This window comes from Chrysemys picta, chromosome 6, assembly GCF_011386835.1.
Source record: "Chrysemys picta bellii isolate R12L10 chromosome 6, ASM1138683v2, whole genome shotgun sequence".
NCBI lineage: Eukaryota > Metazoa > Chordata > Testudines > Emydidae > Chrysemys > Chrysemys picta.
Window position 1 is genome coordinate 12,563,520 of NC_088796.1, and position 132,231 is coordinate 12,695,750.

The 132,231-nt window shown below is 45.6% G+C and overlaps 4 protein-coding genes and 1 long non-coding RNA gene across 7 annotated transcripts in view; 1 reads left to right on the top strand and 4 right to left on the bottom strand.

The window, feature by feature from the left end:
- Positions 1-8,189: 8,189 nt before the first annotated feature.
- Positions 8,190-63,537, bottom strand: PSTPIP2 (proline-serine-threonine phosphatase interacting protein 2). Of its 2 annotated transcripts, none has more exons than XM_065598695.1 (15): positions 63,451-63,537; positions 36,622-36,722; positions 27,727-27,804; positions 25,754-25,788; positions 19,652-19,758; positions 17,949-18,011; positions 17,237-17,335; positions 16,451-16,496; positions 15,275-15,354; positions 12,944-13,042; positions 12,413-12,509; positions 11,932-12,016; positions 10,963-10,997; positions 10,073-10,130; positions 8,190-9,409 (listed from the first exon to the last, which is right to left on the bottom strand). In XM_065598695.1, exons 1-14 carry the CDS (start codon positions 63,520-63,522, stop codon positions 10,081-10,083), a joined length of 1,047 nt encoding a protein of 348 aa, XP_065454767.1. In that variant the 5' UTR covers positions 63,523-63,537; the 3' UTR covers positions 8,190-9,409; positions 10,073-10,080. The 2 variants fall into 2 exon arrangements, with proteins under 2 accessions (XP_065454767.1, XP_065454766.1); XM_065598694.1 differs by lacking the exon at positions 63,451-63,537 and adding an exon at positions 57,782-58,072.
- A 15,650-nt stretch (positions 63,538-79,187) lies between these two features.
- On the bottom strand, positions 79,188-84,790 carry LOC135972337 (uncharacterized). Its single transcript, XR_010588757.1, has 2 exons — positions 84,379-84,790; positions 79,188-81,190 (listed from the first exon to the last, which is right to left on the bottom strand). It is a non-coding gene; the product is annotated as an uncharacterized LOC135972337 (long non-coding RNA).
- A 5,544-nt stretch (positions 84,791-90,334) lies between these two features.
- Positions 90,335-100,475, bottom strand: ATP5F1A (ATP synthase F1 subunit alpha). The gene is made up of 12 exons (XM_008166055.4): positions 100,164-100,475; positions 98,960-99,038; positions 97,340-97,509; positions 95,324-95,497; positions 95,065-95,231; positions 94,740-94,888; positions 93,248-93,399; positions 92,880-93,104; positions 92,642-92,749; positions 91,779-91,923; positions 91,216-91,366; positions 90,335-90,666 (listed from the first exon to the last, which is right to left on the bottom strand). The coding sequence occupies exons 1-12, from the start codon at positions 100,221-100,223 to the stop codon at positions 90,585-90,587; spliced, it is 1,662 nt and encodes a 553-aa protein (XP_008164277.1). The 5' UTR covers positions 100,224-100,475; the 3' UTR covers positions 90,335-90,584.
- A 4,070-nt stretch (positions 100,476-104,545) lies between these two features.
- Positions 104,546-122,391, top strand: HAUS1 (HAUS augmin like complex subunit 1). 2 transcript variants are annotated; one of them, XM_042850704.2, is made up of 9 exons: positions 104,546-104,704; positions 109,151-109,355; positions 112,382-112,517; positions 114,003-114,137; positions 115,030-115,153; positions 116,656-116,721; positions 118,187-118,258; positions 120,410-120,457; positions 122,083-122,391. In XM_042850704.2, exons 1-9 carry the CDS (start codon positions 104,684-104,686, stop codon positions 122,164-122,166), a joined length of 891 nt encoding a protein of 296 aa, XP_042706638.2. In that variant the 5' UTR covers positions 104,546-104,683; the 3' UTR covers positions 122,167-122,391. The 2 variants fall into 2 exon arrangements, with proteins under 2 accessions (XP_042706638.2, XP_008164276.2); XM_008166054.4 differs by having other exon boundaries at positions 109,151-109,325.
- Positions 122,392-131,718: 9,327 nt separating this feature from the next.
- Positions 131,719-132,231, bottom strand: part of LOC135972443 (RING finger protein 112-like) — a 4,090-nt gene continuing 3,577 nt past the window's right edge. The window contains exon 4 of the mRNA XM_065550570.1: positions 131,719-132,231. This exon is cut by the window's right edge and continues 26 nt beyond it. Coding sequence (XP_065406642.1) covers positions 132,114-132,231 — 118 coding nt within the window. The 3' untranslated portion in view covers positions 131,719-132,113.

The following is a 132,231-nucleotide window of genomic DNA, read 5'->3' on the forward strand; positions in this document are numbered from 1 at the left end:
CCCCTCGCACTACAATATGAGAGCAGGGCCGCCCCACCCACCTTCAAACCCCCGCCAGCTGGGCTGCTGGAAGGATAAGACACACGGAGTTATGCTTTTGTTTCTCAGACAAAATTTTGCCTGCACGGAGAGAAACGGAGATTTGGCCGGGTAAGAGCAGGAGGCGGAGGGCGTCTGGAGCCCATCCCCACCCAAGGAGCAGGATTGTCCCCCCCACTCTATCCCCCTCCCCCGCCAAGGGGCAGGATCGTCCCCTCTGCTCTATTCCCCCAGGTTGCAGGATTGTCCCCGCAGTCTATTCCCCACCCATGGGGCAGGATCGTCCCTGCTTGTTCCCCATGTTTCACCCTCCCTAACTGTGCTAGGGCATTGCCAAGTCACATGATAAGTCCTGGCTCTCTGTGGGGCGGAAATTCCCTGCAGCTGGGGGTGGAGGGGTGGGACAGGGTCAGTTCGGACCCTGCCCTCTGTCCAGCCCTCTGTCTGGCTCAGACAGCGGCTAATCTACCCCCAGCGCTGGGTCTGACTCCTGGCGTGATTTGAAACACTGTCAAACTCTGACCAGTTCAACCAGCTAAAACCCGGGCAAACCCTTGGGCCTGTTGAAGCCCCCAGAACAGTGGCTTGTCTTGCGTTAGCCGCAATCGGGACATTTACAGGCACAAGCTAATCTATGGAAGGAGAGCCGGCCCCTCAGATGTTCACCCCCCCCCCCCCCACACACACACACAAAAATGAGGGGTTCTATATATTTGCTTGCCGGTCTTTGGAGCCGCTTTTCCAGCCCTTGCCACTGGAGGGAGAAGCTGGAAAAGGGGCTCCAAAGACCAGCAAGCAAATATATAGAACCCCTCTGTTTTAGGGGGCTGGCTCTTTCTGTGGGTTAGTTTGTGCCTGTGATGCGCACTGCTTTGCCTTATCACAGCGCAGCAATCCCATGCCTCCAGCAGCTGGGGATTGCAGGAAAACCCCAACTGCCCTGTGAATCTGGCAACTTTTCGGTGGATGAAATCCTGATAGATTATGTCCAAAGAGGGAGGAAAACAAAATTCCCATTTTCTATCTTGATGGGGGAGGGGGGTGGTGTCCACTTAGGATGAAAAAACGAATTGGGCCGGCCCTGCTGCTTGCTCAGGAGACATCACTGATGGTAGGACAGATAGAGCCGGTCCCCTTTGGGGCCCATCGGTGGCTGGGAGGGATCCCAGGGTGGGAAACTGGGGAGTCTCCAGCAGAAAAAGAGGAGACTTTGGTGCTCCAGGACTAGAGCCCAGCGTTAGGGGAGTGGGGTTGGGCCAGGGCATGTTCTATCCCCTTTCTGTGCCTCAGTTTCCCCCACCCAATGCCCAGGGCTCTGTGGGGGTGAGAGGGTGAATTTGCTCTCACGCCAGCTGGAGGAAAGCTCGGCCAGTCAGCACCCAGCTCACTGCATGATGGGAAGGAAGCTATTTCCTTGTTAGGCCCTGAGCGTGGCCTTTCCTAAGGCCGAGCTCGGTGCCTCCCGGACTCGGCCTCCAGGAGCCCCTGTGTCTCCCCAGCTGCCCTCGGCAGCGAGTCTGACTGAGATCAAAGTCCTCTCAGAGGCTTGTGCCCCTGCCGGGCGTGGCACTGCCAGTGATTAGCCCCTGGCACATGGCGTCTGCCAGGCCGTAGGCAGCAGAGAAAAGTCCAGTGTCACCAACAGCCCCAGCGCTAGGGTAGGCTGGGCACAAGCCAACAACACGTGCTGTGATACAGCCAAAGAGCGTCGGCCATGCTCCCAGCCCGGCGGAGGGGTGGGTGGTGGGTGTCTCTCCAGGGATGCAGAGACGCTGACAGTGTGCAGGGGGCCATGGGGGATAATCAGCTGGACGTGAGCCCCCGTGCGACAGTGTGGCCAAAGGCGCTAAGGATGCCCAAACAGGGGAATCGCGCATAGGAGCAGAGAGGTCAGTTTACCTCTGGATTTGGCGCTGGTGCGACCGCTGCTGGGGTCCTGTGTCCAGTTCCGGAGCAGTCCAAGAAGGATGTGAATATATTGGAGAGGGGGCAGAGGGGGGCCACGTGAATGGTTAAAGGATTACAAAACGTGGCCTGGAGTGATAGACCCCAGGAGCTCAAGCTGTTTAGCTTTGCAAAGAGAAGCTCCCACCTCCCAGGGTGACTTGCTCCAGTCTAGAAGCACCTACACGGGGATCAAATATTTCATAATGGGCTCTTCAGGCTAGCAGAGAAAGCTCTAACGTGACCACATGGCTGGAAGTTGAAGCTGGACACATTCAGCCTGGAAAGAAGATATCCGTGTTTACCAGGGAGGGGAATTAACCATGGGAACAATGTACCAAGGAGTGCGGTGGATTCTCCCTCGAGGTGGGATGTGTTTCTAAGAGATCTGCTCTCGTTCAAACAGGAATTAACTGGGGGCAGTTCTCTGGCCTGTTATCCAGGAGCTCAGCCTTGGTCCCTCCTGGCCTGGGAATCTACCAATCTCCGCCATGACTTCTTGGAATCCGTCTTCTCGCTCTGGTGCTGCCCGGTGGACAGGGACACAAAGTGGGCAGGTAAACTGAGTCACGCCGCTTGTTCACAGAAATATTCCCATGTTCTCTCGCTCCTCCCCAGACTCCTGCTGCCAGGAAGGGGCACACCTGGGCTAGAGATCAGCCGTCCTCCAGCAGAGCCCTACTGCTCCGGGTGCCAGGTCCTGACCCAGTAGGTTCCCCCCACTCAGCAGGTCTAGAGAGATTGTTGGGGTCCACTAGGCATAGCTACCAGGTAACTCGGAAGAGTGGAAGGCCAAAAGTGCCGATGAAGCTCTTTTGCTCTGGGTCTGTGAACCACAGTGACTCCATCTTGGGAACTCTCACCTACTTCTATGCTAACTGCTTACAGGCTCTGAAGTAGGCTGAAGCAGAAATGTAATGTCAGCTTTTTAGCAGATGGCTGCAGTTTCACTCACGCTAGCAGAAATAATAGAGATAAGGAGCGGGGGAAAGGAGGGGTAGTTAGTTTGCAGGCGTCTAACTCAAGGTCGCAAAGACTGGGAAAGTTTTCTCACAAGCTTATGTAGAGCTTATTGTAACAGTTGTCTGGAAGGGAGGGGTAAGGGGGAACAGCCAGACAAAGAGATGTATGCAAACAGTTTGGAGTATAAAAGGTAAAATTTGTTTGTATTTGTGGCACTGAATTTGAGACATGCTGGTCTCCTAGTGCCATTTCAGAGCTCTGAAATAAACTTGGCTTGCTTTCTCCCCTCGGTGTCTTTATTGGTGCCAAGCACACCGGGCGACGGACCATTGTTGTCCCCTCGAAGAAATAAAAGGGCATTTTTTACGTGTGTTTTTTTTTTTTAAGTCATCCCTGTCGGGGCCCCACCTAAAATGTTCAAATTGGGCCCCGCACTTCCTAAAGCCAGCCCTGCCCGCCTTGCTACCTGCCAGCCACCTCACACACCGCCAACCCCTGCCATCTCCATCACCAAGAGCCTGGTCACGCCCCCATCAACACCTGCCAGCAGCAATGCCAGGCACATGACCCCTAACACGATCCCAGGCACTCGCACACATCCAAATCCTTGCAACTCCAAGTACACCCTGCCCTGCAACAGCACACACAACCACCCTGACAGGTTACACTAGACCAAAGGAGTTTTGATCACCTTGATAGGTGATGAACAACTTCACACAGACATGTATCATGGCCATTTTATTAACTATTCAGAAAAATGATAGCAGGGAACTGCTAGCTCTTAATTAACATGACAAACAAATCATTACAAGTTTACAAAACAATCCAATAAAATGCCAAAGCAGCCCCTTCAGCACCTGTGTGTTATTTTTATAGCACTGCGCATCTTACTCAGCACAGACAAATCTCATCACACAGATAATTTAACAGTCAAAACTCATTCGTTTTCTATTAACAAAAAACAGTTCTGTACAAGTATGTTGTAAGGATGTCTCTGCAAACAAGCAGTTCTGCTGCGTTTTCCAAGCAATGAGACAGTAGGTAGTTGTGATGTTACTGGGTAGCACATTTCCCCCTTTCCCCAACCCCAGCATTCTAGCAGCGTTGGATCTAGCCACACTGACCTACCACATGGTGTTCAGGCACAGGTTAAACTGTGGATGCATGGTTGCTAAAATCTGCAGCAAGGTCTATGGATACAAAGCCTTAAAATCCGAGGGCACCATGCAATGGGTATAATTCAAAGACCTTGGAGTCTTTAAGGGATATGGCGTATGTGTGTCTTTTGTCATTGCACCAAAATCCTGGTTAGGAAGCCCATTAAAGATAGGCAAATATAAGCAAAAATAACTTCCACTAATTTACTTCAAGCTTTTTTTCCCTCTCCTTTACTGCAGTGGTGAGTCATATCTTTGTGACACATTAACGGATGTCCTATTCTGTACCACAACAGCTTAGCTACCCTAAAATGCTGATTGCCGCTAACTAATGTTCTCTCCCTCTGAGTCACACTACAGATCACTTACCTGCCCTGCAGGGCTCTGTTGTATTGGTTACAACATTGGCAAGTCTACTGGTGTCAATAACAGTTCACACAACGAGTAGCAAAGATACAATCGCAATTTGCAGCGCAGATAAGAAAGAGTTTTGCCTTTAATTTCCAAATTAGCTCAAATTCTCTTTTCATTCAGTTAACAGCTTTAACATAGAACGCAGCAATCTCTGTGTTGCAAGTGCACAGAAAAATACAGCAGGATATTCACAGGAGGTTTAATTTGTATAAAAGTTACTGTTTCCAAAAGCAGCTAGCAAATGTCATGCCTTGGAAACAATCATCCAATGCGAATTTTTTCTGGTGACTCCCATCTTTTCATGTGCTGTATATTTATACCTCCCTACAGTAGTTTCCACTCCATGCATCTGATGAAGTGGGTTTTAGCCCATGAAAGCTTATGCCCAAATAAATTTGTTAGTCTCTAAGGTGCCACAAGGACTCCTCATTGTTTTTTCTGGTGATGTATCACTTGTAACTCTGCAGCCTACTGCAGCTGCAGGGCTGGGGCGAGTGTAGGTTGGTGGAGTTCTGCGGCCCCAGATTGAAAGCTTCCTTCTACCACTTGCTTGTGAACTTTCACTTTAGCCCAGTTGTACTAAACTCTCAATAAATTCAGGTATGTTCCAAATTTACCTCCACACTCTTACATACGATTGCTCTAATCACAATAATAAAAAGCTTTTCCAATAGCCACTGATCACACTTGGCATTTTTATCATTAACATTTTACGGTTTGAAACCATCTGCCTTTCCAGACTCCTTTAGAAACTGAAAACATCAGGCTAGAAATGAAAGTATTTCCACATGCCTACCACCATCCTAATTCTCCTCCTGAAAAACTGAACTCAATATTGCATTGCTAGTGGTTTCACACCTTCCTCTTTTACCTAGGGAGTACTGACCTAGTGATTTTGAAGTGATTTTAGACACTCTCTAAGACAACTCAGAGAAGAACCTTGATTTTTGGTGGCAGCTTGCTTTCTTTCTCTTTAAGATTGGCTGGGCAGAATACTCGTACTTTTTGCTTTTGCTTTCAGGACTGGCTTCTTTAAATCAGAGAGCAAATACAGTGAAGCGATCCACATTTCAAATGTGCATGACATTGCCCTGTGATTAACTACACTCTGAACTCAAAAGATCCTTTTGAAAAGCACTTCTTTATTGGAGTCCTGCTGTCAACTAAATAAGTAAATAATTGCTCTCCCTACTCTCAGAACTGAGATAGGAGCGTCACTCCTGGGCAACTAATATGGGGCTGCATTTTAACCCCTCCATTTTTCAAGTGATGCACGTGGGTTTAGCTGCATGACTTCCATTAAAGTTATGGTGAGTTATGTGCCTAAAACGCAGTGCACCACTTTGAAAGTTATTGAGCTGCAGTTTTTGGAGGCAAGAAACAAACGAAGACCATCTACTGCCCTGAGTCAACCTGGAAATCCCAGCAGAGAAAAGGAGCTTCTTGTACAATATGCTTCTGAGTACTAGTTCTTATACTATGCTCCTGACCTTACTATTCTGACATCCCAGTAATCTCTAATGAAAGGCCCTAGCTGTAGATCTGGGGTCAATTCTCTTTCTACCTCTTTCAGATGGAAGTAACATTTGGTCACTACTACCAATTCTCTCTCATGCTGAGACTGTGTGGCCTAGTGGAGAGAATGCAGGACTAGAACTCAGGAGACCTAGATTCTAGTCCTGTCTGTACCACTGACCTGCTAGGTGACTGATCAAGTTGTTATGGGAATAATTATACTGATCTCCTTAGTTAAGCACTTTGAGAACAAATGATGAAAAAGCACTACATAAGTGCTAGGTGGTATCAGCTATTCTGGTGTGCATTTGTAACAACACAATGATAAATGATATATTTTCTCATCTGCACTTTACCTGTTTGTTCTTTTAATGCTCTGTGGTCTGGATTTACAAATGAAATCCAGGCTTGATCAGCTTCTGGCTTCTTTTAAATAAGGGGTTCTCATCTTGGGAGTTGCAACTATTAGAACAGGGATAGGGACTGTCACAAACAAATGTTGGGATCACCATCACCCCATCCTTCCCATGTTGCTAAACGGAGATTTCAGCTAGATGGGAAGGGGGCCTAGGATGGAAAAGAGGGAGAACCGCTGTTTAAATTCAATGAGTGTTATATCATCATTTTCAACCACATTAAAGTCAGGGCTTCACTTGCATTTACAGGAACCTGTGGTATCAGTTTCCCACCCCCACTCCCTCCCCAAACTGAGGCAAGAGAAAAAACAGAGTCTGCCCAATGGGCCATCATATATGGAGATCCAGTCACTGAAGTTCCATACATCTGTAGGTGGTCTTGCACTGGAATAGACACAGTATATGTGCTAGTGGCTTCGCATTCCAGAACGGGAGGAAAGCAGAAGTCTATACCCCAACAAGCTCAAGGTGAGCATTGAGGTGCACTGGCCGAATGGTTTTGGAGACCCAGGACTGGAATAGCATAGAGGGTTGTGCTGCATTGGCAAGTTTGCATCAAAGGCCCAGCAGAAGAGGAACACAGACCAGCACTTACATGCTACAATGACCAGCGCTCAATTAATACTTCAGATCGATTGGGTTGGGAAACATCGATGGGGGGAGGGATAGCTCAGTGGTTTGAGCATTGGCCTGCTAAACCCAGGGTTGTGAGTTCAATCCTTGAGGGGGCCACTTAGGGATCTGGGGCAAAATCAGTACTTGGTCCTGCTAGTGAAGGCAGGGGGCTGGACTTGATGACCTTTCAAGGTCCCTTCCAGTTCTAGGAGATGGGATATCTCCATTAATTTATAACTTGGGGGGAGGGGGTGAGATTTGAAAGAGTAGGGGGCTGTAGTGTAGGACCAAGATCCAAAGGGAGGACTGGGACTGGCAGAGCAGAGAGAGGTTAGATCAGGAAAAAAGGTGCAGTAGCAGAGCTCTGTAATCTTCAATGCCTCCTGCCTGCACATTGTACTTGTGGTTATAACCCATCTGTCCAGGCCTTTACATGCAGGACGGAGAGCAAATTCACCCCCCCAGCTTGAAGTTTATTTTAGAGCATATATAATTACATGTTCAGTATGCAAGCCTCAAATCTGAAATAAATATATATAGAGAGAGATTGAGATTAAAAATAATCTACAATATAAAATTATATCAGGATATTTAACGTTTTTTTTTATAAGACAACATATTCCTCTAATTGTGCATTTCATACAGATCATTAAAATGTAGCAGGGCAGAATTCAAATCTCACTTATCACATTCGGGTCTTTCCCACACAAGGAAACAAAGCGACATTCCCTAGGTTTGTACAAAGTCACACATAGCTCAGACACAATTTGATGCAGAATCATCCCTGTTCCTCTACAGCAAGAAACTGAAACCTGCACACGCTCGCATCAAGAGCTACACACAAATGGGCAGACTTCATCAGTGTCTGTGCACCTGACAGGTAACAGCCAATGGAGATGGACATGGACATGAAGGCTGGGGAAGTGCTGGTCAGGAAATGAGCTTTGCAGCTAGGCCAACAACAGTAACCAAGTTAGTTTGTGCTTTATTAGAAACGAAAGAGCCAGATCCCACAACATTGATAACAAATGGGAATTCTGCCATTGACTTCAATGGGAGCAGGATCAGACCCCAAGAAATGGGGGGCGTGGGGAAAGGTTTGCTAAATGGAGACAGGAAAAGGCAATAAGAAAATATTATTTCTTTTATTTTCAAGCGTATTGGACAGTGGAACACAAAAGATAGAAGAAGCAGCTGACACTGTCCTCCAATGGGCAAAACCTCACGAGGTTCTGACTCTGGGTCCTGGTCAAAAAAATGCACCCAAGAGTCCAGCTGCTCACACAGATTAGCCTGATTGGAGTTTGCAGAATCTGTCGAGGGCAGGCTAAGTGGTGGATAGCTGAACAGCGGCAAGCCCTGCCTTCGGATGTACCTCTCCAGGGGGCCAGCTCATGTCCTCCAGTTATTCAAGAAGAATGGAGGGGGCACCAGCCTGGACCTGCAAGGATGGTTTTGTATTGTACTGCTATGCCACAGTAGAACCAGGGAAGGGAGGGAGGTAACTACTGAAGGGCCATAACTTGTTCACCTTCCTCTCATCAGAACCCATATTGAAGTCAATGGACCATTCATGTCATCCAAACAGGCTCCTGAAGCGTGATAGATAGAGACAGGATATGAATCAACTTCTTCCAACGTCACTGCGTAGCCTGGCGCAAATGCACAGTACAGCCATATAAATACCTCTCGAGTTCTAACTCTCAGCGTTGCCGTGAGTAAGCAGTCTAATGAACACTCCCACAATTAGGGCTAGGCTATGATCTTAATCACCCTGGTGAAAATTAAGCGTACCAGACCCAAACCTTACTTTGACCTGTGTACTATGCACACGCCCCGGCATGCCCAAAGCACTGCACATGATTCCCATTGGCAGCACGACGGTGGCACATGTGAATTCTCAGTCGTCATGGTGAGCAGAGATTCTTTTTTTTTTTTTTTAAATCCTTTAGAGTCTTCCACACAGAGTTGAGGTTTGCACATCACAAAGAACTGCCACCAACACCAGAACACAAGCCTCTCTTATTGATAGGGGAGATTCCATTGGATCAGCGAATATTATTCAGAGATTCAACGTCCTCCTTTCTGACCTTGAAAATAGGACATCAGCCCGTGTAGTTTGTCGCCGTGAAGGAAGAGGGACCTTGTTGGACCTCGTGTGGATCCTCAAAACATACAAAATAATTACCCTAAAGTTTCAAAATATTTTTTAAAAGAAGAAACAGTTCCATGCTGTATCACTGGGCCCGATGCTGGAATTGCAACTGAATACACGGTCTCGGATGGGTGGATCAGACGACTAATTTTTGCACTCAGTGGCACTACTGGGCAAGCAGCTTTGAGACCCTGGAGAAGAGGATGGAATTGTAAGAGTCAATATTTCAGTGAAAGAAACGTAGACAAATGTAATGATGGGAGGAAAAGCAGCCAGCTAGATCATCCAGTCCCCCTCCCAACCTAGGCAGGATTGTTCCACTACAGCAGTGGTCTCCAAAGGGGAGTGCGCAATGGGATCCTTGGGGGTGCGCAGCAGGAGGAGCGCTTTTGTTTTTTTGCTTCGGCAGTTCGGGCGGGCGTCCGAGCGGCTTTTAAAATACCAAAGGATGGGACCTTCAATTCTTCCCATGGGACACTATTCCACAACCTATGCAATCTCACCTTTGGGAAGTTTTCCCAGATATCCAGCCTAGATTTCTCTTTCCTAACTGTCTCTCCTAACTATACAACTGTGCCCTGCACTTTGTCTGTGCAGCGTGTCAGTCCGCACAAGTGTGACGTGCACTAACTGGGCTGTGTGGACCCTGCTGACACGCACTAAAAGTTCCCTAGTGAGCACTGACATAGTTGAAACCGGACTACATTAACACACTAGGGACCTCTGAGTGCACACTAGCAGGGTCTCCCCGGGGCAGTTAGTGCACAACATGCTGGTGAGGACTAGACCCTACACCTCACTGGTGGGGCTAACGCAGGCCCCAAGTAATTCCTTTTCAGAATGAAAATACTTACAGCTCAGGCTAGTGATGTATTAAACTGTAACCATCAATCGTAGCGTAATCAGGGTCACCTGTAATATAGAAATCACAATAGTAACACTTGGCTGTTACATAGCACTTTTCATCCATAAAGCTCAGAGCACTTTACAAAAGAGGTTGCTAGCATTATCCCCATTTTTACAGTTGGGGAAACAGAAGCAGACAGAGATAAAGCGCTTGATCTAGGTCACCCAATAGGAAGTGGCAGAGCCAAGAACAGAACCCAGATCTCCTGAGTCCCAGTCCAGGGCCCCATCTGCTAGGCCACACTGCAAATAACAAAATTGATGGTTCCCAAGTAGAGAAGAGCCCAAGCTGCAGCCTTTCAGGTCCAGATCTTGCCTTCTCAGGACTGTCCATATCCAGGACTTTGGTTGGAACTTCTTGCTGGGTGAACTCCTGGCCCCATTGAAATCAGTGGCAAAACTCTAATTGACTTCAATGGAGCCATGATGTCACCTTCTATTTCTAACAGAAGCTTACAGGTGCCTGGAACAACATTTTCAGAGATATCATAGAATATCAGGGTTGGAAGGGACCTCAGGAGGTCATCTAGTCCAAACCCCTGCTCAAAGAAGGATCAATCCCGATAGAATTTTGCCCCAGATCCCTAAATGACCCCCTCAAGGATTGAACTCACAACCCTGAGTTCAGCAGGCCAATGCTCAAACCACTGAGCTATCCCTCCCCCCAATGGCTAGAATGATCAGGGGGATATGAGAACCAGGCAAGATCACCAATATTTACATGGCAGTGGAATTACACACAGAACCTGCAACACCCGCAAAAATGGAAATACAGAGAGGGTTGCACAAAAAAATGCTTTAAAATGTGTGATTTCTAGAATGACTTGGTGTAACTCACCTGGCCCACTCACAGGGATTGGTAATGGTCCTCTCCTGCACAAAAACAAACAAGACAACACTTGTCTCTTTGTTGCTAAATAATCTGATTCTTTCATATTATTCAACTCTTGCCCGGCCCCACATGGCATTTCTGGTAGATTGTGAGTGCCGAGAACTTTGGTTGGTTTGAGGTTTGCAATGTCCCAGTTTCAAAGTGTGCCATATTATTAATCTCTTGCAATGTCATTAGCAGCGGACAAGACGCAAGAACCAGGCAGCCCCCGTCCCACCAGAGGGTAGTTTTTGTGGTGGGGTGGGGAAGAAAAGCGGTGGCTAGCCACAGCCCTTCACGGTGTGAACCGTGGGGCTTCACGCACAAACATGCCATCATTTAGACAGTTCAGTATTCCAACCCCAGCTATCAGGTAGTTATTATTGTGACTGACTCCTACTGCAAAGCAGCCATGGACATTAGTCTTCAGTGATGACAAGGGTGCTCTCAGTTCCTTTTCTCTCCCCACAGCAGACCCGTCCTTCATCCAGAGCCCAACTCCCCTCTTTGGTCAGCAGATTCCCTTGCTCTCCCAGTGCAGCTTCTCTCCTTTGCCCACATGAGCATGGGTTCTTAGATGATCCAGCCCTCCCCAGACAAACATGGGGAGAAGGGAGCCATGCAAGGAATGCAGGAAGGTTTCCAGCAGCAGGGACGGGCTAGGGAGCAAAGGAGGTGGCAAACCAATGCCCAAGATCTGAGAGGGTTTCCTGGTACAGAGGGAGACTCAATCCAGGCAAAATTCCCAACCTGCCCTGCCTCCCCGCTGACCACATACCCCAACTCCCACCAACTTCTATGGGACCCTGAAAGAACCTAAGATCTCAACAGTTCTAAAAGACTTAAAGAAGCAACACCCATTTTTAACCTATAGGTTCCCAATAGCCAGGCCATTGCTTTTATTATTTGGTTTGTGGTGGGTTTATTTATTCTTACCTCCCTATCCCAGGTGCTGGGGCCTGATTTCTTGTTGAAGTTGTATTTCTTTGTGTGTTATAGTAATTTTCATAGACCACAGGAGCTGGGGGGGTGGAAATACAAGTCAGCTGTAAAAAATGTTTTTGTGAGCCGTTGGCATGCAATGTACAGCATCACATCTGCACAACGGGAGATGCAAATTCCTTCTTCAGCTCCATCCCTTCCACGCTGAAAAAACTGTATTATTAGAAACCAAAGCCTACAGAAATGAGGTTTGAGTTCTCTTCAGGGTCTGGTGGCAATTGCCTGCTATCCCGGTGCAAGGATGCCACTCTAGAAACAGGCTTCATTTTGAGACCAACACAGAACCAGAACCATCAAGCGTGATTGCTTTCTGCACCAAGCTTTGTTTAATAAAACCCATACCCTTACTAGAGCCGAGAAGCTGTACAGAATGCTGATGGCCACACCGCTTAGAAAACCTACATCAAGCAGTTACCTGGGGGCATACTTCCGGTTTTACGGAAATTGACAAAAAATTCGATATCCTTCTCGATGCTGCACATTTCTAGACTCCTCCGGGTTTCTTCGTATCTCTGTAAAAAGGAAAAAAAAAAAAAAGGGGGGGGGGGTTTAAAAAAGCATGAAGTGCAGAAACAAAAATTAATTTGTCTTTCTGGAAGGAGAAAGGATATAATTTGCATCAGCAAAATAAGTGTCAATAATACAAGAGGTGAAAATCTTGGGCCCAATAAAAGCAATGGGAGCTTTTGCCATTGACTTCGTTGGAGACAGGATTTCAAATCCTGTTCCACACTATTGACTGGGTGTTCGTTATTGCTATCTGTGGGATTATCTATGAGAATATCAACAAAGCTAAAGCTGTGTGCAGACCACCCTACCTGAATTAGCTTGAAGATAGCAAGCCCAGGTAACAACAGCAGTGAAGACAGTGCAATGCGAGTGAAGAACCTTCCCCTTCTGCTCGGCAAATAAAAGGTTTGGAGGGGCTTGGGTTTTTCAGACCTACCTCATCACTCTGGACGCACTCCTGAGAGAGCTGGTTAAGGTGTAGCCACAGCGCATTGCGGAAGTAGTTTATCCGTTCGTACTCCTGGCTCTCAAGGAACTGAAGAGATACAGGGAGGCAAGTCAGGGTATGTTAACAAAATAACTAACGGCCACGTTCCCAGCCAGCTGGGATTAGTCGTGGAAGTTGGAAAAGGGGAAGACATACATCATCTAGGTGACCTCCCTGCCAATACAGGTTTGGGCCATATTGGACCCATCCTAGTGCTTTGCTAGTCCTTTCAAACGTTCTAAGCAATGACCTGACCTTGGGTCTAACTTCACCACTTCTTGGCATTTTGGCCTTAATCATCCCTCTCTGGGGGAGTCTATCCTACCTTCATATGGGGCTGGGCTTAGTCTAATGAGTCTTTTCCATCTCTAACTGCTACCATCCTTGATTCTTTATGAGAAAAATAGATTAACAGCCAGCACTACATGGTATTAAACAGAAGCCTGCATCAAGGCAGGATCCACCAGGTCCAGTTGATCCCGGCACTCTGCTCCCTCAGGATTTGCACATTTTCTGAAGGGACCCCTTCCCCTCCAGATGAGTCTTCAACTTTCCCTTTGGCCCCATCTCATCCACACACAGCCCACCTTAAGTGAGATCATCCTTCCTAAAACATCGGATGGCCAAAAGTTGCAGGCTAAACTTAAAAGGGAAGCTCAGTCAGGTTATTAGGTCCTGTTGCACCGTGGTGGGAGGACTGACTCCAGACGCTGACACCTGCGGACAGTGGGGAGGCAAGCCAGCTAGCCAATGCACTGTTTGGTCACCCCTTGATTTAGTGATCCCAGGCCACTGCTCTCATCCCTACACCCAGACCCACACCCACGTTTGGATCATTCCGATGCGCATGGAACAGTCTGGATGCTCCTCAGAGCCCAAACCTTCTGAAGTCTGCCCTTCAATATGTATTCATTCCACCAGGAAGAGTCCTTTTCACATTTCCACGGACAACAAGTAACCTCTCACCAAGAGCACACATTTAATCGGCAGGACCTTTTGTAATGGACCTGCGGCAGAACATCCGTACTTGGCGCGCCTAATCAACACAACCTGACTGATGTGAGGAAGTGTATCTTTGTTTACCACTCCTCACTATCAGCCGATGGGTTTTCATTACACTGAGCCATTGACAAGTTTTGGATGGGCAAAGCACACGCAGGCAGGTCATTTCATCTTAAGAAACCAAAGCAAAATGGAAGAACGAGCAGAAGGGGTCAGCATTAGGGAATGGGCTGAGCTGAATTCATAATAGTACCTCCCTTTTAGAGCCCTTTTTAATCCAGAGATCGCAGAGCACTGTACAAAGGACATCAGTATCATCATCCCTATTTTACAGATGGGAAACTGAAGCACAGCGCGATGGCACGACGTGCCCGAGGTTACCCAGGAGGCCAGTGGCAGAGAAGGGAATAGAACCCTGCTGCTCTGCCTAGAACAGCAGTGTCACCGATAGAAAATGCAATATATTGATGCTTAAGCAACGTGACAGGATCATAAGTGTGTCGGAAACCTCAAGCTTTGCCCAAGATGTCGCACGGAGTTGTTGGCTGAATTGGGGATAGAACTTAGATATGAATCTCGGTCTGGTGCCATCCATCTCTCTCATCGTAAATGCATGTGGTGCAAAGGGCCTGATTCTCCTCTCGCTGACACGTGTTATGCTGCTGTAGGAGCTACTCCTGATTTTATACCAGTCTAAGTGAGAGGAGAAACAGGCCACACATCCCTGGCTGAGAAGGTTTGCAGTATAAGGTAAGATATGACCTGACAAGGAGTGCCATCAAGCCTCAGGGAAAGTACAAAGGTGACAGCAATAAGACCATGCAGCTCATTTCTTTGAATAGAATATGGAAAGAGTTTATGGGCTGCTCAGAGAAATAAAGTAATAAAGGCAAATCTTCATCTCCCTGAGCCTGTCCATTATCGTATTATATAAGCTAAGGTTCCGTCCAGTAGATGGCAGCACTTTGCATACAAAGACGCCAGCGCAAAAAAATGCCACTATTTTGCACGCTGACACTTGAAGGCTTTCCAATATATTTCCCTCCTTTTAAATGCCAATTTTGGGGGCTTTGTATCCAGACACTAAGAGGCAGACACATGCAAGTTTAATTGGGAAGCGTCTGGAAGTTTTACCAATAAGGAAACAGAAGAGGCCAACTGTGGTCCCTCACTAGCATTGGCAGTGAAGGAAATGAAATCCCAATTTCAAAGACAGAGTGTTGCAGCATTAAGATCCTCCATTATCTCTAGGATGGATGGCAGGCTTTGGTGTGTTACCTCGCAGGCTTTGGTGTGTTCATTCTGCCATTCTTCCCTGATCTTCTCAAGCGCACCAACATTCAGCTGATATTGTCTGTCTGATAGGGAAATCCAACAGCAATTTGATCACATGTACAACACACAGGTCTGGATGCATGAAAGACTCAGGTAAACAATTCTAAACACTGTGATCAGAATATGTTGGACCCTGGGTTTAATTTGGGTCTAGAGCATGTAAAATGAGTTTACATAAGAAAGGCCATACCGGGTCAGACCAAAGGTCCATCTAGCCCAGTATCCTGTTTCAAACTCATTTCAAAGGATCAAATTGTTTAAATTATAACAGAGACACTTTCACCTAGAAAAGCGAAGATCTTTCAACCAGCTCTAAGTAGCAGCTGCTCTTAATTGTTAAAAGATCAAATACAAATAGAATATTTCAATTACATCATATCATATTATGACATGACAGCAGTGGTAGTGAATATTACGCACTACTTTCACTGACGTGTCATGAAACAACATTATACAAATATTCAAAACTCAAAATACTAAATGATATTTTGAAATTCCAAAATGAAATAACAAAAAAAAAAATCCCCAAACTGACATTTTTGAGAAATTCCATTTGGTGGGAAATTTCAAAAATATCTGTTTTCCTTTTGAATCAGAACAAAAAGAAATCGAGGTGTTGAAATTTTCTGCAAACCAGGAATTCCAAGTTGCAGCCAGTCCTAGTCCAGACAATGCCGCACAAACAAGAAACTCTTGACATTTTGCAAGACAAACATATTCCAAAATGGAAATCTTTTTATTTCAAAATATTTTTTTTCTGCTGAAATATTTGTCACAATCAAATAAAACGGTTATTCCAAAATTATTCCCAGTATGACACAAATGGCATTTTCCATCAAAAAAAAGTTTCAACTAAACATTTCCAATCAGCGCTAGCTGGGACATGGTCTCATCACAAGGAGACAATGAGCCATCAAGACATAACGTTTGACTTCCTGGGGCAAATGTATCCAGCGTATAACTGTGCGACCTACTGTGTTAGGAAAGGGAGGTCTATGCCAGTCACCCCAATACAGCACTTGTGTAATGGGTTCCTCTCCATCCCATTCCCTACCTGCAGCCCCCAGCGTGGCCCAGCCCCTCCAAATGTAACAGATACTCCATGTTATCAGCACTCACCAGAATCTTCCAGAGCTGACTTGCTCTGAGCCAACTTTACAAACAGCTGAAAAACAGAAAGATAAAGAGGTCATTGTGAGACAGCAGCTCAACCCACAAACACTGCAGAGAAAGTAAGATTGGGCCTCATTTCTATCCTGCAAATCCATCCCTAACCAGTGGGTGAAGTCAAACCACCAACCCAGATTTCCCCCCCCCCCCCCGCCCAAGCTCTGTGTCAGTGATTCCTCACTAATGGTTCAAGTCTTCCATGCTGGCTGTCAACCATCAGGCCTTCAGCTAGCTACCAAGTACCCAGAACCACCTTTGAACTCCTGGTGATTCTGCTATCAGAGCTTCCGTGCAGTGAAAGGGGGCTCTCCTGTGTAAATCCAACTGCAGGTTCAGGGTCCCTGTTTGGCAGGTTTCTTAGAAACTGTAGCCACTATCTTTAGTTCTAAAATGACTATAACAGGGTTCAAAAAAGAACTAGATAAGTTCATGGAGGATAGGTCCATCAATGGCTATTAGCCAGGATGGTGTCCCTAGCCTCTGTTTGCCAGAGGCTGGGAATGAGCGACAGGGAATGGATCACTTGGTGATTACCAGTTCTGTTCATTCTCTCTGGGGCACCTGGCATTGGCCACTGTCGGTAGACAGGATACTGGGCTAGATAGACCTTTGGTCTGACCCAGTATGGCTGTTCTTATGTTCTTAATGGTATTTTTTCCTGGAGGTGATTTAGTTGTTGAACAGTACCTAAAGCAGGACAGGAAAAGTGCCTTCCTTTCACCCTCCCTGTGTTACCTTTTCTTGTTGCTTTTGTGTTACAAGGTTTGCATTGCGGTGCACGGCCTGTTCCGCTTCATCTTTATCCCTGCATCGCTGCTCATACAGCCTCTTTGCCTAGGAGAGAGGTGGGTATGTAAGCGAGTAGGAAATGCAACACAACACACACACTAAACTGTTGGATCAAATCCTGCACTCACGTTAAGGATTCTACAGGATCTGCCACATACATTACTGGAACTTCAGTTCAGTATCCTGCCTCTGGTAGCCACCAACAACTGATGCTTCAAAGGAAGACAAGCCCCTCAAATGAAGGCAGCCAACTGTGCAATGCTGCGTATGTAAGGACACCTTTCCTTCCTGACCCGAGATTGGTTTATGTCCTGAAGCATGAGATTTGATTACCCACATCACAGCCTGAATAACACAGCTGGCCCCACATTCATTTTCCTCCCACACTCTTTGCATTTGCTCTGTAGCTCCTGGTCTGCATGTCACTCACCAGGTGCAGAACAAAAATACAGTAAATACAAAGACAATGAAAAGATTTGGTGGCTTAGTCAGCGTCAGTGCTTGGACACAGGACGTGTGCACATGCAAATACGATTCCCACTGTTTAACCATTCCAACACAAAACTATTGTAGGTAACACAGACAGTGTTATATTTCTAATGTGCCTGCATGCTACAGATCTGTGGCCTGTAAGAACCAGATGATAGGAGCCACTTACCTCCACTGTTTTCTTGTACTGCAAATTCCTATTTTTATGAATAGCATCCATTACAAGCTCCAGCTGTGAAGGGAACAACACCTGCATTAGTGCACCCTCCAGCCCCAGGAGCCCCGCAAGGACGAAAGCTGCCGAGGAGCTTAGCGGCTAGGACAGGTGATAGGTTCCCAGTTCAAGTCCTGCCTTGTGTGTGTCAGACAACATCTCAGCAATGTGAGACCAGCAAATCTCATAACAATATACTGCATCACATGACCAACACCCTTCATGACTAGGGCCCTACCAAGTTCACGGCCAGAAAAAATGTGTCACGGACCATGAAATCTGGTCTCCCCCCGTGAAAGCTGGTCTTTTGGGTGCTTTTACCCTATATTATACAGATTTCACAGGGAAGACGAGCGTTTCTCAAATTGGGGCTCCTGACCCAAAAGGGAGTTGCGCGGGGGGGGGGGGGGGGGTTTGCAAGGTTATTTTAGGGTGGTCACGGTATTGCCACCCTTATTTCTGCGCTGCCTTAAGAGCTGGGCTCCTGGCCAGCCACCGCCGCTCTCCAGCTGCCCAGCTCTGAAGGCAGCGCCACCACCACCAGCAGCGCAGAAGTAAGAGTAGCTATAGTGCAACCCCCCTGCAATAACATTGCAACCCCCCCACACACACAAACTCCTTTTTGGGTCAGGTTCCCTACAATTACAGCACCTGACATTTCAGATTTAAATAGCTGAAATCATGAAATTGACCAAAATGGACTGTGAATTTGGTAGGGCCCTATTCACGAGGTCTGGCAACCTCGGTGAGCCCTCTCCCTCCTGTTTGGTATAAACTTTAACTACTGATTAACTATTGTTATCCTTCCTTTTACAGACAGAGGGCAAACTAAGACACAGAGGAGTTAAGTGGCTTGGCCCAAAGCCCCACAGGAAAGAGTCAGGAATAGAACCCAGCTTCCCTGGATCCTGCACATAATACAGCCCAGTAAGGGCTTGATTTTCAGATGTATTTAGGGTGACCAGATGTCCCGATTTTATAGGGACAGTCCCGATTTTTGGGTCTTTTTCGTATATAGGCTCCTATTACCTTCCACTCCCTGGCCCGATTTTTGCACACTTGCTGTCTGGTCACCCTAGATGTATTCCAGCCCACAGTGAGAACAAAGGCAACTACTGGGTACTGTGTGTGTCTGAAAACCTGGCCAGAGACCACAGCTGCCCCGTTAAAAGCAATCGTACGTTGTAAAGATATCTTGCCAAGATCTGAAGCTCAGGGAGCAGAAAGGGCCCAGGCGCAGCTTTCGATGGACAGAAAATACAAAAAGGATCTATTTTTCCTAAAAGGAAGCGTAGGAACCCAAAGGCAAACACATGCAGCTTGAATGAGGAAGTTGTAAGTCACCACACTCATGCACTCTGATGCAGTGACAGCATTTAGGAATGAACTCTGGACTTCCCAGAGCAGCAGGGAGTTCACGGGCGAGGGAAGGGGAGGGTCAGAGAAAGAAAACCCTTACCCCAGCAGCCAGCATATACACCGAACAGGAAAGCTTGGGCTCTTTCACAGCTCCCAGGCCCAGGTGGAAAGCTAAGGAGCTGGCCGTTTGGGGTCATTAAAGATCCCACAGCACCATTTGCAGAAGTTAAGGTTTTAATCCTGGCATTCTGGCCAGATTCCAGCTCACAGAATCACGGGACGCCTTCCCAACTCCTGACCTTTTTCTGATGACGTTTTTGCTTTTCCCTGAAGTCCTCCATCTTCCTTGCCTCTTCCCGAAGGGTCTGGGCCAACTGAATGTGACTCTGCCCTACGCCATCTACCTCTGCAAGTGAGGAAACAAAAAACCCACATGCTCACAAAGACGGTCTTGACTGGAGTCACTTGTGTTATCTACCACAACACTAGGCAGCATTTCTAAAACACCTTCTCGGAGAGTTTCAACTAGAGCCAAGCAATCACCTGGGATGTGGGAGACAGGTTCAAATCCCCCCCTCTGCTGATGTGGAGAAGAGAGTTTAATGTAGGTCTCCCACACTGTAGGGGAGTGCCCCAACTACTGGGTATGGGACAGCCTAATGTGGGGCTCTCTCAATCTCCTCTGTTGAAACTGTTACTGTGTATAAAATACATGAATAGTCACTGGGCCAGAGAGAGAGAAAAAGTGAGACTAACTCAACAGCTGGTGATTGGAGCACTTACCTGTGAGACCCAAGTTTGTATCCCTGGCCAACGGGCAAGTTGTTTGGTGAATCTAACCCTTCGTTTCCTTTGCTTTTTACGTGGACAATGTGCCCGGAAATGAACCAGTTCATTCTGGGTTGAACAAAACATTTAGTTCAACCCACAGTGGCATTTTTGTGGACTTTTGTGACCTTTTTTTGGAAATTTTCAGATTCGGTCTGATTTTTTTTTTTTTTTTTTTTTTTTTTGGTAACTGCCAATAAACTGAAAAATCAGTTATTTGCCCAGCTTTAGCTGCACCATGCTTCATAGACATCAAACCCTAGGAACATCCCTGTAAGGTAGGTCAGCCTATTACGCCCACTTTACAGATCGATAAACTGAGGCAGAGACAGGTGAAGGACTAGATTTAGATAACGGCAACAGTTAGCTTGAGTTACTCCTCTCAAATTAGCCTAGCTCAAGTAAGAGCAGCCACACACTGCGAAATAACACTCAAGATCTGATTAACAGTGCAGAGCAACTGCATTAGCAGAGTGATAACCTAGGCTCAAAATTGAGCTGTAGCCAGGAGCTGTGTCCCCACTACATTACTCAAGCTTCACCCACGCCCTCTCACAGGCCAGCTAAATGGCACCACCTAACTCAGCTAGAGACTTTTGTATATGAACAGGAGTCCAGTTAGAGGCAACACTTGAGTTATACCTCAAGCTGCAGTGAACACCAGCCCTTTAGTGCGGTGTCCACGGATTTGGAAGGGCCCAATTTGAAACACCTAGCACCTGATTTTCAGAAGCTTTGAGCACCCACAGCTCCCATTGATGAACCCTGAATCAGAAAATAAAAGACTCAAGATGGGTTTCATTTTATTATGAACCCCCTTGACTGGGTATTGGCCTTGCCTGGGGTTAGAGGTCCCCTGGCTTACAGGTGAAAGCCCTACGTAAAAGAATAAATGGACACAAGTCGGACATCGGGAATGGTAACATACAAAAGCCAGTAGGTGAACACTTCAATGTCCCTGGACATTCTACAACAGATTTAAAAGTCACTATTCTTGAACAAAAAACAAACAAACAAAACTTCAGAAACAGACTTCAAAGAGAAACAGCAGAACTAAAATTCATTTGCAAATTTTATACCATTAATTTGGGCTTCAATAGGGACTGGGAGTGGCTGGCTCATTACAGAAGCAGCTTTGCCTCTCCTGGAATTGACACCTCCTCATCTATTATTGGGAGTGGACTACATCCACTCTGATTGAATTGGCCCTGTCAACACTGGTTCTCCACTTGTGAGGTAACTCCCTTCTCTTCATGTGTCAGTATATAATGCCTGAGTCTGTAATTTTCACTCCATGCATCTGAAGAAGTGTTTTTTTACCCACGAAAGCTTATGCCCAAATAAATCTGTTAGTCTTTAAGGTGCCACCGGACTCCTTGTTGTTTAGATGAAAGTTTTGTTTTGTCCCAGAGGGCACTATACAGAACTACACCCAGAACTCTGACAATTGACAGCTTCTGTTCAAGACTTCCAGGACTGGAAGAGTCGGGGGCGCAACGGGTCAGGAGCCAGGTGCACCGGCAGAGTTTTGTGGGAAGTTAGGGTAAGACTGCGATACACAAGCTGCGCCTCGCGAGCGGCTCTTTAATGCGTCTCCTGCGGCTCTTTGCAACACATGATATTAAATCACTGTGTCATTTAATTATTAATCAATCAGGATGCTTTTACTGTGTCATTAAACCAATCAAGTGATTAACTTGCACTAAGTTATCAACTTATTTGCTGTGAGAATAAATATCTATATATAAACTAAATATTTCCCTGTCGTCGTGTTTACATATGAATAGTACTATAGTAAACGAAACAATGAATTCACACGACTGTGGCTCTTTTGGGCAATGTTGAACCCTAATTTGGCTCCTGGTCCACTGAGGTCTGAGTATCACTGCTTTAGACTGCTGAACAAAACAGCACGGGGTGGACCACAAAGGCTGGGTTTTAACTGACATAATTGGATGTAATTGTTTTCAAGTGAATTGCTGCCCCCTTAGATTTTTCACCCAGTGCAGTTCAAAACCAGGAAAATGTTGAAAGGCCAGCATGCTACATGACAGCAGCACTAGCCTCTACGAAGACATTACAATGACCTGGCTTGGGGGGGGTGCGCCACTGCCCTCTATTGGATGTAATCAGCATTGTGCATCTGTGTGTCATAGGTAGGGCCCTACCAAATTCACAGCCGTGAAAAACACGTCACGGACCATGAAATCAGACCTCTCCTGTAAATCTAGCTATTGGAGAGGCTTCTACTGTTCAACTGCTCCAGCTACTAGTCCACCGGCCTGGAGAGGGATGGGACTCCCTCTTCCCCTGCATGGCGCTCTTGGGGGGAGATCAGACCCACTTCTGGGACCTCCCCTGGCTGCAGGAAGCTCCATGGCTGTACCTTCCGAGCCCAGCTCTGGAGGCAGCACAGAAGAAGTGAGGGTGGCAATCCCGTGACCCCCCCTATATAAGCTTTGTGACCTCCCCTTCCCCAATAACCTCCTTTTCGGTCAGGAACCCCACCATTACAACACCATGAAATTTCAGATGTAAACATCTGAAAACGTGAAACTGACCAATTTTAAAACCCTCCAGCAGTGAAATTGATCCAAATGGACCGTGAATTTGGTAGGGTCCTAGTCAGAGGCAGGAGAGCTGGTCAGGAAGAGGCTGACAAAACATTTTTTTCATCAGAATTTGAAGATTTATCTAAACATTTCACAGACATGGTTCGATTTCAACAAAGTGAGGACAGAAACCTGCCTGATTTCCTGCCAGCTTCCCCCATCTAGCTCCTCTGCAACCCAGCTGGTGGGCTGCTGGGGAACTCAGCCTCCAGGATCGCAGCCCGCCTGGCAGACTGCCTGGAGGCTGGCGCTCCATTCCATTTGGCAGCAAATTTCAAAATTTCTGTTTTGGTTTCATTCTGATTCAGAAACAAGTTTCGAAATATCAAAAATCTCCCACAAAACGGAATTGCCTTTCCCTGCCCTGCTCTAACAGACGCCAGCTTGCTTGCAGTTCTCGCCCTACGGACGCCAGGACACGCCGAGCGCCTGCAGCATAGTGACAAGCGTGCCGTACCTAGAGCACCACAGATTTCCGGCAACACTATTGTGTTGTCACATTCTTTTCAGCCTCTTTCACTTCTAATAATGGGTGTTGAAATGCCAGCACTGCTATTCTTGCGCCACCAGCTTCCTCCCTTTCAGAGTATCTGCCGGGAAAGAAACAGTTATCACGAAAATAACTGCCCTGTCCACCTGGTGCCAGCCAGTTTTAAAATGCACGTTAGGACCCCAAGGCTGCATTAGTGGCTCTATCAGGCCAGTTACTTCAAATTAACCTCAACTGTTCTTAAGAGACAAGTTTGTCTCTAGAAAGAGACTTCCAAGCTCTCCAGTAGTGGTTGGAATGTGCTTAGAACGGAGCAGCATGAAGTACACCAAAAACCTTCCTGTAGGTTCAACTTTACTGTTCAATTCTCTAACCTGTCACGCCAGTTTTCCCACTGGTGTAACATCACTGAAGTCGAGGGAGTTACCCCTGATTTTATACGATTGTTAAATGGAATGCCAATCAGGCCCATTGGACACACACAAGGAAAACAACTTAACAGTAAACAGCATGAGAGCTGGCCAAAACTCTGGGTTTCAGCTCACAAAAAGTTTTGGTATTTGAGAATTTTGTTTCTCTCTGATTCAGAATTTACTGATATATTTTGCTAACTGACAAACCACAAATACCTGCATCTGGGAAACACTGAAATGTGGCCTTTTAGATACAAAACAGGTGCTATTCAGGGAGGGCAGCCCAGGGAGCCAGTTGGCCCAGGAGTCTGGAAGCCCTGGGCTCTTCAGCCCAAGCCCAAGCCATCTGGCCCAGAGCCACCGACACTGGAAGCTGGTTCCAGGAATTGCAGGCTCCCAGGTCTGCGGCAGGAAGCCTAGAAGCCCTGATGAGCCCCACCTAGAGCCATGGTTCTCAGGGCTTCCAGGCTGTGGAGCTGGGAACCACACTGCTACTAGACCCACAGCACCAAGCATTTTCATATTCCTGGCTCCAAGCAGGGAGTCTGGAAGGCCTGACATGGAGGGGCTGTCCCAAAGCGGTCACTGGAGCCCAGGCTCTTGAGTCGTTGACTCCCCGCTCCACAGCGGGGACCTTGGAGTCCCTGGCTCCAGCTGGGACTCACAAGGCTGCCTGAGTCTCTGTCACATAGTGTGGAGCCCAGTAGGCCCCGAGCAGTCTGCGTGGTGGGATTGTCCCAGAGCTGTGGACCCTGGAACAAGGGCTTCCCAGCAGCCCAGCAGGAAAACAGGCAGGTTTCCAGTAGAAAGCTCCCCGTGTCCCTATGAAAGTTTCATCTAACCTGTAATAGAGCTGGTTAAACACTTCAGTCTGCTGAATTGTTATTTTCCAACTAAACTTTGGTTTCATCAGAAAATTTCCAATCAGCACTTCACTGTAGTTTAACTAGTCTCTTTGATACGCGAAAGAAATGTTTCCTATCAAATCACGCCGCGTTGTTGTGTCCTGGGACTGACAGGGCTAGAAGAGAGACAAGGTGGGTGAGGTAATATCTTTTACTGGGCCAGCTTCTGTTGGTGAGAGAGAGATCAGCTTTGGCGCTTACGCAGAGCTCTTCTTCTCATATCAGATCAGTTATTTCTCTAGTGTTAAAAATTAACCACCACAGTAAGCAAGTTCTCTCTTTCCACCACCAGACAAAGCAATACATTGAGCTGTTACATACAGGATGATAAGGGGTTAGGTGCAGGCCAGAGAAAGACACGAAATATTTGGGCCAAAATGGAACAACCGAGCACAGCCACAAATGTAAATACAGACAACCAGGAGGAGATATGAAGCTGAACAGAATACAGAAGTGGAGGCACTTTGAATATAGCACTAATACGTCTCCTCCAAATCCCTTCTTAGACTCCCCACACTCCCATCAAAGACATTAGACAAATCAAAAGCTCAAACAGGGTATGTGCTAAACCACACTGCTCAGCAAGTCAGGTTGCTTTCTGGCACATCCCTGCTCTTCCCTCCAGGACTTTATCTGATCTATTTAGATGTTTAGCTTCTCAGGGACCCAGTAAGTATAATGCAAATTACGTTTTTTTGGGGGGGTGGGGAGGGACTCTATGACTAACAATGCTTCCAACTGATGGGGGGGTTTAAGCAAGTCAGTTCATCTCTCTCTGCAACAGCTTCGCAGTTTATGAACCATAGATTACACTTCCCTCTCTGATCTGCCCACAGGGCGTCTTTGTGAGGCTTCATTGGTTAAGGTTTGTAAAATGCTCTGAAGGTAACAGCGCTGTGCATCCTATAAGGGCACTATGCTCCTAGAAAGTATGGAGTGAAAGTAACTGCCAAGGAGATGAAAACAAACGAATGAAAAATGGGAATAGCTCACTGTACCCCCAGCTAATCGGATTTTACAGTCTATTTCTAAGGCAAACGACTGTACAGGTTTGCAGACTTTTGTATATACTTTTTTCAAACTGTCGTCCACAGTCGCCAATGCAGCCGGATTTCTTGACAAATACGAAGAATGATGTTAAGCAGTTACTTACGTTGCTTAAACACTTCAAGAGCTCTCTTCAGGGTGCTGAAAAACACAGGCACAGAGTTACAGGGTTGGTGATAGAATTGTCAGATTCCCCCTGGCATGTAATGATGGCTTCGCTGACAAGGGCAAGATTCCCCCTTCGCTCTAACCTTTTCACATACTGCTCATACCCACTCAGTCCATCTTTCGAGATCACTAATGGGTTGTACGTGTATGTACACACACACACACACACACACACACACACACACACACACACACACACACACACACACACACACACACACACACACACACACACACACACACACACACACACACACACACACACACACACACACACAGAGTCAGGCTCAAACGGAGATTTGGGCTTTTCACCGTTCTGCCATTCAAGGACAAGATTTCATGCCCCTATGCAGCAGCACAGACGGTGGGGACAGGAGACACTATTAACATCACTGCATAGGCCAACCAACTGGGCAGTTCGGGATGACATTCCTGTGACACCCGGGGCAGCTTTAACCCATGCTTATATTATCATCATCATCATTAATATTTGTTGGTATTACAGTAGGACCTAGAGCCTCCAACCAAGATTGGGTCCCACTGGTTTAGGCACCGTACATAAACACGGCCTCTTTCTGTGTTTAGGGCGGGGACTGTCTAAACAGACAAGACAGGCAAAGAAAGAGAGATGATCGCCATTTTGCAGATGGGGAGCCGAGGTGCTCTGACAGACATTACAAACACAAAAGAACATAAAACTAGCTTGTTTGCTTTCATTCCACTTCCTTTTCTGTGACTGTAGCAAGGGTAGGCGGCAATCTAGCTAGCACAGGTCACAGTAGCACAGGTCACAGTAGCAGTGTAGGCACAGACTTCAGCGTGGGCTAGCCACCCGTCGGGGACCCTGGGTAAGCATTTGGGTTGCTGGCCTGCACTGAAGCCCATGCAACCAAGTCTACACTGCCCCGGAGTATATTTACGCTGCCCACAGCACCAAGCCTCCCAGCCCAGGTCTGCAGACGTGGGCTTGCACTACAGCCCTAAACATAGCTGGTAGACGTTGTGGCTCAGGCTCAGAAGCCTAAGGTGCTGGGGGGGCAGAGGGGAGGCTTCTGAGTGTGAGCTCCAGCTCAAGCCGCAACTTCAGAGTGCAGCTATTTTTACAGTGCTGGCGCAAGCCCAAGTGTGCAGACCAGGGCTGGGAGGCTCACTGCCACGGGCTATGGAGACAGACCCACTGTTACCCGGCTAGCACAGATATGCCTACCTGGGATCTAACTACACCTTCATTTGCAGCGTAGTTCTAGGGTACCCAAAGAGGAAGTGGAATTAGCATAAAGAAAGCTAGTTATATGTTCTCTTGCATTTGCAGTGTCTTTCAGAGCGTAGCAGGTTCAACCTAAACACCCCTTCACCACTCCTAACATACACATGTTGAAATGTGTCCCAAGAAATTGGACTCTTTTGGACAGTGAATTTCAGTGCTGAAATGTAGAGGAGATCTTATTTCCATTCTATACAAAGCCCAGATGCAGGAAGATGCAAGCAAGTAGAGAATACAGCCTTTCACATGCAGCCACACACCGCAGCTTAGGGAAGTGAAGAGATGTGTCCAAGGCCAGGCATGAAGTCAGGAAGAGAACCCAGCTCTCACGATTCCCAGTCCTCTACACTAGACCACAACAGCTAGTGTTGACTTCCTTTAAGTAGCGTTAATTTCTGATCATAGGAAGTTGGTTTAGTGGGATGCTAACATCAATGAATTACAATTACTGACATGTCTCTCATACACAAGACTCTGATTTTAGCCAGTCTCTTTCCAGTCATATCAATACTAATTTCAGCCTCCTTCTAACTTGCACTCCCTTTTTTGGATTCGACATTAGCCCCCGCCATCAGCGTTCCAAGTCAAGGTAGCTTTTGTTATGAACACAAATAGGAATGAGAACACACACAAGGATCTAAACTTACTTCAATTCTGTCTGCCCACAGGGCTTCTTCTTTGTCAGGTTAATGAGTTCTTTGCCATATTTTTCTTCTATAGTTGCCCTGTTGTGGAAAGAGAGGAGGTTAGAAGAAACTCACATGCCATGCAGATCTGCAAGGTGCTTGCTAGAAGGGTAAAGGCTGGAAGGAGAAGGTGCTAGAATGAAATGTAGCTCCCAAACCATCTACACACAAACTGCCTCATACTGCCATACGGTGTCGAGCTGAGTCCTGACCTGGCCTAAGGGGTCGTGAAAGGGACTGCTAACTACTCTACCAGGTCTGAACCACCAGAGGGCTAATAGCTGAGGTTTGGCCAAAAATGGAAATGAAGTATTGTGAATTTCACCCTTTCACCTCCCAGGTTTCCAGCCAGCTGCTACAGACAGGCTGCACGTGGTTAGTCCAAAAGAGCAGCAGCTAAGATTATAGTGTCGCTGTTTACCCAACGGCCCCCCCCCAAAATGCATTTTTCAGTGAAACAACAATCTGTCAAAAACAAAACAAAGATCACCCAATGCTATTTGCGAGTTCCTGGCTCCCAGACCTGTGTTCAGACTTTGCCTCCTTTGAAGCTCTAAGGACAGCTCCTCCTGTATTTGGGATTACCCTGGTGAAGTATATAAAGGGCTACCTCTGTTAAGTGGATGGAAAATTTGGCCTTTAAGCTCCAGTGGGAGTTTTCCATGGATCAAGGTCTGTAAGGGAATCTTTGGAATAAAACAAAAGTTTTAAAAACAACATCTGAAGCAGGACCTTAGTCCTGGAGTTGTCACCCACCAAGTCAGCTGTTAAATATGGCATGTCCCAGAGGCTACGTGGCACTTCTGAGATATCACACTAGCCTCTTCTCTCTGGAGGAAGACAGAATTCGAACCCATGGCTAGACCACAGTAGTAGTGTTTGGTCACCTTATTCTAAGCCCAAATGGACATTTACAATTGCTATGAAATCAATACACATGCCCCAAGTGTAATAAAAATGTAAAGACCCACTGAAAATTAGGCAGCTATTTATATTTATCCTAATGTCTGCCAAAGCTGTGTCCTTACAATATCTGTCGTCTTTAATATCCTCTTGAATGGGGAGTCTAAAACCATCAGGAAATGCAGTGTGATGGGTACCACACAGTGATCAAAGTGTTCATGAAGAACTATGTGTAAGGAGGGCTAAATATCAGAATTGTTTTCAGACTCACTTCTGCAACAATCTTCCCCTGAAAGGACAGTACAGTGAAAACCTGCTGTGATAGTAAATATAAGGAGGAGGGGGAAACAGAATGGCTCACAGTAGTTAATTGGAACAATGATGTGCATGATATAGACGTGCAAAAAGTCTATCTTATTACATCGGCCAGGCTGGGCTGATGAATTGAAGAATGAGGAGAAATATTGACCAACACCAAGAACAACTCTGTTATCCTTCGGTACACGAAGTAACACTTTCCACCTCTAAATCATCAAGCTTGACTGCAGATCGGGTTAGTGGCGAAAGAGAGCTGTTACTATCTGACCACCATTTGGTGGCCTATGTGAAATGGATCTCGGATTTCCATTCCAGTACGTTCGAGGACTGTATCGGGGATCACTTTTTGTTCCAGAAAGTGGAGGACACAACCAGGGGGACAGCCATTTTAGACTGGATTCTAACCAACAAGCAGGAATTGGTAATGAATCGGAAGGTGGAAGGCTATTTGGCTGAATGGGATCACGAACGGATAGAGTTCATGATTTTAAGGAAAGGAAAGAGTGAGAGCAGCAGATAAAGGACAATGGACTTCAGAAAAAGCAGACTGCAATAAACTCAGAGAACTGGTAGGTATGGGAAGAAAATATACAGGAAAAAGAAGTTCAAGAGAGCTGGCAGTTCCTCAAGAAAACAACACTAAAGGCATAACTGCAAACTATTCTGATGAAAAGGAAAGATAGGAAGAATAGTAAGAGGCCAATATGGCACCATCAGGAGCTCTTTAATGACCTGAAAATCAAAAAGGAATCCTACAAAACGTGGAAGCATGGACAAATTGCTAAGGAGGAGTACGAAAGAACAACACAAGCAAGTAGGAAAAAAATCAAAAAGGCTAAGGCATAAAATGAGTTATACCTACCAAGGGACAGAAAAGGCAATAAGAAGAGGTTCTATAAATACATTAGGAGCAAGAGAAAGATGAAGGAAAGTGTAGGTCCTCTACTTAGTGGGGAAGGAGAGCAAATAACTGATCATCTCAGAAAGAAAGTGGAGGGGTTTAATGCCTATTTTGCTTCTGGCTTCACCAAAAAGGTTAATAGTGACCAGACACGTAACACAATATTAACAACAAAGGGGAAGGAACGCAAGCCAAACTAGGGAAAGAACGGGTTAAAGAATATTTAGCCACGTTAGATGTATTCAAGTCAGCAGGGCCTGATGAAATTCATCCTAAGGTAAATGAGGGCATGTCTACACTACAAACTTAAGTCGACCTAACATAGGTCGATTTACAGCCACTGCAGTAATTACTACCCTCGTTCGGCCGGTGGTGCGCGTCCTCACCAGGAGCACTTCCACCGACTTAAAAGGACCGGTGTGGGGGGCTGAGAGCCCTGAGAGCTCCTGGCTCCCCGCTCCCTGAACTATCTTTGAAAACTCCTCAAGGATGGTTGTGGTCCCAGGAGACTGGGGACAGGTCTATACTATGAACTTCTATCAGTATAACTATATTGCTCAGTGCTGTGAAAAATCCACACCCCTGAGAGAGGCAATTAGACCGACCTCACCCCCAATGTACACAGCGCTATGTCAACGGGAGAGTTTCTCCCGTCAAGGTAGCTACCGCCTCTTGCGGAGATGGATTAACTATGAGGATGGGAGAAGTTCTCCCATTGGCATAGTAGCATATTCTCTAAAGCGTCAACATAGAATCATAGAACTGGAAGGGACCTCGAGAGATCATCTAGTCCGGTCCCCTTCCCCCGTGGCAGGACTAAGTATTATCTAGACCATTCCTGACAGGTGTTTGTCTAACCTGCTCTTAAAAGTCTCCAATGCTGGAGATTCCACAACCTCCCTAGGCAATTTATTCCAGTGCTTAACCACCCTGATAGTTAGGAATTTTTTCCTAATGTCCAACCTAAACCTCCCTTGCTGCAATTTAAGACTATTGCTTCTTGTCCTATCCTCAGAGGTTAAGAAGAACAATTTTTCTTCCTCCTCCTTGTAACAACCTTTTACATACTTGAAAACTTATCATGTCCCCTCTCAGTAGGGTGACCAGACTGCAAGTGTGAAAAATCGGGACGGGGATGGGGGGTGTGTGTAAAAGGAGCCTATATAAGAAAAAGACCCAAAAATCGGGACTGTCCCTATAAAATCGGGACATCTGGTCATCCTACCTCTCAGTCATCTCTTTTTCAGACTAAACAAACCCATTTTTTTCCAATCTTTCCTCCTAGATCATGTTTTCTAGACTTTTAATCATTTTTGTCGCTCTTCTCTGGAACACGCCCCGGAGAAGGGCAAACATAGTGCCTGTCTTTAAAAGGAGAAGCAAAGAGGACCTGGGGAATTACCAATCAGTCATCCTAACTTCCATAACAGGAAAGATACTGGGACAAATTATTGAACAATCTATTTGTAAACACCTGGAGATAATAGGGTTATAAGGAATAGCCAGAATGGATTTGTCAAGAAAAAAAAAATCATGCCAGACCAACCCCATTTCCACAAACTGACTATGAGTCAACAATGTGATGCAGTTGTGAAAAAGGTTATCATCATTCTGGGGTGCAATAACAGGCGTGTTGTATAGTATATAAGACATGGGAGGTAATTGTCCTGCTCTACTCCTCACTGGTGAGGCCTCAGCTGGAGTACTGTGTCCAATTCCGGGCACCACGCTTTAGGAAAGATGTGGACAAATTTGAGATATTCCAGAAGAGAGCAACAAAAATGATAAAAGGTTTAGAAAACCTGACCAATGAGGAAAGTTAAAACAAGAACAAAAACTGAGCATGTTTAGTCTTGAGAAAAGAAGACCGTGTGGGGACCTGACAAGAATCTTGAAATCTGTTAAGGGCTGTTATAAAGAGGATGGTGATCAATTTTCCTCCATGTCCACTGAAGATATGAGAAGAAATAATGGGCTTTAATCTGCAGCAAGGGAGATTTAGGTTAGATATCAGGAAAAACTTTCTAACTATCAGGGTAGTGAAGCTCTGGACTAGGTTTCCAAGGGAGGTTGTGGAAGCCCCATCACTGGAGGTTTTTAAGAACAGGCTGGACAAACGCCTGTCAGGGATGGTGTAATGATACTTGGTCCTGCCTCTATGCAGGTGGCTGAACTAGATGACCTTTCAAGTTTCCTTCCAGACCTACATTTCTAGGATTCTAGGATTTCCAGTGGGCACGTGTCCCCATCGCTAAAAGGCACCAGTTGGCAATTTCTCTGGCAGTCTCAGCACAAGGTCCGAGGACTGACTGGACCGTGGATTCATAGATACATAGATTCTAGGACTGGAAGGGACCTCGAGAGGTCATCGAGTCCAGTCCCCTGCCCGCATGGCAGGACCAAATACTGTCTAGACCATCCCTGATAGACATTTATCTAACCTACTCTTAAATATCTCCAGAGATGGAGATTCCACAACCTCCCTAGGCAATTTATTCCAGTGTTTAACCACTCTGACAGTTAGGAACTTTTTCCTAATGTCCAACCTAGACCTCCCTTGCTGCAGTTTAAGCCCATTGCTTCTTGTTCTATCCTTAGAGGCTAAGGTGAACAAGTTTTCTCCCTCCTCCTTATGACACCCTTTTAGATACCTGAAAACTGCTATCATGTCCCCTCTCAGTCTTCTCTTTTCCAAACTAAACAAACACAATTCTTTCAGCCTTCCTTCATAGGTCATGTTCTCAAGACCTTTAATCATTCTTGTTGCTCTTCTCTGGACCCTTTCCAATTTCTCCACATCTTTCTTGAAATGCGGTGCCCAGAACTAGACACAATACTCCAGCTGAGGCCTAACCAGAGCAGAGTAGAGCGGAAGAATGACTTCTCGTGTCTTGCTCACAACACACCTGTTAATACATCCAAGAATCATGTTTGCGTTTTTTGCAACAGCATCACACTGTTGACTCATATTTAGCTTGTGGTCCACTATAACCCCTAGATCCCTTTCTGCCGTACTCCTTCCTAGACAGTCTCTTCCCATTCTGTATGTGTGAAACTGATTGTTCCTTCCTAAGTGGAGCACTTTACATTTGTCTTTGTTAAACTTCATCCTGTTTACCTCAGACCATTTCTCCAATTTGTCCAGATCATTTTGAATTATGACCCTGTCCTCCAAAGCAGTTGCAATCCCTCCCAGTTTGGTATCATCCACAAACCTAATAAGCGTACTTTCTATGCCAATATCTAAGTTGTTAATGAAGATATTGAACAGAGCCGGTCCCAAAACAGACCCCTGCGGAACCCCACTCGTTATGCCTTTCCAGCAGGATTGGGAACCATTAATAACAACTCTCTGAGTACGGTTATCCAGCCAGTTATGCACCCACCTTATAGTAGCTCCATCTAAATTGTATTTGCCTAGTTTATCGATAAGAATATCATGCGAGACCGTATCAAATGCCTTACTCAAGTCTAGGTATACCACATCCACAGCTTCTCCCTTATCCACAAGACTCGTTATCCTATCGAAGAAAGGTTGGTTTGACATGATTTGTTCTTTACAAATCCATGCTGGCTGTTCCCTATCACCTTACCACCTTCCAAGTGTTTGCAGATGATTTCCTTAATTACTTGCTCCATTATCTTCCCTGGCACAGAAGTTAAACTAACTGGTCTGTAGTTTCCTGGGTTGTTTTTATTTCTCTTTTTATAGATGGGCACTATATTTGCCCTTTTCCAGTCTTCTGGAATCTCTCCCGTCTCCCATGATTTTCCAAAGATAATAGCTAGAGGCTCAGATACCTCCTCTATTAGCTCCTTGAGTATTCTAGGATGCATTTCATCAGGCCCTGGTGACTTGCAGGCATCTAACTTTTCTAAGTGATTTTTAACTTGTTCTTTTTTTATTTTATCTGCTAAACCTACCCCCCTTCCCATTAGCATTCACTATGTTAGGCATTCCTTCAGACTTCTCGGTGAAGACCGAAACAAAGAAGTCATTAAGCATCTCTGCCATTTCCAAGTTTCCTGTTACTGTTTCTCCCTCTTCACTGAGCAGTGGGCCTACCCTGTCTTTGGTCTTCCTCTTGCTTCTAATGTATTGATAAAAAGTCTTCTTGTTTCCCTTTATTCCTGTAGCTAGTTTGAGCTCATTTTGTGCCTTTGCCTTTCTAATCTTGCCCCTGCATTCCTGTGTTGTTTGCCTATATTCATCCTTTGTAATCTGTCCTAGTTTCCATTTTTTATAATGACTCCTTTTTATTTTTTAGATCATGCAAGATCTTGTGGTTAAGCCAAGGTGGTCTTTTGCCACATTTTCTATCTTTCCTAACCAGCGGAATAGCTTGCTTTTGGGCCCTTAATAGTGTCCCTTTGAAAAACTGCCAACTCTCCTCAGTGGTTTTTCCCCCTCAGTCTTGATTCCCATGGGACCTTACCTATCAGCTCTCTGAGCTTACCAAAATCTGCCTTCCTGAAATCCATTGTCTCTATTTTGCTGTTCTCCCTTCTACCCTTCCTTAGAATTGCAAACTCTATGCATGATCACTTTCACCCAAGCTGCCTTCTACTTTCAAATTCTCAACAAGTTCCTCCCTATTTGTTAAAATCAAGTCTAGAACAGCTTCCCCCCAGTAGCTTTTTCAACCTTCTGAAATAAAAAGTTGTCTGCAATGCAGTCCAAGAATTTGTTGGATAGTCTGTGCCCCGCTGTGTTATTTTCCCAACATATATCCGGACAGTTGAAGTCCCCCATCACCACCAAATCTTGGGCTTTGGATGATTTTGTTAGTTGTTTAAAGAAAGCCTCATCCACCCCTTCCACCTGGTTAGGTGGCCTGTAGTAGACTCCTAGCATGACGTCACCCTTGGAATGGAGGCTGAACTAATTCTTATTCCATAGATGTGGTCCTTCCAGGTCAGGTTTGAAACCTATTAATGGGTTGAGAAAGCTCGTCTTGTAACTCAACTGTACTTGTGCATAACTAGCGGAGTTTGGTCTCCAGGGCTGCCCATATACCACCTTTTGCCAACACTCTATTTGTGTTAAATTATAATCTCGTCTTCTGTAGCCATTTAATCCTAGAAGATCAAAATGCCTATTTAAGCCTCACACCTCAGGGAGGGCGGTGTTAGACCCATCTTCTAGATGATGAAACTGATACAAGAAAGATTTACGTGATTTACCCAAGGTCACACCACAAGTAAGTGTCAGGAACAGAAACAAAAAGACCTAATTTGGTCCCTTGCTTTAAGCACTAGACCATGCTGCTTCTCCTGCACATTCGAGCACAATGACACAGAGATTCATGATGCCAAAAAGTGCTTGCTGAATAGCCTGTAAAAAAAATATGCTGTTCCACAAAGTGCATGTATACTTTGAAATACAACCTTAAGGGCATCTAATTCAGCAAACATAAGACCAATAACCCCAGTGTAATTGAGTAAAGGGTGCTCCAGGCAGAGGTACCAACACCCACCCCGAAAGAATTTAAGGAAAAATAAAAAAAATCTCTATTGGCACTATTCCAATTTTTTTTTTTTTTTTTTAACTGAAACAGTTGAAAATTGGCCCTAAAATTTTCCCGATTGTCAATTAGAAAGTCATGAGAGCCCCTGGAAAATAAAGAGCAACCATTCCGAAGCAATCTGGGAGTGTCACACCTCCAGTTTATGGGCACACATGCCAGGCTTCAGAGATTCTGTCACGTCAGTCAACAACACAATAACGGCCATAAATCCAGATTACATGTTCAAAGTACTCCTGAGCTGCTGGCGTAAGAAACATTTTTCGTTTGTTTTGGTGAATCGACGTTGAAATACTTCACAAAGCCACAGGGCAAGCCTATAGTGAGAATAGTTTCAAGTAGACTTTTTTGCCCCCTCTCCCTTCCAATGTTTTCCATAAAATGCCAGCTGCCTAACTGGCCTAACCTGAGAGGAAGGATGGTCTAGAGGTTAGGGCATCATGCCAAGACCTGGGTTCAATTCCTTGCTCCACCACTTGCTTCCTGTGGGACCCTGAGAAGTCGCCTCAGTTCCCCTTAGGGAACATGTAAAATAGAGAAAACAGTCCCTCCTCGCTTCACAAGAGTGTTGGGGGGCTACACACATTGAAGAGTCATAGATTCCCAGGCCAGAAGGAACCACTGTGACCATCTAGTCTGACCTCCTGTGTAACACAGGCGCTCGAACTACCCCCAAAATACTTCCTAGAGCAGATCTCTTAGGAAAAAACATCCAATGATTACTGTAGTATCTGAGCACCTCACAACGGTGGGTATCATAGGTTGAACTCCCCCTGCCCAGAAAAACCTTCCACTGACTTCAATGGGAGTTACAGGCATGTAATGGCTGCAGAATTGAACACGAGGCTTGGGAACTGACATTAAATTTGATTGGCACAGGATTTCAAGCACAATACACACATAGGGTGATCAGATAGCAAGTGTAAAAATATCAGAACAGGGAGGTGGGGGCTAATAGGCACCTATATAAGACAAAGCCCCGAATATCGGGACTGACCCTATAAATTCGGGACATCTGGTCACCCACGGCATCAGCCTCGTACCAGAGGCAGCATAAAAATGCGTGTTCCATATAGTTCAACATGAAAGATGTTTACATCGTCTGTGGACAGTGAAAGACAGAAAAACCAGATGTGGAACAGCAGATCAAAATATTACCAACCCATTTCCTAGTCATGACTAACTAGGCGTTTAGAGAAAGCTCTGTACCTTTCCTTCAGAAAGTCTTCAAATTCCTTGCAGTTCTTCCTGCCATCATTCAGATGTTGAATGATGCTGTCGTAGCCAACTGTGCTCGTTAAATCGGTACTCTACAAGCACAAATAAAAAACACGTCACATGGGCATCAAGACAGATCATTGTCAATATCACCACCTCCACTTGGAGTTTAAGATGCTCACAGTTTAGCCGTTTCTAATACTTAGTTTCCTTTCCAACATTTTTTCTCCTGTGTCTGAAGAATATATAAAATGAGATCCCTTCATTCTGGACTGGAAAAGGTCTCAGTTTGAGAAAACCTAGGACAATGGATCTATACTGGCTTTCAGGAAAACATAACAGCCAGGCTTAAATATTACAGAGATCTAGTGCAGAGTCTTGCACAATGGGGCCCTGATCTTGATTGAGATTTGTAGGCGCCCCTGGAGTATAAATCATAGAAACATTCTCAACTCACAAAAGGTGAAACCTCTAATTATCTAAGGTAATTATAGGGCCACCATCACATTCCTATCTCAGTGCCTCATGCTCTTCAATGTATATGCCCTCACAGGACCCCGGTAAAGGAAAGCAGTGCTATTACACCCCTTTTACATACAGGGACCGGAGGCTCAGGCAGACTAAGGAACTTGCCCAAGGTCACACAAAAAGTTTGTGGCAGAGCAAGCATCAAACCAGACTTTCCCATGGCCCAGGCAGAAGCGCCGCCAGCTTTTTTGCTGCCCTGGGCGGCGGAAGGTCCTGCCCCGAAATCCCCCCTCCCCGCAAACACACACACACACACAGAGGCGGGGAAGGTCCCGCCGGCAACCGCGGTGGTATTTCGGCACCCCCCAAATCGTAGTGTCCTAGGCGACCACCTAGGTCGCCTAATGGGTTGCACTGGCCCTGGGCCCAGGTTAGTGTTTTAAGCACCAAACTGTCCTTGCTCTATATAAGAAGCCCGAAGCAGATGCCGCAAGCCACATCTGAATGGAAGATGTTCCCAGCTGAAAGAATAGCTCTGTGTTGTGCGCGTGAGATTTTAACCTGGTTGAGAAGAGACAAACATATGGGCAGAGAGCAGATCGACACAAGCGGTAGGAAAAGGAAGCAGTGGTAGGGATGAGTACGCAGCTTGCAGAAAGGAACTGGAAGCCACAGTCAAACAGATAACAGGAAGCCTAAGTGAAAAGAGGAATAATGTCAGGACTAAGATTCAGGAAATGGTTCAAAACCAAGATGGTCAGAGATCACTGGAGGGGAAGGGGATTTCTAGAGGGTTTGTACACAAGTGCAAGAGGCAGGACAGAGAAATAGGAGAAGTTGCAGCAGCGCTGTCAGCGCACAGCAAGGATTTCAGCACTGCAGACTTAACCTCTGTATGTCAAGGAAGTGAAAGTCGGTGGATAGAGAGCGAGGAATCTCATGTGGATCTGGTGAACACCAGGGCTGAAACAGCAGGAGGGCCCATGAGATTCTGTATGAGTTTAAAATAGCCTGCAACCGGAGGTAGATCCCCAGTTGCCCTGTCCCGTGCCACCTACAGGCACACCTTGGAATGCAAATATCCCCTAACTGTGCCAGGCAACTGTAAGACTGGGGGGGCAGCACTTAGGGGGTCCCATGCAACTCTCTGAAAGTTCCGATCCCAGAAATCTCCCTCCCAAGTGTATATTTACAGGGGAGGTACAAGAGAAGGGGCAAGGAAGAGGAACAAAGGGAGCTAAGCGCCTTCTGACCTCACCTGGAGAGCCCAGGCCCGGTACTAGGTAGGCCTCGGCAAAGGACAGGGGATGCTTTAGATCAACATGGCCATGAGCATGCGCCAGCAGAGTGAGTCCAGCACGTACTCAGGCCTACTCTTCCCCACAGAGCAATTCTGGCTATTCCTCTACAGACTCCTGCTTCTGCTTGGCTTCTCCTCACTCCACCCTACCCCCCCAACACAGCCAGTGGCTTAAAAAAATATTGTGTTTCCTTCTGCGCCCCTGTCGGTCTGTCTTTATCTGTTGCCTCTCGCCTTCTACTTAAGATTGTAAACCCATTGGGAGCAGAGACTGTCTTCTTGTTCTGGTCTGTGACTAGGGCTTCCAGACATTATGGTAATACAAACCAATAATACATACGTACACCCACACCTACCCCCCACCCACGCTGTTTAATACAGATGCTCTTTTGTACCACCCTAATGGAGGTGAAATAGTCTCCATACACTCTGGAGCCAGTTTTCAGTCAGATACATCCTCTGCCAGCCACCCTTTCTCCAGGTTCTGGAAAGCAGTTCTCCCTCCAGCACTCTACCGCACTGCCCAAGCCAGCACATCACTGTGCATCAAGCTCGCCAGTCAGCCAGTACTTTCAGCGTTCAAAATCGTAGACGTTAGAGATGGCAACGCCCCTTATCCAACCCATCTCCCTGCTGCTAAAGATTTGCTCGCTCGAGCACATTGTCTTGTGCTTTGTCCAGTCATTAGCAGTCCCAGAGCTTCCACCACTACCTTTTGGAGACACCATTTCACACCCTAAAAGACCACACTCTGTAAAGCCATGGGAGTCAGCCTTGGAGCTGTTTGGGAATTTTCCAGTGAAACAGATTTGTGTTGGAAAACGTTGATTTTAAATGAGTACAAGCAACGAGGCATAGAAGTCAGAAATGGTTACAAGGAAAATAAAGATAAAACAATTACTAATACCTGACAAACTGTGTTAGATTCAAGCCAAGTTTCTCACCACATACTTTCAGCAGTCCTACTGACCAAACCCTGTAGGTCAGGACCCCTCCCCATATTGTCCAATGAATGCTTTCTTTGTCCTTTCAGGTGCAGTGAATGTGATGGGCAGAGAGAGAGAGAGAAAAAGGGGTCCCCTGGGGTGTTTTTATCTGTCCTTTTTATAGTTTCAGTCCCCCTCTTGAAAACATTTCCAGATGTGCACTAGGAGACAGAGTCTATGTGGAAGGATATTCCCTGCTGGCTTTTCCTCACCTGTTTGAGCTTTTTTTGTTTCCTTTCCTGCTTGATGGCTGCGTTTACTGCTTACATGCAAGTTAAGCAGAGTACACATTCCGTTCGTTGTTTAGGACAGACCTGTTTGTCAACCTTAGTTTGGGCAGGGCTGTGGGGGTTGGCACATGTGTTAATAACATTGTACAGGGAATCTTATAACTTCACATACAATGTTGCCACATACATTTTACCATGACAATACTGATCAACAAATTATGAGCTTTCAGGTGATACCTTCCAAGGCGTACATTGTACAAAGATTATTACAATGGTGTAGGGTGTGAATACAGAGGTGTATTCTGTCCCACTGACCAACGAGGAAAGGTTAAAAAAACTGGGCATGTGTAGTCCTGAGGAAAGAAGACTGAGGGTAGACCCGAGAAGACTCTTCAAATATGTTAAGGGCTGTTATAAATGGGATGGTGATCAATTGTCCTCAGAGTCCACTGAAGATAGGAGAAGAAATAATGGACTTAATCTGCAGCAGGGGAGTTTTAGGTTAGATATTAGGAAAAACTTGAATTATAAGGATAGTTTAAGCATTGGAATGGACTTCCAGGGGCCATAGTGGAATTTCCATCATTGTTTAATCTGTTCTTAAAAACCTCCAAACTCAAAAGGGGAACTTCCAGTTGTGATGAGTCGCCACTTCTGCAAGTGATCACTCCAGCTTCCATCAGACACTCAAAGTCGCAAAGTCAGGGCGGATTTCATTGGAACTGTGTGGCGGTAAAACTGTGTGGTGTGTCTAAATAGATTTCAGTAGAATGTCAGGCAGGAACAGAAAAATAGCAAAGGCACGACATTAAAAACACATTAACATTCACAAAAATATATTTGTTATATCCTTGGAGGCAACAGTTTTAGGAAGAATCACTGGAGACACAGAGAGCTGTAAACCTTGTAGCAGCCATTTATTTCCACACACAGAACTAACCAACAGCCAGCCAAGCTGGCTGGGTTATCTCCTAATAATTTAACTCAGTTGCCATAGCAACACAAGGTTCTATTACCACGACAACCAAATACACAACAATATTTTTTCACAACGGCCATTATTTAAAAATTGAAAACGTTTTCTGTTTTAAAAAAAAAGAGGGATTGTGGTCTGCAGCTTCATTTGGGAATAAGTTCTTCTCTTCAGCCTTTTATCCCACTCCTGCGTACCAGCAGGATGTCACAGTCAGGTTTGCTACACCTTTTATCATTTTTGTTGCTCTCCTCTGAACTCTCTCCAATTTGTCCTCATCTTTCCTAAAGTGTGGTGCCCACAACGGAACACAGCTGAGGCCTTACCAGTACCGAGTACAGGGGAACAATCACCTACTGTGTCCTACATATGACACTCCTGTTAGTACACCCCAACAGGATATTAGCTTTTTTTTTTGCAACTGCATCACACTGTTGACTCATAGACACTATAGCCCCCGATCCTTTTCAGCAGAACTGCCAACTAGCCAGTTATTCCTCATTTGTCGCTGTGCATTTGATTTTTCCTTCCTATGTTAGTACTTCTCATTTATCTTTATTAAATTTCATCTTGTTGATTTCAGACCAATTCTCTAATTTGTTGAGGTCATTTTGAATTCCAATCCTGTCCCCCAAAGTGCGTGAAACTCCTCTCAGCTGGGTGTCATCCGCAAATATTACAAGCGTACTCTCCACTCCATTATCCAAGTTGTTAATGAAAATATTGAATGGTACTGGACACAGGACAGACCCACTAGATACATACAACCCATCACAACGATCCAGATCAACATGCCCACAATTAGTTCTCAAGAAAGGCCCTGTGTGCCCACAAACACAAATCCATACACCTTCCCTTTTCATCTTGAGAGGCTGTTTGTGCTAGCGGTTAGCCCAAGGGGTCTCAAAGGTTATAACAGATACTCGATTTGAGATACAGAACTTAAAGGCCCTGCATCAGGAGCCATTATTGCCACTACACACTAATAAAACATCACAATTGATGGTTTCATGCAAGACCTGGATGAGTTTGGGTTCTAATCAAAGGTTAGTGAAGCCAAATTCCTCCTGATGTCTTGGGATGGACTCAGGCATGTACGGGACATGCTGTGTGTGCTGACCAAAACTTAAGGCTGGAAACACTTTCACTGGCACATCATAAGGTCTATGCTACATACTGAAGGCAATTGGAATGCCGTGACAATTGAGATGGTAAGCTCCTGTAAGAAGATTGCAGGATATGACCAGCATACCCTGATTACACTGCCACTGGGGACAGTCAGATAAAAGTCCGGTTACGCTGGGGTAAATCCAGAGTAACTGTCAGCTTCCAGTGGCGTTATTCAGCTAACGCTATGATACTGCTGCTACTGGCCTCGTTAATGCCAGCGAGCTCAGGAATCCTCATCATCTGCATCCGAGCTCCATTTGCCTCTCCTGTTCGGGGATCTGGGCAATCGCTTTTCAGAGCCCCATGGGTTGAGCTCTCCTGTTGTGTAAAATCTCCTCTGCAGAGAAGGATTTGCTACGGCAAGATTTTTAAATCAATTGGTCAATAACCAAAGGACTTTCCACGGAGAAGATGTACTTATTAACAAGAACACAGCCACACAGGAGTAGCACTGCCAGCTTTTTAACCATACCAACACAGAATTCTAAGCACCAAACTCAATGACCACCAAAGGCTGGCTGCCAGAAAAGGACATGCGTTAGAAAACCATCTAGACAGGCTTTCACTGCGACAATGTGCTCAGAAGCAGTTTGAAGAACATGGAAACATTACTATCTGTGGTTGGCTGCTTAGCAGCGGCAATCCTTAGCCACAGGGAGATTATAGAGAGATATTTCCTGTCATTTTTGACTTGTATACAAAAAGGGTTGTTGTTTTTTTTAAATATTTCCTTATGAACTTGCTAAGAAGCTCAATGAGGATGCAGCTTTGCTGAGTGCCTGTGGAAGTCTAGCGGTTGCCTACAGTCTGTATAATAGTTACCTGCAGAGGCAGCGTGTCAGCCTCTGGTGTATTCATCTTCAAGTATCCTGCTAGGTAAGAGAGAGGGTATGCAGAGTATGGCCAGGCACATTCTGATTACAGACCAGTGATGGACTCGGATAAAAATCTGGCCTCAGTTTACATCCATGTCAACCCCCAGCAACGGTTGACTCCCAAGTCGCTCAGGGTTTACACTGATGTAACTAACTAGGGACGGCAACCCAGGGTGGGTACCTGATTCAGAGATGTGAGAACCAGGGAAGCAGGAGTGGGGTTGGGATGTCATAAAAACATTCCTCACCTCCCACGCCCCAGTACACACTTCATGTAAAGACGCTACTTTACAAGGGCAGGCTACATTTTTTAAAAACATCCAACAAAAGAGAAGCCTGTATTACACAAACAAAGATTCTTCTTTAAAAGTTGCTGTGCTGCTAGAATTCCAGGGAAATAAGATACATTCAAAAACTGCAGCTGCCCAGAACTTGCCTTGTGCCAAAAACATCTCTGATTCACATGCAAGCGTCATTGCAGGCCTGTGTGACAGCGGCCAGCCCCACTAGTGAGTGCTTCCTATTTCATGATGACCTGGCATCTGCGTAAGCCGTTTCTGTTTAAGTCACATCCCTTATGGTAGGAGGAAGAAAAGTAAAACCAGTCACTGCTTCCCGGCAGGGCCGGCTTTAGGAAGTGCGGGGCCCGATACGAACAGTTTCGACGGGGCTCCGGCAGGGATGACTAAAAAAAAAAAAAAAAAAAACACATAAAAAAAACACGTGGGGCTTGTAGTCACCGGGCGGCGCTCCTAGTCTTCGGCGGTGGGTCCTTCACTCACTCCGGGTCTTCGGCGGCACTGAAGGACCTGCTGCCAAAGTGCTGCCGAAGACCCGGAGCGAATGAAGGACCCGCCGCTGAAGTGCCGCCGAAGACTCGGAGTGCCACCGGCTGAGTAAAAATTAAAAAGGAGCCTCTAGCCAGGGAAGGGATTCTCGGCCACTTGCCCCCACCCCGGCAGCCCTGCCACTGGGTGCGGGGCCCTCTTAGGCGCGGGGCCCGATTCGGGGGAATTGGTGGAATTGGCCTAAAGCCGGTCCTGCTTCCCGGACTGGAAGACAGCACGCCTGAAGCGTGGTCCTATTGTAACATACTAGGTCAGGGGTGGCCAACCTGAGCCTGAGAAGGAGCCAGAATTTACCAATGTACATTGCCAAAGAACCGCAGTAGTACATCAGCAGCCCCCCATCAGCCTCCCCCCTGTTCCCAGCACCTCCCACCCATACATCAGCAGCCCCCCCATCAGCTCCCCCTCACCCGCTCCCAGTGCCTCCCGCCCACCGGCAGCCCCGCCAATCAGCACCTTCCCCTCCCCCCTTCAGCTGTATTGTGGCATGCAGGAGGCTCTGGGGGGGAGAGCGAGGGCATGGCAGGCTCGGGGAGGGGGCAGGAAGGGGTGGAGTGGGGGCAGGGCCTGTGGCAGAGCCAGGGGTTGAGCAGTGAGCACCGCCCAGCACATTGGAAAGTTGGCGCCTGTAGCTCCAGCCCCGGAGTCGGTGCCTATACAAGGAGCCACATAGTAACTTCTGAAGAGTCGCACGTGGCTCCGGAGCCACAGGTTGGCCACCCCTGTACTAGGTTTATGAGGGATGGCTAGCCCTCCAGTGGCTGGCTAGCCCACAATGAGGGTATGGGACCTGCTATAGAGGAGTTCTCAAATAGTAGAGGTTGGGGGAGGGTATAGCTGAAAGGATCCCAGTTCCAGGCCCAGGTGTTCAGCAAGTTACACAGAAATTGTGTTTCTCTGTAGAGCATGAGCTCATTCAGTGCTGAACTTGTTTGCACTTAAATAAGGTTAAGTCATCTCTGGCTTTGCAGATAGAGGTTTTGCGAGTTTGTGCTCGGTGCAGAGTTCACTGAAAGCAATATGGGTTCCACTAGTGGGGCCAGAACGCAGTGGAGCTAGAATTTCTAACCCACTGGAAACATAACAGTCCACTATTTTTAAGGACTGCAATATCTTCCTTGAGGCTGGGACACAGATGGTCTCCAGAACTCTCCTTTGAGTGACTGGAGTCGCAATGGAGGGGTGGTGTATTTGAAAACTATGTTGGAATTGTAGGCTGTCACCTTAATTAGTAAGGGGTTTACCGGTCCTGCTTCCCAGTGACGGGGGCTCTGTAGGAAAGCACACAATCAAAGGCAGTCTGGAAATAGCTAGCCTAAAACAGTGGGGTGAGCTGTGTCTCTCTGCCTTGGGGAGTAGCCTGCTTTGTCTCTCTCTGGTTTTGGTTATGGTCTGTTTTTGATCTGGATTCTCAAACAGTGTTATGTTGCAACCTTCCAGCAAGAGTGATTTATGTTTTTATCGGACTTCTCTGCACGTATGCCAGAAACAGAACAGTAAGCACCTATCACCAGCTCCACTCAGCAGTGCACGTTACAGAGACATGACACTAAAATAAGAAATGGGAAGGTCCCCCAGTCAGGCCTGGTTTCTGTCTCTCCAGCACTGTTCAGCTCAGGACTGCAGGATTTTTGCCACAGCAGGTTATGTACATTAGATATCTGAGTGTTCGCTACTGGCAGAAGTAGGAACAGAACCTAGGTCTTCTGGTTCTCAGCCCAGTGCCCTGTCCACTGAATCCCTTATATGGGGCAGAGAGCCTCAGAATTCCCCTTCTCACAAGCTGAATACAGAGATCTGCGGAAGCAAAGTCAGATGAATAATGTATGTCATTTCAAAGAGGATTTGACACAATGGCTAGAAATATTTTCCTCTGAGCTCCTGAATGGTTCGTTATGACACATTCCCACCCCTCCCCCTAATCACCACCAACTCCGTACTCTGTTCTGTATGTTGTAAAAATATAATAGAGCCATTTAGAGGGATTAAAACACCCTGGGTATTAGAACGAGAGGCAAGGCAGTAGCGGCACTCAGATGCAGACTAGGTTAGCGCGAGGGGTCCGAATTCAGATGCAGACTGGAGTCAAGTCTCCTGAGCTCTTTTGCAGGATAGTTTGGCTGCTTCTGAACCAAAACCAACAAAAAAAAGCTCTGTCTGGTTTTGTATCCAACCCAGAATCAAAGCTGTATGGTCAGGCTCAGATCCAGGAATCCGACCCCTCTGAAAAGTCAAAGGGGATCAAAGTCAAGAAGAGTCACGTACCAGAAACAGAAGAGTGGGTGAAAAGAGGGGCACATAAAATGAAGCAAGGCAGAGAGTAGGGACTCCACACTTCACTGCCAGAAGCTGGGAGTGGACAACAGGGGATGGATCACTCAATGGTTGCTTGTTGTTATAAACTCATCGTCTAAGAGACCATCGTGATCACCTAGTCTGATCTCCTGCACATCGCAGGCCACAGAACCTCACCCCCTCCTGTAATAGACCCCTAACCTCTGGCGGAGTTACTGACGTCCTCAAATCATGCTTTAAAGACCAAGTTACAAGAATTCATCATGTACACTAGTTTAAACCTACAAATGACCCATGCTGCAGAAGAAGGCGAACCCCCCCCCCCCCGGGTCTCTGCCAATCTTAACCAGGGGGGAAATTCCTTCCTGATCCCAAATATGGTGATCAGTTAGACCCCGAGCATGTGGGCAAGACCCACCACTACCTGAAATAATTCTCTGTAGTAACTCAGAGCCCTCTCCATCTAGTGTCCTGTCTCCCACGGTTGGGGATTTTTGCTACTGGCAGCCGCCGATGGACCAGATGCCATTGTAGGCAATCTCATCGTACCATCTCCTCTGAAGCATCTGGTGTTGGCCACGGTCGGAAGACAGGATACTGGGCTAGATGACGATTGGTCTGACCCAGTATGGCCCGTTCTTATGGTCACTCATGATTATTTTAAAGGTGACATGCAAAGGGTGCCTCGGTCTTGTTTTTTTACCTCCTTATTTATGATTTTTATTATTTTTATTGCAATAATCCCACTGTGCTAGGTGCGGTACAAACACAGAACAAAAAGATGGTCCCTGCCCCAATGTAAGTATAAGGCTTTGCCAGTATAGCCTTAAATGTGAATTTAAACCAGCATAGTTAAACTGGACACTCCTGTTCCATTATAAGAGTAGGGTTGTTTCCATTTGATCTGAAGTTAGTTATGAACCAGTTTAAATTAAACCAAAGCCAACCACTCAACTGAACTAAGAGAGGCCCCAGCGGGATTTGCATTGATTTAACTATTTTAACTTAACCAGTGCAGGTCTGCACATAGACAACCCCTAAGACAAGAGAGAGAGATGCGGAGCACAAGGAAACCATGAGACAAAGCTGACAGGTCGTGGTTTCAGCCCACCTGCTGCCTAACAATGTAAACTTTAAAAGCAGCTTGGCCTATGTTTCGTTTTTTCCTATTAACTCATGACAGCCATTCTTGTAATTACTGTGGGATCAATGACTGATTCCTGTACAAATGTTGCTTTTTTTTAAAAATTAATACAGTGCTGATATGACTCAAAAAAACCCAGTCAAGTTTTGGAAGGTGTCACAGCAGAGGAGAGTTTCAAGGAGGAACAGGAAGACGGAAGAGGAGGTGGATTTGTGGATGAAGGGGGCTATCAATAAATGAAGGAACCCTGAACAGCTTTTTGTTGTTTGGGGGGGGGGGGCTCCTGGGGGGGGGAGGTCGCACAGGAGAATTTTTTGGTTATTTGTAAACTTTACAACTATCAGGGAAGTCAAGTCTGGTCTTCCCTAGTTCTACTAAAGGACCTCTGGGGCTCTCAGAGATAAGTACTGGGAGCTCTGGCACCTTAAGAAGGGGCAGAGGTGGTACATCTTTAACAATGATGTTCTTTCTCCCTTGTGTTTATTATGCACTGGAATTTAATGAAAATCAGTTTTAAAAAGCATGACTATAAATCCCTTCCACCTTCAATAATTCAACTCAAGGTGAAACCCTACCCCATTCAAGCCAATGGGTCATTTGTCATCGAGTTCAATAGAGCCAGGATTTCACCCTCGGCCCCTTGGTTTGAAACAATTTTACTAGTTTCCCAGCAGTAAGTCTTCCAGGGCAGATAAGACCTGAATTCCTAAGTAAACTAACAAGCACGTGATGGGAAATGTTTTTTTTCACAAAATCTTGTATAATCTATATAGGGAGTCTTAATATAGCACAAGTTCAGTTCTCACCTCTCAACCACCTTCCTCGCTCTCTGCTAGAGCTGTTAACAGAAACCCAGAAATGCTTTACAGTGTTATCCACCGAAACGCTAAACAAACAATTTCAAGTTGACAAAGCAGCAGCTGATGTTTCCAGATTCTGCAAAAGATGCACAGGATTCCAAACAAATGGAAACTAACATTTCAGCCAGTTTAAAACACACACACACACACACACACACACACACACACACACACACACACACACACACAAAGGGCTCCAAGCAGCAAGGAGCCATTTACCAATATGACTGGAGGGCACCTAGCATCCAGATCTGCTATATTCCACGTGTACAGAGCTGTTTGGAAAGTTAGACTCCTAAGGGCACGCAATCGATCTGTTGGGGATCGACTTATCGCGTCTAGTGAAGACGCGATAAAAATCAATCCCTGATCGCTCTGCCGTCGACTCCGGAAATCCACCGCAGCAAGAGGCAGAAGCGGAGTCGACGGCGGCGCAGCCGCGGTCGACTCGCCACCGTCCTCACAGCCAGGTAAGTCGACCTAAAATACGCAACTTCAGCTATGCTATTCACGTAGCTGAAGTTGCGTATCTTAGGTCGACTCTCCCCTCCCCCCGTAGTGTAGACCTAGCCTAAGTCACTTATGCACATTTGAAAACATCTCCTTCTAAAGCATTTTTCCATACATGCAAAGCAAGAGGACGAAAACCCGGCTTTCAAGGTTCAGGATTGCATTCCAATATGTCCTCCTTTGTCTGTTTTATAGCAATTTAATCATTGTTCTTATTGCTGGTTTGATCTACAGGCACCCAAGACAATAATTAATGTCCAGTTAGGAGCCAAGGGTTTTGCCTGCCAAATTACCTGAAATAGTCAGGGTGTGGGGGAGAGAAACTGGTGTGGGAAGAAGCAGGCACAGCAATTCAGGAAGTGATAAAAAAATAAATAAAAGAACAGGCCTAACAATATGAGATGAAAATGACAAGTTGCAAAAACTTTGCTTGCTCAACTGGCAACAATTGCTTCAGGAAAGGCCCACAGGAAATAGAAGGATGGGGAAAAAATTGTCTTCAGCAGGTTTCTTTTCCATTTATGTTCCATTTGTAGAGGCAGCTTTACATTAATAACTGATCTTTTGCTTCTGGACTTGGAGTGACACTCCGTGAAGAGCATAACTAAGAATTTCTGACACAGCTTATGTCTACAATTCCTGTGGGGATTATGGCACTTTAGAGACAAAAGACCACTCTGCCCTATAAAGTTTACAAGCTAAGTTTAGACCTAACAGGTCAAGTGATAAACAAGGTGGGAGTGAAGGGTAATGAAAATAACATCATGTGGTTTTTGCAACAATCCCCTCCACAAGTCCACCAGCAAGGAGCAAGCCTGAGACATTCACCCTCAAAGCACAGGCCTCTACCACTGGACCTAAAGGAGTGCCTTCTTTAGCTGGTAGCAGTAGTAGACTCTTATCCTCTATAAGTTAGCCACAAGAGGGGCACATCACATGCACCTAACCAGCATCTTTCAAGTTGGTTTATTATTCATGCATCTTGAAGGAGCTGCACTCTTAAAATGTTTGCTTATAAGCTACAGTGACAATACTTGGAGAAAAGTTGTGAGAACAAAGGTGAAGAAAAAAGCATGAAGAACAAAGGGGAAGAGAAGAAAAGCATATGGACAGGTGAGCAAGTGAATGAGACTGGAAACAGGATGGGACTGTGAGGCCAGGTAACAAGGGATGGTTGCAGGATCTGAACTGTGTTTACTAGTAAATTTATAGTATCCACCTAATCTGACACCTCTAGCTGCTATTTTTCAGATGAAAACAATACATAAATGACTTACTATGGCAGCTCTTTGAATTCTAATGTCACGCCAGAGTATCAGTGCAGACAGACAGATGGGGATACAAAATAAGCAGTTCAGATCAAAATCAAATGGAAGTTGGTTAGCTTGGTTAACAAGGTACAGTGACTTTGAAGGACTCACTGTCCTTCTGTTCTTTATCAGTGAAGCATCATAACATTTTCTTCCTTTACCACAATGGTAATAGGGACTTCTTGAATAAATCAACCAGAAGGTCCTAGCTGAGTACAGCTGGAAATTGGTGAACACCTGTGACATCAAGCAGGCCCCACCAGCCAATCCGAATGTGGCTTTGGACAGTCAGCATCCACAACTGTACCTGCGGTCATTCAGTGGTGATGGTTCAGACTGGTCTGAACTAAGAAACTCTGTAATCATCATTTACCATCAATGCAACTCCAGTAGGAACAGGACTCAGACTTTGGTTTTGTTATTTTTAGCCAATGTGTTGCCTACGCCCAGTTAACCCTTTCCAACCTACCAGCCATGATGCTGGTCTACCCTACAGAGTCCACCCTTGCTAACACCGGTGGAGAAGTATAGCTACCAAGTTTCCCAGTGCAGACACAGCCTGACAGAGAAGTTCTTACTCTCCCATGGTATCATCCTCATCGCTCACACAACGATGGTCAGTAGGCTTAGTGGAGAAAAGCTCTTCTTCCTCTTGCTTTTTTCAGTAAACGAAGAGGAAAAAATGAAAGGAGGAAGTTAGAGCTCTATCGCTGCATGCAACAGCTAGCACAGCAATGATACACAGCTACCCTGCTGAAGCCAAGTCGGGAGAACCTAAAACCAAATCCCTTTTTAAACTTACTTTGTTGGCTTCTCCTTCCATCACTCATTCCCCTCCCCCACCCATCTGCGCCCCCACCAAGCAGTCCTGGCCAATCAACAGTCGTTAGTACTTAGATCATAAGCTCTTTGGGGCACAGACTGTCTTTTCACCCTGTGAGCCTAGCACAAAGGGGCCCTGATCCTTGAATGACGCTTCTAGGTACAACCACAACACAAATCCAAATAAATAATAATGCACTGTAACCCTTTAATCCTCAGCTCAACCCTGTCATCTTTACTACGCTGAGAGTTTTGCCAAATGAAAAACTGCAAATTAGGGGGATACATGTTGGGGAAATGAGGAGATTTTATATATATATGGTGGACATCTGCAGTCATTAGGGGGTACTGAATGCAATTTATAACCAGCTATCACAAATCATTGGATATTAATTACCAAATGATCCTTTGGCAATCTACTGGGGCTTCCCACCAGAAATGGTCACACACAAGGAAATGAGGAATTAATCTCTTATCTGCTAATAGCTGATAAGCTTCTGATAGCCTCCGGCTGGAAAAAGAAAAATAGTCCAACTCTAGAGGAATGGTTCAAACAAAGGTGACTGACACTGAAAAATTAATGCACCAATTACGTACCCTGCCAAACAGACAGATATTTGGTTACTATTTATTCAATACTCAAGCCACATACATCCACCAGCAAAAAACCCCAGCACACCCGTCTGATTAGTTTGAATATTAACAGTTGAGAGATGTGCCTGGCTTGTTAAATACGTCATCAGAGATTTCACTCAATTTAATCAAATCACTAGAAATGACACATTCTGGGAAGTGTAAAGATACTCACTCTGTAGCATGCTAACACCCTGTCAAATAAAGAGATCCAGGGCCGCTCAGAGGGGGGGGACAAGTGGGGCAATTTGCCCCAGGCCCTGGACCCCGCTGAGAATCCCCTTCCTCACCCGGCGGCGCTCTGAGTCTGCGGTAGTGGCATTTCAGCGGCGGGGGACCCTTCAGTCGCTCTGGGTCTTCAGCGGCGGGTCCTTCAGTGCTGCCGAAGACGCGGAGCAATTGAAGGGCCCCCCGCCGCCGAAATGCCGCCGCCGCAGACTCGGAGCGCCGCCTGGTGAGTACAAGCTCCCCCGCTTTGCCCCGGGCCCCCTGAATCCTCTGGGCAGCCCTGAAGAGATCCAGTGATTATAGTCCTGTATAATGTTTCTCTAAACAAAAGCTCACTGTTGTAATGATTACTGTATTGGCTCTGATATTTACATGGCTAGGACACACCTGTGAAAACTTCCTAAATATAGAAATAGTTAAAAAGCCAAACCAAACCCAAAAACATCAACAACCCCCCCTCCATCTCCCCCCGCATATTAGACTGTAAGCATCCTGGGGTAGAATCCATCTCTTCCAGCCTGTTCGTAAAGTGCCATAAATAGCAAGGTTAAGAATCTAGCTGCATGTCCATTACAAGCCTTGACATTCAGATGTTCAGAACCCACAATAAAACTTCCCACCAGGCTGAAAGGGGTCAGCAATATACTGGAACATTTTGAAAAAGGAGGGGGATGAGGAGGGTGGAATGGACTAATAATCACAAGTACTAATGCGAATCAAATCAGGGCCCGATCCTGTCTACACATATGACTGAGGGCCGGTCTACACTGAAAACTGACATCGGCAAAGCTGCGTCTCTCAACGGTGTGAAAAATCCACACCCCTGAGAGTTCTAGCGATGCCAGGGGTGACCAACCTGTGGCTCTTCAGAAGTTAATGTGCGGCTCCTTGCATAGGCACCGACTCTGGGGCTGGAGCTAAGGGCGCCAACTTTCTAATATGCCGGGGGGGGGGGGGGGAGGTGCTCACTGCTCAACCCCTGGCTCTGCCACAGGCCCTGCCCCCACTCCACCCCTTCCCGCCCCTTCTCCTGAGCCTGCACTTCCCTCGCTCCTCTCCCTCTCCCCCCACCCCCCACCCCGAACCTCCTGCATGCCACAAAACAGCTGATCGGGGGGTGCGGGAGAGAGGGGGAGACGCTGATTGGCAGGGCTGCCGGTAGGTGAGAGGCATTGGGAGCGGGTAGGGGAGCTGATGGGGGGCTGCTGACATATTACGGTGACTCTTTGGCAATGTACATGGGTAAATTTTGGCTCCTTCTCAGGCTGGCCACCCCATAGCTATGCCAACCTAACCCCCCGTATAGACAGCACGAGGTCGATGGAAGAATTCTTCCGTCGACCTAGCTACCACCTCCCAGGGAGGTGGATTAATGACAGGAATGAGAGAACCACTCCCGTCACTACAGTGAGTGTGTACACTGAAACACTGCAGCTGTGCCGCTGTAAACGTAGCCTGAGGGTAACTTTACTCCTGTGAATATTGCCACTGAATTCCATGGTACCACCCACATGGTCTGACTAACTCACAGACGTAAGTGCTGACCGGCTCAGGCCCTGCATGATTCACAAATGAACAAGGCTCATGCGCCATAAGAGATTCTATAGTTTTTTTTATTTTGACATGTGTGGGCTAGTCGAACCTATCAAAAATTTGATGTTGAACTCCCCCCCCCCCCCCCAGGAAAATTATCTTTTTGACCAAAACGAAAACTTGCGCGCGCGCACACACACACACACACACAAAATTTCAACCAAAATTAGATGTGTGTATTTTACAAAAAAAAAAAAAAAATAGAAACAAACAGTTTTGAAATTTTGGGGGAAGGTTTTGTTTTGGTGGGGGAAGAATACTCACTTTTTATACCCCGCCCTCCATCATTCTAGTAGAAGGGCGGGGAAAAGGTGGTTTTGCCCTGCTGACAAATGAAATTTTTAATTGTTTTTTTTTTGGTTTGATTTTTGTTTGTTTGTTTTAAGTATTTGAAAATTTCAAAAAGCTTTGTTTCAAAACCTGAAAATACAAGAAATTTTCATTTAAAAAACTGACTGGAAATTTCAAATGAAATGAATTCTTTTCAGTCCTTTCAAAATATTTCACAAAATTTATTTCTCTTTCCCCCACCAGCTCCATTGATTAGGTTTATTCATTTAGGATACTTCCTAACTGAACTGCAACAGATCTTCTCCAAGAAACAAAAGATTACTCATGAGAGAGAGACACACACTCCTACAGCAGTGGTTTCCAAACCTTTTTTCTGGTGACCCATTGAAGAAAATTGTTGATGACCGTGACCCAATGGACCTGGGGATGAGGGGCTCAGGGCTGGGGCAGAGAGTTGGAGTGCAGGGGTGAGGGCTGCGGGGTGGTGCCGGGAATAAGGGGTTCATGTGAGAGGGGGCTCTGGGCTGGGGCAGGGGGTTGGGATACAGGAGGGGGTCAGGGATCTGGGCTGGTGGTGCAGGCTCTGGGGTGGGGCCAGAGATGAGGGGTTTGGGGTGCAGGAGGGGGCTCCGGATTTGTGAGGGTTCTCGGCTGGGGCAGAGGGTTGGAGTGTGGGGTTGGGGCAGGGACTTACCTCCGGCAGCTCCGGGTCAGCAGCTCAATGGAGGTGCTAAGGCAGGCTTCCCACTTGTCCTGGCACTGCAGACCGCGCTGCACCCCAGAAGCAGCCAGCAGCAGATCCGGCTCCTAGGCGGAGGTGCACAAGTGGCTCCGCGTGGCTCTCGCCCGCAGGCACCACCACCCCCCAGCTCCTATTGGCCGGGAACTGGCCAATGGGAGTGTGGAGCCAGTGCTCGGGGCAGGGGGCAGTGCATGGAGCCCTGTGGCCTCCCCACCTAGGAGCCGGACCTGCTGCTGGCTGCTTCTGGGGCGCAGCGCGGTGTCAGAACAGTTAGGGACTAGCCTGCCTTAGCTGGGCAGCACCGCCAACGGGACTTTTAACGGCCCGGTCGGCAGTGCTGACCAGAGCCACTGCAACCCAGTCCTTCCATTCCGCGACCCAGGACTGGGTCGCAACCCGCAGTTTGAAAACCACTGCCCTACAGCACTTGGCTGCTAACCACAAAACACCTGACCCCTTCTCTGAAAATGCAGGGGGAAAGGGAGAGGCCAGGTGGGGTTGCTGCTGAGAACTTATTTGGGAGGAGCTGTACCCCAGCTGGCAATATAAAACACATTGCCAAACTGGTGCTGCAGGCTCTTTCATCACTAAGGGACTCTTACTCATCCATAGGGGGAAGGAGATGGGGACAAAATTTTCAGAAGGGTCCAGCATTATTCTTATTTATTATGTGTACTGTGGTAGCACTTAAGGGCCTCAGTCTTGGACCAGGACCCCCATGTGCTAAGTACTATACAGACACAGAACAAAAAGCTACCCCCAAAAGCTGACAAACTCCCGCCACCCCATTCCTCAGGCCTGGTTTTCACTGATATTCAGCACTTGCAGCACCCTTGGTTTCCAAGTGGGATTTAGAGCACTGAGCACCTCTGAAAAAATAGGCCTTTGGCGATCTCAAGCTGGACACCCAAGACCTGAGGCCTCCCAACTAGAGCTGTGCGAATATCGGATTTTTTCTTTCAGGTTTCTTTGTAACTAAACAATTCGGAAACAAGACACGAATTCCGAAAAACATTCCAGTGTCGCCGAAGCAGCTTTGCTCTCTGGGGGAAAAAGTTTTGGCTTAAAATTTTCAGCCAGCATCAGTGGAGATGTTTTGTAAATCCTTCCTGAGACAGGGGAGGGAGAGCGAGCAGTGTGTGACCTGGGGGAGGAGGGAATTTTGGACATTCTGTTGTATTTTCCTTGGGTGTGAAGGCACGCAGCATTTTCCCTTGGCCCCCCAAAACCTCCCCCTGGGCTATATGAATACCATGAGCGCCTTCCATGCATGGATTTCCCCTTCTCCATGCAAAAGGGAGGATCGGCCCCTGCTGTGATACCCTTCCTCCTGTCACTGGAGTAGAGGACACTCCATGCTGGGGGATCTCGTAGGGTGGGGAAAGTGGCAGGGGAAGAGACATACATCATTCTCCTTTGGCCTCTGAGGGCCTTAAGATATTTCAGCCCCCAGCCTTTCCTGCACAGCCCCTCTGGGGACACAGACACACACACTATCAGCACTCCAATGGAGCCAGGAAGCAGAGGGCTGCCCAGCCAAGACCAGAGACACAGGGCCTCTGAGAAGACGGCCCTGGCTCTTCCAACTAGGTTTGGGGGAGGCAGAGAGGAGGTGACTCCATTTAGAGATTTCCTCCCACAAAGCCCCCTCCTGCAGCTTTTCAAAATGGGAGGGGAAGATCTGAGGCCCCACTTTTAACTTAAGGGCTTGTCTCCACTGCAGCGCTAGCTCAAGGTATAACTTGAGCACTGTCCCTAACCTGACCCCCATCCACACACACAAATCTCTAGCTTGGGTTAGGTGCTGCGTTAAACTTGAGGTAGCTGGCCTGTCACAGGGGTGGTGAGGAAGCTTGAGTGTTGCTGATGCTCAAGCAAATAACTCAGAAGGAATGCAGCTGCTCTGTGTGGCTAATCCAACCCATCTGGGTTATTTTGCGGTAGGCCCGCCACCGTCGCTCAAGCTAGCTAACTTGACTGTAGATGACCACAAAGTAAGTTTGAGTCAAGACATCCCCTTAGTCCACAATGACATCAGAGACAGGCAAACTGCTCAGAGGCAGGTTTTTTCAAACCTCTCCAATACTTTCCCTACACATGCACTTGATGGCTCATTCACACACACACACCCCTACACACACACCCTTTCTAAAATCCTAGAGGTAAGGAGGGCCTTGAATTTACAGTTTTCAGGAGGTTGTTTTTCTGTTCGTTTTTTAAACACACAGCCCTGGATCTCACAGACCTTCTTCCCTACAGATGAAGTTCTGTAGCACGTCTCCAAAACAGCAGAGATAAAAATGGGTGTCGTTTATGCTGAAAAGCAGAGGCGAGGCACGAACCAATGCTTATTTTCATACTTTTTTACAATATGTACCTTGTATTTGCATGCCGATTGTGCCATGCTGCGGACCGAGACAACAGACCCCTTACAACACTCAGCATTTACACCTCACATTGCAAACCACAGTAGTCACATTCAGCTAATCCAGCCAACCCCTGCACAGACTTCAGGGAGGCTGCTCTGTGCTTCTCAGTCAGGCGAACATCCTCGTGAGGTAGGGGAGGCGTCATTAGCCCCATTTTATAGCTAGGGAACGACAGCACCAAAAGGCTAAGGACGACATTTTCAGAAGTGGCCTCCGATTTTGGGTGCCTCAGTATTAGGGTGTCCAGATCCAGGCACCTGGATTTTCATAGGTGCTGCAGACCCACTGCTCTGACTGCCTTTCACTGGAGTCGTACCCACTCAGCACTTGGGCACCCAAAAATTAAGGAACTCAAAGACAGCGGAGAAATCCAGGCCCAAGTGACTTTCCTAAAGATCACACACCAATTTAGTGTAAGAACAGAGAATCAAACACAAGAGTGTCTAGTTCCTACCCTTGTGATTAGACTATGTCAAGGACCAGAAAGTCAGTTTCCATCATCTACCCTGTCCCGGCAAGATACTTCATCCACGCAGACCCCTGCACCGAGCCCAACTGACTACATCCCGTCTGCAGTGGAGAGACACTCACAGGAGCGACTGGATCTGGCTTGCGGAGCAGCTTGTAGGATCGGGGCCATAGAAGTGCTATATAACTATATATATATATAACTATATATATATATATATATATAACTATATAGCAGCTGGTCCTGCCCCTTCCACTCTCTGCCTGAGCCACACGGATAGGGGCCCAGGCAGGCACAGCAGGAGGACAGAGCCCCTCTTTCTCCCAGCAGGACAATCTGGGGGGGCATTTGACCCTGCAAGCCCCCTCTCCCCCCGGCCCCAGGGAAGTTAACAGCAGAACTCCCATTGTTTTCAGTGGGGCCAGAATGTCACCCCAAGTGCATACACAGAGGGATGGTGTCGCTCACCACAGAACTGCAGCCACTTCTGGGGTGCCACACAGCCACTGCAGGACAGCACACAACAAAAGCCACACAGACAGTAAGTGAAGAACACCTCGTCCAAGGAAAGCTGCTGCATGTGGGCTCCAAACGCCAGCGAGGACCAGCCAGCTGCAGTTACTGCCAGGCAGGCCATTTGAACCACGAACATTATTTACTTTCTGAGCCACACAAACCCTGGCGCTCCGCTCTTGCTGTGCCTCAGAGGTCTCCAAGATGACATGCATTCAAACAGCTGCCCTGGCTCCAGAGCAGAAGCCAGCCTACTCCAGCCGAGGGACGGCAGAAGGAAAGCAGGGTCAGAAAAGCTGGGACAAGCCGGGAGCTCCAGCCCAGGGAATTAAGCTGCTCCTTAGAGAGAAAAAGGCTCTTGGGAATCCAGAAAAGCCCAATTGGGGGCTGGCTTCATTCCAGCCCCTCTTTCCCCAGGCCAGCTGTTCCCCCCAACACCTCCCACCCAGCGACCCCTCTCACCCAGAAGTTCCCCTTGAACAGAGTCTCCTTCATGGTGCAGGAAGAGCTGCAGCAGAGTCCCCCAGCGCCCCAGGCTGCACAGAGACTGAGCCACTCCAGCCACACTGAAAGTCGATAACTTTTTAGTTCCTCCTCGATCCCTGGTGCCTGCCGCTGGCTCCTCTGGGTCCTAAACCCCAAAGCAAGCAACCAGCCACCCTGCTTTCTCCCCTCCTCCCTGCCAAGCCAGCGATTATCTGCATGGGATTTCAGGACTTTCCTCCTGCCTCCCTGCATTTCTGGGCTTGTTTCCTTTTTAGTAGCTCTTTTCTTGGGGAAGAAGGGCAAGGAATGGAGAGAGCCTGGGCTTTAGGAGTGAAGGGCTCAGCAAGTGCACGCCTGGCTGGATGTTTCCTCCCTAGGCTACTTAATGAGTGCAGCAGATTACAAAATCAAGGGTCAAGTCTCTGCCCCAAATCAGTGTGCCTAGCGGAGTGAGCACTGGGCTGGGGTTTAGGGGACCAGGACTCTAATCCCAGCTCTGCTGCAGGACGGCAGGGTGACCTCAGGCAAGTGACTCTCTGTGCCTCAGTTTCCCCTTCTAAAAATGGAGATAATTAATGATACTGACCTCCTTTGTAAAGTGCTCTGAGAGCTACTGATGAACATAGCTGTAAGAGCTAGGCAGTATGATTAATAATAATCCTATGTTAAATTGCTAATGCATGTACAACCCTTTGCAGCGGTAAAGCATTATGAGGCAAAGAACATGGTCAAGAATGATGTGGGGGCCAGATGTTTGAATTGCTCAGTGCCCATGACTGGTTCTGGATGGGCCTTAGCCTTTCCAAGTTAATGATCTGTAACACACACAGCTATTTGCAGGGCTGAATCAAGGGGTGAGGGTGAGGAGTAACTCAAGGGCAGAATGTTAATACCCAGAGAAAGAGGGGGAAACACCACCAGTAATCACTGCCCACTGGTAACCACCATCAAATAAATAATATATGGAGATATACCTGCCTCATAGAGCTAGAATGAACCAAAGGTTATGGAGTCCAGTCTGCTGCCTTCACTAGCAGGACCAAGTACTGTCCCTAAGAGATCTTTTTTTTTTTCCCCTGATCCCTAAATGGCCCCCTCAAGGATAGAACTTATGAGGCTGGATTTAGCAGGCCAATACTCAAACCACTGAGCTATCCCTCCCCCCTAGGGGGCATAGTTTCATTACATGTTTGCCAACAGGCAGAGGACACCATTAGTTCAGTGTAACTGGCTGTACAGCATTCCCACAAGGTGTGTGTGAATTTCTCCTCTGATTAGATCATTAATGGATTCCAAGGCAGGAGGGTTCATTGTGATCATCTAGTCTGACCTCCAGTAGACCGGAAACCTCGCCCTAGGATTGCTCATCGCCTCAGAAAATCAGACTCTTTAATGATGTCTCAAGTTGGACACCCAAAATTAGTGCCCACTTTTGAGCCTAAGGGAGGACAGACCCCCTCTCAGTAGGACAATCTATGGGGGACCTTTGACCCTAGTGTCACACAGTGAGCGAGGAGCATTGCCAGGATGAGAACCCAAGCTTTATCCTACTAATTGCTAGACAGTGCTGCTTTCCCTGTATGCATCTGATTATTTTCCATAGAGCCAACGCCTTGCTTTAGTAATAAGCACTGCTGTCAGCAAGAACCTTCTGACATGAACCTGCAGGTCCATTTACTGACATCTGACTAATCAAACACAGCCTAGAATTAGTCAGTCTCATGGCTGCTTTTCAGCCACTGGATAACCAAAACCTGCAGAAACTCAGCGTATCCTAGGGTAATATTTGCTGTCAGTCAGTTACCAATGCTTCTTCCCACAAAGAGGCAATAGAAGGTGGCAGATCTCATTCAGGTTAAGTTAACTTGGGCGATTGGCACCTGAGTTTTAACCTCGCCTGAGTCTGAGTAGCCATACTGCAAAGTCGTACTACCGGCATTACTATGTCCTCACTGTTTCTGCACTCCCCCATGTGTTGCTGGAGGCTACAACCCCTGGTTCTTTGTGCTGAGACACTCTAGGATTCTTTCCCACTCAATAGTGAGAGAACTCTTCAGAAGGCACTATGGTAAGGCATTGGAGGACTATCAGCACTGAAGTGATTTATCCTACATCCACACTGGAAAATGGACAGGTTCCAGCCCAAGTTGAAGCAGAGCCTGGGTTCTAATCTATGCTCCCATAAGATTAGCCAAGGTTAAAAGCACCTCCCAATCCAGGTACACGGTTTTTGTGTGTGGATGGGAGGGTTGGGCTAAAACCTGGATAAGAGCCTGGGTTAACGTTGCAATCCTCGACGTGCAGCTGTCTATGTGGTTTATTACACACTGTAACTAACAAGGTAAACCCAAATCACTCCACGGCGGGAGAGTGTTGTCCCCATGAGGAACGATCTAGAGGTAAAATGAGAATCTGCTGGAGGCCACGTCATTGTGTGCAAAGGCCCCATGTGGCTGCATTGGCTCCAGGGATCCTAGCCATTTCCAGCTTCCTGGCAACACTGTTCATGTCAACTACTTAATATGGCTGCATAGACTGTATTTACTTTTCAAAGGACAGCAGGTTAGTAGGGGCGATGATGCACATATCCCCAGCCCTGGAGGGTATACCACCAGCTCCCAGGATGAGGGAAGATTCTGCTATAAAGGCAGCTATCCATATTTTCCACGTGAGTAAGGGGTCCCCTCTGCATGGAATCATCCAGACCTTAGCTTGCAAAGTGTGTTGGGATCCTTCAGAATGAAAGAGTGTCAATATGCATCCTGTGTTGTTGTTATATTATATATAATATTAATGGAGATATCCCATCTCCTAGAACTGGAAGGGACCTTGAAAGGTCATTGAGTCCAGTCCCCTGCCTTCACTAGCAGGACCAAGTACTGATTTTGCCCCAGATCCCCAAGTGGTCCCCTCAAGGATTGAGCTCACAACCCTGGGTTTAGTAGGCCAATGCTCAAACCACTGAGCTATCCCTTGTGAGGTACCATCTAAACCCAAGTAGAAAGCTTGGAGGAAATAGGCCCTTCTACTTGAAAACATCAAAGGATCATCTCTAGTCCTTTGCAGGACACAAAAGCAAGGAGTGTGAGCTGGAGCTGGGGACCCCATGCAAACTGAAACCACCAAGATTTGCCCAGTGCTAGATGGACGTCACACCATTCAGCTCCAAAATACCAAGGCTTCTATCTAGAAGAGGAGAGGGAGCTTGTAATTTCTTATGATTTCTGGGCCAGCCACTTGAAGATGACATAGTAGTCATCAATACTTGAGCAGCGCTTGCCATTCCATCCTGGAGAGGGCAACAGTAACCTCAGCTGCCACACGCTGGTAATAACGTGCATGAAGAGGCGGGAGCGGAGAACACCATGTGGAAGGAGGAATGAGCACTCAGCGTTGTTCATTACAGGCTTTAAGTAGCTACCTAACAATTAGCAATGTCATTTGTTCATTAACATCCCACAAAAGCAGAAAGACCTGGCTGTTGCTTCAATGAATCCGCCCTGTCAAGTTACTAAGAATAACTCTGCTGTTGATGAGAAAAATAAAACAGGTTCCTGCTCTATGTCACATAACCCTGTGATTCAGAGCGGGAACAGGAAGCGGGGCTGTTGAGAATGATAATTAAATCCATTAGTCTCCCTTTCTATTCAGGGTAAAGATAAGGAAAGCTTTGGGTCAGGTCAGTCCTCCATGCATAGAGATTTGTCTGTTTTTAAATGTGACAATGGCAGGCACCAATCTGATTAATTCCTCCTAATGGGGTTTCTTTCTCCTCTGATACAGACTGAGGGTCTGCAGCATCCTTAGGGAAGGGATATTTGTACAGTTTAACATGCCGATGTATGATTGGCCTCTTTGAGAGAACAAAAGGCTGCCCACCATGAAGTATGTTTGAAGAGATAATGTTCCATGCTCAGTAATAACAGCATGAAAACTATTAACTCATGAGGTTCCCTAATTCCTGTCCCAAGAGCAATGGAATAATGACTCTCCACGTATGTTGTCTCAAGCTTTGGGGGTGTACAATGAAAGAGCACTTGTACCCATCCAAGAATCTACTGGTGCTCTGGGAGCATTCATGGACTTAGCCTCACTGCTTGCAGAGTTTGCAGAGCCAGCCTTAGGCCCACAGAACAATTTTTCACACAGATGCACAAAGCCAATGGTTCTTGGGAACCATGATCACAGGCAGAGCTCCCTCTGCTGCCAGGAGGAGGAGAACCTGAAATCGATTTCCGTACTTATCATTTCCAGAGAAGCCTTTAGGGCTTCTCAAAACTTAACTGACGTATTGTTTATCAAACGGGGTAGACACACCTTTCCCAGCACAGATGGTTTTATGCTTAAGGCACTGGCCTGGGACTCAGGTGACCTAGGTTCAGTTCCCTGTTCAGCCACAGACATCCTGTGTGACCTTGGGCCAGTCACTTAGTCTCTCAGTGTAAAATGGGGATAACAATATTATTACTGATTTATGTTACCATAGCGCCTAGGAGCCCCTGGCATGGCTCAGAGCCCCATTGTGCTAGACGCTGTACAAACACACAACAGAAGGATGGTTCCTGCCCCAAAGAGCTTACAGTCTAAGTACTTCCTTTCTCCCAGTCCAGTTGTCTTATCTAGGCATATTGTAAGCTTGCCAGGGTGGGGTCTGCCTCTCTCTATGCGCATGTACAGTGCTGGGCACAATGGGGTCCTGATCTCAATTGCCGTCTCTAGGCACCACCATACAACGATAATAATAATCATCAGCTTCCGAGCCTACGTGGAGCCTAGCTACAAGCTGGGGACAGCCCATCATTGCCAGCTCTCAGAAAGGTTAGTTGAGGGACTGTCCGCCAAATGAACTGAGGCTGTGGGGCTGCTAGGTACCGGAGAATGTGGACGCATTCTGGTGAATTTGAGCATATATATGACTAGAGTTATACAATCATTAGCTAGTTAATTGTCACAGGCAGATAAAGTAAGTATCCACGTCACAGGTTTAAATATGGGGAAACTGAGGCAAAGATGCTAAGTGACTTGACTAAAGCCACAGAGGGAGTCAGTGATTGAGCTGAGATTAGCCCATTGTTGTCCTTTGCTCTCAGTAGTTTACAGGGAATCTACAGGGAAAACCACAGAAACATCGTAAATGATCAGTTCCCATTGGTTGAGGCTGTCAGGGCTCCACAAGGAGAGGGGCTGAAATATATCTCGATATTTCTTGGTCTCTAAAAGCAGTGGGATCCCGTGGTCTGCATGTGTCCTAAAACCTGCCTCTGCCCCTGCGAGGTAGATAAGTATTATCACCCCCTCTGAACAGGTCGGAAAACTGAGGCAGAGAGTTGGTGAGTGATTTGGCTGAGGTCACATGGCAGAGCCAGGAGCAGAACCCCCATCTCCTAACTCCAAGTCCTGTGTCATAACCACAAAATCACTCTCCTACCGGAACCTCTGCCTGTAGCTATTTGTGGCACTCTTGTCTCTAACTGGCTAATTTTGCACATTCCTTTTATCATTCAGATACATGCCAGACACAGGTGACCAATGCATTTGGAAAACCATCAATCAATCACTATCCCTGGAGTTCACTCATTTTGCTGGTGGGGAGGGGGCATTACACTTTTCCCCCGCCCACCCCAAACACAGCCAAAGATTCTTACCTGCATCTGGGGTGCCATTGCCTTGAAGACAGGTTTTTCTATTAGGGCAAAGCTATTCCAAAAGAACTCCATGTCTCTCCTTCTCTCAGCACCTGCCAGCTCTGATGCACCATCCCAACTAGCAGAGCCCGTGGAACAGGTATGAACATAGGTACCAGGAAGGAGCCGCTGTTCTGTAGTTCTAGAGCAGAGCAGTCTGTGGAGTACGTGTAGGTGGGGCACTGCAGGGCAAACACCAGCATGGGGTGGTGTTTGGGGACATATGAACCCGTGGGAAATGTCTCCACAGATTTATATAGTTGCATGATATGCACAAAAGTACAGAATCAAAAATGTGGCTGAAACATAGTCAAGTCCAAAAGCTGCATGGAAAACATACATGAAGGGACTTAAGAGAAATTAGGCTACTCCATTCAACATAAAGCAAATAATAATAATAATTTATAGAGATATCCTATCTCCTAGAACTGGAAAGGACCTTGAGTCCAGCCCCCTGCCTTCACTAGCAGGACCAAGTACTGATTTTGCCCCAGATCCCTAAGTGGCCCCCTCAAGGATTGAACTCACAAGTCTGAGTTTAGGAGGCCCATGCTCAAACCACTGAGCTATGCCTCCCCCCAAACTGAAAACCAGGAACTTCTGAGTTCTAACCCTGCTTCTGACACTGGTTAATTGTGTAGCCTTGAGTACATTACAATACTTAAATCTTTCTGTGCCTCAGTTCCCCAACAGTAAAACAGAGGTGAGAATACTTCCTTACCTCATAAGAGGATTGTAAACTTAATGAATGTTTGTTAAACACTTTGAAGACACTTTATATGTCCTTAGTGTTATGCTGATGATGATACAAGCTTCAGAAAGAAGCCTTTCTATTACCTTCAAACCAGATCAGTTCCTGCAAAGGCAGCAAAAGATACTTCCTAAAGTCTTCCTTCCTCTTTGAAAAGGCCTTTCCACCACAAGAACAAAAATACTCTATTTCCCCATGTTAAGTATTCTCACACCTCTTGTCAAACTGTTTGTAATGAGCTATCTGGATTATCACTACAAAAGTTTTTTCCTTTAATTAATTAGCCTATTAGAGTTGGTAGGATAACTCCCACCTTTTCATGTTCTCTGTATGTGTATATACTGTATATCTCTTTACTATATGCTCCATTCTATGCATCCAATGAAGTGGGCTGTAGCCCACGAAAGCTTATGCTCAAATAAACGTGTTAGTCTCTAAGGTGCCACAAGCACTCCTGTTCTTTTTGCGGATACAGACTAACACGGCTGCTATTCTGAAACTCACACCACTGGCACTCTTCTACCCAGCAAACCCCAACCAACCACAAATAAATAAAATTTTAAAAAAGCAAAAGCTTTACCTCTAGCAAAGTTTGTAATCCAAAAGAGAAGTGCCAAAGACGCCATGGAATTCAATACGGACATTGCCGTTGATATTGATTTTTTGTGGATGGTGCTCTGATACTATGGTGACAGGCACCAGCATGAAAACTCTACACTACAGCGGGGAGTCGATTTAAGATACGCAAATTCAGCTACGTGAATAGCGTAGCTGAATTCGACGTATTGCAGCCGACTTACCCCGTTGTGAGGACGGCGGCAAAATCGACTTCTGCCGCTTTTTGTTGGCGGCGCTTACTACCACCTCCGCTGGTGGAGTTAGAGCGCCGATTCGGGGATCGATTGTCGCGTCCCAACGGGACGCGATAAATCGATCCCCGAGAGGTCGATTTCTACCCGCCGATTCAGGCGGGTAGTATAGACCAGACCTTAGATAGAAAAGTATAGGGAGTGGATTATCAGATGGTGTAATTTGTCGTAGCTCCATAATTTACACCAGTTGATAATCTGCCCCAATAACTTCTGAGTCAGAAAGGAGAGAAATAGCTGGATTCCTAGAAATCCTGGGTTGTGTCCACAGCCTTGAATTATAAAGAAGATTGACGGTGGACTTGATAAGAGTCTTCAAATATGTTAAGCGCTGTGACAAAGGAGAAAATGGTCAATTGTTCTATGTCTTCTGAACATATGACAAGTAGTGATGGGCTTAATCTTCAGCAAGTGAGATTTGGATTAGATATTAGGAAAACCTTTCTAACATAAGGATAGATAGCACTGGAACAGACTTCGAATTGAGGTTCTATCATTGGAGGTTTTTAAGAAGAGGTTAGACAAACACCTGCCAAGGATGGACTAGATATACTTTGTCCTGCCTCAGCGTAGGGGGCTGGATTAGATGACCTCTTGAGGTCCCTTCCATCTCTTCATTTCTATTATTCTAACCCCAAGTATGGACTAATACCAACATAGAAGTGTTTATATTCTGGTATATACCATATGGGAATGAAATATACCACTTCTATGCTGGTATAATTGTGTCCACACTTGGAGGGTTGTACTGCTTCCACTGTACTGGTATAGATGAAGCACTACAATTTTTGTGTGTAGACAAGATCGTAACGTGCTCAGTTATGGGCATGGCAAAATACACTCGATTAGAAAGATAGGTACGTACGACTTGATCCAAAGCCATTGAAGTCAATGAGAATCTTTATGTAAGTAAAGAAACCTGATTTTTCAGAAGTGAAGAGATCCACAAATCCCATGGAAGTCCAGGGGAACTGAGGGGGGGGCTCAACACCTCTGCAGATGAGGCCCCATTTCTGTTGAGGCACCTGGTTCGCACATTCTGGCCCATATGTGGGTAAGAAGCTCCAGCCTGTATTGTTTTTTGTAACAACTGAGTGTGAAAGGTAGTTGTGAAAAAAAGGGTCACCAGTTGAAAGTGTTCTTTACTTACATGTGCAGACAGGGACCGAGGAGCCTACATTACATAGCTACTCAGCTTGGCTTGATTTTTAAAGTTCAGTATTTGTAAGGGAAGTGTCATTTTGGGCAGGATGGGGATGGGGGGAGAGGGAGGCTGTGGGTTGAAACCTGATTTTCAGAAGGGCTGAGCATCCACTAATCCCACTGAAGTCAATCAATGGAATCCAGCTAACAACCCACAGCCTCCCCCTTGCCCCTGTCCTGCCCAAAATGACACTTTCCTTACAAATATTTTAGAACGTCTACCTTTTGGCATGTATTTATCCATCACCCTCCAGTAACCTCTGCCTTACCAGTTTCTTGGGCTCAGGACTGGAGTAACTGGGTGAAATTCTTTGGCTTGTGATTTAAAGGAGGTCAGATTAGATGATTGAATGGTCCCTTCTGGCTTTATAATTTATCACACAGTTCCCCTCCTCATCCCAACCATGTCCCCCTGTGCTTCTCCTGGTCCTCTGCACACACATGCACGCACCAACCCTCCGTCAGGGCTGAAATGCTTGGGTAGAATGTATTACCAATTCCCCAGGGAATCTAGTTTAAAGCAGAGAGATGGGACTCGGTTGTTGTGCCTCAGTCCAAGAGTCCCTGAGGGCAGAGTTCCCACGGAGACAGGTGAGGCTCCTTTCTCCACCCCCGCCCCATTAGCCTCCCAAAAGCAGGCATGTCATTTGCAGCTCCCCCCTAGCTCCCCCACTCCCCAACTTTTCATAGGTCTGTATGCTCCATGCTTTCACTCCACTCATCAACTTTAGAAGCGGTCATTAGGTAAGCAAACTCCCCCGACTGCTCCCTCAATTTTCCTGAAATGATGCCCCTCCCCAAGAGTATGTAGCTATTGGGTAGGACCTTGTTTAACAGGCTATTTACTAAAAAGAACAGACACACCACACAATCCATTGTCTACAGCCAAGCTCTAAGATACAACCACATTTGCTCCAATCCCTCAGAGATAAACACCTACAAGATCTCTATCAAGCATTCTTAAAACTACAATACCTACCTGCTGAAGTAAAAAAACAGATTGACAGAGCCAGAAGAGTACCCAGAAGCCACCTACTACAGGACAGGCCCAACAAAGAAAATAACAGAACGCCACTAGCCATCACCTTCAGCCCCCAACTAAAATCTCTCCAGCGCATCATCAAAGATCTACAACCTATCCTGAAAGATGATCCCTCACTCTCACAGATCTTGGGAGGCAGACCAGTCCTCGCTTACAGACAGCCTCCCAACCTTAAGCAAATACTCACCAGCAACCGCACACCATACAACAAAAACACTAACCCAGGAACCTATCCTTGCAACAAAGCCCGATGCCAGCTCTGTCCACATATCTATTCAAGTGACACCATCATAGGACCTAACCACATCAGCCACACCATCAGGGGCTCATTCACCTGCACATCTACCAACGTGATATGTGCCAGCAATGCCCCTCAAACTGGACAGTCTCTATGCAAAAGAATAAAAGGACACAAATCTGACATCAGGAATCATAACATTCAAAAACCAGTGGGAGAACACTTCAACCTCTCTAATCACTCAGTGACAGACTTGAAGGTGTCAGTTTTGCAACAAAAAAACTTCAAAAACAGACTCCAAAGAGAGACTGCTGAACTCGACTTAATATGCAAATTAGACACAATTAACTTAGGCCTAAACAGAGACTGGGAATGGTTGGGTCATTACACTAATTGCATTTTTTTTCCCCCCATGTTAAGTTCTCCTCACACCTTCTATGGGTCATCTCGATTATCACTTCAAAGTTTTTTCTTCTGCTGCTACTGATAGCTCAATCTCAATTGATTGGCCTCTTACAATTGGTATGTGTACTTCCACCTTTTCATGTTCTCTGTATGTATAAATATCTTCTTTCTGTGTGTTCCACTCCATGCATCTGAAGAAGTGGGCTGTAGCCCACGAAAGCTTATGCTGAAATAAATTTGTTAGTCTCTAAGGTGCCACAAGTACTCCTGTTCTTTTTGCGGATACAGACTAACACGGCTGCTACTTTGAAACCAGGCTATTTACTGAGCACTCGGGAAGCTAGGAATGGGTAGAGAGCCAGCTGGTCACAGCTCAGCCTCAGGGTCAGAGCTGTCCCCTGCTGAAAGCCCTGGCTTTGTGGTTCCTCAAGTTAATCTCTGGGCTATTATTGGTTCATTAGCATTTCTAGTTTGTTTTCAGTCAATAAATAACCCTTTTCCCACCTCCAACATTGCAGACTTTGAACTTATTTGACCAAAATCAGGATTTACTGATTGTCTGGCATCCCCAGCTTCCTGGAAAATGAGGGGCACCGGTGACATCCCAAGGGAATTAGTTAATTCTTGGGAAAGCTGGTGGGGGAAGGAAATATTTGGGCACGGGGTAGCTACAGAGAAGTAGCTTCAGCGCTCACCATGGAGCAGCTCTGTGCTTTCACAAACCCAGCTAATTCATCCTCACCACCTCTGTGAGGCGTGGAAACAGCGTTATCCTCAGGCCACAGAGAGAGTCAGTGATGGGGAGCCCCAGGTGTCATAGGCCCTCAGTGCACGAGACAATGTCTTTCATTTATTAGCTGATCTGGGCCTGGCCCTTGTGCACATGGGGCGGATGGGTGAACCTTCCTGTCCTTGTGCAGCCCATGTAAGAGCCAGACACACTGCAGTCCCTGAGTGCAAGGACTGCTTCCTCCGTACACCCTGATGAGTATGCAGTACCCCAAAGGGGCAGGACCATGCTGCTTCTTCTCAACTCCCCCTCCCACCCCCCGAGCAGTAGGTCTGCACCTCCTGGAGGAGCAAAGGTAACTGCGGATCTGTAGTTCAAATAACTTTCATCAGAGCCTGCTCAGATGCAATACTAATAGAGAGCCATGTGGCTGCATAGGGACATAGGACAGGACTAGGGTGACCATATGTCCCATTTTGGCCAGGACAGTCCTTTTTTTTAAGCCCTGTCTCCAACTCCAAATGCTACATCCATTGCACAGGGACACCATGTGGATTTGTGGCCCTTTCTGGAGCACGTTGTGTCGTGAGGCTAACCCAGCTCACCCACCTACTGTATGTCATTTTTCCATCTGAGATCAATATGACAAGAGTGTTCATTTTCTTTAACGGTCTCAGAACACTAGAGAGCCCGACAGATCAGAATTTGCTTATGCAGTACATGCTGCAACATCTACTCTCCAGATCGTATTGTATTTCTGAGCTAAACGTATTTTTCTAGTCAAGCAATCGTGATCCTACAGTAATATTACATAGCGCTGATATAGCACGTGTTATCACTAGACCTCAAAGCACTTTACAATGTATTTATCTTCAGAACATCCCCGGGAGGCAGGTAACTATTACTGTCCCCATGGAACTGAGGCATAGAGAGACTAAGTGATTTGCCCTAAGGTCATACAAGAAGTCTGTGGCAGAGCAGGGAATTGAACCCAAGTCATCGGCTAGTACTCAAATCACTGGGCCATGTGGTCTGTGCTGGTGGGGAGGATTACTACTGTAATAGTGTATTTTCTGGTCAACTTCCTGTACATTGCCACACTGTTTAGTACTTGCAGTTTCAAGCAAAAATTGCTTATCCTCTGTTAGGCCCTGATCCAACCACCATTAAAATGAATGGCATTGGAGCAGAACCAGCATGGGGGGGGGGGAGGAATATGAAGACTCCTCTGAAGGGTGTAGCAGTGGGTATTCACCCCTTTGTTAGGGGGACCTAGGTCAGACTATTAATATGGAACAGTTACTACCATATTCTCTGTTAAGGAGGCAGGGTAGTACTAGAGATAGGAAATCAGGACTCCTGGGTTCTATTCCTACCTCTAGTAGGATGACCAGATAGCAAGTGTGAAAAATTGGGACACTTTTTTGGGGGAGGCAGAGGGTGAGTATAGTTACATATATAAGACAAAGCCCTGGATATCAGGAAGTCTGGTCACCCTACCTCTAGGCTACCATTGGCTTACTGTTTCACCTTGGACAAGTCACGTAACCTTAGCTGACCTATCTATCAGATGAGGATGATAATACTTTGATACCATCTGTCTGAGAGCTTTAATCAATGCATCGAAGGTGCATTGAGATTCTTGGTCAAAATATCCACGGGCGAGTCTTGCAAAATTAGGAGCATTTTGGGGGACTTTGCCTTGTTCTGAAGCAGCAGCAATGGCTACTGCTGGAGACTAGCTGGGCCATTGGCCTGACTTCGGGTAGCAATTCCTAACTACCGACTTGGCTGTATCTGCATAGTCAAAATTCACACCTGTAATCCTCCAATGGTGCAGCTCTACTAGTGGTCACCCTGGGAGAAGCTGTAGTCCAGACAGACCACAGGTGTTTTTAGCGTTGGGTTATCTAACCGTACTTTGACTACCCTACGAAGCTTCCACTATTGCTACCACTGATGGGGAAATACACGGCCTCTTTTTCATCATGTAGGACAGGCCCCTGCCTTTTCTTTAGCATTTCTGCTCAGCTTCCCACCTTGACAGTGCTTCTTCTTGTTTCAGCTACATCCACCTGCCAGGGAAATGGCCCTTGGCTATTTACTGTTAAACAGAGCCAGGATCGTGCATTGCTTCTGCGTGGAAACTAACTGCACAACTCACGGTCCCTGTTGAGCCATCTGCAAGGAGTGTCACTGAACGGAAATGTGCTAATAGGGATGCGGAAAAAACTATCAGTCAAGAGTCATTCATACCAACATGGACTGGAACTTCATTGCTTTTCCCCCTTTCTGTTGTCACGCTCCCCAAAGCACATGCCTGTCTTCATCTACCAGGTACTCTCTGCACCTTCAGAACCCTGCCGGGTCCCAGCCTGGTAAGCAATCCCCACAAAGTGCTTTGCGGATGGACCAGCTTGACATTTTTCATGACACTTTTTTTTTTAAATTGAAAAACAGTTCTTTTTCAATCACAATATTTGCAAAAAAATAGCACTATCGTTTTTGTTTGCAATTTTAAAAAATCTTTCTGAAATCTTGTGTGTCAGAGACTCCCCTTGGGATAACAAGCCTCAATTTCTTTGTTAAACTGACAAACTCATATAACTCATATAAGCTTGCAGCGTCCAGTGGGCATAACTGGACATTGCAAGACGGGGCTTCCTAGGGTTGTGTCTGGGACCGGAGATATTGGCTAATATCATTCGGTTGCACAATCCAAGCAGCTCACATGCCAGAGGCTGTGTGGGAACAGCCCAGGAGTGGGGGTTCTCACAGCAGAGCAGGGTAAGGCTGGCTTCCAGAGTCAAGGATTGGAGTGACCTAGCAGATCACCGGTCCAGATAACACCAGAGGGGAACATCACACATTGGTATTAGCATAAGTAAATATTTATAGTACGATAGTGCCTGAATCCCCCAACAGACAATCCTTGCCTTGAAATTCATCTAGCCATCACAGTGCACTAATACAACCCTCAAGGAGGTAGTGAGCCTGGGAGGCAGTGAGTGGGCTGTGCTGCATAACTCACTAACTGGAAGATCCAAGTTTAACAATAAACTCTGTTATGGCATTATGAAACCTAAGAATTACTGTCCGGAAATTAATGCTAGTAGTGGGCAAGTTAAGGTAAAAGCAAGCTTGGGAATAGACAAATGAAAATGAAGAAACCCTATGAAAAAGAGATGTTCAATCTAATGGGACAAAGTCATTTTAGAAGCCTTTTAATCCTCTTTAAAAGATCATCTCTTTAGAATCCCTGCAGCTCAAAAACAAACAAACCCTGACATTTCAGCTGGATGTGAGGTTTCTGGCCAGCCTGGCAACAAAAAGGTTAACTAGAAAAGGGGGCCTGTGTATCCCAAAACAGAACGTTCATGCTGCCAACCTGGAACCAGTCTGGGCTGATGTGTCTTTTGCTAGCAAAAGACAAAGTGAGGTCACAGAGATGCCTTCCCCATTGGGAGATTCAAGTCACTGTAACAGCTAGTGCATATGAAGCAATCTCAATCCGGTCCCTTCCTAGTTTTGCAATTACGATTCTTAGCTACTGCAAACTTCCACTTCTCATATTTTTAAAGATTCACTGTCCCTTTTTCTTTTCTGTGCTTTGTTTCACCAGATTTATCAATCCTGAAATACTGTTATGTCTCTAAATTATTATAATCAGTGCTGTTTATGGCAAGAAACCCTGGTCTGGTCAGCTGATCCCAGGATGGGGAGCTGAGAACTGCTCCAGCTCTGACACTGATTATCTCTGTGGCTTTGTGCAAGTCTCTTAATCACTATATGCTCGTTTTCCTGAGCTAAAACAAGCTATTGCACAGGAGAGTGCATTTGTTAATGTTTCTAAAATAATTATGTTAAATAAAATTAAAGTAAATTGAAGATCTGTGTGGGGAACTTTTATCAATAACATACAGTCAATCTTGAAATAACTCCATTCCACTGCCATTCACTATTTTCACTGATTTAAAAAAAAATCAGTGAAATTTACAGAAGTTACTAGGTGCAGGCACTTGCCTCCATCACTCAGCATGGAAATGAGTATCTGAGAATCAAGTTAAAATAAAAAAACCCTCTACAACAAAAAATATGGGTGTGAAATCCTGGCCCTCTTGAAGTCAATTAATTTTGCCATTGACTTCTGGGAGATAGTTTCACCTGTCCACTATAGCTGTGCGCTAACTTCACCATTCAGCCACTTCCACAATATCATTCCCACCTGCACCAAGGGAGGGATGACTCTTGACTTAGTGACTTCTATGCAGATCTCTTCAGGCACAAGGATCTGCTCAGAAAGATGAGAATGCAGGCTCACGGCCAAAGATTGTATACACTTTGGGGAAGGGGCCTTGTTTGTATATTGATCTGTAAAGTTTCTAGTATATTTTGGGTGCTATATAACTAATTAATTGGAAGGGGGTGGAATACACCAGACACATTGCTTTTGTGACTGACAGTAATTAGATACAATGGAAAATGCTCAGGCATACAATTATTTTCTTCATGAGCATAACCAGTACATTCTTAATAGAGGTGGTATCTTAAGGGGGTTTACTTATTTACATAAGAAACCAGGTTAAACGATACGATAAAATAATGTGGCTGCCACCATGTTCCACCCCAGAGGTGGCTGCATTTCCATTGTGGGTAAAGTGACCTCTATGTATCCTTTTATACCTAAAAGGGGCATTGTGAGGCTTGTTTATTGTTTGTGAATTGCTGAGAGAGCCTCAGATGAACGACTCCATAGACGTGCAAACCACTGATTATTATTGGGCAAGGAAATACAACATATAGCAAATCTATACAGACAATCAGGTTTTTTCCCCCTCAAGGTATATTTATGTCAGGGAGTTGAGAATGTTGTTCAGATCTCTGTTTCTTTTGTGAGTGGCACTGAACATACAACAATAAAAACGAGTCTTAAAAATCCTCCCAATAAGGGATCATCCCTCAGTCTTTGACTGTAAGATCTTTGAGGCAAGGATTGTCTCTGTCTTGTGTTTGTGCAGCTCCTAGCACAGCAGGATCCCGGTTCATGACAGACTCCTGAGTGCTACTGCAATACAAATAAATAATGATCATATCTGCAGGCCTGCCAGAAACTTGAATGTTAGTGGGGGAGGCTGATGAAAGCAACAAATACACCTCATGCTCCAGGCATTTATTTGTGTGACCTGTTTCCTTGCACTGGGTTGTGAATTCAAAGTCCTCTTCCAGAAGGGAAGCAGCTATCTGGTTGCAAAATGTCTTTCCCTTGACTTCAGAGCTGGGCTGAGCTCCACTGACGGATTCTCAGTGTGTCCGGGAAATGGAGAATTCACTACATTGCTTTTAAAAGAGGCACCACATTTATATGTGTGAGTGTAACAGCCCTCTACAGCCAGCAGTGATTTCCATCATGGACCCACCCAGATTTTGGTACAGGAACTGCCCCTCGGCTTTACTCTATCACTTCACATGGGAATCCATTGGAGCTGGGTCTCTATTGTCCTCTCCATGTTGCTCTTATCTGTTACTGTTTTAGTGAAATAGTCCATTACAATGTGTCCAGCACAGTCAGGGGCGGAGCAGACACCTCCTAGCCAGCTGTGTCGGGCATGGTTGGGGGTGGGTTAATTAGCTATGCTCAGCACTCAGCAGGATTTCAGACTCCGCAAAGATGTCTAAGTGCCCCACCTATGTTGGTTCAGAACTGACTTTCAGTCTCAAAAGCTGCCCTTAATCCCCCTTAATACACATAGGGCCCAGGCCCCCCTGCACAGCGCCTCCCTTTGAAGCCAATGGAAGTTACCCACCTGCATTGCCCCCCAGTTGCTGAGTGCTCTTCTTCCCTACCACTACTGCACCCTACACTGCTGAGTGTTGCTCTCTGGAAACGACAGCGCCGGAGAGCACAAATGAAGTGATGTGTGCGCCTACATTTAAGTTTGTAAAGATCTAGACAAAGGTTTCTAACTATCAGAGGAGTGAAGTTCTGGAACAGCCTTCCAAGGGGAGCAGTGAGGGCAAAAGACATATCTGGCTTCAAGACTAAGCTTGATAAGTTTATGGAGGGGATGGTATGATGGGATAGCCTAATTTTGGCAATTAATTGATCTTTGACTATTAGTGGTAGATATGCCCAATGGCCTGTGATGGGATGGGATCTGAGTTACTACAGAGAATTCTTTCCTGGGTGTCTGGCTGGTGAGTCTTGCCCACATGCTCAGGGTTTAGCTGATTGCCATATTTGGGGTCGGGAAGGAATTTTCCTCCAGGGCAGATTGGCAGAGGCCCTGGGGGTTTTTCGTCTTCCTCTGCAGCGTGGGGCACGGATCACTTGCTGGAGGATTCTCTGCACCTTGAAATCTTTAAACCGTGATTTGAGGACTTCAATAGCTCAGACATAGGTTAGGGGTTTATTACAGGAGTGGGTGGGTGAGATTCTGTGGCCTGCGTTGTGCAGGAGGTCGGACTAGACGATCATAATGGTCCCTTCTGCCCTTAAAGTCTATGACTCTAGATCCACTTTGGGGTGAAAGTCACAACATAAACAGAAGAATAATTGTATGAAGCAGTCAAAAAAATCGATGTAAATGCTGTCCAAACCCAATGTGAAACCATCGTCCTTTGTGGTCAACATGCTCTAAAGCAGCCTGAATTTCTGACCCAAGGTGGGTCTTGCTAATTAGCATGACATTTCATGTTGCTGGTTTAACTGAGAAAATGGGGGTCAGCTAATCAAAACCTCCATTTGGCATGTTCCAAAGCATTAGCTAAGATCTAGTCCTCTCGTCCTCCCCTTTCACAGACGACTAAAAAGCTGCCAACAGACTTGGGTTCTGGTTCTACAAGCCGGGATGCAGGCGAGAGCCAAAATCTGCTTCTCGGAGCACCTGACGTCTTGTAGAGATACAGGGCGAGGCTCATGAAGGAAATACTGACTGGATGTCATGGCATGAATGGAATGCACACGTCCTGCCTTTGCAGAGGGGATGAACTTTATGACCTGCTGGGTCTTTTCCATTTCTGTCTCCTCTGGATCTTGTGTCTACGATGTGTCACTTCTGCTCATTCCTCTCTATAGTGTTGACTGTGCTGAGACCTCCACTTCTTCTCCAATACGTTTCCAGTCGTCATTCTTTCAATCCTTAACCTTAGAGAGGACACAAATGCCACAGCATTGGGGGAATTGATAACCATAGGCACCTGGGATTCCAGTGTGGTCCAAGGGCAATTCCATATGGAGAAACTGAGGAAAGCAAAGCTTATATTAAGAAGCAGAGCTTTGAATTGCCACACAATCCTTTTTTAGGCCACTAACTCCAGAAAGAGCACAGTTAACTAGGTTTAATAAAAATAGCAGACGTATAGCATGCCATTCATTGCAGAGAATCACTCCACCCACTAGTGAGATGCGGCCACCTCTCGAGTGGAATGTGACAGCTGTTTACCCACAGCACAACAGTCAAGGACAGAAACTGAAGACCACCACTGCCCATTGGAACGGCAGGGGAATTTCAGCAGGCAGAATGAAATTAGCCAAACTAAGCAAGTTTGTAGGCAGTGATGGGTAAGGTATGCTCTGTTGTGCAACTACGGTAAGTTTGAGGACTAATTCACCTCTGTCATCATCAGCAACAATATGAAATTCCAGCTGGGTATTTCAGAAATCAGTTCTCCCCTACAAGGAAGGGAGAAGGCACATGGTGCTTAGTTGGTCATCAATGAATCAAAGCCATTAACAATTTTCATGAGATTAGAGTCATTGCATTGTGTTCAGATGACCGATTCCTGACAGTTCCTCTTGTCCCTGCCACTTGAACTTGGCCGTGATGTGCTGCCCATACTTTAACAAGGGGCTCCTAAAAACATGTCAACCAAGTCTGAGATAAACCCCGGTGGGCTAACAAATGCATGTTCACACAGAGGAGGGCTGATAGCCTGTTTATCTTCCCCTTTACTGAAACAAAGCTGCTCGGTTGTAACCAAGATGATACCATTTGGCGAACAGTGCATTTGCGGAGTACTTTTATACTTTGTTCTTGAGAACTGTGCTGAATACAACAGCAGTTTGTAACGAAAATGGCTTTGCAACCTTATTGACAGCAGTTACTACCCCTTTCAGAGTGGTAGTTGGACAGCATTCAAGGTCTTACACAGCTGGGGAGGTTCCGGCAGGCTCCTCTGGGGCAATTCTCAAGATTCCTGCCGTGCAGTGAAATCTAGTCCACTGCAGAGATAAAAAATAGTTTGCTCTTCAGCACTATTTGATTCCTAGGGTTGAGTCTTGTCTAATACGTGTACAGGGCTTTATGGATAACCTCTCAGATGTGTTCCTTAGTTTTTGTATGTCTACTAGCACCCCTTATGCAATAGGTGCTCAAGATTATATACCAGTATCCGGAGAGAGCATGAACACCCTGTGTAGACAAGAGAGAGAATCCTCAATTTGTGAATCAAAGCTGTCACCACATTGTGTTCAGCAATCCTGTTTCTAAGACCTGGTCTACACTAACCCCCCAATTCGAACTAAAGTACGCAACTTCAGCTACGTGAATAACGTAGCTGAAGTTGACGTACCTTAGTTCGAACTTACCGCGGTCCAGACGTGGCAGGCAGGCTCCCCCGTCGACTCCGCGTACTCCTCGCGCTAAGCAGGATTACCGGAGTCGACGGGGAGCACTTCTGGGTTCGATTTATCGCGTCCAGACAAGACGCAATAAATCGAACCCAGAAGTTCGATTGCCTGCCGCCGAACCAGTGCGTAAGTATAGACAAGCCCAAAGAGTTTCTCCAGGCCCAGTACTCCTCCTGATAACAGCATTGTTAATCATCTAGCACCATCCTCTGGTCAAAGCATGTCACTTCACTTTCCAGCTAACCTTTTGGAAGTCCTAACTTATATTTTTTGTGTGCCTCTTAGTGCCTACTTCATCATCACGAGGAAACAGAATTTACACTTGTCTACCATTGGCATGCCTTTGGACAACATTAGAATTTAAGAGGGGGTAAAATTCTTACCTTAGCCCCCAATCTTACTATATACCTGACCAGTGGTTCTCAACCCACGGCCCAATCAGCACACAGCTGTGGCCCATGTAACATCCTCAGGGCCATACAGGTAGTATATATATTGTGTGGACGCAGCCCATGTAACACAGAGAGATGCATGTATGGCCCACAATAGTAAATAGGTTGAGAACCAGTGCACCAGACTGTATATACGAGATGCACACACCTCAACATACACCAATGATCCTAGTGAAAAAATGTCAATAAATCCTGGCACAGCTACAGACCCTACAGTAACAAAAAAATTATACTTACTTGTGTTAGGATATAGATATTCAGGCCTGTCTGCAAAGGCCTATACTTTAAGAATTTAGGTGTATTTTTATTACCTAGCTAGTTATAGAGGTATAAAAGAAAGAATTAAAATCACTGTCTGCCCGTGTAAGGGCCTTCTCACACTGTAACAGTCTGAGGCCTTGTTCTTGGGCTAAGGCTAAGCAGCAAAGGCAGCCGTAAACTGGGAAATGTACGGTTACACCCTTACATTCCAAACCAGTCACATTGAAATCAGGTGCTCTTGGGCTGTTAGGAATACAATCCTGTCCTGATATTTTTATCACCTCCGGAGAAAGGGAAGAGCCTAGAGGTAAAAGGAAACTTAGTTTAATAGCATCCTGTCTGGCAAGAACTTACTTATTAATAGCTGGGATGTGAAATCCTCATTTTTGTATTGTTCTATCACTGTAGTCGTCACTTTCCTATAGTTTGTCTGTATAATCTGTGTCTGGTTCTGGGATTGTTTCTGTCTGCTGTATCATTAATTTTGTTGGGTGTAGACCAATTAAGGTGGTGGGATATAATTGGTTAAATAATCATGTTACAATATGTTAGGATTGGTTAGTTAAATTTTAGTAAAATGATTGGTTAAGGTATAGCTAAGCAAAACTCAAGTTTTACTATATAGTCCGCAGTCAATCAGGAAGTAAGGGGAGGGGGGATGGGGAAATTGAAATTATGTTTCGCTAAGGGGGGGAATGGGAACAGGGAGACAGGCAAGGCTCTGTGGTGTCAGAGCTGGGAAGGGGGACACTGAGGAAGGAAACTGGAATCATGCTTGCTGGAAGTTAACCCCAATAAACATCGAATTGTTTGCACCTTTGGACTTCCAGTATTGTTGCTCTCTGTTCATGCAAGGACCAGGGAAGTGAGAGGGTGAAGAAATAAACCCCCTAACATCTTGGTGCCGTGACTCTGATACATCGCATCGGATAGGTGAGTGGCAGCCTGTAAGTCCCCCTCCCCAACAGTCCGCGCAGCTGCTTGGAGGGGGTATAGCAAACTCTCATGATGGTAGTTGCAGGTTCTGGCAAGCCAGTGTTGCCAGCACAGGGGTGCCCGAGGACAGCAACAGCGGATTCGTTGCCCGGTGTGCTTCGCGCCAATAAACGCACCAGGGGGAGAAGCAAACAAAGTTTATTTGGGATCCCAAAGCGGTGCAAGGAGACAGGCACGTCTCAGATCAAGCACATTAACAGGAACAGTTTTTCTTCTTTTATACATTTTGCAGTTAAGCCTCACCCCCCCTTTCCCCTCTAGCCCTCCCTTTCTCCCCCCCATTCCTCCCTCTGCCCCTCCCGTCCCTGGTAATAGTTAAGTCATTCTTGGCAGCTATAAGCCTAGCTTGTTAGTAACTTCTTTAAACAGTTATCTTGTCCTTTTTCCCTTCAGCCAGAAACATGCAGGCCTCATTATTACCGCTTGAGCAGGGGGTTGCACACAGATAACTGGTTGCTTACATATTCCAATTGCACCTGGCTTTTGAGGTTGATTAGAGTTTAAACATGGAAGGATAGACTTAGGCCTAGTGCAGGAAGGCTTCATTGACACTTTGTGGCCTTCCACCCTCTCAAGTTACCTAGGGTGAGGCCTAGTGACGTCAACAACTCCCTCCTTTGAGAATACTCAACAAGCTTTTGGCTGAGTTTTCTCATATTCTGTGGACAAGATATGATTAAGTGCTATGAAGCTGGGGTTTTCAATGAGAGGGTATGCCGGGATTTCTGGGGAACGGGGGGCACAAAGCTTACGGAGGAGCAATTTAAAACAAGCAATCAGGAGGAGGGTGACCAGGCTCAGTACCACACCAGTGAGGAGGAGACGCACAGGGCCACCCCCCAGTCCTCCTAGGTTGGACAACCAACTTCAAAGGGAATCGAAAACTGTGGGTTTCCTTTCCTGGGCCTTCCACTGCTTGAAAGCCTGTTCGGCCGACAGGACATGCTTGTTAATGTCCTGTGAGTTTTCTGGGACATAAGTACAACATTCATTCCCAATAAGGGCAGACACCCTGCCCTGGGAGGCTAAAACATAATCTAAGGCCTGTCTGTTTTGCAGGGACAGCAACCGGAGCTGGTATAGCTTTGAGTTAAGGCTCTTTTTTATGGCTAAGGTCTTATTGGCATACTTGGTGAGAAACACAGAGAGCCTACGATAAAATTGGGTTAGCCATCCCACCCCATAGGATGGGAGGAAGATCATACCCAACCTGTCTTCTTCCTTAATGGGCTCTGAGGTGGCATACAAAGATTTACGCTGCCTGGGGTGGCCAGGGGTTGTCCCTTAATGCATACTGGTATTCAATGGTACAGTTTTGTGACAAGGGGGTACCCGAGGTATTTCTTCCCCTACTGAACCATCCCCAGCAGATATCTGACCAATTTTGGGGGACCACCCTCCAGGGTAACCCTGCTGCGTGGTGCGGGATTTGGGAGCATACTCAGCAGTTAGAGAGGTTAAACTCTTGGGCAAAGCAAACCTTCAAGGATTCATATGTGTTTGTTTCCAAGTTAGTAGGGATCCCTTTCCATCCCACATGTGCCTGGGGGGAAACGGGAGGTAACGAAAGGAGTGTCCCTATGGCAAAGAGTACCACTGTGGCAGACCCTGGACCTGAACTCATGCTGGGCAGGTGACCCTAGGGCCTAACAATTACAATTCCCCAAATACCCACAAAATATCAATTACCAATAGTAGGCAGATTAAAAACAAAAGGGCCAGGCCACCAGGTTAGGCCGGCCCTGTGAGAGTAAACACAACCAACGCTTAGAGTTTTCACGGGGAGTGCGCTGCGACTGTCCAGAGAGACCACAGGGCATTCCCAGCAGGCCTTATTGTCTTTTGAATAACAGTTTAAGTCTCAGGTCGTCGCTGGTAGTCCTTTTCCATAGGCTGGACGGTCCACCATTCAGGAGCGGGCACTGCCTTCAGACAGGAGTGATGAATCCAGTTCTTGTGTCCCTTGACCTTTGCTGCTGTGTGGGAGACCAGCAGGACGGTGTGGGGTCCCTTCCACTTCTCTTGGAGAGGCTTGTCCTTCCAGGTCCGAACGAGAACGGAATCGCCTGGCTGCAAGGAGTGGACAGGGGCATCCAGTGGGAGAGGCTGCAAATCTCTGGTATACCTGTGGAGAGAACAGAGAACAGCAGACAGAGAGCACATGTACTGAGATAAAAAGCCACACCCCATTTCCCACTTCCCTGCCAGAACCGGTGTACCATTCATAGGCCATGCCCTTCCAAACATAATCTCGAAGGGACTGAGCCCTAACCTGCCCTTTGGGAGAGCGCGAATGCGGAGCAAAACAAGGGGTAAGGCATCAGGCCACTTAAGGGAAGCCTCTTTGCAGACCTTTGAGAGGTGCCGCTTAAGTGTCTGATTTGTGCGTTCCACTACTCCACTGGCCTGCGGTCGCCATGGAGTGTGGAGCTTCCAGGGGATTTGCAGGGCATCCGATATCTTCTGAACAACTTGGGATGTGAAGTGTGTTCCATTGTCAGATTCCATCCACTGGGGAAGGCCGAAGCGGGGAATGATCTCCTTGACAAATTTCAGAGCCACCGTTTTGGCAGTGTTGTTATGGCATGGGAAGGCTTCAGGCCATCCGCTGAATCGATCCACCAAGATGAAAAGGTATTTGAATCCTTGGGTCAGGGGGAACTCAGTAAAGTCTATTTGCCAAACCAGCCCCGGGCCTGGGGTAGGTTCCAGAGTGGCTGGTGGCACTGACACTCCAGCTCGAGGGTTGTTCTTTTGGCAGACTAGACATTCAGCCTGTACCTGGGAGGCCAGGGGTGTAAGAGCCTCCCTGCCAGCGTATAATTCTTTGTTTCTTCACCAGGGTCAGTTCTTAATGTCTTTTGTAGTCAGGAATTCCTGGACTTTGTGGTTTCAATGAAGCAAGTGTTCCTTCTTCTCTTTTCCTGAAACAGTGTGGTTCAGCATCATACAGGGGAGAGGTTACTAGCACATCACCCTGTCTTTAAATAGGCTTATCATCAGTCGGAGAGTCCTCCCGAGGTGGAGGGGTCTTTTTACAGTGAGAAGCCTGGGTCCAGATGGGCAGTCCTTGGTACTTCACAGCGGTGTTGGTGGTGAACAGGACTTGGAAAGGGCCTTTCCAGTGTGGAGCCAAAGCAGTTTTTCGTTGATGGACCTTACGTAGACTCAGTCTCCTTGTTTCAATGAATGGCAGGGCTGCTAGGGTCTTTGGGTAGCACTTCTTTTATCTGTGAGAAAAGAAACCTAACACATTTCATTAATGCCTGGCAATGTTTTAGAGATCTCATAGTTGCTTGGGCACATTCAGGCCCCCCCTTTTCTTGGCTGTCGGCCAAGTCTTAGCTCTGGGCAGTGTCCTTGGATGGTGCCAGCATCTTATCTTTGGACTGAGCTTGCTAGCTGTATTTTTTTCCTCAGTTAACTCGTTCTGTTCTTTTTCCTTCTCTCCTTCTTGGCTTCTTTTAACTTACAAAGGAAACTTCCATTCTTCACTCATACACCTTTTCCCAACAATGAACACATACACATTGCCATTATGAACTCTTCCAGTAAAATAACTTCTATACAGAGCTTTGGAGCAACAAACCAGGACGAGCACACCCACTTTTGAGGAGTCCAACAAAGTTCAGGAGGCTCACAGTGGCTTTAAGGCAAGGGGTGAGACCCACAGCAGCAATTAACAAGTCATCCACATATTGCAGGAGGAGGACCCTGTCCTCATTGTCCCACTCCTCCAAGTTTCTGGCCAGGGCCTGGCCGAAAAGGGTGGGGGAATTTTTAAATCCCTGGGCCAACACTGTCCAGCAAAGCTGCTTTTTAACCCTCCTTTTGTCTTCCCACTTGCTCCACTCTGGGGCTTGCATGTCTGAAGGCTCAATTGCAATGGTCATTATCCAGGTATTCTCTGCAGGTAAGGTGAGGTTTATTTCATCTTGGGTGAAATGCAGGGTGGCTCCTAAGCAACAAAGCAGGTCCCGTCCTAGTAGAAGTGTTGGACAATCGGGGAGGTAAACCAGTTTGTGAGATAGAGTTCTGTTTCCCAAAGCACATTCCGCTGGGGCATATACTGGGCACTTGGTTCCTTTCCCTGTGGCACCCACCACTGTGAGGGAGTCTGCCACAGGCAGCTGCAGGGGTTGGTTTACGGCGGTTCATGCAGCTCCAGAGTCTATTAAAAAGTCTATGTCCGAATCTCCCACCCGCATTTTTACTCAGGGTTCCGGGGGCAGGATAGTCCGTCTCCCCTGACACCCCTATTCTTGATCCTCCGCTGCCATCATAGGGGTACCTTCTCTTTCGGGGCACTCATTTTTCCAATGTCCCTCCTTTCGGCATCTGGCACACTGGTTGCGACCCAGACGCCTTTCCTGTGAGCCAGGGCGCCCAAGCCCACATCCTTTCATTCCCCAGCCCCTTCCACCTTCCTGGAATTTTCCCCTGCCACCGGCCTGTACTGCTGCGACCATCATTTTCGCTTGCCTCTTTTCCTTTTCTTTAGACACAACCTGATTACGCTCCACCTCAGACAGCAGGGTCCGCATAAGGACATTACAATCATCCCAGTCAGGCTTACAGCTAGCCAGGCACCCTTCAAAGACCGAGATAAACTTGCTTGGGTTTGTAGAGAATTCCCCTGCCTGTACCTTAAAGGCTGCTAGGTCCACCGGGTTAAAAGGCACATGGGTGTAAACCTGCATAGTAGTGGCCTGATTCCTATCTGAGCCATGTCTGGACACCACAGTCTCAGTGACCAACGGATAAAATTCCACCGAGGGGGCAATCTCTGGGACCTGAGACACCTTGTCTTTATATGGTGGGGGTGTAATAGCCGAAGGGGACACCGGACCTGCCATTACAGCTGTGGGGGGGTTCTGGGGACTAACAATAGCTACTACCGAACCTGTCGGAGTCAAATTACACTTTTGCAAAATATCTAACCTATCTCTTAGCAACATAAACAACTGTACATACATATGTTCATTCCATTTACCCGTTTGCTGACAAAACAGAAGTAATTGAAGGATCGTATTATAATTAAGTGATCCTTCCGGTGGCCACCTTTCCTGGTCCTCTAGCTGATATTGAGGCCAGTCTACTGTACAGAATCTTTTCAGTTTACTTTTAACCAACGGATCCGATCCAAACACTTTCCAGTTCACCAGAATGCATTCCAAGGGTGTACACCTTACCCTGCCTGCCATACTCTGTCCCTGCCCCATAGGGAGACACTGGGCGTCCCCAGGTCATAACAGGTAGACACTGGGCGTCCCCAGGTCAAGACAGATAAAGTCCCCACTGGACTGTTCCTACCTTATCCAAGGGTCCGGTTCTGCACCGTCGCCCTATCCACGGGACCGGTTCCCCACCGTCGCCCGCAGCTGCTTCTCCACTACTCGAGCGCATTGCACCGTTGTGCCCTCCGGGGTCGACCAAACCACGTCTTTGCCGAGGCCCCTGGTAAAGTCACCAGTGCGCGCTGGGCGTCGGTCGTCGCCGCAATCTGTCGACCTCCGAGAGGGGTCCGGGCAAGGCTAAATTTCAGCCTTGAGCCCCACGTTGGGCGCCAAAACTGTTGCCAGCACAGGGGTGCCCGAGGACAGCAACAGCGGATTCGTTGCCCGGTGTGCTTCGCGCCAATAAACGCACCAGGGGGAGAAGCAAACAAAGTTTATTTGGGATCCCAAAGCGGTGCAAGGAGACAGGCACGTCTCAGATCAAGCACATTAACAGGAACAGTTTTTCTTCTTTTATACATTTTGCAGTTAAGCCTCACCCCCCCTTTCCCCTCTAGCCCTCCCTTTCTCCCCCCCATTCCTCCCTCTGCCCCTCCCGTCCCTGGTAATAGTTAAGTCATTCTTGGCAGCTATAAGCCTAGCTTGTTAGTAACTTCTTTAAACAGTTATCTTGTCCTTTTTCCCTTCAGCCAGAAACATGCAGGCCTCATTATTACTGCTTGAGCAGGGGGTTGCACACAGATAACTGGTTGCTTACATATTCCAATTGCACCTGGCTTTTGAGGTTGATTAGAGTTTAAACATGGAAGGATAGAGTTTGGTTCACTTAGGCCTAGTGCAGGAAGGCTTCATTGACACTTTGTGGCCTTCCACCCTCTCAAGTTACCTAGGGTGAGGTCTAGTGACGTCAACACCAGGGTAAAGGATTTTTTGGATAAATGGATAAGAACCAGGGCCCATACCAGGTGCAGGGGTCAGCCTGGGATAAAATTAAAAAGGAAATGGAGGAAGTGTTTGGGGACCCAGAGGGACGGGGGTTGGCTAAGGAGCCCACCCTACTTTGGTATATGGGTAGTGAAAAAAGGTCCCTGCCCATTGAAACTAAATGCCTTCCAGGGAAAGGAGGCACTTCAGTCCACTTGTGAGAGGTTTGAAGTAAGGGCAGCATTATGGAAAGCTGCCAGTAATCTTTCAAGTTTGGTGCTGTTTCAGCAAGGGCTGCTGAAGGGTTGTAAATTAGTAAGCGGTGGTTAAAGATAATCTGGCACAACAGGGTTTAGAGTCAAAAGCAGAGTTAACAGACCACCTTTAGAGACAGGAGCTGGGACTTGGACCTGGGGGAGTGGAGAAAAAAGAAAAGGTTTCAAAGTGAAAAATGGCAGGGTTTGCAGGAGCAGGTAACAACCCCCACTCTTCTCCCAGAGCCAGGATGAAAGTTGGGAACCCTTCCCCCCAGGTTGTTTCAACCCAGGAAGCCTACTCTTGGTTCAGAGCTAACTATATCCTTTTCTTCTTTTCTCAGTTTACTTAATTTGCTGCTGGTAGCCTATACTTTAAACTGACCTAGCAGGCTTAATTGGTTTCTTTCCACCTCTTCACCCTCTGCTCCCCCCACCTTTCCACACTTTTATTTTTCTAAAGTTTTAATAAAGGGTACTTTAAATACTTACGTAAAATGTTTCTGGGTTTGTTTTTTATTAAGTTTTATTTTGTTTGGGACAAAGCATAACAGAGGTCTGCTCTATTCCACTGAAATTTTTGGAGTAAAAGATCAACAGGCAACCATGACAGGGACACAGCCAAGGGTCTGTGGTGTCAGAGCTGGGATGGGGTACACTGAGGAAGGAAACTGCAATCATCCTTGCTGGAAGTTCTCCCCAATAAACATTGAATTGTTTGCACCTTCGGATTTCAGGTATTGTTGCTCTCTGTTCATGCGAGAAGGACCAAGTAAGTGAGAGGGTGAAGAAATAAGCCCCCTAACAACTTGCTCTGCAACTAGTCTCTGTAGAATGTGGAAACTGGATAAAGTCTGTATCCGCAAAAAGAAGAACAGGAGGACTTGTGGCACCTTAGAGACTAACAAATTTATTAGAGCATAAGCTTTCGTGGACTACAGCCCACTTCTTCGGATGCATATAGCTATATGCATCCGAAGAAGTGGGCTGTAGTCCACGAAAGCTTATGCTCTAATAAATTGGATAAAGTCTGGCAGTCTGAGAACAGATCTGGGAGCTAGGAACACCCTAACCCTAGCACTGGGGCAAATCTGTTCAATTAAGATGAGCCTCAGACACTATATAAAAGGGGATATTACCTACTTGTCTTTCAGGAATATTGTATTGATTAATGTTTGTGAAGCACTTTGAAGACAAGTGCTACATCTGGCAGGTATTGACACTTGCTGTGCAGTGAGAACCTAGGGAACATTCAGTCCCAATGCATTTTCCTGCAGTAGACAAAACATTTCTATTATGCTAACATACAAGATAGTTGACAGCGAAAACAGACTACAGAATCCTAGTAGTTTGTGTTACTACTTCACCAAGATAAATAGTCACATCTTTCCACTTCTAAGAGCTTTCAGCCATGAATCCCAGCATGCTGAGATAGTGGAGTATTGCTCCACACAGAACTTTGACAATGAATTAGCAGTGGTGCAAAAGGATGAAGCAGTTGAATATTATGGTGCAAATTCTTGAGAACATTGGACTCACCAAACTATGAGGAACTTAAGAGCTCTTTTTTTTTTAAATTTTATTTATGAAGATGCTAAAGGCTGTAGTTTTGTCTGAAGTGTAATAGGGTTCTTTTGTAGGATGATTTATTTCAGCAGTACAAATTAAATTCCTGATGGTTAATAAATACTTGCTTTGGAGAGTTTTAGGTCAGTTATATTTTCCCCCAGAGTTTGAAGAATATGGACTAAGATGTTACTGGTAGCGGACCCTTACATTTTTATAACATGCAAGGAAAGCACAGTATACCTGAAAGTTACATATTGATACGCTGCTTTGAGAGCATTGTGCGTTATAGCCATCCTATTTTAAACAGGTGGTAATTTTATGTAACAATTTTAATAGAGTATTGCTTCCTAAGTTCCCACTAACCTGCGTGGCCAGGAGCCCACCTAGCAGGCTACCAAGTGCCTTGCACTTCAGGTGTCCCTCCCTGCACTGCTATGCTGCTCCTGCCCTCTGCCTTAGAGCCCCTGGCCAGCTGCTCCCGGGAGCCTCCTGCTTGCTGGGGGGGGGGGGGGGGGGGGGGAAGAAGAATGGAGAAAGGGGGCATTGATGTCAGTGTCCCCCTCCCTTCACCACTCTACCCCATCTCTACAGAGCAGGAGAGGGGGATGGGACATGACAGGACTCAGGAGAGAGGGAGCTTGCTGACATCTGTTGCTGTGTCTAAACAAGCAGGCTTCAGACTGCTGAGTGCAAAACTACTTAAACGGGCAGCATATGTCAATCTCTCACACGATCTCTCTCAGCTACACATTATCTTTCACAGTCACCTGCCACCACAAGCTTGTATTATTGTTGGTGTTACTTGACACTTTTCAAAGTACATTTAGTTTTTTGACTGGTCTATGCCTTTCATAAGTTTTATATCTCTTTTGCTTAAATTTAATTTTGAGTAGTGAGTTCTAAAATGCCTATCCTGTCCTAGCTAGAGTAATTATCCCTACAGTAACTTTTTAAATATATATCTAGGTTTGTTTCTACTGGTGGTGCACAGCCACATGACCTTGCTATGGCCATAATTCATTCTGCACATGGATGAAAGTTAGAGGGAACTCTGATTGCTTCTACTGCAATTTGCTCCAATCACATATTAGTAAGAGTTGGACTGCTGTTACGTAGCAACTTTACATAACGTATTTAAGCACTTCAGTATACAGACCGCTAGTGGAATTTACAGTAGTCAGCTTGCGTACTCACCTGCTTCTGTAGGTGCTTAGTGTAATTTATCTGCCTATTGAGGCACTTAAAATACTACTGTAAATTAAAGCTCGAGGCTGCTCAGTGATCCCGAACCAATGCCTGGAGAAAAGTGTTGACGGTTGTTTACTCCTCAGGGACTTACGCGTACAATATTTTAAAATGCTGCAAATTTTGTCAGACTACCCTATAAATCACACCATTTCCAAATACTTTTGTAATTTCAAAATAGTTGAAAATGGTGCAATTTATAGGGTGGTGTTCTGAAAAATAAAAATAAGCAGAGTTTTAAAATATTGTATACAGAGTTTAGTTTTTTTGGTGCAGAATTCCCCCAGGAGTACCAGGATACTGTGTGGCATAATATGGGTACAAGCAGGTCAGTGGGGGGTCTGGGAACAGGGGAGATTTGGATGCACAGGAGCTTGTTGGGGTGAAGGGGTTCTGGATGCAGGGGGAATGGGACTCTGCAGCAAAGTCCAGGTAAGGGTGGATAGAGGGTCAGTGGGGGGTGGGGCGGCATGCAGCTGGGAGTCAGAGCACAGCTGGGTAGGGCCCAGGTGCACAGGGGTTGGGCAGATATGGGGGGGGGGGGGAGAAGAAGAGAACAGCTCCCCATATAGTGACCGCTCCCCTTGTGACTGAGGAGTAATGGGACAAGTGGGGGGAGGGGTTGTTGTCCACTGAGCTGCTGCCCCCATCTGTCCAACCCCTGTGCACCTGGACTCCTCCCCTCCCCTCCCCCACCCCCTCTGCTGAGCCTTGGACCCCAACCCATAGTGCAGAGCTTCCTGGAGCTAGGGGAGTTTCTGGGGGTTGATCTGACCCAGACCCAGCTGCTCGGCAGCCTAGGCATTCCCGCCCCCCCAACATGACTTACCCATGCTGCCAGGGAGGGGTGAGTAAGCATTAGGGCAGCTTCTCTTTGCTTCCCCACGGGAAGCATTTTTCTGCTGGAAAGGCAAGAGAATCTGTGGGAGGACATGTTTCTTCATTACCCACAGAACTCCCGAGTGGATATAGTGCAACAAGACAGGTACAGCACCCTTAAGATCATCTCCGTCTTATTACTGGTTGCTTCCTCTGCTTGCTGTTAGTTTTGACATGATTCAAACAGCAACTCTTACAAAAGTGGAAGAGATCACATGATACAGATGTGAAGCTGCAACCAGCTACTGGCACATGCTGTGTGTATTGTACCTCAAGCAGTAGAAACCGTTAGTGCCACAGCTGAAAGCAACTATGAAATCGCAAGTTTACAGTAAACGCAGTTCCCTTGTGTAAGAGACAGTTAAAATTACTAAACACCCTGCCCCCCCAAACTGAAATTAGTGTTTCAGTGTTTAGTGGGGATAAGTAGTTCCTGGGCCTTTCATATGCATGAGTTTTAGAATGGTCCTTTACCCTCTTGAGTTTTCTGCATTAGCGAATTGAACATATTTTGGGGTTGGTCCTGCTTTGAGCAGGGGGTTGGACTAGATGACCTCCTGAGGTCCCTTCCAACCCTGATATTCTATATTCAGAAACCCTTTGTTCTAGGAAGTGTCCCAAAAAGCGTTAGATAGGGATGCTGATAAAATTCTCAGCCTCAATTCAAGTTCACGACTTGCTACAAACTCCATTTATACAGGCTTTTGGTTACTGGGTGGGAGAAGGGAGGATTGTAAAGTGGGATGATGATCAGGAGACCGACAGCTTCATATTCAAGATTCCTAGACAGTCCTAACTCAATGCATGCTTCACCAGGTTCCAAATACATGCATCGAGCCGATACTTTATGCGGCAGAGCCAGTACAGCTATAGGACAAAGTGTGATTTAAGTGGTTTCCAGTACTGGTCATTATGATCTGGGGACCTGCCACCAGCCCATCATGGATCTGAGCTCATTTCAGCTACAGAATCTATTTCTATTGATAAGTGAGCCAGGAAGGACCCAGTTTAGCTTTTAAGACTTTAGATTCTCGTTGCCATCCCTGGAAAAATACTTTTACATTAAGCAAAATGTGATCTAAATATTGACAATTTTTAGCCTTATGATATTTTCCACATTCTTTTCAGGATTATAAACAGCACTTCAATGAGTGGGGAAAGTTTCAGGGAGTTTTATGAGTTATATTTTTAAATTGGTGTTGCTTTAGTAGTTTCTGTATACACACCTAGAATACCTGGATAGAAAGGTGTCAGTTTATACTGAGTGTCTAGAACTTTTTTACATGGAACCTTTTATTCTCAATGAGATATCTGTACAGTCAAGTCACACATACTTTAAACTTCTGAAGAATGGAGTTAGAGCCCTAGAATTCAGTGACCAATAGTGTGGCATGTTAGAACAGTTAAGTGTTTATGCTTCAAAGGTAGCCAGGAAGTTTGTGACTACTTCTTTCAGCTTGGCATCTGTTTGTTCAGAGATCTTCCCATCAGTCCTGTTAGAAAAAGACAGGCATGAATTACACTTCAGATCCAATAATAGATCATTCCCTAACCCCTCCCTCTTGACACAAAACAAAAAACAGCTATCTAGAATCTTGCTAACTATTAAGTGGGAGGTCTGTGGCAGGCTAGCAAATGAGTGAACAGGAATGCAAGGTTAAGGTTTACTGCTGAAGGTAATATTTTGTGGAAACATCAGTAAGACTTCAGTTGTGGTGAGAATGAAAGTACACTTCTGGCACAAATTCAGTATCTAGGTTAAATGAGATTCTGTTTGTTGCCAGTGACCTTTACTTCAAGATAATCCAATATGCTTCAGATATGCTTTAAAGACCAGGCCATATGCCCTCCATTGCTATCCTTCAAATAGAGAAGGAAGGGATTAATACGTTTAACGGTGACTACTTACACAATTAAAAATCCAATTTCAATGCTCAAGACTTCCCTGTTATGTACCAATAAGAATCTTAGTCTTTATGTTTGGAGTATTTACGCATACATCACCTTTAAAATAAAAGTGGGAACACTGAAGACACACATACCTGATTGTGGCTAGAAGGGTCTGTTGCTGGCTCAGAATGTGGGCTAGGAAAGCACTCTCAAATTTGGTGATTTTGCTGGGCTCCAGTTTGTCCAAGTAACCTCTTACACCAGCATAGATGACTGCAACCTGTTCCTCAATAGCCATGGGGGCTGCACAGAAAAGTGTAGTGTTAGCCAATCTGTATTTCTCGCCTCAGAACACAGCTCAGTGTTATACAGTGAGCTTTGCAAGGACTCCTGCACATTTGTGAGAAGAGGATTAAAAAATAATGAAGACTGCATTCTGTGTATTCTGCACATAACAAACCTGAGTAGTTGTGAACAAGTTACTGTAGCTCTACTCACAGAAGCTGACCTGATGTGCCTAGCTCTACTCACAGAAGCTGACCTGATAATTAGTAGTCAGAAAGTTCTAGTGGCCTAGCAACACCATATCAGAACCAGAAGTCACCCGAAAGGACTGAAGCGTTTCACATTGGCTGCAGCCGGTCCGACCTTGCTATAGACCCAGACTTGTTTCTTCCCCAGCTAGTTAAGTGTTGTATAAAGACTGGGAACTCACAATACTGTCCTTGTTTGAGAAGCTCAGTCAGACGCACACCACGATTCAGCAGCTGTTGAGTAGCAGCATCCAGATCAGATCCAAATTGAGCAAAAGCAGCTACTTCACGATACTGAGCCAATTCCAGCTTCATGGTACCGGCCACCTAAAATACAAGAAAAATTATTGTGTTTGGTTATATGCCACATTTTGCAAGCAGCTAAAATCCTCTAACTTATTTTCCTTAGAAAGCTATCAGAGCAACACGAGCTCATTTCAGGTCCATATGATGGGTATTAAATTCACTTTTAAGCATAAAGAGCACCATAATGGTGTAAGGATGAGAAGAAAAGAAATCAGGCTATCAAAAAGGAGAGAGAGAGAGAGAGAGAGAGAGAGAGAGAGAGAGAGAGAAGGTAAGCAGAAGTTCAGGTAGTGGAGCTGTGTTGCATCCTGAAGTAAACTCTTCAGTGGAGAATAAATGTGCAATTTACATTAAAGCTGAAGTTAACATTAACCACCTTCATATTTTGATTAAACAGATTACCACAAGTCTGATCAGAGATACCACCTTCAGGTCTGGATACTTCGATTGGATTTCATCATGTCTAAATTGAGAGTGGGATTTCTATAACTCCACCAATATTTACAAAATCAGAATGCTGAGGTCCGTTTCTTGAGGTTTATTCTTTGAGCGTTAACAGTTATTTACAACTGGCTTTATATAAATAAATAGTGAAGTCAGTTTTAATGTGCAGTTACTTTTCAAGCTATGATCTTAAATGCTAGCAAAAGGAAGTGAAAAGGAGTATCGGACAGGACCTAAAGGTCCTTGTTTTTAAGCAGTAAGTGTTCTAGTAACATTTAAGTTCTTTTATGCTCACCTGCTTCATGGCTCTGGTCTGGGCAGCAGAACCTACGCGGGAAACAGACAGCCCAACATTGATGGCTGGACGGATGCCTTTGTAGAACAGTTCAGTTTCCAAAAAGATCTGCGAAGACAGATTTCTGGAGTTTCTACTGAGATACTAACAGACTTTATGCACTTTAATAGTGAGCGTTGATTACTTATTAGATCACCCAGTTACACCAGCACACAAGGAATAGATCCTTAAATCCTACCTGTCCATCAGTGATGGAGATTACATTAGTTGGAATGTAGGCTGACACATCACCAGCCTGAGTCTCAATGACAGGAAGGGCAGTCAGGGAGCCACCTCCAAAGGAGTCATTCATTTTGGCTGCTCTCTCCAAGAGACGAGAGTGTAGGTAGAACACATCCCCAGGGTAGGCCTCACGACCAGGGGGACGTCTCAGCAGCAGAGACATCTGACGGTAGGCAACAGCCTGTATAAAAATAAAGAAAAAGGCTTTAGAAAGCCTTTAGAAACTAATTTCTAATGACAAGTCTACATCGTACATCTGTTTAAATTCCAGTGTTAAGTTCCCAAAGCTGTCAGTTTCTTGAAATAGTGAATATTTCATTTTACCTGTTTCGATAAGTCATCATAAATGATCAAAGCATGTTTCCCATTGTCTCGGAAATACTCTCCCATGGAGCAACCAGAATAAGGAGCCAGATACTGAAGAGGAGCAGCATCTGACGCTGTTGCAGAAACCACAATAGTGTACTTCATGGCATCTGAAAAGAGTTTGAGACAGTTATTGATAAATGTTATTTTGTTTAAAAACCCCTTTAGACTCTTCCTCTTAGATTACATACCCCGGTTGGATATAAAAATTGACAGCTGAGATCATATTACTAGAACAGTAATTGTTTGGCAAATACAAAAAGGACAATTCAGTTACTGACTCCCCAGTTAGGGAATTTGCTGCAGAAAAATTTGTATCGGGATAGGTTTCTTTAAGGACTGCATCCGATAAATGTTCACATGTACTGTATCTTTAGTCAAATTACCAATCTCAAATTAAGATGCACAGATCAGCAAGCAAAACAATCTTTGGCCTACATCTTGTAAAACTTATTTTTCCCTGGACAGAGGAAAATAAAATCCCACACAAACCCGTTAGAATAGCTATGAAGTCTGTCACTAATTCAGTCACTGTTTTGGTCTCCCTCTAAGGAGATACATTTACAGTTTAAATTGAGATGAAGCGGCTGCTATAGTATTACATTATCTGCTTAAATATACATAAGCTTAAGGGCTCCTTCAGGTGACTCCAAGGGAACAATTTCTCAGCTTCTGCAAAGTTATATCACTGCCCTTTGCTCCATGGGACTACAGCACATTAGCATGAGAACGTATCACAGCAGAGTTCAACCTTTTTCCCCGTGCCAGAAGTTGACACCACTTGCCCATGAAGCAAAGCAATACAGCTCCATGGTCAGTGTTGGGTATTTTCCAATAGCAGGAAAGACTATTGAATTCAAAATAGAGGTAAGCAAAGGAAAACATTCTTTTTGACCTGGAACATTTGTAGTTACTAACCATGAGACTACAATTATGGTCTTTCCTTCAGCCTCACCTGCTATCATTACTCTTAAAATGCCCCATTTATTTTGTGCAAACTCATCTGCACATGAAGTGTAGACACAGGAAATGTATCTACTTTCTGAAGTGTGTACAATTCACAGCATGTTTCAGGTATAGTTACTAGCCTACTGCCAAAGAGAAGGGCTGGCTAGAAATTAAAATCAATAGTGTAGTTCTACTCTGAAAAGCTACCCAGACAGGAGCACTGTCAGGTTCCATGCTTGCCTCAGCACCTTCCAAAGAACACACAAAACACAATTTGGGATCTGAAATCAAGCTGGTTCTTTTCTTGTGCATCAGAGATTCGGCAGACAGTTTGCTCTTAGGGAGATTTGTGCACTCCCATGACATTTAACACATTTGCACCAGTTAATCAAGTTGAACCAGTTAACCCATTATTAAATGTACAGAAGGAATAGTATTAGTGTAAAAGCTGAATTGGAAAGTCAGCTTAGAGAATTCCAGTGTTTTCTCCAACTCTTTATACCTGCATCAGTAAGCCTCTTCACCAGCTGAGCAACAGTAGATCTCTTCTGACCAATTGCGACATATATACAGTATAGTTTCTTTTTCTCATCAGTTCCATCATTAAATCGTTTTTGGTTGATGATTGTGTCAATAGCAATTGAAGTTTTGCTGCAAAGTAGTAGAAAGTGAGAACTCAGATGGGCTAATTTGTCCAAGTTACTTTGTTTTCTTCCCTCCACATGTACAGATTAACTTTGTATATTCAACCTTTTCTTCCATAAAGAAACAGCTCCTTAGCAGCTTAGACATTAAACAGTACGCTTCAGAAGACACGGATTGCTTACCCAGTCTGTCTGTCACCAATGATCAATTCACGTTGGCCACGGCCAATAGGTACTAAACTATCCACAGCCTTGATGCCAGTTTGCATAGGCTCACGCACAGAGATTCTGGGAATGATCCCAGGAGCCTTTAGACCAACTCTCCTACGTATCTTAGAACCAAGTGGACCCTTGAAAGCAAAGAAAGGTTTTGTAGCTCTGCACAAAGCATGTGTCACTATATAATTTAAGAGGCAAACAAATATTTGTTTGCCACATTTACCTTTCCATCAATGGCATTACCCAGCGCATCTACAACACGGCCCAAGAGCTCATCACCAACTGGAACATCCACAATGGCACCAGTCCTCTTCACAATGTCCCCTTCCTTAATCAGTCTGTCGTTACCAAACACGACAACACCAACATTGTCAGGTTCCAAGTTCAGGGACATACCCTAAAACAGAGGTGATGCCGTTATGGAACAACATGATGCAGGCAGGAATTCAGTTAGTTCTTGCAACAATTTAACCAGATATTAAGAGAATTAAGAGAATTAGAAAAAAAATGAAGGTATTCTGAATGATAAGAGACTTAAAGCCACCTCAACTATACATATAAAATGGATGGGGTCTAAGTTAGCCCTTACCACAGAGGAAAGATCTCAGTCATTGTAGATAGTTCTCTGAAAACATTTGCTCAATGCGCAGCAGCAGTCAATAACGCTAACAGAATGTTAGGAACCATTAAGAAAGGGATAAGGACTAAGACAGAAAATATAATGCCATTATATAAATCCATTCTTGTCACCCGATCTCTAAAAAAGATATTAGAATTGGAAAAGGTAGAGAAGGGCAACAAAAATGATTAGGATATAGGACAACTCCTATAAGAGGAAGGATTAAAGAAAATGGGACTGTTCAGCTTAGAAAAGAGATGACTAAGGGAGGATATGATAAAAAAGTCTATGAAATGATGGATGTTATGGAAAAAGCAAGTGTTATTTACTCCTTTTCACATAACACAAGAACCAAAAGTCACCTGGTGAAATTAATAGGCAGCAGGTTTAAAAAAAAAAAATCAAGGTGCTTCCTCACACAACGCACAGTCAACCTGTAGAGCTCCTTGGGGGGGGGGGGGGGGGAGGGGGGGGGGAATATTATAAAGGCCAAAAGTATAAGTGGGTTTAAAAAAAAAAGAAGTTAGCCATTAGGGTCAGGGATGCAACCCCATGTTCTGACTGCTTCTAAACCTCTGTCTGCCAAAATCTGGAGCTTGACAACAGGGGAAGCATCATTGGATAATTGCCCTGCTCTATTAATTCACTCTGAACCCTTGGCACCCGCCATAATCGGAAGGCAGGATACTGGGCTAGATGCAGCATTGGTCATGCTGGGTCAGACCATTCTTATGTTCTTAAGCAAGCAATTCTGGATTAAGAATAGCAAAAAAGTGACAGACTGTTAGCTCTAAGATGTACTGATAATTTACCTTGAGGGAAATATTTCAGCACTATGACAACTGAAACTTCAGTTCAAAGGGGTAAATAACACCCCCTTTAGAAAGTTTTGGTGCACATACTGAATGAACTCTTTTCCTGGAAAGTGTAGTCTTTGAGAAGGGGGGTTGCCAAAATTAAAAGAACCACCTCACTCCCTGAAACAGAGTAGCCATGGGCTTCTAGTATCAAGTTCAAGGGCCCTCCCATTATTTTGGAGACAAGTCATATAGAAAACAAAAGTCACTCAGAAATTACTAGACACTAGGAATTACTAACCAGCACTCACAGGTGTTGTGATGAGCAGAAAAATATGCTCAGCTCACTGCTTTGCTCCTATTGGACTGTTGACTCCTGAATCCAGCTAATTACTGTGCACTGTATTCAGCTGTGGTAATTTTTTACTTTACATTCCTTCACTGAACTAAAGAACATTCTCTGAAGCTAGGGAAGCCCCTCCTTCAGACCCTCACAAGTTCACCTGTTCTGTTTAGTTTCCATCTTAAGACTTATCTGGTAATTGAAAATGTGAAGAAATAAAAAAGCAAGACAGCAATACATCTAAGGGAGACTAAATACCAACACTAAAAACCATAACATTATTGTTCCGATTGCAATTTAAATTCTGGTCTCCACAACAAATGTTACTCAAAATATTCCCTGCACTCCCATACGAAGTAGAGGATAAGTGCTTCTGAACATAGTATGCTATCAAGCAGAATCTCAGAGAAGTTCCAATGATACTTTTAGCATCATAGAAACCCTCAGACTGAAACAAAGTTTTAGTTGTATCAAGTTTACCTTTAGTCCAGAAGAGAACTCCACCATTTCTTCTGCTTGAACATTCCTTAGGCCGTATACACGAGCAATACCATCACCAATTGACAGCACACGCCCAGTCTCTTCTAGCTCAACGGAGGTGTCAGTTCCCAGAATACGTTCCTCAAGAATAGAGGATACCTCAGCAGTGCCTGGTAAGAACAAATAATTTTAAACTGGAACAGTACCTTGTTAAAGCAGTTGTACGAATTTAGTACCGTTAATTCAAGAAAATACAAGTTAAACCAGGCATAATGCAAGATTTTAGGCACAACTGTTCTTTAAAACGACAGCTTGCTGGGGAGAAACAGCCAATGGTAGCCATATCTGCTCCCATATCTAAATGGGAATTTTCTGTTACCGTAACAGCACAGTGCCTCTGTCAGGCAGCATGATGAATTCAGGAGTGATGCTCGCTGAAGTGTATTAAGAGACAACCGCTTAATTCTCCAAAAAGGATGAAAGCATTAGATTTGGACCCATTGAGGGGTTAGAAGCTGGATAGGTAGTGACAAAATGCTACGGGGCTCCATTTGGGGGCATCTAGTCTAATACAGTTGCAGAATCTAAACTTAGTTCTGCTGTGGCTAGACTAGTATAGCATTCACATGGATTAGGTAAATATTAAAATTCTGTAAATGCAGAAACAAGGTTTTATAAAAAAGCCAGAGAAGTGTTCCCATAAAAGGCAGATAGTTTAAGAAGTGAACATTCTCCTAAAACGCACAACTCAAAGACTGTAGTAGTGTGCTGCATTAGCATATGGAAGTACAACTGAAGAAACTGAACAGTTTATTTTCATTATTGCAAAGCAAGGGAAAATTAAAACAAAGAACTAAACAGACTGGATTAATCTAGTCTACTTAGTTCTTGGTTTTAATTTATGGTTAATCTAACGAGCTGTATCTTACTCCATTAGAACTTGGTTATGATACACTGCCAAACTAAGGTCAAAAGCTTGTACCAGCAGGACAGACAAGCTAGGCCCATGCTGTTAAGACATTTACATTTTATAAAATGTCATTCATCCTGAAAGGTCTTAAACCATTTGACTAGTCATATACAGCAGCACTGAAAAATACAGGCAAGCAGACAAAGCATACTGCTGGAGGGACAGGGAAACTATGGCCAAGGACACAGGGTCAAACCCAAGCACTTCTTGAGAAAGCCATGATTTTAGCACGAATACTGAACCAACAAGAACCTGGGGCTTAAGACTTTAAAGCTCTTCTGCATAGTACTCCCTTTATCTCTTAGAAGGGCTAAATTCAACCTTCAGTTCCAGGTAGTCTAGGTACACTATATCTGATGCTTAAGACTACTATACCATTCCCTCTAGTTTGAGCATACCATTGACAACTGACCAAGTAATTCAAACAAAATAACTAAGGTACATATTAATATCTATGACACCTCTAAAAGACCGTTTGATATAAACAAATCTCCACAAAACAAGGAGATGGGAGACATTTACAAACTGAAATGTTGAACTTATTTTGCAAGGGCATCTTTCTATCTGCTGTGAATATTGCCATTTGGTTAGCAAATTTGAATTTGCATGAACAGCATGTGTCTTATGTTCAGAAGTTTCTTTGGACTCACCAGCTTTTTGAAGACTAGTTTTGGAGGCATGGATGTTCCTTGTAGCAACAAATGTTGCACCCAGGGCATTTCTGGAAACCTAACAACAAAAAGCATTTTGTTTAAAGAGTCAGTAATTTATGTTGGGTTTCTAGTGACTGTGTAAAAACATGCAAGAGGAACACAATATTTTAAAGGACACCACCACCTTGAAAGCCATCTGCATGAACAAAATTTCCAGAGAGAAACCCAACACCCAATTCCTCAATTTCACAAGTTGCTTCCTGGCGATACCCCCTGCAGAGCCCCACTAACTTCAATAGAAGGCCTCCTACACAGTTTGAAGGATCAGGCCCAAGATTAGTATAATTAAAAGTAGCTAGTGAAGAGTTCCTATTTTTAATTTACTTAATGCATTTTACATTTGGATTCTATACTGTCCTCAGTACAGTAGCATATGAGCACCTTCCAGAAGTGCTTTCAAGGTGATTACCACTCACAGCACTATGGGTTTAATTACTTTCTGTAACGGTTTTTAAGCCACAAGATGGTTTGATTTTTTTTTCAAAAAGGGATTTTAAGAAGGGCACTATCAGAAACTGGGATTTTTTTTAAAAAAAGGAATCAATTTAAGCAGAGAGTGTCCTCCTGAAGTTCTCACCCTCATAAGTGAGATTAACATGAGTTGGGTAAAAGACGACAACAAAAAAGCTAGTGCCACAAAGGCGAACTGCACAAAACAGAAAGCAGCACTAAGGCTTCCAGAGGACTGTCCAAAAACAAAGTTAACACAAGCAAATGCCAGGCCAATAAGACTGGGAAGCCACCAAAGCCCCCCACTCACCTTCACCAGGGTCACTGCCTGGGGCTGAGTAGCCTCAGAGACCCCTGCACTCCCACCCCAACCCCCCACCGAGATCCCAAGGCTTTCAAGTGGCCTGCTCCGGGATAGGAGGGTGCCAGGGATACCCCAGCCCGGAGCTCAGCCCCGCGCTTGCCCCCCAGCCCGTCTCCTCCTCCCCTAGGGACCCGGGCTGGGCCTGCCCTAGCTGGAGCCGAGCCCCCCGCAGCACCCAGCCAGAGGAGGACGATGGCGGGGGTCCGGCTCCAGCTAGGGGGAGGAGGCAGCCCCGCGGGCCCCTCTCAATGTCACCCCAGGCCCGGACTCCAAGATGGCGGCAGCGGCGGGTGCGCCCGGCTCCCCCCGCGCCCAGCGCGTTCTCACCAGGCCGGCCTGCCGGGGCAGCGCGCGGGCGAGGGCGGCAGCCACGCGGACCGAGAGCATCTTGCTGGGCTGAGGGGCGAGCGGGTGGTGTCTCCTGCAGCTGCCGCCGGCGCCTTGCACACTCCGCACAAAATGGCCGCTTCCGCTCCGCCCCTTCTGCGGGAAGGTCACGCCCCCACCCCGCCGCGGCGGGGCAAGTACAGGCCCTGACCCGGAAGTAGTTCTTGCAGCTCCTCCGCCCCAGGGTGATCTCTTACACTTTTCATTTCACAATTTCCGGGGTTTCTCACCATTTTGAGGGCATTTCCTGTAAAAAAAAATACAATTTGAAATTGTAAAAAAAAAAATTGTCAGTTGCCCTTGAAATGGCCCCGCCCATCATAAACAGAGGCAGCTGCCCCTCCCCCAGGCAGGCAAAGGGCTGCATCCAAGGGGTGGGGCCAGTCCAGGCTGGCAGAGGGCAGGGCTAACTTGTGGCCCCTGCCACCCTGTCCCATAGCCAACATGATAGTGGCCATGCCGCACTGTTACTCAGTGTCACTAGTTCTCACAATAATATCCCAATGTTTGGTGGTTTTCTTGAAGCTCCAGATCCTGGAGTCATTTGATTCTGTAAGAAGCTCTGCTTTAATTTATATATATATACACAGCACACCATACATATACACACGGTCACATGTGCACGCACACACAGACTAGATATATGTATGTACATACACACAAACACACTATATATGTGTGCGTGCACACACACTATATCGTTTCTAGCCCCTTGTGGCTGTGGAAAAAAAGCTTGAAAGCCTGTAGAGCACCCTAAAGATTCTAAAAGCTGGAGGCAAATAAAAAGTTTTCTGAATTTTAAGTCAATCTCATGATGTTTCAGGGCCTAATGATTTTTGAAAGCTTGGCATTGGCAATTCTGTAGAAACTTGGCCATCAAGGCTGCCTCCGTTGCACCAGGTGAAGGTACTTCTTTGTCATGGGGAATGTGAAAATTGTATGGCAAAACCACTGTGTATTGTGTGGAAATGTCTTTACATAGACATATACCACCTGCAATTTTAGGCAGGTCATTCATCTGGTTTTAAGCCGACCAGTCCTCTTTTTCCATGGTTTTGTCCCTTTCTAGTACTGAGACAAAACTGGACGTGGTTTTGTCTGGTATCACGGACGAGGGGCACCATTCTGAAGAGCACTCGGTGACCAGATAGCAAGTGTGAAAAATCGGGACACTTTTTGGGAGGCAGGGGGGAAATAGTTGCATATGTAAGACAAAGCCACTAATATCAGGATGGTCCTAATAATATCAGGATGTCTGGTCACCCTAGCACCACTTAGCCTCCCACCACTGTGACCTTGCATGCTTTGTGCATGCAAGGTCACGTCCATGGGAGTGGTAGGAAATGCTCTTCAAAATGGGGTCCTGCATAATACATGTGAGGTCAAGTGTGTGGAAGGTCACACCGGCAGGAGCAGGGTCAAGCCGGCAAGTGTGGGCTCATGCTGTTCCCAGAAGTACTGGAATGCCTGGTGTTCTGGCAGGGTGACCAGACGTCCCAATAAAATCGGGATCATCCCAATTTTGAGCTGTTTGTCCCGCGTCCCCACCGATCTCTGGTTGGGACGCAATTTTTGTCCCGATATTTTGCGCCGCCAGGATCACTTTTTTTTTTTAATTTGCTCAGCTGGCTGGCAGCACTCGGCTTTTTTTTTTTTTTTTTGCCTCCCTCCCTCCCCCTAGGCAATATACAAGATGCAACTAAAGATCCAGATCTATATCAGCTACATCATGCCTCTCTATGGCCCAGCTACACAGCTGCACTTTTATTTGACAATAAAATTTGCCAAGTTCAGCATGAAGATAGCAAAAGATACAGCATTTTAAACTGAGAAAGTCTGGGCTATGAAATGAGTCCCTAGGGATTAGACTGGCATGCTGCGAAAACTGTCTCTCCATACCCAAAAATGTTAAATAAAACTAAAAGCAAAAACCTACAAGATCTTCCTAAAGTCTGAAAAGGGGAAATAGAGGACATCAAAAGCTACTTTGAGAATCAACATGAGAATCTGATTTGTGATGCCTACTCTTGCAATTTTAACGTGAATCTCAAAATATTGGGTGTTTTTTCTTTAAGTCCTAATTACAGGAGTCCTATGATTATTTCAACTGCCATTTTTTAAAAAATGTAAGTTTCTAGCCCTTGTGTTTGCGGAGAAAAGCTTGGAAAGGCATACCCTAAAGATTCAGACACCATAAAACAAAACAAACCCCCCCAAATGTATTATTTTTAAATCACAGTATTTTTAAGATATCTCATGGGGTTTTTTGGTGGCCTGACTCATGCATTTTGAAAGCGTAGGATTTAGGACTTCTAAACAGAGAAGCAAAGTATTATCGATCTATCTATTATCCTACTCAGTACCTATCATTAAGGCTATGATTTAGTCATGGGTATTTTTAGTAAAAGTCATGGACAGGTCACGGGCAATAAACTAAAATTCAAAAATGACTTTTACTATATACCCCAGACTAAATCTTAGCTGGGGGGTGGGGGGAAATGCTGCTTTGGGGGGCACCCACTGGCAGCCAAGCTCCCCTCTCCCCCCACTGCACCTCCTTCTCCTCCCCTCCCACCCAGGCATGCTGTGGGCCAGATGCCTGGGGCCACCCAAGCAGCACTGGTGCAGTTGGCTGCGGGACTGCTGAGAAGTCATAGAGATCATGGAAAGTCACGGAATTCATGACTTCCACAACCACTTACAGACACGGAGCCCTACCTATGATCTATCTGTATGATACTAAACCAGGGTGGCCACCTGTCTGGAATTTTAAAGGGATTGTCGTGATTTTACTGGGGCGATTCTGCATAGTGAAAGATCTTATTACCGTCATAAAATTATATCCAAACCTGTAAAACATGCTATTCTAATGTATTCTGTTCAGGTTCTTTACTGTACCCACCAAGGTAGTATCTGAGTGCCTTCCAGTAGTGCATTAAGCCACATGACTAACATCTGTGATGGGTTTGTTGTCTCATCCTCCCTTCAGGGGGAGAAGTATATGCCGTGGACTGTTTTGTTTAGGAAATGTTTTTTGATAACAAATATACAAGTTGTTATACATTTGTTGGGAAGGCAAGGTCAAAGAAGTGCTCCTTGCACCTAGAGCAGAAGGTGGTGAGGTTTATGATGGTCTTTAATTGCTGGGGGCATTCATTCCACAGTCTTGGGCAAGCCTCAGAGAAAGCTTTGTGTCTTGCATAGATGAGCTTTTCCACTGTCAAGTTTCTCTGTACCAGAGGAGCAAAGTTGCTGACAACAGTCCTCATCTCAGAACTTTACGTGATCTTTCAGATACCCTGGGCCAGGCCATTGAGCGTCTTGAAGAGAAGGACCAAGACCTTGAACTTCATTTGATAGTCTATGGGAAGGCAGTGCAGGGAGAGGAGAATGGGTTTGATGTGTTCATAGCAGTTAGTGTTACTGAGGAGATGTGCATCATCATATCATGGTGTGATGCTATTTTCTTCAAGATGTCCAAATCCTATATTATGATGACATTTTTCAAGACATTGTTCCATTTTATTGTGACCTGATAACATGTTTTAGCAATCTTACTACTTTGTGTGGATACATAGTGATATCACAGTTTCTTTTTTCTTGTAATCTTTGCACAACATGATTTCTTTATGGAATTAAATCATCACATATAACAGCATAGTGGTTATTTTTTAAGACTGCGTGGAAGTGGCAGTGGCATTACATGGTAACATTTTAAACAACATTTTTAACACGGTAAGTTTTTAACTGCACTATGTCCTAATCTCAGAACAAAAGTATATCATCACATCATGACATGACAACACAGTGATGGTTTTCCTGACACTGTGCCACTGGGATAAGACATGATGATGGGTTTTCCTGACAATGACACTATGGTACAATCACAAGATTTTGGGACACCATGTCACCACGCCAGGACACGGTGATGGATTTCCTGACAGCATCAATACATCGTGATATAACAGAGGGTTTTTTTGGGGGGCGGAGGGGTCAGAGAACCCATGTCCTGTCATGGTGACAGATTTCACAACTCTGTGTTGCCACATCATCACAGTGACAGGTGCCCCACTGTGGACTTGGTTACTGTACTGTAACGTGACATGTTTTTTGTGTGTGAATTCTGCAACATTCTTCTTGCCCCAGGCTGAGCAAGGCGAGGCCCCTCGTTGCAGACAGAGGGTCACACAGCCCAGACCCCTTGTGTGCCGTCTCTAGGGCAAGGAGCGCTGCCACCAGCCTGTCAGTCCCTTCTGGGCGTGGTTTAGGGAGGGGGCGGGGTCTGAGAGAAGGACACCCGCTGCGAACTACAACGCCCAGCAAGCGCCGCGGCACTGAGGTCATCTGTGCGCGCCTCGTCCCCTCAGTGCCGGCTGAAGCGGTGCGCGGAGGATGACGGGAAGGCGGCGGGAGGAGCCGGGATTCAACGCGGCGCAATCCGCCAAGCGGCGGAGGCCGGGATGGAGGAGAAGCTGAGACGGGTAACGGTCACCGCGCGGGCGCTGCCCGCGACTGGCAGTGCTTGGCGGGGTCCCCACAGAGAGGGGCATGTCCGGCCCGAGTCCGCCCGGCCGGGATACTCCACCCCCCGCCCCCGCCATGCGCCCCCCGCCTCCTGGTCCCTCCTCCCTGTGCGCCCCCAGTGCCCTCTGGCCTCTTCCTCGCAGTGACCACGGGCTTCCCCGTGCCTTTCCCTCCCCCCCCCTGTGTTCGCTTCTGCTTCCCCCTGTGCTATCACCTCCAATCCCCCCCCGGTGTGTGCCTCCGCTTCCCCCTAGGCTGTCACCCCCCAGCTCCCAGCTGTGTGCTCCCAATGGCTGGACCCACGGTGTTTGCCTTCCCTTCTCCCCAGCCCATGCCCCCCAAGTCCATGCTGTGCGCTCCCAATGCTTCTCCTCCCCCCCCGCAGTGTTTGCCCCTGGCTTCCCACAGTTTCCTGCTGTGTGCCCCCCCCCCCCCGTGCTCTGTGTGTGTCCCCCAATGGGCCTGTGGTCCAGTTCCTGCTGTGTGTCCGCAATGGTCCTCTGGCCTGTGCCCTGTCTCTGATATGTGCCCCCAATGCCCCTCTGTCCCTGCTGTGTGCCCCCAATGGACCCCTGGCCTGGGCCCCTGTCCCCACCATGTGCTCGCAATGGCCCCTCCAGCCCATGCTCCATCTCCACTCTGTGCCCCTAATGCTCCCCCCCCCCCCCCCGGCTTGTGCCCCAGTCCCACTGTGTGCCCCAAATATTCCCCTGCCACTGGGCCTCCTCTCTTCGGTGTGTGCCCCAAATATTCTCCCATCCCAGGCCCCTCCTGCTCCCTAGTGTGCACTAAATGTTCTCCCCTTGTGATCTCCCTTGCTCCTAGTGTGTGCCTCAAATCCCCACTTCTCCACTGTGTGCCCCAAATCTCCTCAGGGCCTCCCTCCTCCCCAAGTGTGCCGCAAATATCTACTTGTCCTGTGGAATGCGGAGGGGTACAGTCATAATTATCCTACTCTGCATATTACTTACTGATGGGTGGGATCACTTGGGCTTACTTGAAGCCCTCTGACCCTTCTCAACAATTTTGGGGGATTGGAACTCTGTAGCTTATGAGCTATGTTTAACTAGACATTGTGCTTTGCACAAAAGTTTGTAGAGAAATAGATATTTGTGCTCAGGAAGAACAGGGGATGCAGATTCCACATCCCATTTCAGTAGCATAGGCTACACCTATGTTATCCTAGATAGTGCTTTCCTACCGCCTGTTTGTATGGAGCATTAAACTAAAAATCCTTCTTTCTTATTATGTTTGTAACCAGAAGAAAACGTAGGGGAATGTTTAAAACAAAGCAAAGTCCCATTAGAAAAATAGTCAGCCCTAATTCAGTGTCCCTTAAATGATGTCTGGGCTGGTAGCCTTGGCAGGTTTAAGGTACTGTACTATTAAGATAGATCTTGTGTGTCAGAAAATTGTGATTTGCTGATGTAAAGCTGCCTGCAGTGACTCAAAAACAGGAGTACTAGCCTCAGGGCAGACTGTTAGGAAGCAGGGCACAAACACCAAATTGGCTGAGAGTGCTATAATTAGATTACGCCAACCAATTATCAAGTGTAAGCTCCTCAGATGCTATACAGCCTTAACATGCAGTCACAGACAGTCCCCTTGGACCCTATCTTGCCATCCAAGAAAGCTTACCTTTGTGATAGATGGTTCCTTACACCAAGAATCACAGCGATATTCAGGTTACACCCAGTCTCAAAGGATCAGTTACTTACCCCAGGTCATCCAAGACCATTAGATCTTACACCAAAGATGATGCTTATAGCCAATCTTATAATAAACTGTACAAAATATATTAAGTAGGAAAAGGAAACTAGTTATTTATAAAATTAAAGCAGGTGAACATACATACCCAAATGAGTTACAGTCTTATGTTTCCAAAGGTAATAGAAGCTTCTGTATTCAGCAAGTTCTATATGCCCTTTAGGACTCTAGGGGGTCTGCAGACTATGTCTAAAGGGTCTGCAAAAGGTGACTATAAAAATAAAGTTTCAATCAAAAATATGTGAATCCTTCCCCCTTTGCCCCCCTCTCCCCCTTGCAGGTCAAAACCTGGAAGTGTTGTCATTACCCTAGAAGCCCACAGTTTAGCACCCTTTCTCACACTACGTCAAATGCCGTGCCAAGAACATGCAACATTGATAGTCGAATTCTGTTCAGTCAGTTATCAGTCTAAGACTTCTATGGTAGGGGTCCACGGACTACAGGTTGAACTTCAAAAGGGGTCTGCCTCTCCATTCAAAATTTTTTAGGGGTCCACAAATAAAAAAAGGTTGAAAACTACTACTTTAGGACTAACCCAGGCTAAGAGGCTGTGGACCTCTTATTTATGCTTAGAAAACCTTGTCCCTCAGACTTTAAGCAGCATAGAGATCCAGCTCCTTCTTTTTATGTGTCTTTCTTCCCCTCCTCCATTTTGCTCTGAGCTGCAAACTCAGTTGATGGGAGGAATCCACTTGCATGGCTTGTCTTTAGTATGAGGGAGACAGAACAACCAACATTGTCCTCTTTAATGTCCCACAATAGTCCGTCTGTTATCAACAGACCTTTGCTGTTGGGCAGGATGTAACATCTTCTGTTGGAAACCAGCATTTCACACTGGTTAATGTCTCTCTACTGTCTGGTGATTTACACAGTCAAAGAGGCCTACAATACAAACACTCAAATATTACCTTACAATATGGGATACAGATATTATAAATGAAATTAATGCAGGCAGCAACTCACAGGCATTCAATAAAGTCTAAACACATTCTTATAAACAATACTAACGCACATACGTAGCTGCATTCAGTCTGGCTCATCTTTGTTATTGTTCCATTGAGACATGGGGACTTTGCCAGGAGCTGGCACCTAGTTTGCTAGCATCACATTATGTTGTGCCAGGTTCCTGTCAGGAAGATACATTCCATCCTCCATCAATGGACCCCGGGAATTTTTGTAATATTTCACTACAATAAAACTTCACTGCTGTATGTTTCCAGGAGGTCTGGCTTTTCCCCCAGGGCTATAATTTTGCTTTCTCCAGTATGATTTAGGATGAAGGCCACTGATTAAATTAGAGGTACAAAACGCAAGGTCAATATACTACTCTGGTGGGTGTGCAGAAAAAGGAGTGTGCCTTTTGAACGCTCCAAGTTTTGCTTGGTCTGTTGACGTGAACAAGGGTGATATGAAAATGGGTTTTAGATTTCATAAATATTTTGAAATAACTTTTTAAAATCTCCCACTTCTTTCCATGGATTTTATTTATGAAGTGTCCAATTCATGCTGCAGTGTTCATGTGGTTGGTTTGTAACCTGAAATCACTGCTGATGTTAAGTCTCCCATTTTCTGGGCTTTTTTTCCTGTGGATTCAAACCACATTTAAACTCAATATAAAACCATTTCAGGCTAAGCTGACAGGAAGAATAGTTCAGTGGTTAGGGCGCTACTCTGGGATATGGGAGACCTAGGTTCAAATCCCTACTCTGCTACAGACTTCCTATGTGACTTTGGGCAAGTCAATTAGACCCCTGATCCTTAAAGGTATTTAGGGTCCAAATGTCCCTGGAGGAAGTTTGAGGATCTGGTCCTTTGTTCCTCATTTGTAAAATGGAACTAATAACACCCCCCTATTTCATAGGGCTGTTGATGGGGTAAATACATTAAACAGTGTGGGATGCTGAGATACTATGGTAACAGGAGCCACAGGGTGTACTGCCGGTTTGTCTGGCTAGAGCAGATGAACCAAACAGCTTCTAATCAAGGCTACAGTTGAATGCTGAAGAAAATCTATATTTAACACCACTTCCTGGAGGGGTAACTGGGTTGCCTAAAAGCCAATTATGGTTTTAAATAATTTCTTTCAATATGAATTGGCCATGAACTGCATTCATCCACAGCGTACCTTAGAAACTGTTTAGCCTTATCTATGTTAGCATGCCAAACAGTTTTGCATAGTATTGGAAATTCCAGACTGTTCGATTTTACCACTTGTTGTATTTCATTGTCTTGTGAGAGCATTGTCCTGAAGTCTTACCCCATTTTGCATTTGAGCTTCATGTGCTCCTTCATGGTTGCAAAGGGTGGCATGGATAAGCATTCATGTCGTGCTCCCCCTCAGTACCCGGCCAGGGAAGCTAATGATCCAACCAGCAGACTAAATTTGGGGGTGAACCCTGTTCTTCTAGTCTACATTTGCGCTTCTACCATTGCTACAACCAACGGTAGTGCAACAATGGAAGATTTCCCCCCCCCCCTCCCCCCCCCCCCCCCAAAAAGTCTAGTGTAGACAAAACCCCTCTGACAGGAGTAAGATTTGTGGTTGAGGGCTCTACATTCCAGTTCTCTTGCCTGATATTTAATTCCCCTTCCTTAAATTAAACCATTTACCTTCTTTACTCCCACTTTCCTGGCAGGTTACTTTATGGCTAAAAAGGACCTTTGGGGATCAACCCATTCCACAATACGAAGTGAATTCACGGACTGTTGATATTTTATATGAGCTTGCGGAATGCAATGAAACCAGAGACAAGGATGTCTCCCTCGTGATCGATGACATGAAACAGAAGACTGCAGAATATGAGTCAGAAGGTGATCTTGGCGCTTCAAACTCCAGTTGCAGTAAAAATGCCTTTTTCTAAGTGACCCTATAGGGTTTCTCTTTTCTACTCGCTGTAATATCTTATAAGAAGTGTGAAAAAGTAGGATTTTGAAATCCAGCTATATATCATCATACACAAAGGCTTTTCTCCCAACGGTGACATCAGATTGGCCAACAACAATTTCTTAAATCAACTTGAGCAGGCTGTAAAGGCTGACGAGCATTTTAGCTGCTGAACTTCCTACACTGCCAAGCTAGCTGGCACAGCACTGAAATAGAGATACTGTATGTACAAGGGTGGGGGTCAGGGTTAGTGTTGATCTCAAGTGTCTGAGCCAATGTTAATCTCTAACTGAGGGAAGCAATTTAGGATTCTGAAACAGCAGCGATGTTGTTTAGCAACTCCTTAGCTAATCATAGGGAGTGAGCATTGGATAAAATGGAGAACAGCAGTCAGTATTTCTGGAGCAACCACGCAACTCAGGCCACTGTAATCATTCTTATTTTAACATTTCATATACTAAATAAAAACCACTTGCAAGGTTTTAATTAGGTAGGATTCTATAAGTTTATGATATCATAAGAATTCTGATACTGTGTGCAGGAGAATTTCTTTCTTCTTTCCTAATCCCACCCAAAAATATGTGTGTGGTTTTTTTTTGTTTTTATTTTGTTTTTCCCTGTGTAGTCTCCCAATGAAGCATAGACTAGTAGGACTGGAAGGGACCTCGAGAGGTCATCTAGTCCAGTCCCCTAAGTATTATTTAGACCACCCCTGAGAGGTGTTTGTCTAACCTGCTCTTAAAAATCTCCAATTATGGACATTCCACAACCTCCCTAAGCAATTTATTCCATTGCTTACCTACCCCGACAATTAGGAAGTTTTTCCTAATGTCCAACCTAAACTGCCCTTGCTGCAATTTAAGCCATTGCTTCTTGTCTTCTCCTCAGAGGTTCACGAGAACAATTTACCTCCCACCTCCTCGTAACAACAGTTTTCAAGTACATAAAAAGTTATCATGTTTCCTCTGAGTCTTCTCTTCTCCAGACTAAACAAATCCAATTTTTTCAATCTTCCCTTATAGGTCATGTTTTCTAGACCTTTAATAATTTTTGTTGCTCTTCCCTAGACTTCCTCCAATTTGTCCACATCTTTCCTGAAATGTGATGTCCAGAACTGGACACAATATTCCAGTTGAGGCCTAAACAGCATGGAATAGAGCAGAATTACTTCTTGTGTCTTGCTTACAACACTCCTGCTAATACATCCCAGAATGACATTTGCTTTTTTTGCAAGTGTTACATTGTTCACATATATTTAGCTTGTGATCCACTATGACCCCCAGATCCCTTTCCGCAATACTCTTTGCTAGGCAGTCGTTTCCCATTTTGTATGTGTGCGACTGATTGTTCCTTCCTAAGTGGAGTACTGTGCATTTGTCCTTATTGAATTTCATCCTATTTACTTCCAGTTTGTCCAGATTATTTTGAAATTTTAATCCTATCCTCCAAAGCACTTGCAACCGTGCACAGTTTGGCATAATCCGCAAACTTTATAAGTGTGCTCTCTATGCCATTATCTAAATCACTGATGAAGATATTGAACAGAACTGGATGCAGAACTGATCCCTGCGGGACCCCACTGGATATGCCTTTCCAGCATGAGTGAGCCACTGATAACTACTCTCTGGGAACGGTTTTCCGACCAGTTATGCACCCACCTTATAGTAGCTCCATCCCTAGTTTGTTTATGAGAAGGACATGTGAGACAGTATCAAAAGCTTTACTAAACTCAAGATATACCACATCTACCACTCCCTGCCTCCCCGCTCCAATCCATCCATCCATCCAGAAGGTTTGTTACCCTGTCAAAGAAAGGTATAGGTTCAACTTGTTCTTGACAAATCCATGTTGACTGTTACTTATCACCTTATCATCTTCTAGGTTTTTGCAAGTTGATTGCTTAATTATTTGTTCCATTATCTTTCTGGGTACTGAAATTAAGATGACTGGTCTGTAATTCCCTAAGTTGTCCGTATTTCCCTTTTTATAGATTGGCACTATTGCCCTTTTCCAGTCCTGTGGAATCTCTCCCGTCTCCCATGACTTTTCAAAGATAATCGCTAATGGCTCAGTTATCTGCTCAGTCAGCTCCTTGAGTATTCTAGGATGCATTTCATCAGGCCCTTGTGACTTGAAGACATGTAACTTGTCTAAGTAATTTTTAACTTTTTCTTTCCCTATTTTAACCTCTGATCCTACCTCATCTTCACTGGACTTCACTATGTTAGACATCCAATCGCTACTAACCTTTTTAGTGAAAACTGAAACAAAAAAGTCATTTAGCACTTCTGCCATTTCCACATTTTCTGTTATTGCCCCCCCCCCCCCCCCCCTTGAGTAATGGGCCTAACCTGTCCTTGGTCGTCTTCTTGCTTCAGGGATTCTCAAACTTTACTGCACCGCCACCCCGATCTGACAACAAAGTTACTTTATGACCCTGGGGGAGGGCTGGAGCCTGAGCCCTACCACCATGGGTACGGGGAGAAGGGGCCGCAGCCTCAGCCCTGATGCCCTGGGTAGGGGTGGCGCCCTGTGTCCCAGCAAGTCTAATGCTGGCCCTGGCGACCCCCATTAAAATGGGATTGCGACACACTTTGAGGTCCCAATCCACAGTTTGAGAACTGCTGTAAATGCATTTGTAGAATGTTTTCTTGTTCTCCTTTGTGTCGCTAGCTAGTTTAATCTTGTTTTGTGCCTTGGCCTTTCTAATTTTGTCCCTACATACTTGTGTTATTTGTTTATATCCATCCTTTGTAATTTGACCTAGTTTCTACTTTTTGTAGGATTCTCTTTTTAAGATCCATCCAATAGATTGTTTATGTAATACTTTCAAAATGGAGCACAGAACATTGAACCTTAAACTGTGTCTTTTGTGTCTGATTAGACTGTAAGTACCTTGAAGCAGACTGTGTATTCTAAATTTGTATAGTCCCATGCACACCTGTGACAAATATTAAATGAAAGTAACTATTTGGTTTTTCAGCCAACTATCTACAGGAGCTTCTCATGGAGAGTGTGAATCTTTCCTTCAACAGTCTCTCTAGCGCAGGCACCAGCTATCTGAATGCATTGGTAGATAGTGCAATGGCGCTTGAAACAAGGGACACTTCCCTAGCAAGGTAATTCTTCCACAGTTTGCTGAAGTCTGGGTCAGTGGTGTCCAATCTTCTCAGCTTGAGGCCACAATCAGTTCTCTGGGGCCAATTTTCTGCCCTGTTCCACTTCTTTGTGCCACTTATGCAGCACAAAGTGAGTGGAAAGCACCCGCAATTCTGTGGTGGGGGAGTTCCCAGTGGATGTAGCGTTGAAATGGCCCATCTCCTACTCCTCCCTCCCTATACTCCCTGCAGCAGGTCAAGAGTGGGGAGGGGGCGTAGCTGACGGATGCTGCACTCCAGCTATCCCCTGCTGGCCCTGGAGGCTCTTATGCTAGCAGGCACAATTTACAGATGCTCCTAGCTGAACTCAGCTAAAGAATCAGGGAGCTGTAACTGGCTGCTCATTCCCCGCTTCTCCTCTTTTCCCCCCCTCTTGGGCTACTCTGAGTCAGTGTGTGGGAGTGGGAGCCATCCTTTGCTAGCCACTTCCATAGGCCCAGAGGGAGCCAGTCTAGCTGCTGTCCTGCTCTTCCCGGGGCCCCCAGAGCCAGCAGAGAAGCAGGCAATGGAGTAGTCAATGTTACTCTCACTTCCTATTCCTGTGATGGTGCAGGCGGCCAGCAGGGGTGCTGTTGAGTACTTGCAGTAGGGAAGGACCTGTAGCTGCAGTGGTTGGCTGATTCAGAGGTTTCTGCTGAAGAATTGCAAAGTGTAAATTCAGGGGTTGCATTTTCAATTCTTAATTAAATAGACTTTTCCTTAATGTAGTCACCCTCAAGAGCCACAGGTTGGACACCTCAGTATTTCAAATCTGATTTCCCTAAAACCTGCTAGGGTCTGCTCAGCCCTTCATCCTTTTGGACAGATTTAACTAGAGTATTTGGCTGTGCATCCTGCATAGATTTCTCAGATGAAACCTTACAAAAATGAGGTTGTCTGGCTCTCTTAATAAAAGTAGGGGTTTTCCATGTGCCTTTAGCTAAAATGTCCCTTTCTGCCTCTGTTCCTCTCCTTCCTACTCCAGCTGTTGTGCAGTGTGGTTTGCTCAGGCTGCATGCCATCATCTGTCCCAGAAGCGGTTGCAGTTCAGTTAGTGCATGTTTATAGCTTGAGAAATGCTTCATGATAAAAGGAGCTGTGTAAATGTGTATTGTATAGCAATTAAAATGTTAAACTATTTTGAATTTTATGTACATTGTCAAACCCTGGCTTATAGAAGTTCTTAGCTATTTGGATTGTAAGATAGTTTAGACAGACCTAACTGTTAACAGATTTGCCATTATTTGAGAACAATCCTACAAAAACTTTATGGAAAATGTGAAAGAAAATAAGTGATTATATAACCCTATGCATCTGAAGAAGTGAGGTTTTTACCCACGAAAGCTTGTGCCCAAATAAATCTGTTAGTCTTTAAGGTGCCACCAGACTCCTTGTTGTTTTCATATAACCCTGAGCTTCAGCGGCGTGGACTTCTAAACAGATCAATGAAATCTCTTGTTTCATTAGCTTCATCCCCGCTATCAATGATTTGACCTCAGATTTACATACGACAGAATCGAGAAACAGAGAAATGGAGCTTGAATTGACCAGCCTTAGGAAAAAGCTAACTGCAGCTCTGGTGCTGGAAAAACATCTCCAAGAGTGAGTAGTTGGGGAGAAAGGGAAAGAGCTGAATGGGGTTTGCTGGTCCCCTGTTCTCAGCAACTTTGTCTATGAACAGTAACAAGGACATCTGAATATTGAGTTCAATATTGCTCTACTTCACAGCAATTTAAACCACTAGTCAAGGCCCTTGCAAAAAATTTGCTTCAAATAGTTAAGAGGTTTAAAAATCCCAAGCCTACAATGATGAAATTAAACATTATGGGTTGACTAGTGCTCACAAGTACGTGCCTGCATCTCCCACTTACTGCTTTGTGCATATTTTTCTGAGCATGAGTAGTGTGGTTTAGTGGTAAAAATAAGGGACTGGGTTAGAACAAAAAAGATTCCCCAAAAGATTATAAAATTCCACTAAGTCCACCAGTGACCTCACCATGCAGACTTAATTTACATTGAAGTGCTTGGATACTACAATGAGGAGCACTACAGTAAACTCTTAACTATTGTGACACTGATAGCAGCAGCAGCATAGTTAATGTTGTAGAACTAGCATTCCCGTGTACTTGTCCCAGCTCTGCCATTGCCGCACTGCATGATTTTAGTTAAGTCACTTAACAGTTGTATTCCTAGGTTCTCCACTAACTAATCTAGTATAGTGACCCACCAGATTATTAGTATGAGTTGTTGTACAGATGTCCTGGCTTTTCATGCAGATGCCCTGCTATTAGTAGGGATATCCTAGGGTCTTGGGAATCTGTGGGGTATCTGTGCATATGGAAATCTCTCCACAAATAGACTGAGCTGGTGGAGAGACTGTGAGAGAAACTCAGTTTTCTGTTTCACTTTGTCCCTCCTGTGGGTGTTTACTTGAGTGTTAATTTGGCTGAAGGTTAGTAAGCCACATATATTCACCACAATTTTCTTCTTAAAGGGACCTTAAAAAAACAGAAGAACATCTGGCAATGGAAAAAGCCAAAGCTGACAGCCGAACCCAGAACATGAAGTTCCTGAAGGATAAATCTGAGGACTTCAAATTCAGGATAAAGGCTGCAGAGGTTGGTGATAAACATCTTCTACCAGTATTGTTGAAGGAATATGTGACCATGCCAAATTGGGCCCCAAAATGTATGGTGTCACTATTAGAGACCTCTTTGGAGCTTCTTGGCCTCCAAGAGGGGAAATCTATTACAACTAACACTTGGAAATAAGGAATGGTTGGTCCTTGAAGGGAATCAGTTGTAACTGATCCCCCGTCACCTTTCCTGCAGAGCTGGGGATAAGTGGATGGATGCTGTGATCCTTGGATTCTTTCGCTTAAGAGGTAAGAGAGGCCTTAGGGGTTGAATGTGTCCCCTGCTGGAGTGGGGTGGCAAGTAGTTGCCCCAATATTTTAAAGTTAGGGTTTAGAGTTTTAAAGCTAGTTGTGTATAAGGCTATGATTTTGTTACACAAATTTTTAGTCAATTTCACAACATAGGTGTGTGTGGGGGGAACCATACTCACAGAAAGGTTATGGTCTGGGGCTGAGGGATTGAAGAATGAGCTCACCCCACAATTGTGGCTTTATTAAATTGACTTTATTAAAATTAATGAACACCATGAACACCACGACTGCTGTGCCAAAAATGTAGTCTTAGTTGTGTACTGGGAGGACAAATGCAAATATGTAAGCAAGTGTGTAGCTTTTTACTCACATGAATTGTCCCGTTAAAGTTACACATGGGCTTTAAGTGTTGGAGGACTGAGACCTTAAAGCAACAATTACAGGTAAGTAAATGTAGGTCCCCCATAGCTATTTTTCAGTTAAATAAGAGCAATTTTTTCCAGTGTTCCTTGATATAGAAGATTAGGGTTGGAAGAGACCTCAGGAGGTCATCTAGTCCAACGCTCTGCTCAAAGTAGGAACCTTCATAAATTTGGGGAACCTTCATAAATTTAAAAATGTATAAGCATGGATTATAGTTGGAATTAGTCTTCACATATTTGTCTGTACAGATGATATCAGAGAGCATGTTCTTTTCGAATGTCATGATTTTGGTAGTGGTACAGTGTAACATGCATTGCATATTGGTTACTTGACTGATTCTGACTAGTTAAGTACTATATGAGAAATTAAGTTTCCCAACCCACTATGAAGCAAGTAAGGGTGAGTGTTACAGGCCACTTTGACAGAATGACTATTTACAATAGTCTGACAATTCTGAAGGATAAATGTTTTATTAGTATGATGACATTTTACTAGGTAAACCTACTCGTCCTCATTGAATGCTCTAGTCATGCTGGTTTTCTAGTAGGTATATTGCTGTTTATGCATGTTTCATTAGCCACTGACTCCACAGTTAAAGTTGCTTGAAGATAGCACTTAAAACAGCACTAAATTCCTGCTATAGTTAACTTTTTTTCTTTTTGCCTGCTTATGTTAAAATACAAGGAAGCATCAAAATATCTCTCTGCATTTTCTGTTTAAAGTTTTGCTATGAATAATGTATTGTACACTGTCTGTTCAGTAGAGGAGCAGGGTGTGCTATACAAACTGTGAACTGTTTTTCTCTTGTAGGAACAGCTTTCTGCAAGCGGGATGGATCCTTCCTTGACACATCAGTCATTAGTGAGCCTCTCAGAGGTGGGTATGTTGTGACAAGAGGGACATTTCTGAAGTGGTGCATGTGAATCAGCATTTGTTTGGCTAGTTTAATGAAATAACATTTATCCATATGGATGCTCGAGTACACGTGTATGTTAGAGAGGCCCAAACCAACATCCCACATCCAAATGCCTCTGATCTGTGGTGGTGTCCAAAATCTAATCTGTGATTCAAATTTTACATCCTGAGGCCTCCTCCAGTTTTATGTGAACATAACATTTTTGGATATAATTGTGAATACTGTAAGATAATAATGATGTAATTTGTTAAAGAGACACTGTCACAATACTTTCATTTTTAAAAAACATGTTTCCTGTGTTTCTAATTGTGGATTCACCAGCTCTTTGCTGCTGCACATGATGTCTGTCTGAGTCTGTTCTTTCTGCTGTCACAACACTAATATCACCCTGTTACTATAACAGAGAGAATTCCAAACGTGTAATGTGCTTTTTGCCATTTATGTTGTTTTGTTTCTTGCTTATTAATTAGTTTGAATGATGAATATAGCCTTGTCAGTTACACTTTGTGGATGTCATGAACTAGCATTGTTTGGCAGTATTTGGATTGCAAAATGTTTCAGGGGAAATGCTGGTTGATAAATGTTCCCATTGAAATCTTAAATTTAAAAAAACCATAGAAACTTCTACGTAGGTCTTGGTTTTGTAAAACTTTTGTTTTCTCGTAGAGCCTAAATATGGAGGCAATTTTGACTTGACAGTGTTCTTTTATCTGTTTTGCAGAGTGCTGAACAAATGTTTGGGGTGGAGGGGGGTGTAAATTACTGCATCATAGGTTTATCTTTGACTTTTAAATGGCTTTAGTGCTAGTGAAAGTTGCTTGATTAGTAACCCTCAAAAAGTTAACTCTTCTCTTTGTGCACTGAATGGGTACAGCACCAAAAGTGGTGGTGGAAGGTTCCCCACACTGTCCCACCTATGTGGCTCAGCCCTGTTCTGGCAGGGCAGCCTTTAGGTGTTAGTGTGTAACTCATTCTTCGTGATCTATTCAGTCTTGGCCTGTGCTGAGATCACCAGCAAGGGTCTCAGGTAGTGCCCATTGTGAAGGTGTTTTTCTGTGACATGGACACCTGTCCACTGGATTATAGATTGCGATCACCACCTCCTTTCACACAGACCAGCGAACAGCCAGCAAATGGTATATTGTGTGAAAAGACATTGTATTTTTTCATAAGGGTAATACAAAAATTTGCGTTTTTACTTCAATATAAAACTTCAACTGGATTTGACTAAATAAAATTGTTGGAATATTAAATCCTGGGAAGAGTTATAGATCCTTAATCAGAATTACAGCAACAATGGGCTCCCTTAAAATCTGTACAGAATAAAACATTTGGAAATTCGTAAATGCTTTGTTTTACTGTTTTGCATCACTTCTACCAAATTAGATTGCAGAAATATAACCTGGTGCTTTGCTGTATTCACAGAAACTGTCTGAACTAAAGCAACAGACTGTGCCTTTGAAGAAGAAACTGGAGTCCTACTTGGACTTAACTCCTGTAATTATTTCTACTCCTATTCTCTTCTGGTATTCGAAGTGTGTGTGTATGTATGTATATATATATATATATATATATATATATATATATAAATGGAATAGCTTCTGTTTAGATGCTATAACTTAGGCATTAATTTCACTGTCAAATTAACTTCAGGGGGTGTTTTGTAGCTGAAATATTTTAGATATATATAGACATCAAAATGTAAATAAATTCCGTTGCAATGGCGTTGACAGGCTGACAGTTATGCTGTTTCCAAACTCTGTGTACGTCCCTTAATGAATTGTCTAGACGAAGGATTTTGCTTAAATAGAAGGCTGTTTAAATAGTTCCACTAGATAGTTTTTGCTCTCTTCTACCACAATGCATGGGAATCGAACCCAAATAAACTGGTTGGATAAGCTAGGCATCAGGTGAATTATCTGGAAAAGTTGAGAGGAAAACAAAAATCTATGGTACAATTATTTTCCAAAGATTATCAATAATTTTAAAACTTTGAATCTGCTGGTACATACCACCATTACTGTTAATCATTTATGTAGCAGTATAAATGGTTACAGCATTGTGCAGTAGTTGGAGTTCAGGTAAGGGAACCTCTGTAAACAACTGTACAGTAATTCAAAGAGATTAGAGCCAACAGTAGTTTATTAATCCACAAAGTGAGAGGTATCCAAACCCTGTCTTTGCATGAAGTGGACAGGTCACTTGTATGTGTTGCTTGAGGGACAATCTAACTGCAGCACTTGGAGAACTCCTCTGAAAGTGGATGAAACACAAAATTCATGTTCCTTTCTCAAATCAGTAGTGAGGGATTCTCCTTCTTGGACATAAAGAAGATGCTGCCACAATTGGGGGGGTAGCAGTGTGATTTATTAAATGAACCTATGTGTCGAGATTCACAGTTCTACCTCTCGTATTTATCTTTCCCCATTATTGTAGTCTCTGGGCGCCTCACAATCTATAATGTATTTATCCTCATAGCACCTTGTGGGGTAGGGAAGTGCTATTATCTCCTATCCCAGATGGGGAGATGAGGCACAGAGCCATTAAGTGACTTGCCCAAGGTGACATGGGGAGCTGTGCTGGAACAGGGAACTGAATCCAGGTTTTCTAGGTCCTCAGCTAATGCCTTAACCACTGGACCATCCTTCTTGTCTTCACCAACCTGCTCCTTGCAGTGAGTTCCCCCACTACACACATCCTTGCTGCAGGCCTGACTCCCTCACCTTAGATCAGTGGTTCTCAACCTTTCCAGACTACTGGACCCCTTTCAGGAGGCTGATTTGTCTTGCGTACCCCAAGTTTCACCTCATTTAAAAACTACTTGCTTAAAAAATCAGACATAACAATGCAAAAGTGTCCCAGCACACTATTACTGAAAAATTGGTTTCTTTCTCATTTTTACCATGTAATCATAAACTAAATCGCCCCCCCCACCCCCAGGTTGTGAAACACTGATATAGCATATAGAGCAGTATAAACAAGTCATTGTCAATATGAAATTTTAGTTTGTTCTGACTTTGCTAGAGCTTTTTGTAAAAGTAGGCAACTATCTAGATGAGTTGACACCTCTGGAAGACCTCTGCGTACCCCCCCTCTATCCTAGTCCCCAGACGCAGTTTGCTTGGTTCTGTCAAGGGACTCGAGACACCAAAATTGGCTTTTATTCTTCCCATTTTCCCTAGCTTGCTTTCAGTGAATATGGAAGGTTCAGCCTTGCCCCTTAGCCTTTGTGCTCCTCTCACCACTGGCTGAGTGCCTGAGATGCTGAGTGGGAGAGGAGTGTTCCTACAAGCAGGCTATGTGCACATGTGAGCACCTTCCTAGTCAGTGTCTGGGCTGCAAACACTGCTGGGAATGTTTAAAACCAGGCTCTCTTGATCAAGAGCTTTGTGAATTTTTCATGGAAATGTTTCTTTTAACATTAGGCTTCGTAAAAGCTCTTTCAAAATCCATTAAATTTTGGGTTGTTCTGTGTCTTTAATTGCAGCACGTTTTGCATCTTGGAGGAACACATGGAGACCATTTGATTATCCCCCACTCCTCTCCTACCCTTTATTAAAATCTTTTGGGTGAGGAGAAACCCTGTGTTTCAAGCTGAAACAGGACTGTCGCTACTTGCGGTTAACATGCCATTTTTCTTTCTTTTAGAATCCTTCCCTTGCTCGAGTGAAGATTGAAGAAGCAAAGCGGGAGCTGGTAGGGGCTTTTGTTGCTTACAGAGATTTAAATGGACCCTGGCACTTCTCTCCTCCCCCCCAAGGCCAAAAAAAAATATCATCCAAAACTCCAGCGTTGATGATGGTTAGGTTCGGGTTTATCTGTCTCAGATTCTAATCTTGACGCTCTCCAGAGATAAAGATCTGGCTAAAAATGTGGCTCAGATTAGATGGAAGTGATTCTTGTTGATAGGGAGGAACAGATGTTGAAGGTCGGCCCAGCTTTTCAGAGTTATTTAGATGCCTTAGTCTCACTGCAGTCAGTGGAAGTTAGTCACCTAAATAGCTTTGAAGAACTCTGCAGAAGTGTTTGCACCACCTTTCGAGGATGCTTTTTGCTAAAATGGTTTGCCGTCTCTAGGCCCTTTTGGACGCATCCCTGCTGCTGGATTCTCAGAGGGTAGTTGTGGCCCGTAATGCATTTTTTTAATCAGCAGTTGGACAGGAGTACGGCCATTTCTCTATAAAATAGACTGCACAAAGGTCATCCATGTATTTGTCTCCTGCAGGCTTGATTGCTGCTAAGTGCTGTATATAGGGTTGCCTTTGAAGTCCACATGGGACTGCAGCTGCCCTTCACACTGGTCCATGACACTCAGGAGTACATAAAACCTGTGCTTAAGTTTTTGCACTAGCTTCCTATTGCTTCTAGATGCAATTGAAGGTGTTGATAATCATTAAGGCCCTAAACAGTCAGGGATCACAATTATGAGACCATCTGTCTCTTTGGACAGTACCAGTAGGATCAATGGTGAGGCACTTATTTCATGAATTTGATCCCTCTTCACCACTGGTAGGGCTTTCTCAGGTGAGAGTTTTAGTAATATGCTTTGGCAGCCTATCTGTGTCTAGTAACCCTTCCGAGCATGATGGGAAGCCTACCACATGTGACTAGCATTTTGCTGTTTTTGTGCATGTGTGTGGAATTTGTATGTTAATCTCAGTAAAACAAGAATACAGGGTTCTCCAATATTCCTGTTCTGTGCATCACATTGTAAGAGATTGTGTCATGGACTCTCTATTCACCCCCCCCACCCCCCCCCACCCCCCCCCCTGTTCATTCACTTGGTTCTAAAAATGTTGCATTCCAAGGACCATGAGGATCACACAACATGGACCAGTGGTGTCAGTTTGGAAATAATTACTATGATTTAGCCTTTTAGCTACCTGGCAATAAGCTCTCTAGATGTTACAAGCCAAACTTGTTTGTTTGTGGACTATAAGTATAACAATGGATGCTTTATTAGGGTTTGATATTTGGAGATTGTCCTGGGAACAATGTAACATTGTCATAATATTAAAAAATGCTGTATATCTTTTTGGGTCATCATTCGGATTAGTAATGCTAATTTTTGGCTTTTTATGATGACTTATTTTTCTCTGTTCATGAGCTGCTAAATGCTGAGTCACCTATTATATTCTCGACTAAACGTGCATTGTACCGAGTACTGGTAAACACCACACCAATAATGCTCTTTCAGTTATTTGGGTTAATGGATATAAATGATGTCCAATGGGGTTGACCGTTGGAGACATATTTGTCTAACAATGATGTAAAAGTTATTTGCATTGCCACTGATTTCTCTTGTTTCTTTCTCCCTCTAGAATGCTCTAGAAGCTGAGTTCTCCAGTAAAGTGGACATGATGGCACTGTCAGTACCAGAGCCCAGCAAACGCCGATTTACCTAAAGACAACTGTGTGGGAAAAGGACTTTTTTTTTTTTTTTTAAAGGTAGACTTTTGGGGCTCCTAAACATGGTGGTGTATTCCTCACTGTTGGGGCCTGCACACTTGCCATCTTTCTGCCAAGCACACAGATTTTGATGGTTTCTCATAGCTTTGGTTTTGTAAAAAGTATGTATATTTCTGTTTTCTGTAAGGCTGAATAATAAAAACAAGGCTTCTTTCTCTGTCCATTTTTAGAAATATGAGCTAAAACTGGTAAATGACCTCCAGATGGCGACCTAATCAGCAAACAAGCAGTTTCATGTTTGGTTAAATTTCTGTACGAGGTATCTTCTGTTTTACTAAATTAGATCAACTGGGGAAAAAGGGAGGGAGGGAGGAGTTGGGACTTGACAGAAAACTGGTTAGTCTTGGTCTCTTCTTCTCCCCTACCAGGTTCTGGAGCTCTAACCTTAGAAGAGTCCTCTATTTGGTGAGTCAAGGGAAACTAGACAGCATTTGTTATTACATCTTGTGAGATGAGTCTCCTCACCCAACATCAATCACTTTTCTCTTCTCTTCAAATCCTTTTTTAAAATGAATGTAGAGTTCTAGCTGTTAAGACGAAGCTTAATTACTCTCCCCACTTTAACATAACAGGCGCCTGCTGCAGACATAAATTGAAGTGACTGACTTGAAAGGCACTGAGAGTAGTAGCACCACTATAGCCTGTTCAAGCCCTGGAGCCAGCCAACAAGGAGGATGCCTTTTTTGGTGGGATAGATGGCTGCCTGCCATCACCCTGAGCTCAGTTCCTCATTTCATAGAGATCACTGAACAGCCTTTGGCTGGCAACAGCTTTCACTGCTCACCTGGGTTGGATTTGAATCAGTGACCTAGAGCTGAAATCTCCTAATACTGACCCCATGAGGGTCTCCACTTGCCCTGCAGTCTAATCAAATTAGATTATATCCTCAACTGTGAGGTTTGCACTGGGTTAAGGCTTTGCTGCCTTCCTTGTTCTTTTTAGTACATAATGATTAATACTAAATCAATGGAAGAAACTCCAGAGAACTTGCTGTAGTTCAGCTATGAGGGGAAAAGTGATAGAAAAAAGATATAGGTGCCTAATTGACTCTTCTAGTTCTGGGAGCTCCTGAGCTTTGGGTGTATTGAGCCTGCAGAATGTGGAAATACAAGCAATGGCTGAATGAGCAGGCAAATGAGGGGAGAAGAGTTCATTGCCTACATTAGTCACCACTGCATGCCAATTACTGTCCCCTCCTTCAGCTGCACCCCCCCTTCAATTCACAGTAGGGATTGGGCTTTACTGGATCTATAGGAAGTTCTACTTTCTCCATGACCTTGTTCCCGCTTGTGCCTACCTGCCTCTTGATGCAATGCCAGCATGGGATCTAGGGCTATGGTGATCTTGATTATGTGTGAGATCAGGAGCAGCAGATCTACAGGGCTGGTGTGCTATACTCTCAACCTCCTTTATGGTTCTTCCCAAACCTTTCCCCATGAGGATGATTTGAAGAAAGCTCTGCGAGCTGAATCTCCTGGACCATCTCACCTTCCCAGAGGAGAGGACTGTTAGGGTTTGGCTGCTAAATGGTAATGTTAAATAAGCCAGGATTAGGGCTATTTACCCTTGTAGATGGTCTCACTTCTTTCTAGGTTCAGCTAATAGGACCCAGAGGCTTCAGGAACATCAGTCTGCTGGATAAAGTGTGGCAGTGGACTAGCTGGGAATAATACTTGAGTGAAGCTTCATTCAGTTCAGCGCTAAGTTAAGCCCTTGATTTTAGTACAGTGCACTGCAAACTTGCATTTTTCCACATCTGGCTTTGCAGCAGCAGAACCTACCCAAGCATCCACGCTACGTATGTTGGTATCGGCCGACAGCCTGACTATACAGGCAGCAGCAGCAGGGGCTGGAGTTTGACTTCAGTGCTACTGTCCAAAGATAGCTGGATTGCTATCCTACGTGGTACTGTTAGGAAATGTCTCGGGGGTGGGGGGAATCAAACAGCTGTGTGCTAGCTCTGTGCCAGAAGTGTGCCATCTGCTGCAGTCACATAAATCAGTTGCCACAGCACAGTTCAGCTTTCAGTTAGTGTGGTGAAAATCAAATAAATGTTAGACCTTGACACTTATTTTTAACGAGTTCTCAGTTCTTCAATTACATAGTGTTGTAAATGTACATGTTGCTTTACAAAACAGTGAGAGATCCCTCATCGTTGGTATTGTACATTATGAAACAGTCTCACAACTAAAAATACTTCAGACCCTAGATAGTCCAGTTCAATTTAAATTATCTGTTCATTTTTCTGAAAGACATTGCACCTGATTTTCAGAGGTGCGGAGTATGCACCATTTCAACAGAAGGCCCCTCCTCCTGCCAAAACTTGTGTGCTTACTTATCTTTATGTAGTTTCATTGATTTCAACAGGATTTACTCACTGACCATAAAATTAAGCAGGCATGAAGGCTTTTGCAGGATTGGGGCCAAAAGGCCCAGATCCTCAAAGTATTTAAGCACCAATGGACACTTTTGAGGATCTGGGCCAAAGTCAGTATGAGTTACGGAATTGTTCAGTCACTGAAAATCAACCCAGTTATGCTTATCACGTACAAAAGATATTTGATCATAATGCAATAATCTGGCCCAAAACAAACACTGTTCTTCCATTGACAACATCAAGATATCAAAACATCTCTGGAAAAGAAAAATAATACAAGTACATGATATGTTGGTCATTTTCAAATACACATTCATATGTGTACATTATTTTACTATACAATGATAAAGTTACTTTTCCTATTAATTGCTAACATAATTCCTATTTTTAAGAAAGGAAAAAAAAAAAGTGATCCGGGTAACTACAGGCCCAGTTTGACATCTGTAGTATGCAAGGTCTTAGAAAAATTTTTGAAGGAGAAAGTAATTAAGGACATTGAGGTCAATGGTAATTGGGACAAAATACAACATGGTTTTACAAAAGGTAGATTGTGCCAAACCAACCTACTCTCCTTCTTTGAGAAGGTAACAGATTTTTTTAGTTAAAAGAAATGCAGTGGATCTATTTTACCTCAGTTTCAGAAAGGCATGTGATACGGTTCCACATGGGGAATTATTAGTTAAATTGGAAAAGATGGGGATCAATATGAAAATTGAAAGGTGGATAAGAAACTGGTTAAAGGGGAGATTACAATGGGTCATACTGAAAGGTGAACTGTCAGGCTGGAGGGAGGTTACTAGTGGAGTTCCTCAGGGATCGGTTTTGGGACCAATCTTATTTAATCTTTTTATTACTGACCTTGGCACAAAAAGTGGGAGTGTGCTAATAAAGTTTGCAGATGAGACAAAGCTGGGAGGTATTGCCAGAAGAACCGGGATATCATACAGGAAGCTCTGGATGACCTTGTAAACTGGAGTAATAGTAATAGGATGAAATTTAATAGTGAAAAGTGCAAGGTCATGCATTTAGGGATTAATAAGATTTTTTGTTATAAGCTGGGGACTCATCAGTTAGAAGTATCAGAGGAAGAGAAGGACCTCAGAGTATTGGTTGATCACAGGATGACTATGAGCCGCCAATGTGATATGGCCGAGAAAAAAGCGAATGCGGTCTTGGGATGCATCAGGTATCCAGTAGAGATAAGGAGGTGTTAGTACCGTTATACAAGGCACTGGTGAGACCTCATCTGGAATACTGTGTGCAGTTCTGGTCTCCCATGTTTAAGAAGGATGAATTCAAACTGGAACAGGTAAAGAGAAGAGCTACTAGGATGATCCGAAGAATGGAAAACCTGTCCTATGAAAGGAGACTCAAAGAGCTTGGCTTGTTTAGCCTAACTAAAAGAAGGCTGAGGGGAGATATGATTGCTCTCCATAAATATATCAGAGGGATAAATACCAGGGAGGGAGAGGAATTATTTAAGCTCAGGACCAATGTGGACACAAGAACAAATGGATATAAACTGGCCATCAGGTAGTTTAGACTTGAAATTAGATGAAGGTTTCTAACCATCAGAGGAGTGAAGTTCTGGAACAGCCTTCCAAGGGGAGTGATGGGGGCAAAAGACGTTTATGGAGGGGATGGTATGATGGGATAGCCTAATTTTGACAATTAATTGATCTTTGACTATTAGCGGTAAATATGCCCAATGGCCTGTGATGGGATGTTAGATGAGGTGGGATCTGAGTTACTACAGAGAATTCTTTCCTGGGTGTGTGGCTGGTGAGTCTTGCCCACATGCTCAGGGTTTAGCTGATCGCCATATTTGGAGTTGGGAAGGAATTTTTCTCCAGGGCAGATTGGCAGAGGCCCTGGGGGTTTTTCGCCTTCCTCTATAGCGTGGGGCATGGGTCACTTGCTGGAGGATTCTCTGCACCTTGAAGTCTTTAAACCATGATTTGAGGACTTCAGTGGCTCAGACATAGGTTAGGGGTTTGTTGCAGGAGTAGGTGGGTGAGATTCTGAGGGCTGCGTTGCGCAGGAGGTCAGACTAGACGATCATAATGGTCCCTTCTGACCTTAAAGTCTATAACTCTATGACTATTAAATTACAGTTAATGTAATTTTTAAAAAATCTACTGTCAAATATATTAACTGCTAGTGTTTCCCAATCAACAGCATATACCTTAAAAGAAAATATAGAGGTGCTGAAATTAAGATAAAAACTAAAGAAAAAAATATACAAATCCAAGGGGCAAAGTTAAGTTTGTTGTGTTGAGTTGAAATAAATTTAATTAGTTGAAATTCTTTGAATTAAATTATTTTGGTTGACAATTTTTTTTAAAGGATTTTTTTGCTAAATAAATTGTCAATGTAAAATTTTTCTATTTGCAAATATTTCAGTACAATTTTTTCAAACCTTTCATTCTGTAGTATTCAAAAGATCATTTTGTACAATAGTTTTTGGGAAATATTTATTAAAAAATAAAACTTTACTGAAATGGTTATTAAAATTTTTCATTTACCCAAAAACCCTCCGTTTTTTGTAAGCAAAGTATGTGAACAACATTTCTAATAATTTACCAATGAGAATTTTCCTTTTGGTTCCATTTTGAACAAAAACAAGTTCAAAAAATCCAGAAGTAGCTCTAGTATTGAATAAGAATGTGACTGTGGTTATTACGATGATAGGATAAGATTTAAGATATCTTAACTATTCATTTCTTGCTTTTAAATACTTGAGGTTTGTAAATGAGGCAATAGATAATTCTGTCCCATTCAGGTTTATAGACTATACCAATCACACTAGTATCTGAGCATTCAGTTGTCCTTCAATAATCTTAATGGGTTTAGAAACTTTTTTTTTCTTTTTTGCACTTTGAAGTTACATTGTCTTCAGTAGAATGATTTTATGGCTCAGCATAACTATAACTTCCATTTCATAAACTCAAGTGATTCTTCCATAAAATCAGAAAATAAACTAGGATTTACCAATAAATATCTGTTTAAACTGAAAAATCCAGAATTTCTTCTCTCACTCAGCTGTTTTAGATGAATATCTCCTCTCCACTGTAATACAACACGACTACTTCTTATCTTCTTCTTGGGTTTTGTGGCATAACAGACTTACTTCTTGAATTTATGACCGCCATGCACTGACCTTCATTTCTTGTTCATGACTTAGAGACTCACACCTTTCCTGGTATTCTTAAAGAATTGTAGATAGAGCTTTTAACACTACTTCCGGCTACCCATGAGTAATTTAGCCATTGAAATTTGTGGTAAACATCTTAAAACACCACATCCCCTAGTAGTCTAACCTGATAGACATTCCTCATATACTCTCATGCTAATTAACTAGTCCAATCAGTTAATTAGCTAAATACTGGGATTGTATAAAACAGCAACAGGTAGGCCTTTGCTGTTTTTTCTTTCTTAGGCCATGGCTACACTTGCAGATGTAGAGCGCTTTGAGTTAAACCAGCCTTCAGAGAGCGCAGTAGGGAAAGCGCTGCAGTCTGTCCACACTTACAGCTGCAAGCGCACTGGCGTGGCCACATTTGCAGCACTTGCAGAGGTATTGGGAGTGGTGCATTATGGGCAGCTATCCCACAGAGCACCTCTTCCCATTCTGGCGCTGTGGCTTGTGGGAAGGGGGGGGTGATGCGGGGCACTCTGGGTCCTGTCCCAACGCCCCGTGATGCATCAGTTCGCATCCCAGCAATCCCTCTGCTTCTGTCCACATTTGGTGCCATCTTTCAACGTTTTTTATGCTGCGTGCTCTGTCTTCCGTTTCAGTCTGCGGGAATGGAGCCCAAACTGCTGAGGAATATGCTGACGAGTCTCGCCAGCATGTCACGTTTGGCAGTCGAGTTACTCCTTAAGCTCCAAACTGACAGTGAGGACTCCGACGATATTAACTCGAGTAACGCATATGACACGAGATTGCTTGTGGCATTCATGGACATGTGCACCACCGTGGAATGCCGCTTTTGGGCTCGGGAAACAAGCACTGAGTGGTGGGATCACATAGTCATGCAAGTCTGGGATGACGAGCAGTGGCTGCAGAACTTTCGGATGAGAAAAGCCACTTTCATGAGCTCGCCCCCACCCTATGGCACAAGGACATGAGACTGAGAGCTGTCCTGATGGTGGAGAAGCGGGTGGCTATTGCAATCTAGAAGCTGGCAACTCCAGACAGCTACCGATCGGTCGCTAACCAGTTTGGAGTGGGAAAGTCAACTGTGGGAATCGTGTTGATGCAAGTTTGCAGGGCCATTAATCACATCCTGCTCAGAAGAACCGTGATTCTGGGTAACGTGCATGACACTGTGGCTGGCTTTGCACAAATGGGTTTCCCTAGCTGCGGAGGGGCGATAGATGGGACGCATATTCCAATTCTGGCACCAGCCCACCTAGCCTCCGATTACATTAATCGGAAGGGGTATTTCTCTATGGTTCTCCAGGCACTTGTGGATCACTGTGGGCGTTTCATTGACATTAATGCAGGCTGGCCCGGAAAGGTGCATGACACATGCATCTTTCGGAACACTGGCCTGTTCAGGAAGCTGCAAGCCAGGACTTTTCCCCCAGACCAGAAAATCACCGTAGGGGAAGTTGAAATGCCCATTGTGATCCTTGGAGACCCCGCTTACCCTTTAATGCCATGGCTCATGAAACCCTACACAGGGAGCCTTCACGGCAGCAAGGAGCGGTTCAACAACAGGCTGAGCCAGTGCAGAATGACTGTGGAGTGTGTTTTTGACCATTTAAAGGGCCGCTGGCGATCTCTGTATGGGAAGCTGGACCTGTCCGATGACAGCATCCCTACGGTTATAGTGCTGTACCCTCCGTAACATTTGTGAAGGGGCGGGTGAAAGCTTCACTCAGGCATGGACCTCAGAGGTTCAACACCTGGAGGCTAAATCTGAACAGCCAGAGAGCAGGGCTATTAGAGGGGCCCAGCGCGGGGCTGCAAGGATTAGGGATGCCTTGAGGGAGCAATTTGAGGCTGAAAGCCACCAGTAATGTCTGGTGCCCTGCACGGGAGTGAAGTGCAGTGGTTCCAATGTTAGTAGGAATCTGTGTTTGCTACACTGACTTGCAGTGCCTGCTGCTTTCCTGGGCTAAGGTATCTTTTACTTTATGCAATCATAAAGAACGTTTTCAGAGCCAAAAAATCCATTTATTGAAAAGAAAATTCATTTACTGAAAAGAAACACAACTGCTTGGGAAACAGAAAGGGCGAGGGGGTGGGGTGGGGAACGATACAATCACAGATTTGCGTATGTCCTGTTCTCATACTCAGCCTTCCTGTCTGGAGTGCTGTGCAATGAGAGCTGCACTTCAGGATGGCTAAACTGCATGGTGATGGGGGATGAGTGCAGTGGGTAAGGGTCGTAGTTTTCAGGGTTGGGTGGTGAAGTTACAAGTGTTGGAGGTAGCTGGTGGTGATAAGAACCCAGATGTTGGGGAAAGTGGGTTGGAGGTGACAGGGGGGCACAAAGAAAAGAGTTTTGGGACAAGGGCTGGGGAGGGTGGGCACGGTAGTGCTCCGCTTGCATGGCTACGAGCGCCTGGAATGAGTCAACTTAGCGCTCCGTGATGCTTATCAGCTGATCTGTGCTTTGCAGCCAGAGCTCTGCATTCTGCTGGCGGATCCTCCTTTCACTCTCCCTCCACTCCTGCGCTTTTAGATTCTCGTTAAGTGACTGCTGCATTACTTCATGCAGCATGTCTTTGTTTCTACGGGGCCTCTTCCTGATTCTTTGCAGTCTTTCGGCTGAGATCTCAAGGTTGCATCTGTAAAGGCAAAATGCAACACTTAACAGAGGCAGCATTGTTCACACCAGACAGAGCAATGATTCCCCCCTACTTAAGGAGGGCAAGCAAAGTCTATACAATAGCATAATTTGCCTGTCCCAAAGCAAGCGCACATAACCCATGGGAGCCCCAAAATGGTGAGTAAGCACAGGGTCAAGGGGACCTGATTTGTTTCATGGCTGTACTGTCCTCTGGGTTTCTGTGCCTTGGGGAGAGCCAACAGCTGCAAGGGGCCCCTATACTGAACATTGTCCCCACATTTTCCACAGGAGTTCGTCCTGGAAGATATCTCGCTGCTGAGGGTGACCTGGGAAGCAGGGCCGGCCTTAGCAAGAGCAGGGCCTGATTCCTGGGGGCGGGGCTTGCCGGTGGCAAGCCCCGCCCCCAGGAATCGGGCCCCGCTCAGTCTGGGGTCGCGGGGTTTGGGGCCAGGCCGGAGTCGCTCGGCCCAGGGCCGAGCCGGTGCGCCAGGACCCAAGCCAGAGCCGCTGGGGCCCGAGGGGCTCAAGCCGGGGCTGCTCGGGCCACCGCCCCAGGGCCCGAGCCGGGCCGGGGGTGCTCGGCCGGGGCTGGAGCCGTGGGGCCCGAGCCGGGGCCGGGGTGCTCGGCCGGCACCGCTCGGCTGGGGCCGGGGCCGGCGCCCCGGGGCCTGAGCCAGAGCTGCCGGGGCCGGGGCCTGAGCCAGAGCTGCCAGAGCCTGAGCCAGAGGTGTTCGGGCCGGGACCGGGCCGGCGCCCCGGGGCCCGAGCCGGGGCCGCGGGTGCTCGGCCGGGGCCGGAGCCGTGGGGCCGTGCTGGGGGTGCTCGGCCGGAACTGGGGCCGCTGTCCTGGGGCCCGTGCCGGGCTGGAGCCAGAGCCACCGGGGCCGCTCGGCCAGGGCCGAACTGGGCCGCGCCGCGCCTCCCAGGAGCCCTCCTCGCGCCCCCCCATTACCTGTTGCTGCCGCCGCCTGCCCCTTTTCAGACTTCCCGCGAACATCTGATTCGCGGGAAGCAGGGGAGGGGGAGGAACAGGGGGCGGAGCATTCAGGGGAGGGGAGGAGGGGGAAGTGAGCTGGGGGCGGAGTGGACAGCTGCGGGGCCCTCTTAGGCGCGGGGCCCAATTCAGCCGAATCGGCTGAATCGGCTTACAGCCGGCCCTGTCCACTGGGTGGTGCCAGGGGACCCATGAAGACCCAAAAGGGGGACACCAGCAGCGTTCCCCTAGCAGACCAGGACCCCAGCAGTGACCCCCCCCATGTCCCTCTCCCCTCCCACACAGATGCTGTGACCCAGCAAGTGCCCCTGTGCAGTGGGCAGTAGAGTCAATTCTAAGTCAAGGGGGGTGAGCTGGGCACTGGGATTTTGGGGTGGGGGAAGTGCAAGAGGGGAAGAAAGGGGCAGCAGAGGAGAGAGGGTGGGGATGGGGGCAGGGAAGAGGGTGGGGGCAGTGCAGGAGGGGGTGGGGACTGGGGGAGCAGAGCAGGGGGTGAGAGGGGAGAAGATGAGGGTCTCTTACCATCTGGCGTCCCTGCCCTGCTCCTGGTGAACTGAGTGCCAGGGTGGGGCAATAGATAGCACTGGGTGCCGCTCGCCCTCAGGGCTTCCAACACCAGGGGCTGCTCAGCAGAGACTTCCAGGTCCTGCGGGAGTCAAAGCAACATTTGTGGCCGTCAGCAGGGAATCAGACCCGCTGTGGAAACGTTCAGCTCCGCCCCAAAGTTTGCTGTTTCCATGAACACACGTGGTATCTGATCATTACCTGTGTGATTTCGCCAAGATACTCCTGCCCCGCGTCCGCGCCGTAGGCTCCAGAGAGCTGC

What these genes read in the sequence shown, in the direction of transcription:
- HAUS1 (XM_042850704.2), top strand. Translation starts at nt 104,684, where the DNA reads ATGGAGGAGAAGCTGAGACGG. An exon ending in CGCTTCAAACTCCAGTTGCA is followed by an intron (nt 109,356 to 112,381) that starts GTAAAAATGCCT and finishes TTGGTTTTTCAG; the next exon opens with CCAACTATCTACAGGAGCTT. An exon ending in CATTAGTGAGCCTCTCAGAG is followed by an intron (nt 116,722 to 118,186) that starts GTGGGTATGTTG and finishes CTGTATTCACAG; the next exon opens with AAACTGTCTGAACTAAAGCA.
- ATP5F1A (XM_008166055.4), bottom strand. Translation starts at nt 100,223, where the DNA reads ATGCTCTCGGTCCGCGTGGCTGCCGCCCTCGCCCGCGCGCTGCCCCGG. An exon ending in ATGATGACTTATCGAAACAG is followed by an intron (nt 93,105 to 93,247) that starts GTAAAATGAAAT and finishes ATTTTTATACAG; the next exon opens with GCTGTTGCCTACCGTCAGAT. An exon ending in TCTCCATCACTGATGGACAG is followed by an intron (nt 92,750 to 92,879) that starts GTAGGATTTAAG and finishes CTGTCTTCGCAG; the next exon opens with ATCTTTTTGGAAACTGAACT.
- PSTPIP2 (XM_065598694.1), bottom strand. Translation starts at nt 58,057, where the DNA reads ATGCAGGGAGGCAGGAGGAAAGTCCTGAAATCCCATGCAGATAATCGC. An exon ending in GAAGACTTTCTGAAGGAAAG is followed by an intron (nt 27,805 to 36,621) that starts GTACAGAGCTTT and finishes TTTCCACAACAG; the next exon opens with GGCAACTATAGAAGAAAAAT. An exon ending in TGTGGGCAGACAGAATTGAA is followed by an intron (nt 25,789 to 27,726) that starts GTAAGTTTAGAT and finishes TGTGTTTTTCAG; the next exon opens with CACCCTGAAGAGAGCTCTTG.